Here is a 144179-nt window from a genome sequence, read left to right on the forward strand (position 1 = left end):
GTATGTGAAAATCATAGCGTAGTTACTGTCACTGCTGGCACAATGCCGGCATCACTCTTGTGAGGTCCTCAGACCCAAAAGCACATTAACATTTCAGCATGCAGCATTCAGATTAGAATGCAGCATTCAGATTAGAATTAGATTCAGATTAGATCATGCAGAATTATTTACAAGTGAACTGACTGATATATCACCTTGGAGTTTTAAAACCTCCAAAGTTGCAGGTTATTGGCACACCCTGAGCATTTAGTGCTCTAACTTTCATTTTGCACTGTGAGCTGCGCTCACCTAAGTGCTGCCAAGGTTCTTTAAAGGTTTGAATGAAACTCTTTATTAAAAAAAATACAAATAATTCAGTACCAGAAGCCACCAAATACTGTAGACTGTACAAACAGCCAATCTGGAAACCTGAAGTGGTTTCACCAGCCTGAGGAGTGGCTCTTGCAGAGGTGCTGTTCAGTATCTCTGCATGCTACAATATCTACTTTTGGAAGTTGTAAATCAACCAGGTGGTTAATTAAAGTACAGCATCAGTCCTGTGTATTTTTGAAGGGATTTGTAGATCCAGCACTGTCAGCCCACTCAAGGTCTGAATTCATTTATTATAATGATCTTTCAAGTTTTGTTGCCTGAGTCAGCTGCCTTGGCCTATCCAAGCTGCTGCTCAGTACAGCTCTGGCTTAGAGGCACTTGCTACTGAAAGGCTCAGCAGCAGTTGCTCTTATCTCAATGTGCCCTAGCAATAGTCACCCACTGCAGTCACTCTGCTGAAAATTGAAGAGAGGAGCACTGTAATAGGAAAGTCAGAATAAATTTTATACATCTTTAAAGCTGAAATTAGAAACCGTCACATACATATGCAGAAGTGTAAGATATTGACTAAGTAGATTAATATTGGAAAGCGCATTATAAAAGAAATCTTTGACAACTTATGTCGAGATGCTGTAGAAACCCACAGGGGTTAAAATCTTTTGTAAATTATTATTTAATAAGAAGTCTGTAGCCTTTCTGAGGCAAGAACTCCCTCCTCAGAAATGCATTCAGCCTCCACAACACTGGTCTTTCTACTACACAAGGTCGTGTTGGTATCAGGTGCTTTTTAGGAGTGGGAATCACTGAGTGGCCACTGGTCTCCCTACATTTATAAACACACATTTCTCTGTCAATACCAGGCTGTGTGCGGATTCAACCATTTCCCTCCTGCTTTTTTAAATGGAAGTGTTTTTCTGATTTCTCTTGCAGCAGTTGCCTAGTTTAACCTGCGAACCCTTAATGTTGCCATTATATCATCTTACCTGCGACACTGCAGAAAATGAGGCAGTCAAATTTTGTCTTCAGGTAGGTAACAAGGTAAAGCCAAAGCAGGTTGGAAAATGGGACTTCTCCACTGTCAGTGGATTTTGGAAAAAGAACACCAGCCTCAGCTGCAGATACAAAGCTGCTGTACCAGAGCAGCTTTAGCACAAAGATTTAGCACCAACTTGAAGATTAAAGCAGTTAGAGCTAGGGAGAGTCAATGCCATTTAAACTTACAGAATGCGTATCTCTCTGGTCTGTCATCGTGCAAAACCACACTGCAGCAGGCTGAAATAGAATAAAAATCAAAATCCCACTTGCTGTGTACATAGTAGTAGTCTCCTTGAAGGTGGTAGGACTAATGGAGTGAGTAAAATGAGCAGAACGTTGCACAGATATTTTGCTTTGACTTGCAAATACCATGTCATTAAGGTGGAAATTTCACACCTCACCTACAAATACTGTAGCCAAGAAATAAGAAACACATTTGCCTTCAGCAGATTCCATTTTCTCAATTGCTGATTCAGATTCATCTCCCCTAGAACAATATTTATTTAGGCCCTAGAGATGAAGAAATGTCTTATCCAGTCCAGATGCATGAATTTCAAGATGTTCTTAAAAATCAAGCTATGTGTCTTCACAAAGAAAACTATGCCATTTATGATGGAATACATACAGAATTTAAGGAACCTAGAGATTTGCATGAGGAAGTGTAATGTTAGTAACACCTCTTTTAGTTCTTGGAAGATGGATTGTATGCACAACAGATGTCATTTCTGTGAAACCTTCTTTAAAGGAGCGTTGTACAACTGGCCACCATTTCATTGCCTCTAGCTATCACCCTAGTGAATAGGCAAAAGGGCTGTGAAGCAACTCAAGCATGTGTACATAAGCATTTATGCAAGCAAACCTTCCCTCTGCAACACGCACAAAAAAAATAAGCTGTTTTACTATATCATTTTAATAGGAAATTATCTATTACATTTGGGTTTGGGACATGTTAGGTAAGACACTGACATGCCCACACTCTCACATTTTCTTTTCTACATTTCTTTAAGATGTCACAAAAAAATGATGTGTGTGTCAGAAAGTGGTTTTATCCTCATCCTCCAGAGATAAATGAATTAAACCTTCCTTTAAGCACCAATGAAATCAGAATGTGTAGGAAGAAGGATCCATTTACTAATAGTGTATTTTCCATGTCAAAAGTTGTGTTTAAAAAAATGTATGTATGTATATATTCAGCTGTTCAAACCTTGCAGATTTTTGTTACTCTGTGGTACATTGAAATATTAAGAGAAATTGGCTCTGTCATTATTTCCTGTTAAAATACTGTAAGGATGCTCATTCTCCTAGTATTTTAGTGAAAAACAAAAGTCTTGTCCTAGAAAAGAGAACAATTCAGTTTAATTATGTTAACATCCTCAGGGAATCATGCTTAATAACATTTATTTCTTCTGGGAGGCTTTCTAGATGCAAAAGGATTTCGCACTGAGCAGTCAAAGAGGGGTGGAGAGAAATCAGAGTACCATGTTTTATGCCACTTGCTACATTTTCTTTTTTTACTGTAAAGCAGTTATTACATGACATAGATATATACAGAGCTCTCCAGGTTACTTCCTGACATTCCTACCATTTTTGAAATTGTTTTGATAAAAACATCTTTTTTCCTACTACCAATTTGTGCAATTTAAAGCATTTGAAATGGCGCTCCAGGGATTCGTTACCAATTTCATCTGCAGCATCTGGTATAATATTAGAAGCTTCCTCACAGTGTTTTAATATCGACCTAGAAGACATATTTTTATGCAAGATTTGTCTTTCTGTAATACTTTTGTCTCTTTTGGAATCTTTACATAAAAATCTGAGGATTTTAAAGTTCTTTGCTGATTCCATTAATACTGCTGGTGGAACCAGTAGTATCCAGCAACTTTTCTTAACAAGTGGTGGCTTCAAACACTGAATTTGTGACATCGTTCTGGGATGAAAGCAACGTCTAGCGCCCAAGTCAACCTAAAAATTTGATAACACTTACTGAACAGTAGATTGTCTGGAATTTAATTTTGCAATGTCTGTCTTTCTTCTTCTTGGTTACTGTCAGCTGTAATGCACTGAATCGTAAGGTTAATGGAGATTTTTAAGTCTGCTTTGAGCCTTTTGTAGTTTTCCCTATATTTATGCTAACCCTTTTTTCTTTAATTATCTGTAAATTATTATTCTTGGCAAGGCTCCACTTTTCAATCATGAACTGTTTACACAGGCTTTGCTTCCTCCTTATCTGTGCTGGCTTGTTGATACATCCTACTCCAGCAGCTCTTTTCCTTTCCATGTATTGTACACAAACCTTCTTCTCCTTGCCAGCCATATCCTCACCTTTGTAGCTTAATTCTCTCTCACTTTTTCTGTATAACAAGCAATTTCCTCTCACATTTCCTCCCACTGGAGTTGTTTTAGGTTCCATTCTCAAAAAAAAAAAAAAAAACTGGCATCAAATAATGCCCATGCCTCTTTCTCCAGGGGGCAGGCTTCTATGCGTGTTTCATTTGGCCAACAATTTGAGACAGGTCTGGCTCAGTAGATCATATTCATTGATTTGTTGCCATTCCTGCCTTCCTGCTTCCTGCAGGGCAGTGAGACCCGGGCTGGTTATGCTCATCACTTCCGGCAACAGTCTGTCCTGCTCGTGTTTTCAAATCAATTGCAAGAAGCGTGTTGCAGTATAACATGAAACCAGGGCTTTTGTGTTTTTATTGAAAGTGAAAAGGCTATTAAGCTGGGGAGGGAAGTGCTGAGTAAGCTATACTTGTACTGCTAAAATACATTTCTCAATTTATTAAATGGTAAATGTATTATCCAATTACCTTCATATCCTTAACAAAGTTACAGGTCACTTGGAAATAAGTTCAACTCTTCTGTAAAAAAACAGAAAAGACCTCTGAAGTGGAGGATTCTTCATAGAGAGAACTAACAGATATTATCCTTAAAAGAGTATATATTCAAAAAGTTTTGTATTTGCCCTGCTTTGTATTGTTTTAAGCAGCTCTATTTTGGTTTAAATTTGAATGGCTGAAAGGAATTGAAACTTCCTAAAAAGGAATAAAAGAAAATAATGGTTTTTTCTGGTTTCTAGTTGTGACTCTTTTGTTTAAATGACTGTCTCACTGAAAGCATTTAGCTTCTTGTCCTTCAATTTAAATCTGATCATTTACTTAATACTTAGTGAAAGTAACTAGCTAAATAAGCAATAAAAAACCAAAGATCTTACAAAATGCACTTTTAACTTGACTGAGATGCTTACAGCTTTAAATTATTTTGATCTTCATCTTCAGAATGCCAACAACTGAAGATCTGAGTGTATGAACAAGTTTTCACCAAGTAGATTTTCCTGTGAACTTCAAGTGCAGCAATCACTAAATCACAACCATGTATGTACTCAGGATAATATACAGGCTAATTTGAGTTGTTTCTACCACAGTGAAGAATGGGAATTCTTCACTCCCCCATTTACTGTAGGGTAAGAATGGAGATCCAGTCGGATTCCACCATGGATCCAGCTTGCACACAGCAGCTCTTGTGGAATACAGTGCTCCTGAACTGAAGTGTTTCTGAGCAATAACAGCATTTGAATGGTATGAAGAATTTGTTAAGAACTACATTGTTTAAAAAAAATCTTCATTCAAGTCAACCTCCATTATGCTAAAGGACAGAGTATTTTATGAGAAGAGTTTTTGCGCTTTTAACAGTGGACTCTACGCTCCAAGTAGTTAGGCACTGAATTAATTATTTCCTGGAATGAGTCTTAGTCCCCAAATATCTTCAGAAGAGGTCTGTTTTATCTGAAACAGTAAGTTTCAGACATCCCAATTAGCAAGAGACCCCCGGTTAAAACTCATTTATCAAATCTTACAATGTTTAAGTCTAAGTTGGAAACAGTTCTTTTTCATGGATAAAGGAAAAGCAAAAGTGAGGGGTCCAGCTTTGATCCTAGGCTAACTCGGATGACTTGCAGCCTTGTAAAACCAGTGCAGCCACAGGGTGTATCAGAGTTTGAACCTGTATTTTAGTCAAACTTCCTTTTAATTGAGAGAAATTACACATTAGAATGACAAGTGTTCTGATGAGTGATGACTTCTTGTTTCACGACCTGTTCATTCACAAATAACATGGATTACCTTTTTTTAAGTTGTCTTTTCTTCCCCCAGTTTTGAACAGATCCTTCCCATTTATTAATGTGGGAAACTTTCTCACTGTTTGGGAGGGTGAGGTTTTGGCCCATGCATTTTCCATAATGAAGCATGTGAGACTTTGCCAGGTCTAATGATTATGTAGAACTGGACCATGCAGAAGTTGAGAAGGTTTGTGTGGTCAGCTGATATATTCCTGATGGGTCAGGGTTTAAATTTTAAACCAGAAAATATCTCTGGTACCATTGTGAAAAAATTACTATTTTTTTCCATCATTTTTTAGCCTGAGAATTATACTGAAGACCATTTATATCTGGATTTCACATTATTTTTCTAATTCTTCATGCAGACCCAAACTTGCAATCTTCAGTGTATTCACATGGCCTTGGTGAAACTTATTTCACAAACTGCAAAATCAGTCCCCTCGTGCCTACCATCTCCTATTATTTCTAGGTAGTTTTTAGTCTTTTTTCTTTTTGTTCATAAACTGAGTTCCATAAAACAAATTATTTAGCATTCCAAATATTAGAATCAATGTTAAGCACTGCCTTCACTTTCAAAATGTGTGCTCTTGGATGCTCAGGTTCTTATGTCAGCATATTTAGGAGGATCTAAGATAACTTTCTTCCTAAACTACTGATTTGCTTATACCAGTCAAAGCCTCCTTACTATAAATATTATTTCATCTAAGACTAATTAAAATTAGGCAGTTTTGTGAAGGTGTCTTTTCCACCTCTACTTTCTGATTGTGCACAAGTCTAATGTTCTCGCAGCCGTACAGAACTCTCTGAAAAAGGTTGCCCTTGCTTCTGTCTTATACTTCCTATGGTTGGTTGAGCTCCCTTAGAGCAGGCTGGTGTTTATTTCCAGCTAAACACTGTTTGTGTGTCTTCAACTGTGCCTCATCTGTAAAATTCTCCATGCCATGCTTTATTCTGAGAGACTTCACCTTTATTCCCTTGAGTATTTCCTCCCCTATCTTGTAAAGTTTGACATATTCTATAAGTTGTTGGTGAGGAGAGGGAAGTGGGAAGGAGATACCTTGTTCAAAATCAGTGAACAAGTTATTTAAAGTCCTTTCTATCATTTCTAGCTTATTTCTTCACTTGAGGTACCACCCACTCTTTAAGTGGATATTGATTTCTGCCTCCTCCAAATTCTTCAGGATGTCATTACTTTCAACCACTCGCTCTCTCCCCAGGCATCCTTGCACCTACCTCCCTGTTCAATATTCAGGTTTCAATGGACTGAGAGTCAGCACAGTGTAAGTGATTCAGAAGGCCCATACTGACTCAAGCACTGTGCTATTTCTTTCCTGAGCTGTCAGTCTCCTGTGAAGAGTCTAGCGGGGCAAGGACATCCTTCACCACTTGCACACCAGATGTAGACTCCAGAATCATCTGGACTTGCATATTTCAACTTTCAATTATCAAGTTGATCTCCAACAAATTTTAACAAATTCCTGTCTGTTTTCAGTTACACCTTTGACATTATACTCTGTGACAATGAGTTCCAGAGATTTGAGGTAAAGATAAATACTGTAAAATTCAGATGCTTGAGTAGTTTCCATTTAACTGTTAGTTTAACTATTCTTCCTTTCTCCTCCCACACAAACAATTTGAAAACTTTCACAGTAACATTTTAAAAAATATAATTCCAAGGCATTATCACCACCTTTTTATGTGTCATCCAAACAAGACTCTTTTTTTAATCCTTTCAATGTACAAATTACATGGAAAAACTATTTCTTGATGTTAAATACTTAGGAAAAATATTTTAAATTTTTTGAGCAATTGCAAAAAGGAAAAATCCAAAGACAATAATATAATATTTTGGAGGACACATCTGTTTCCCTGTACTCTGATTGAAATTTCTGATTCAGTTGTCATTATCCCTGTGGTTGAGAGAAGTTGCAACAGTGGTTTTATGGAAGTATGCATCTTTGTGGCAATCCCACACACTTCAAGCAGTTCCATATGTGAGATCCAACTACCTATGACACCAACACAAGCCAACAGCTTCCAAGAGTTATTCTAAAAATTAAAAGTTTTTGTAGGAGCCAAACAGTGATACATAGGAAACAATTACATAGTAACTCCTTTTAACAATATCTGCCATACCTCCTGCTCTCAACAACTGGAAAAAACCTTTATACATAACCTGTCTGAAAAGGACAGAAAAGAACACTGCCTGATGTTGGATGCATGATAACAGAAGATAGATGAAATTGTCTTCTCAGGCCTTGATAGTGGCAAGATGGCCAAAACTGCATTAAAATCACAAGACAGAAGATTTATCTTGGGTATAGTTTCTACAGAATTCTAGGCTTAATTTCTACACAGTTTTAGGTTTCAGCTATGCCCTATAATATGCCAATTTTCTTAGCTTTTATTAATTCTTTTTATGTTGTTGTAGATATCTTTAAAATTTTTCTGCCTTTTTTGATCTGTTCAGCTTTGTACAGTGCCAAATTGTTGGAAGTTTTGCATAAGGACAGGAATTTCTCTGCTTGCTCTAAGGACCCTCCACTGTAGTTTCACTGATGGAACATTTTTTTACCTTAAGGAATTGACTGCCTCCAAACCATCTATTCATATATATATATATACACGTATATATATATACACATACATACATATAGATATAGATATAGATATAGATATAGATATAGATATAGATTAGATATAGATATAGATATAGATAGATATAGATAGATATATATAGATATGTTTATATTGTTTGGTCATCCTCTGAGTCTAGGTATTTGTACTTCATTAACTCAATGAGAATTTTGCCATTAACTCCAGGGAGAATAAGATCAAGTTTTAATTCCATTTTCCTCTAATCTATTTGATCATTTCAGTCTCCTCTCACACCATCATATCAAATCTTCCTAAACTTTCCAACACTTTCATCACAGCCTTGTTGCAATTAGCTATGATTAGAAGTAAAAAAAAATTCTGATTTATATCTTATGGGAGTTCAGTAATCCAAGTTCAATTGGTTCTTTGGAACTAACATCACTTTATTTTTGTTTATTATCTCTGTCTGAACCCCTTTACAAGATATTCTGGGCTTTAATTATCATAATTTTAAAGAAAGAGTTAAGATGCAGAAGAGTTGCATCATTGATCCAAAGTTTCTGCACAAGTCAGCAATCAAATTGAAACAACTTCACTGTATCACATTTTCTCTACTCTTTTAGAAACAGGAATGTTTCTTGCATCTTTACACACACACTTTATGAATGAAATTCACAAGTAACACACATACTAAATAAAGTAAGTTAATTTAAAATGATGTATTAACTGAACTGACCTCTGAGAACAGACTCCTTTTCCTGCCACCAAGTAAATTTTCCCTTGTGGCAGCAAGGAAGTGAGACAGAAGAAAACTCTCTTCTAACTTCAATTTACATAAAAATATAAAGGACTGTATTACAATTTTCTGTGCACAAAGCTTTTATCTTTTGACTGAAAACATGTTTTCCCCCTTGAAATTTAGAAAATATGTGTTATGTTGACTTGGGGCAGGATATCATGAAGTGCTTGAATTGTAGTGGAATCGTTTTCCTTATCACCAGCTACAGAGTCAGTCAATTAATTGGCTACCAGCAGGTCCAATAGTACTAAATCCCTGTGTATTAATGGATTTGGAGTAAAGGACCAGGAATCACAGAAACTCAGAAAGAATGTCTTCTTTCCTGCCTCCTCAGTGATTAGTGTGGATTTAGCACCTAAGAAAATAACCTGAGCTTTATACCAGTTTGTCTCAAAGGATAGCATGGCACAAAATATGGGCAGCAAAAAATTCCTAGCTATTTTGAATGTAATATTATTTACAGGAGAATTATGCAGCTTATTGAAGGTTTTTTTCTGTCCTTTTACTCTCAAATAGACCCAATAGAGCAAAAGATCTAATAAGCAGCATCCTCTTGGTAATTCTGCCTACAGCTCTCTTCATGATGACAAACACCACCTGATAAATTTGTGGATGATAGCACTGAATTGGGTACCAGTGCTGGCAGTGGCCGTGGGGTGCAACAAGTGGGAGCACAAAGCACACGCCCTGGGAAATGGGACTATGAAGTATGAGATAAATCCACTTCATATAAGAATTTAAAAATATGCATGTAACTAAATATTTTTTGGATCAAAACCCAGTTGTTCAGTATGATCCTGTATTAGAGCATGTCACAGATCCATTGACTCGGTCTCCATCCAATGCCTGAGGCAACAATGTTTGAGCACGTAAACAGATAGTCATTGACTTGATTTCTCCTAGAAGGTATTTGCTCCAGCTACAGTACCTTGAATTTCTATGGATGTGAGTTACTATCACCAGTATTTCAGTCATGCATCTAAATTAAAAAAAAAAAAAAAAACAGCCTATATGAACCAACAAATGTGTGTAATGTATGTTCTTTCTTTCCAGGGCCAATGGAGAGGTGGTTTTCCCTCCTGTTTCCGCAATAGCTTGCTGATGGGAAGCCTGTCCCATCTGAAATCTGTCTTCTACATCTTGTATTGAAAGACCTCCTCCCTGAAAAAAAGGACTTATCTACTATGCAAACCCTTATTCAAAATATTTGCTTTGATTTTTATTGAAGCGTGTCCATCACCAAGAATAAAACTCATTGAACTACAAACTAAGAGGCAAAGTATGACAAAGAAAGCAAAGAGTAGGAATTGCAGACAAAAGAAGTTTGCCCATTAGGATGCTGTCTGGAAAGGATCCTATTTCTGTATCTCCCGTAAGGAGAGTTTGTTCAGTTTACATGAAACAGTTTTGGAATTACCATAACATAAGCATGAAATTGGCTCCAAGGTTCTCATCACTGCACACCAAGGAACTTATGGGCAAAAAATAAAAGCAAAATAGTAGTCTCATTAGGAAAATATAGCATAAAGCAGTTAGAACTACAAAACTCAGATGAATATAACTTCAGTTGAAATATTGGCATCAGTTTTAGGATCATCAAGTTTGTGTTTAAGCACAGAATGTAAAACAAAAAATTGCTAATTATGATACACTTATAAACACCAAAAAAATCACATTTATCTCCTTACATCATAGTTTTTCAGCTTATTTTGATTTGTTGATTAGCTCAACACGGGTAGCTTCCACAAAGTAATGAAAACTGTGCAACGGAAGGAGAAGGAGAGGAAAAGAGCAGCACACTGATAAATGCAGTTTTGTGGAAGACAATAAACCTTTATTTGGAAGTCTTAAGAGCAGGAAGAAATGAAATGAATTACTGGGAAGGGAAATGTAAAGACTAGTTAGAGAAAAAATTCAGACGGTTTGTAAACACTTCAAATGCATTCCCAAGCTATTTCTGTGTAAACTGCCTTTAACATCTCGGCATGTTTTAATTGTAGTGTCTTTCCATAGCCATCCCCCCATAAAAGTGCATCATCCAGCCTGATTGCACCTTCCTGTAGCTCAATCCCATAAGTAATTTTTCTACAGATTTTTCAGTTTAGGGAGGATAAATCTCTCTGCTCTTTGGCACCAGAATTTTCAGCAGGGCAGCATTGTGACCATATCTGTTGACAGTCTTCACCTCTAGAGGCTGATCAGCTTCTTTTGGGGTTTCTGCATGGATCATGTTTCCCTGACCTTTTTCTTGCTCCACTCCTCTGGACCTCCTCCAAAGACCCTCAGTCATGTAGTGTCTGAAATGAGACAAAGAATGATAGCAAAAGCTTTGTTAATCCTGAGTGGAAAGATGGATTCATTGGAGGGATCATAGATGTTTAAATCATTAGATCTGTCTCTGAAACTGAGGGATATTTTAGGTTCACTCATTACAGTTCATGTAAGCAAATGCAAAGACTGAATATAGAAAGCATTTATATGTGTGTATATCTTCTGTCTGATGCGCAACATACAGCTGCTCTGTTTTACGTCTGAACTAAGGGGAGAAAACATAACAGTTCTATTCCAAGCAAGCAAGCAAAATGGCACAGTGGGATTTTTTACCTAACAAATCGGAATTTACTGAAACATTTTTTATCTTTTTAGACTTTTAAAACATCTAATTAATGTTACCAACACAATATCTCAGTATATTTACATGAACTTTTCCAAATCCGAATAGAACTACTAGTCCATAAAACCAGGTCAGCAGTTCAATGGAGACCAGTTTGGGATGGAAAGTAGATGTAAAGCAGCAGAGTCCTCTATCACTGCTGCCTGTTAACCCTTCCATCTGCTTTCTTTTGTTACCTATTTATTATTTAGATCACCTGTACAGTCTTTTCCCTGGATTTCAGAAAAGTTTTTGTGACTTCTGCCTCCTTAGAGAGTTGTTGCTCCATGATTTTTCCTCACGTGTTGTGACCCACTCAACCTCTATAAAGTTATTCTTTCATTTCAGAGACACAAATTTTCTGGTTTGCCAATTTCTTTGAAAAGCAAAACATGAAGGCCTTTCCTAAGCTGATTGCCTTATCATTTGTGTGCAGAGGTAGGGGAGTGGAGGGGAGGAGGCTGGGGAGGGGCTAGGAAGAACTACATAATGGTTGTTAATTAATATATCAAACTGTATTCATTTTAGTGTATTAACATTGTCACTGTGACCCATCAGAGAGTGGAAATTTAAAACTAAAGCACAAAAATTAATGTTGGCCCAAATCACCTTGAAATAAAGCTTTCTTGAACTGAGCACACTTCTAGCAGTACAGTTGTCCCTCCTTAACTCATTTTAGAAAGTATTGAGTCCAGTTAAAGTACTTTCATCCAAATTCAAATTAAAGTTTTCACTGCTGGAGAACTTCGAAGTGTGTGTCTATCCCACATCAGGATATCATTCAATTCTAAGTATGTGCTTGAGTCTGAGTTTGCACTGCTTTGTCAAAGGGGTGGTTAACTCCTGCAGGAGTTTAAACTGAGGCTCAGTCCTTGCCTTGTTCTTCACAAAATATCAGTGTGAAAATGCAGAGGCTAAAACAAAGCCCATGGAATTTTAATAGTAAATTTTCTTTTCACATCTCTGCCTTGATGGTCCTTTATGCACCAAAATATTGTCCTCAAAAGGTGGAAAGATAGTGATAACTGATAAAAAAATTTTCCAGATGTCAGTTTTCTTATTTCCAATATACATGTGCTATCAAATCTGCCATTTTCCAGTGTGATAGCATTAAGTGTTAAAAGTGGGAATAGTTAAAGGAAGCATTCTTGTTCCCATAACAAAAGTTATAGAAAGCTCCAAAGATATAATTAATGAGCTCTTTGAGGGACTGATGTCAGAAAACAGTGAGGTCTGTTGCTTCTCTTGAAGTTCAACTCACAGTATTGCAATATATGATATTTTTTTAACATCCTCTGAGATTCAGGAGAAGTTTTCTAAGTATTGAATTGAAAATTATGTCACAGAGTGTGGAAAACATAGTAGTGTACTTGTTCCCACTACCAAATGAGAGTTTTTCTCTATTCATTGTGTGTATGTCTGATACGTGAGGATGCGTCTGAACATAAGCCATATAATTCTAGGTCTTTTAAGAAGAAATTCTAATGGCCAAAGAAATTGGATACCCTGAAGGATTATTATCTCCTTTTTCTTTGGGGTTTTTCCTCCCCTTATTCTTAGCTGACATGAAGAAAAAAAATGTATATCATACTTAATAGCCAAAAAGAGAGAAAAAGGTTTAAAATATTCTTGTGGATCAGGTTTGCTGCTCATCTCCAGAGCGAGGAGGTTCTTCCACACCCACAGACTAATTATTCCTGCAGTTTCCAGCCCTTAGCTGGATGACAGTCTCTCCTAATGGCTGAGATCTCAATGTACAATCCAAGCTTGGTTGATCCTGAGTTTCTTTCACCATTAGCTCATTCAGTGTCATGAAGTGGTAGTGGCCTTGAAGTGTGTACCACTGATCTTCAGGGACATGGGAGAGCTCAGCAAACTCAATGCACTTGACAGCCTATTCAAATGGAAAGTTGAAACCAACTCTTGTCAATGAATTGAAATGTCTATAAATCGCTGTCTAACAACATATAAATAAATAGACATATAAATAACTGATTTGTTCAGGCCCTCCAGTAAATCATTGTCTTGCCTTAATTTATTTGCACCCTACTTTTCAGACTTCCCTTGATGAACCTCATCACAGACAGAAATTAAAAGCAATTGCTGGCAGAAGAGAAAATAAAAAATTGCTTTAAGCCCCTCAAAACACAGAAGCTTGAAATTTTATATCTGGAAGGTATGGCCAGTACTTGTGCAGTGCTTAATCCAGTCAAAATAATATGATCACCTGAAAGTTTATTTCCACTAAATGTTCTTTAAGGGCATGAGGTTTATTACATTAAGAGGCAGAAGAGGTGGAGATTAAATGAGGTATACAGTCTCCTGAGTCTCTGGAGTCGAAGGGAAATGCCCTCATCCCATCAACCACCAGCAGCAAAATACACCCACACAGAAAAAGAGGCTTTTTCTTCTCGAGGTAAATATAGATGAAGTTTTCTCTTCATTGTTCAAAATGTGTGGGATTTTATATCTAAAAGCTAGACAAGCTCAATACCTGACTGAAATAACCTTAGGGAAGGTTACGTATTGAGGGCTGAATTCAGGATGCTCTGTAAAAGTACATCTGTTTTATACGAGACACACAATCTGTCTCATTCCAACCTGCATTTCTGGGTCACTTGAGACATTTAAACTGCACTTATAATTAACAGCTATTTTTAAACAACGAAAAAATAGAGCACTGGTAAGGTACAAAAGCATTAAAATTGCCCCAGTTTTGCTTTTCAATAGGACACACCACTGCAATATGCTTCAAGATCAAAGAGAGCTCAGAAAAAAGAGACAGGCTGATCAGTGGGGATAAATTGTTCCCATTATGATGGTATAAGAATAGGGTTCTTTCAATTGAAACAATTTAATAACCACATTCATTACATTCGTGTCCACTTGGTTTTATCTGAACAGTTTTTGCATAACTGGGGAGCAAGTTCAATTGAGCTTATTCTCTAGAAATTAAGATGTGCGGGATTTGACATTCAGAAATTAAGCACTAATAGTCAGCAAAGCAGTTGTCTTGAGATTCCCCCTGGATATAGCTGGATCTGCCTACCACTAATTATGTCAAATGCAAATGTATTCTCTAAAAGACACACCAAAAAATTTAATTAGTTCATTTCCAGACAGCTAAGGTTATACTAGAGCAATGACAGCTATCAGAGCACAATCCTTTCTGTGTTTATATCACCATTTTCATAAAAGCAGAAGATGGGCAAGTGCAACAGTGCTGTTTGTAAACTTTTTTTCCCACCATCAACAGCAGAAGCAGTTTTAAGGATGAGACTTTTACAATCCTAAGCAAAGCAACTGAGCAGTATCTCCACAGTGACATTTTCAGCTACATTTTTATAAGAAAGAAGAGAGTCATTGATAAATTTCCCTCTTCCTCTAATATATTGACTTAGCAGCTGACATCTATGTTTCAGCAAGAAGAAGAATTTCCCAGCAGACACCTTGGTGGAGGAAGATTGAATTTGCCAGTTCTCAGCTGCGTGGTATTGTGCGAAGCGTGAGGTGAAGTTCTGTGTGGCTTGAAATACAGTGTGGATGCTAAGAACAAATCTGCACAAACACTCCTGAGAAGAACCAAATCCAGAGATTGCAGACCATGTATATATAAAGCCCACCATACCCATTTCTGCCTGCTAGTCTCACTGGTAGAGGGAACATAGGCAGGAGCATTTAAAAGACATTTTCCAGTGCACAGGGGATCCTTCCTTGTTTTCTTGTCACTGCCAAACCAGCAAAGAGTAAAGGCCTGTTGAAGCGTCTATTGGGTGGCAACTGCATAATAGCAGCATTTCTTCCCTTTCTGTCTGCCCCCTTCTTTTTTATCAGAAGACATAGTGTAAAAACTGTGAAGTTATTCTTGCCTCAGTGAAAGTTTTTAAATGGATGGCTTTTCCAGAAGCAACGATTCTTCTCCTACTTAGCTATTTCCCAAAATGGCATTTGCAGTATAAAGCCATACATGGATCTAATATTGAGGAAAGGGTATAGACTTGTACAAATCACTGGAAAGATAAATATGCTATATAGATCAATAAATAAAACCTAGTTCCAAAAAAATCAAGCTCCAGCATTCCAGGCCAATTAAGATGTTATTTACTGCTTACATGATTGCTAGTTTGATGTTCTCCTTATTCATTTTTACACTATAGGCATTTGTTTTGTTGAAAGATATATAACTGATTTGTAAATAGAAAATGATATAAATAGATTTTATGTCTCATAAAACTGTTAATCCATGCTCCATATTAAATATATGCTGTACTATTTTTTTGTACTTAGACACAGCTCTAGTATAATTAAAATAAAGTATGCTGGCTTTATTTTTTCAGTAAGTCATTTCCTAGCATAGAGCTCAAATAACAGTGCAACTGCAGCATGAAATGTGGTTATAATAGCCTGAACCACATTTCCTGAAACTAAAACATGGGAGATAATAGTGTGAAGGTACAAATTAAATGCAAATAAAACAGATTTCCCATTGTTGCTAATCCCTGGATTAGATTTCAGTAAGAAAATTAGCTGTAATATTTAATTTCTTTGTATTGTAATCATTGACATATTATCAGTTCCATTTTCAGAGTTTGTATAGGAATTATTGCCCAGGACTTTGAGAAAGACAAACATTCACCTTTTACACCCTGAGTGGACCTATTCTGTGGTAAACAATATTTAACTGTATCTAGCATCTAACACAGAGATAATTAGAAAACCAGCTGTGATTTTTAAAAAGGGTTACTTCAGTAATCGATTCACATTTGGTTGCTACCCCATGACTTTTTAGATGTATACTATTTTCTGCACTATTTTAAGTTAAACAATAGCTACACTAGTGCAGCTGCCATTTTAAAATTAAATTATCATTTAATAAGCTTAATAAAGCTTATAATGCAAAATTTAATATATTAATCAAGTTGATAAATTAGTATAAACACAGAATATATTTCTTTAAGAATGTACATGAAGCATTCACATCATTGTAATAACATTGATGTAAAATTAGGCAAATGGATGGACACTTTATACATGGACAGGACTACAGTATTTCTGTAAAACATCAAGATGTTTAAGAAAGTTAGTCCTATTTCTTTGAGAGGTCATTAAAAAAACTTGCATTAATAAGTACTTACAGCATCACAGAACCATATGGTGTGATAAATTTGTAGCATACCTTGCTTCTGTGAGTAGTTTAGTCTACAGCTGGAATACATACCCAAGACAACTGGGCAAATCACTTTTAAGACAGCCCTGTGTCACACATCTATGTACTACCATTTGAAGGGTCAATTTTTTCCCTATTTTTGAAAGGCCTAATTTTTGGCCTTACAAATGGAATTACACCAAAAAAAAAAAAAAAAAAAAAAAAGGCATACTACAAGTCACTTAAGTCACTTGTTTTAAAAGAATGAATCACTATTTGATTTTGTCTGGTTCTTGGGTTTTCCTGACATTTTGTGTTGCAGTTACCTCTGTGAAGTACCTATCTATGAAATGTTGAAACCTGAATTTGGTCTGTTTCTCAAGCTCTAACACATAGACTCAGTTCTCATGTTAGTTAGGCCACAGGTGAATCTTGTAAATACATATTTTTCTTCAGCTGAACTAGTTCTTAAGCATATGAAGTACTGTAAGGACTTGTAGAGTGAAGACAACACGCTTACAAATGATTTGCAGGAAATCTTTCTGCTCCCCTTTTCTCTCCTCTGTCTGGGAACAGTGAAGATCATAGGTCATTAGGAGGCTACTAAATTACTCATTTTCAGATTTCCACTGACAGAGAAGAAGGAATTTGGTCCAAAACCACTGAAGTCAATATGTGCCTGCTTTGGTGTGATTAGAGCACTTGAGACATCTGCCTCAGTTCATCTGATTATTTAGTGTGAACTTCTGTAACTGGTCAATGAGTGGTAGATCCTACATCCCCTTGCACTTCCTGTTGATGCTGCTTACATGGTAGCTTCTTCAGGAGCAGAGGAATAGATACCTTCCCAGCTTTAGATTAGGTCCCAGAGAACAGAATTTTTCAATAAGCAATGGCACAATGTGACTGTGATTATACGCTTTGACTGACTATAAGATGGGAGCAATGTCAAGCTAAGTGTCCACACTCTCTTCTGTTTAAAATTTTTACTTTGAAGATATTGTGGATTTCACAATGCCAAAATATCTGTTTGAAGTGCAAGACTTTTAGTTTTGCAATTCATCTGTGTAGAACAGCTAACACTATCCTCTGAGATATGTAGGTGACATACAGAATGATAAATAAAAGCTGCTCCTGAAACATCAAGAACTAGCATTCCAGGACATTAAAGTTATTATTTGTTGCTCAAGTGATTGCTAGCTGGGGCTTCTGTCTGCCTTGCAAACCTACTGCAAACCTTCCCAAGAAAATCACGGTATCAGTCATGCCATTGTAATTCATATGAAGAAAATTCCCCACAGACAGATGAAAGCATGTGAATCCTGCACTCAGTGAAAGCAGAAATACTAGTTTAGTTGAAGAAAATGGCTGTGACCAAACAAACAGGGTGTTCCCCTCCCTGAGGAAATGTGTCTCAGCAGTCCCAATGAGACAGAGGTTACAAAGACTCCGGTCTATCTCAGAAATGTGTGGCTCAATCTCCTTGTCAGTGTGCTGTCAAAAGCTTCTCACACACCAGCCTGACTTTGATGACAGAAATCTATTAAAGCACAACCTGTAAGCCTCAGTTCTGCTCCTCCACCCAATTCCAATTCTGACAGTTCTTGCGGGGCTGACCCCACTCCAGGACTGCCTAAGGATGCCCAATCCACCACAAATCACCCAAGGGCAGTTGATGGCAGAGGAGGGTTTGTACTACATCACTGTATCCCTAACATTGCTCTGCACATTTTGTGTCAACTGTGTTGATCTTTTCCAAAGTTCCAGCTTCCAGGTTCTCAAAGTAGACTCCAATGCTGCTGCTCCTTCCTCTTCTTCCTCTTCCTCTTCCTCTTCTTCCTCTTCCTCCTCTTCCTCTTCTTCTTCTTCTTCTTCTTCTTCTTCCTCTTCTTCTTCTTCCTCTTCTTCTTGCTCTTCTTCTTCTTCTTCTTCTTCTTCTTCCTCCTCCTCTTCCTCTTCCTCTTCTTCTTCTTCTTCTTCCTCTTCTTCCTCTTCCTCTTCTTCTTCTTCCTCTTCTTCTTCTTCCTCTTCTTCTTGCTCTTCTTCTTCTTCTTCTTCTTCTTCTTTCTACAACTCCCCCACCTCTTCATTCTGTAATGTAGAATCGACTGTGCTCTTTTTTTGGTATTTTTATAGGGTGGTTTCAACAGGTTCCAACAGCCTGTTGTGGTAGGTTGTGTTCATGAACTTTTTTTTATAAGTGGTAATCACATATTATTTCTGCTGTCTGTGGTTGGTGCAACTGGTTACAGAAGTATGGGGAGTTTTGTATCCTTTTATCCCATCCTTTTAAAAGTAAGCAGATCACCATGCCTATGAAGTAGCAAGATTTTTTGTGAATTCAAGCTTAATCTTGCATTTTACAGCAACTGATAGCATGAGGCTGCAACTAGTCTTTTTGTTGAGTTGTGCTTGACTTGGCTGAAAAGAGGAAGAGAAAGTGAAGGGACCAAGGGCAAAATGAGAGATCCAGAAATTATTCAGAAAAAATGGGAGAATTTCTAGCAATTTACATTGATACTAATAAGTCAATGGGATAGGAAAGAACCTGCCACATGTGTCATTTGAATATACCTGACCATTGTGAGATACAGTGCAGAGTTTCTTGCTCTGCTGTTAGGTTCCCAATCCCTTCTATTCCCTTAGAAAATCAGCTGGAATTATCTAATGAGTTCAAACTTGCTTGGACATGTGCATAACCTTTCCATGACCAAAAAATAATCTCTGTTTCTTGGAAGCCAGGGTAAAAAAAAAAACAACAAAGGCTAATCTTGCTATAATGTCTTAACTTTTATATGCATCTGTGGGAGTAATAGAGGGAGGCTGCATGTCCAGCTCTAACAGAGATTATTACATCAACCAGACTGGACTTCACAGGCTGCAGGGCCTGTGTTAAAAGTCTGTGAATTAAATTTTGGACTCACTGCAAATAATTGCGTCATAATGTCCCAAAAGGTCAAGGAAATCCAGCCTAAGTCACCTGATGTTATATAAAAGACTAGCTGAAAGAAAGCGTTTGATTTTTTTTATGCAATTTTCCCACTTTTTCTTCGTTGTGTTGCAATTCTCCCTATCAAAGGTCAGTAGTATTTAAAACAAAGCTTGTCAATATTTGTGCACTTGCATCTCATTATCCTGATACATAGCTCCACTTAATGTGAAGGAGTTTGGCGTTTAGATTGTCACCAACTTAGGGACAGAAACTGTGAATTTAGATGTCTTCTTCACGATGCAGTATTATCTTTGATGTTACATGTGTTCAGATTTGAGTTGTTTCTCTATGATATTTAATGTTTTTAAATTATGATTTGAAGACTTGTCTACCTAAGCCTAAATTATAGTGTCTCATTAATTTTGCTTGCCATTAACATTATTCTTATTAATCAGTCATGGTGTTGCAAAACATTCACAAGCCTTCACTGAAGAGGAAAAGGCTTAACAAGGGAGAACAGTTTCCCTAGAGAGGTAGAGCACATTTATGCAGCCTTCTACTGACCATGCTCCCTGACTGACCATGCCTCCTTATAATGGAAGTGTTTTTCTGGGAATAGAACAGAAAGCAGCTAGCCCAACAGTGCAGAGGAATATGGACCAATAAACTGGCTGCTCCTGTAGGTACAGGATTAAAATAATAATATTCTCTCATATTTTAGAGCTTGGAGATGTCCAAACTTCAGCAGACTTCAGTGTGGGCTGAAGGATAGCCAAGCTAGTTCTCAGTAGCTGATGAATAGTTAATGAACCAGGTGCTTCCCGCCCACAGCTCATTTGCAGGGACTTTACCCCACACAGGCATGCAGAAAGGTTGTCTGCACCCCAGCTTAGACCCTTTCAGGCCTGTATATCTCCAAGACCTGTTAGAATGTCCTGTAAACTAGATGTTCATGTTACTTGCAGGGGCAAAAAAAGGCCTTTTAGAAAAGAGAAAAATGAAACAACTCCTGGGCAAAAAGTTGGACCTGTATGAATAAATGAAAAATCAGTGGAGCAAGCATCAAGTCTTTGGTCACACAAAAAATCAGTTATGGACTTTTCATTTGTCACAAATAAATCTATCAAACCTAAAACTCATCTTTTCTTTTTTCTTTTTTTTTTTTTTTTTTTTTTTTTTTTTGTCATTTTACATAGATGTTTCCCCAAAATAGAAAGATTTTCACACCAGAACAAAAAAATCTCTGTGCATGGTCAAAAAACATTTGTTTCCATTTTGGTCAGCATTATGTATAAACAATCAGGTGACAAAAAATCCTGCTGCCATACTAGTTAAACTCATGGGAAATGCATGACAGTAATTAACTGTGCTAAAATATATGATTGCAGTCAAGTCAACTCCTGTCCACTAAAGTGTTTGCCTCTTATGCATCTCAGCACACAGCAGAAGAGGTCTTACACATTCTTTCTTTTACTTCAGACCTCCCTCCTGCTGTTGCCTTTGATTGACAATGCAGCTCTGAATTTCCTAAAAAAACTCTCTTCAGGCCAAGGAGCAGAAAGAAGTGGGGTTTATAAAGAGAAGTCATATCCTATAAATATGGGAGGACTGTGAAGAGTATCCTATCCTAATTTCTACCTCTCACCAGCAGACCTTTAGTGCTCCCACTGCAGCATCTACTGGTTGACCACACAGAAAGCTAACAACTAAGCATGAACATATACAATTGTAAAGAGTTGCTGGAATTAAGTTCAGCTCACTCCTTTGTTCCTTTAGTTGATTTGCCTGTGTGATCAGTCTTACAAAATTCACTTCTGTCTGTTCCTCCTTAGTTTTCTCTCTAGACCTGGATACAATTTTTTTTTTTTTTTTTTTTGTACAGTGGGTGCTTTCAAGTTTCACCATCCAAAATTTTTAGTATCTGGAAATCTGTGGGCTTTCATCCCTCCCTGCCTTTCAGTAGCAGAATCATTCATACATTATTTAAGTGTAGTTAAGTTTTCCACTGATTCTAACATAAATTTGAGCATATTTTTAAAGCCTTCTCCTTTTTCTTCTGCTTTATGTGTTTTGCTATACCAAGGCATTAAGCAGAGTGCTAAGGAGCATGACACCACTCCAATAAAGATTTCAGTCATCAAAAAAGCCCACTGCTTTAGCCAGCTCTGCCAGTGACTGCTTATAACTTAATATGTACAGACAGTGCCCAAATGTTTGACATCTTACAAAACTGAACTGTAGCTAGGAAAGTGCCCATTATCTCACTTAGTATTGTTGATCAATCATAGATTTGCCAGTCTGGAAGTCATACTACATGCATTTTTGTCTCAGTAGATTCTGAGAGGCAGCTTTTTTGGCACTACTACTGTAGTACTGCCTACAGTGATTGTGGAAAGCTTATACCTTCAGGAAAAGTTAAACCTTTGCTCTGAGATGGCATCAAGACCACAAATTGTTGTCTAGATGTCTTGTGCATGAAAATTACTGAGTATCTATTGAAAGGGATGATCGTGTTAGTCTCTCTGTCTTAGAATGAGTGTAAAACCTCTGAAGAACTAAGTCAATTTTTTTTGGCTGACCCATAATACTGAGGCTTTTAGTGGAACTAGATACAACTGATCCCAGAATCACAGAATATATTGAATTGAAAAGGACCATGAGGATCATCAAGTCCAACTTCTGGCCCTGCACAAGACCATCCCCAGGTGCCACACCATGTGCCCAAGAGGATTGTCCTTCTTGAACTTTGTGAGGCTGCTTGAACTCTGTCAGCTTTGGTGCTGTGAACACTTCCCTGGAGACCCTGTTCTAGCCCCCAGGCACCTTCTGGGTGAGGAACCGTTTTCTGATATCCAACTTAAACGTCCTCTGACACAACTTCAGGCCATTGCCTGGGTCCTGCCCCGGGTCATCACCAAGATCAGTGCCTGCCTCTCCTCTTCCTCTGACGCAGCTGTAGACTGCAATGATATCTCCGCTCAGTCTCCTCTTCTCCAGGCTGAACTGACACAGTGACCTCAGCTGCTCCTCATATGGCTTCCCCTCAAGACTCTTTACCATTTTTGTTATCCTACTGAACAAATAAAACCTTGCATATGTGTTGCCTCTCTCTGCGTGCATATTGTATACGTACACCTGCATACGGTGTCTACTGTATCTGTAATTGTACCGTAATATAATTTTTCTCTTACCACTGCTCATTTTAGGCAGGAATGGTGACTAATTTAAAATGTAAACATGAGGTTTACTCCATTAGGCGGAGATTGACTCACGTAAATCCTGCAGTGTTTCTACCACTGTAGACTCCAGGTATTAGCAGTTTTGGATCATTAGTTGTCATAGTTGAAAGGTATCTATTAATTAAGTTAAAATTTATAAATTTCTCCTTTTCAGAGCAGTTCAGAATAAATTTTATTTTTATGAGCTCTTATGAGCAATTTAAGAATTATTTTCAATATAGCATTTTATAGGTGCCACTGGATAAGAAAGTTGTTAAGTATAAGAAAAATGTGCTACAAGAGAAATGCAAATCTGCATAAGCCTCATTGTGATTTAACCCTTTTAAAGCTGAGAATGACATAAAGGGCTTGACTCTTTTTTTTGCTGTGCATATGTATCTAGATAGTACACAGACTGAACCCCTCAGTTATACTACAGCCTTGACAAAAATGCATTAAGTTAATCTACACAATGTAGAATCATCACCTCAAAAAAGTATTCACTGCTTTAAAAACTGGAGGGAAAATAAATATAGTGCAGTAAAATTGTTGAGTAGAGGAATCTATCTGGACATTTCACAAAACATTTCATTATGCTGATAATTCCCAGAAGTGCTCTCAAGAGTGCTTTAAGCTGAGGATTACTGCACTGGATCTGATGGACTTTTTTTGTAGCCCCTTTAAAAGGCAGTGAACCGTTTTTCTATTTTATTTAAATAATGCCCCTTAAAATGGATTTTTAGAGGTATAATAACTCCTTAAGAGTCAGTTATGCTAAACAGTTTCTCTTGATAGAAATGTTGTAAAACTCGTTAACTGCACAATTTCAGATGCTGGCTTGGTGAGCACTAACTGACATGTGAATGGCCAGAGTTTGTAAAATAAATTGAAATAGTTGTTGTATCACACAGCTAGCAATGCACAAGCTGTAAGCCACAAGGGGCTCAAACCTGACAGAAAATTACTTCAAGATGAATGAAAAGTGCTTGTTTCTCTTTATTAGTTTTTAGAGAACAATGAAAATGTTGAATTGTTTACAGAAAGGTTGATTAAATGTGGTCAGTAGGGCCATGTCCCTACTGCTAACTGTTAGCCTTCCCAGCATCCAGCCTCTTCCCTCCACCCCATGCATCTTCTTGTAGACTATAATGGTCACACATCTGTGTGTGAAATGTGCTCATTTTGACATTCCTCTGCTGCTCTGAGCTGTTGAGGCCTTTGTTAGGTAAAACACTGTTGTCAAGCCTAACAAGCAGCTCATGCAATTTGCTGGACACTGCCACAGAGAATAGCCCTGCTATGAATTGCTTCAGCACCTAACAATGCTTGGTTCAATATTGAAATACATATGCATTTCTTTTCTTTGTTCAGCCCTGAAACTTTCAATATTTTGAAGAAATACATATTTTGCATTTTAAAAAAATCTGAAATGGGTTTGACATCACAGCACACTGTTTGTTTTATTCTTTCATTGTATTACGGTGGAAGGGGGGAAAAGAGACTAGTTGTCCTTTTCTGAGCTAAATTCACTTTCTATGTGGTACTGAGGGTACAAAGGGGAGATGCATCGTGCCACAACATATTCTAGCAGATTATCTGGTCTGCTTTCAAAGCAATTCAAATTAAGGCCACTTTAGGAGAAGTGGTATTTGCACAAGATGGCAACAGAAAATGTCCCTTTGAGGCAGTGACTTTAAAAACAACTTAAAAATCAGGTTCATTTAGCAGCAATCAAGATAGTAAAAACCACTGTGAATGTTACTACGGCTGTTGAACAAAATTGTCTTCCTTTTTTTCCCCCCTTTCCACCCTATTCCATAGCCTTCATCCCTTCCCCCTCTTCCCCAGAAGAAAAATCAACCACTACTGTGCAAGAGTTTGAATGCTATTTGTGGCAATCTGTCACTTTGCATAGTGTTCCACCCTGATGTGAAAGCAGGATTTTCTCTTTTTTTCTATCTGTAGAACATGCTTTTCCAGGCCTATTATGCATATAAACAATGGTGTATGTAATTACCTTTCTGGGGTGGCAATTATTTCTCAGCATAAAAGCTAAGATAAGGCAATCCATCCTGCTGCCCCCCACATCCAAATAAAGGATATCCTAAATATCAAACAAACAAAAATTAAATCATTTTGGGATGAAATCAAGGCTGCTTATGTCAGCCTGGGAAGGGACAGATACTATCACAGCAGCCTCTAAATGTCAGCATGATCTTTTTTTTCCAGGCAGTAATTGCTTTACATTTTGTTTCAGATTGAGTCATTTCAACCTTTGCCTAGAAGCCAGTTTTTGCACCCCACCTCCTTATACTGAAAACTTTTGCACTTTTGCTAGGGCGGATTTCCTTGGCAATTCTGTGGGTAAGAAAATACCATACCTGTCATGTCAAAGCTGTTGGAGGGTGCGAAATGCTGACTTTCTTGTCTTGCTTCAAGCTATGGGAGGTTATGCATAGTGGGTTGAGAGAGTATGGGATGGAGAATTTTTCTTTCCTTTTCCCCATTGTGTGTCCATCTTGCAGTGTATGGTTGCAGTCCTCTGTGCCACCTTCTGTTGGGTGTCTATGCGCAGATCTGTTATAGTTTCACCATATCTGACAATTTAATTTACTCCAAGGTTTCCACTATTGCAATAAAATGATTAAGTTTGTGATGAAAGCTACTAAATCCTCTTAAATGCATTGAGCAAGTATGCTTCCATTCCCAGTTTTCTGTTCTGAGACCTTCTGATGCCTCTTGCTTCCTCCAGTGAGAGCCATGCATGGGTGGAGCTGGCATATGCAGCACTGCCCCATCCGCAGCTAGGAGCTGCTCCTTATGTAATTCAGTCATACAGCAAAATATCAGCACAGATACCGCCCACCTATATGTTTACAAAAACCAGCCTAAACTACCTTTTATATCTGAAGAAGTGGAGGGTATGATACTGATGCTACAATGGAAGTCACATAGCAGCATGTGCCGCTTCCTCTTTTTTGATGCAAATCAAATGCGCAAAATTCAAAATGTGTTCATCAGCAACAACATATGCTTATATTTATAAAAGTATGTCTCGTGTCCTTTCTCAATTAAGTTTAAGGGAGGATTTTTCAGAGTCTTTAATACATACTTAATTCTCAGAAATTAGGGCCAAACTGAAGTAGATTTGTGTAAGTTTCTTTTGTGCCTGACAATGTTGTTGTCAGTGTGCCTAAAAAGGTATTCCTAAATACTGACACTACTAAATGGAAGGTGTTCTAGTGATTAGTTCTTCATTCTCTTCTACACCATATGCACTGGGAGGCTGGCTGTGTGAGTGCTCTTTGTGTGTTACATGCTTCTACAAATTAAAGAATGAAGGGAGGAATAGGGTCAAGAAGAAGCATAAACAAAACATGAACTCAAAACATGATTAGTGTCCACCTGCTTATCTAGTATATACAGACATTTTTGTTGTTCACAAAGGTGTTAACAGGCACCTTTTCAGGCAGAAAAGACTGCACAGAAAGAAGGAAGTAGATGAATAGATTAAAATTTTCTTTTCTTTCCAGTCTCCTCTCACTTCCTGAAAGGACAGTAAGAAGCTAAGATGCATAGTTACACAAATTCTTCAGCCCAGGGACAACACCAGCATATCGATTGAATCAAATTATGTAAGCAGCTTTCCCAAATTTGTATCTGCTGGTGATATCAACAAAGGGAAATAGGAATTAGGAGTTGTCATTTGGTTTTGTCAGCCTGGTAGTGGATATAAGAGAAACTAAAATCTCCTGCAAAGTGGAAATCAGCTTTGCTGGAGAACACAATCACAGCTTTAAAACTTCTATTTTTTGCCTTCAATAGATGTGAACAGAAATAAGAGCCAAACCAGAGGAAATACTAATTATGCCACCAGGATCTGTGTCTAACTCTCTTCCTTGTGAGTTTGAGTAGGTGGTTTTGGAGCTGCCCCAAATGCTGATTCCATCATTACTTTGACTATTAATAAGTTTTCTCCACAAGGAAACATTTTCCCTTGAAGAAAGTTCTGAGGGCCATGTTCACCTTTGCATCTGTGCAAATATTTTTATAAGATACGGGTTAAGATGTGTTAATTGAAAGGAGAAAAGGGTGTACTGTGAGAAGATGGCATCACAGGTGGTGGTGGTACCATAAGCTGGTGTTTCTTGCCTGTTTCTTGCCAGCTATCTTCTTGTACAACCTTCCTTTTCTCTACCTCCTTTCCTAAAATCATCTCAAAACACTTTGCTTATATAAGTCAGTAGTTCTAGCATTGCTCTGCAATGGAAAAGTATTATTACTACCATTGTTTTTAGGTGAATATACTGAAATACAGAAAAAATTAATGTCATTATCAAGAATAACAAAATGTTGTTACTAAAGTTGAAAATAGAACAACAGATCCAGACTGCTACGAAGCAGATCCCCTCCTTTTCTGTTTCACGCTGTTGTGGGTAAGGACTAATACCCAAAATTACCAAGTAATACTCTTCCTATGCATTTAATCAGACTTGTTTGCAGAATCAAGAAACAGTTGTGAAGCCATATTTCTTTACAAAAGAAGTAAAAAATTACAAAGTTTGTTCTGTTTTTCTGACTAAAAACTTCGGTCAGAAAAAGAAATTACAAGCTCAAAGAGATAGGAGAGCTTCTGGGTCTGAGATCTTTTTAAGAGAAAAATAATCTGTTTGGGAGCTTTATATGAAATATATAACATTGTTCATTTTCCTGTGTGAGGGTGTGATGACTTCATCTCCCCTTATCTACTCCCTAAAACTGGGACTGGGCCCATATTTTTTAAATTGTAATGTGCTTTTCCCAGTTACATTAGTTTTATGAAATTTAGTCTGCTTGATAGAGCAAATATTGTTTCTCACCTGTTTTCACAGTTTCAACCTCCAGAAAACACCACAGATGACAGTAACACTACCTTTCCATAACACACCAACATTTCTACTAGGAGCCCTAATAAGCACAGACACCTCGCCACTTTTATTTCAGCTCAAAGTATGTCCAATTAAGCAGTCATGGAATTCAATCTTACCCATTCAGATGATGGACTTTGACAAACCACATAAACCTGTAATTAAGGGGAAGATATGTTATTGTCACTACAGGATGTTGCAGCTTTCCTCATTGTTTACTACTGATGGGGAAAAGCAGCACAAGCAGAGAGAGAAGATGAAAGTAAGCTACTTTGTGCTTAAAAAGAGTGTTAGTATCAGACCAACAGTTCAAGTGTTTGGTGTAAATAATGTTCATATGCTGTTTCAGTTGTAAGACCAGTTAGTGGAAAGATACCAACCTGCATGTAAAACAAACTCAAATTTTACAGAGCAAAGCCAAACATAAAAAGTGACCTCTGTTCCCTGATACAGTGGTACTTAAAAATGTAAACCTTTGACCTCTGTAAACACTATTTCTGGTTTCCTTTGCCTATGACCTGCAGCTGGTTAATGTCTTACCATGGCTCTTTGATTCCAGTTTTCTAACCTGCAATTACTTATGCAGTAATTCAAATCCAATTTCAATATTGGCTAGTAGGTTGAATTCACATTAGTTGACAGTTATGTCACATTCCAGCTCTCTGTCATTTTCTGATTCCATTAAGAATGAAATATTAAGACTTAAGAAAAAGAGAAAAAAATATCTAAAGAGTGATTATAGTGAGTCAATTACACTTGTGTTGCATGGTGTCCTCTAAGTTCACATTAAACTTGTATTGCTCATAGCACTTAAAGAGGAACATTTCTATTAAAAATTAAAGCAGGTGAAGAGTGTCTACAGTGCATAAGATAATTCTTTTTCTTTCAATCTGACAGCAGATCGCAGCTTTGCCCATTGCTTTGTCCATCTGCAGAGATCGTGTGTCCCTCCTTGATTGATTTCACCAGTATTGCTAAATTGACACTAAATAGCCTTCTTTGGGCCCAGCCTTCACCTGTTTTTGCAGCAAAGATTTGGGCTGAATCCCAAAGGTCGCTTAGCTCCAGTATCCAGCCAGCTGCAGGGATGGTGCTGGGAGCAAGCTCTTTGGTGTGACATATGGTGGTTCTTTCCTTCAAGTGCAAGACCAGCCCAGGCCAGGCCAAGCTCAGAACAACATACATATTGGTATGAGCATACAGGTACAGTTGGAGTGACATAAGTGATGAATATTTCCTCTAGGGTTCAGCATCACTGCTAATTTTGCCTTAACAGGACGATGAAATATCTACAGTCAGTTCCCTGTAATCTCCTAGACACAGAGATGTCTTGATGTGTTGATCCTGTGTTTGTACAGTACTGAGCACAGAGGGATGCTGTCCTCTAGCTGCTGCACAGTGTCCCACTTCAAATATTTAAAGTAATGCATGAGCAGCAAATACTGAGCTTGCCAGTATTGTAGAAAGCAACTGCTGACAACGGCCTACCAGCTGAAAATTAATAAGCTTTTTCACTGATAGCGTTGATTTCTGCTTTGGGCAGTAGGCAGGTAAAAGCTTGACTGCATCACTAATTTGTCTCCTGCACTGTTTTGTAGCTTTCTTTTGTAACACATATACTTATGACCATTAAAAAGAGTGAACTGGCAAGGTGTATTTGTATCTTCTGCTCTTGGAATAATTTTCTGCCCTGCCCCAGAAGTACCTTCAAAGAGAACATCCTTTTACCTCTTCTTTACACCCCTCTTGGTGAATGTTCTCAAGTGTGGTCTGAACAAGTTCTCTGATATTTTCTTCTGATCACTTCCATTTTGATTAAATGCAGGATTAAAAATGAAAAATGTTTGGGCTGATGATGATCAGTGTATGGAAAGTATCTTATATTCCTTCAGCAACATTGCTGAAGATGAGAATCATATGTCATGGTCTTATGTGCAGCTGCTTGACGGGTGACTAGGAAAAAACACCCGAATACTCTGATATCACTTATAAGGAGAAATAATTGTTTCTGTCAGATTTGAAAAGAGCTCTCTGATTTTCTTTCTATCTGGGCATTTATTAGGGATTTCCCACATTATTCAGGTGTGACTAATCTCATCTGAAAACTGGATTCATTGTTCTGCATCTGGAATTGCATTAATAATGTGAAAAAAACCACATTAAACTGAACTGAATTGTTGCACATTGAATGGTCTGGCTGATATCAGGACAGGTCCACTTTCCTGAATTTTTAGACTACAGTTCTGCTACCTGTGGGCGAAATGTCACTTTCGCTTTTGGAAATCCTTGTGTGAAATGCTGCACAACTCTGATACTTTTCAAAGACATTCTGTATGAAAATCTTCCCTGTTCCCAGAAAGCAGTACCTTCCTTCTCGTTAGAAAGCTCAGGCCTTCATGGTATCTCATCATGCCAGACACTAAGAAAAATATGCCAATATTCTAAGACTACTGCAAGCACATAATTTGTAAGGTTTTGAAGATGGCATAACGTATCGATCTGAAGTAGTCTGTGTAGTACCAGCCAAATACAGATACAGAAGAATTTTTTTTTTTATTTGAGCAGACAGTCTTATCAGGTATAGTGAATGCTAATTGTGTATACTGAATGTTTGTTGCGTAAACAACCAGCAAATTTTTGCATCAAAATTGTGAAGAATGCAATTACAATTATCAACTCACTTGTCTGTCAGAAAAGTTCTCCTGTCTCACCAATCCTTTTTTATCTTCCTAAAAATGTACTCACTGTCTTCTCGGCCCCCAGATGCCACTTTAAGTGTCAAAGGCAGGTTTGGGGTGCTCCTTCAGGTACTGAAGCTTTGTCTAATATTACCACGAGAGCAGGCTAGACCACTTGGCTGAGTCTGTTTTGCTGTTCCCCATGAGGCTTCAAGCCTTTCTGCCCTTTTCATCCATTCCTCATTGGGTGGCTCAGGATCCTCCTGACATCAGAAGCCATAAAGACAGATCCTGAGGCAGTGATGGCAAAGCAAAAATGAGGGCTTTACAAAAGCCAAGAAAAAATCATTTTATATAATAAAATAACTGCTCATAATTGGTCCTCTGTCACTTTAAATTTTAATAGTAATAGTAATACTGGAGTTTTAAAATACAGCTTTCAATGGCTTCCCACTTAATCTTTCATTTACTCTTTTTAATTCTCTTTCTGGAGCATGTGCACCATGACATTGATATCACTGTCCAAACAGAATATTATACTGGTGTACGCCATGCAGGGCTCCTGCCTGTCTCCAGTGCTAGCAACTGGACAGACATATGAGAAGGTAATGCTCCCAGGTCTGAAAAAATCCTGGTAGCCCCATGCCAAAAATTTGCACATTCCTGGCACTGGTACAGCTTTCAGCCCACCCTGTAAGTGGACTGGGGGATGCTCCTGCAGATACAGCTTTTTATGTAAGGGTAGACAGCTCTGGGAGAAGCAAGGCAGCCCTGTTAGTGATCATTATTCTGATTATTAGTGCAGTGGCTGCTGAGGTTGCCATTGAAAATAGGTAGTGGAGCAGCCAGAGGCAGCAAGCCTTCTTGCAGTTTGGAAGCAGATAGAAAGTGGGCAAGTATTTTCCTTCAAAGAGAGTGAAGTTATATACACAGAGACCCAAAAGGGTATAGGGAAAAAATGTGTCACATTCAGATGTAACTTAATCCCATATTATGGACTTTGTCATTGTTGTTACTGCAAGCTCTGTTTTGCTGTTTAACCTGACTCTGTGGTATTTGTGCATACCTGATGCCCAGTCTCTTCATCTGCAGTTCCAGTCCTAGAGACAAGCACAAAGCTGGCAAGAAAAATGCTCAGATCCATGAGACCTAAAAATACACTTTTAAACTCAAGAACAGTAAAAGGTCTCAGAAACTAATTCTGTAAAACAGGTTTTGTGAGTAACCTGTTTTGAAAATAAATGGGATTTCTGGCAAGGAAGAAGCAAATTTTGTACTGGTTGTGCCCTACACTGATGGGAGCTAGAAGCAGTCGAGCCTGAAGTTTACGATAAGTGGTGATAACAAGGCAACACTTTGTCCTTCCATTAACCCTCTCTGGATAACTGGAAATCTGCACACAGGAGCTTAAACCCAGCTTAGACTAGACCCCGGTCTATTCCTGCTTCTAGCCATGATGAAAAGCATGAGGATAGAGGCCACAAAAACTACTCAGTTTGTGCAGTTCAGAGCTATTTGAATAATCCAGGCTTTCATTTTAAACAAATTAAGTGCAAGGCACTTTATGGTTGTGAAGAAATCTCCCTGAGGTGTGAGTGAAGTATGGATAAAAGCAAAGTCCATGGCAGATTGAGTGGGAAATGGCAGTGCAGAGGAATGAATGCTCCATAATGTGAACAGAAGTGCAAGAGATGGGAAATTTTTCACATTTTATTAAATCAGACTTTTACAGTAGTTATTGAAAGCAAAAAACACTGAATTATATTTAGATAATAGTTCCATAAATAATGTGTGTTTTCACAGCAGTTGCAAAGTCTGAAATTTATGTGCTAATTACAGACCCCAAATCATCTCTGCACAGATTTGCAATTAAAACTGAAATATTTTCACATACAATGTAAGCCTTGTATTCATAGCAACAGCTAAGAGACATGCTGGTTATAGTTTGCTCCGTAAATATGAATATTTTATGTTTGAACACAATTGTTTCGCTATTGTTGTCCTTACATTTGGTATATTAAAAACTGGGAGTGTTTAAAGCTGAATGCCACATTGTGGATTGTTATTCTTTTAGAAAAAATATTCTGTGTATAGTAGTGTGTACACTGCAACCATCTAAGGGAAAGATGATTATTGAAAGACATAGAGAAAGAAAAATTTCTGCAAATGGTTATCTTCTTAATAAATATTGTAAAAATCCATACTTTTAAAACCCTGTAGTGACAGCAAAGTGCAAAAAGAATGCAAAATTAGGGAGAACATTGAATAATTCAGTAGCTTGTTATGTGATTAGATCCGATTCGCCCACACTGAGATGCTGCCCATAAAAATGATTTCCCATGGCAGCATTGGTCCTGGCGTGGGGGGCCTGAGATGTCCATAAAATGGGAGAACAAGGCTTACTGGAACTAGTAATATCATGGCTGTGCAGAATGATTGATGATCTTTAAAAAGGTCCAGATTGGTTTCATCTTTCTTCAGATTTTATCACTCACTCTTTCTTAGTCATGTGCAGTCGCTAAGGCAAAGAGAGGTAACAAGTGTTTGATGTATGGTAGTTGAGCCAATTTTGTCAGAACCACATTTATTTTAAACTGCGCTTGTATTTGATACTCACAAGATGTAGATGTTCATTATTTTCTAATCCAGCTGATAAGAACAGACAGTCCTGAGGCTGGATTAAGAGGTAAGCTAAGCTTGTGCTAGAGCAATAGTGCCGAAAAAATCGCAGTAAAAATTAAAGAGATCCTCTTTCCTTGCACTGGGATGATTTCCATTACTGATTAAATGGATATAGAGCTCCAGAGGACTGACATCTTACTGGGAGAACTTCATATCATTTATTATTTGCAGTACACACACACACCTTTCAGAATGCTGCTTAAGCTTTTTTGAATACATTAGCAGTTTCAAGTCATTTTACCCTTCACAATCTGCAGAGAGCCATTAAAGCTTCTTTAATGTCAGAAGAAATTTCAGATGAATAAGGGAAAAATTACTGAATTTAACCATTTGGGGGGAAAGGGTCATTTTTGCTTGTTTCTGAAAGCCTACACACCTCCTCAATACAACAAATCAAGCCATATATCTTACTCACTTGTTGGAACTCTCTTTATCAGTAACAGATTATTGCAGATGACCTGAAAAGTACTTGGCATATTTCCAATGGGATAAGGAGTATAAAACGGTTGATCAAGTAGCAGTGTATCAGAGTCAAGCTCATTTGAAAACTTTCCATTATCTCAATTTGTTCTTATTGGAAAAATAAAAAAAATAATTCATCGGGACGTTAGGTTTCTGAGACCCATCACTGACACACACACACCTGTTTTTATGTATAAGTGCAGTTACAAGACTGTATGCAGGCCTGTGCCATACACCTTTATGCTTGCGCATGGCTGTGCATGCAGCTCTGCATATCCTCTCCACTTGAGATGGATTTGTCTCCTGCAGAGTTTAATGGTTTTCTGTTTTGACAATTTAAACACTGACTCAACACTGTTTAACAAAATCAAGAGTAGGTTTTGGCAATTAATTTTTTGCCATCAATAGTATTCTCAAACTGGGCCATAACGGCAAAGACTATGAGAGTGAAAGAGCAAGACAATTCATTAGACAACTCTGCAGCAGCTAAAAGTGGCAAGGGATGTCAGACCGTGTTCCTGTGCTTCAATACTAATGAGAGTCATTGCATATTCATAATCCTAAATACAGTCAGCTTCTGATAAAAACTTTTGTCATCGAAGCTTCACAGAAAGAGCAAAGCAGTGCACTCCTCGTGTTGTGGCACTTCTACCAAGCCAGACCAAGAACAAGATTGATTGTTTTCCAACACAGCCTGACAGAGAACTAAGAGATACTGCCCCAAGGGTCCTGAAACTAAGCTTAGTTTGATCACAAGGCTCCAAGTAATCAAAGAAACAAAAGAGAGGGGGGAAGAATGTTTGTTTGCCTTGCTGGTGAGTTTTAGTCTATTTTTTTTTAATTACTTTTTAAAGATAAAGGATACTCTATAAAGATGCTTTATAAGCTTTTCTTATTGAGTGTTGAGATTAATTATCTGTTAGGCATTTTAAAAAGTTAATATCAATTTTTATCATGAGAATGAATGGCAGATGCTAGCAAACTTGTTCCCATGTTGTAGCAACACTCCTTTATGTATTAATAGATACAAATATCTAAAACTCTATGAAGTTTCACATCAATATGAATAGCAAAGATTAGTGAACTCAACCTCCAGATATTAAAATCAGCTCTGCCAGGTGTTGTACTACCCAGAATTCATTTTTTGCTTGTTTCTTTTCTTTTTTTTCCTTTTCTTTTCTTTTCTTTTCTTTTCTTTTCTTTTCTTTTCTTTTCTTTTCTTTTCTTTTCTTTTCTTTTCTTTTCTTTTCTTTTCTTTTCTTTTTGTTGTTATTGTTGCTGTTGTTGTTGTTGTTATTGGGTCCTTCTGCTTCTCATCATTACTGACATTTTCTTTATTAATTTTGAGAAACTACTCATCTCCTTTGCAGTAGACATTCAGATCCTGAAGGTGCACAGCTCTGCTAGCCTTTAACCTTGTGATACCTGTCTGCTGGGACAGCTTCTGGAGTCAAAGAGAAACATATGTTCAGCAACTACTTTGAAAACGCCTTGAGCATTTTCTCACTCATAAAGATCTCTTCAGCTGGAATGCCAGCACCTTTCCACATACAGGGAACAGGCAAGCAGGCCATGAAATACACAGCAAACTAAATAAAACAGAACATTAATACAAACATTTAAAAATCTGATTACAGTGCGGGATTGGATTTTTTCCCATTAATTATAAAATCATTCATTTGGGAAAAATATCATTTCACAGCTTAAGAGAAATCACTAAAGATTAAGGATGGGAAGGCTTTTGGTAATACTTTTAAATATCTCTGTCATATGTTTGCAGTCTTTGAAAACAGAGGAATTTGTAGTTCTGATTGAAGTATCCACAAGTATTTTATAGTTATCCACAAGTATTTTAGGTGTTGAGACATTAAATTGTCAGCCTTATCAGTTTGATTGCAGTAAAATATGAAACACTGACTTTTGTCTATTTGGAGAAATTTATTTTTCCAAGGATGACAATCCTTTAAGTAGAAACCAGGCAGCTTGCCAGCTCTCCATGGAAGTTTGCAAATGCAGCCTATGTTTTCAAAAATTTCTTGAAGTTCAATGAATGGTGCATGGACCTTTGGCAAATAGCCTTGTATTAAACAGATTTCCATATACTGCTTACATTTCCCTTAAGCCTGTTATACAGTAGTACGTATTCATTACAAATAAATGAATGTCATAGATCATGGTTTGCATTCAAGTTATACATGTATTCATCGTTCCTCAATTATGTACATTTTTCTAAAGCAAACAGTAACCCTCCTTGGACTGAAGCTATAGGAACAAGTTTGATTAAATGTTCTACAAGACTGAAGTAAATGTTCATCATATCTGTCAGCAAGCTGACAGCTTTCAAAAAAGAGCCTTTGTTCCTGGGATAAGTAAGTTGTATGATCTTCTTTAATATGCCTCATTCAAAACCTTAGAGGGAGAAGGTGTTACATTCAAGTGAATTCTACGCAAAATGTGATTGTTGGTAAGTATGCTTTGTATTCCAGATCCTTGATATACAAACATTATTTGACAGGATAGTGACTATTTTTTTAATTTGTTGCTGTTGCTTGTTGGAACACTTGTGCTCTCATTAGGCAGAGGTGTATTTGACAAGCTTTTGACATACGTATGAGGAAAAGTCACCATTAACCAGTGCCCTGCATCACTTTTGTGCTTAGTTGTGCTTTAATAGGTAAACCCTGGGCATAGAGATTACTGGACACATTAGAAATTACATTTGATTGACTAAAAGAGAAATAAAGTAGACCAAAATTTGGATGGCCAAAAAGGAATGATTTAGCTGAATCCATGAGAAGCAAAGGGAGCAACTGTTCCATTTTTTCTGGGATGTTAAATGCTTTCTCCCAGCTGGAGAAGTAACATCACTGGCACAAAGAATTAGGCCAGGCACACTGTGTCTCCCACGTTAATAAGTACCTCAAAAACATATCAGCTCATGAAAAAATAAAAGTGAGGTTACCCATTAGCATGGGAAGATATATCCTTCCTAACCTCTTCAGACAGAAAAGTTACTGTACAACATGAAGCATTACATTTGATTACTTTTAGATAGCCAAACTTTTCACAGTAGTAGCATTTCAAAGCTTGAGAACAGCATTTGGCTTAAAAAGTCACATATTTATCTGTTTAAATGAGTTGTTACAGTGAATAACAGCAATGCACTGATCCAACACTTTTTAAAAATCCAGCCAAAATATTTGACTGAATAGGACTGGATTCCATTTTGATTTCAAGCCAGATAGAGGACTTAATCTTATTTCTGTTCATCAATATGTCCTTCTACTTTTTGTCTGTGGGTCTGCATAGGGCAGAAGATATGCCGTTTGTTGTATGCCTATATGCACTCAACTAATATTCTTTTCTACAGACTTTGGGTGAGTCCAAGGTGAGTCAGTCTCCGGCTGAGGTCTAACTACTTGCTTTGCAATCTGACCCACTAAATAAAACCTGTGTTGAAAGTGTGTTACCCAAGTGACACCAAGTGTCCTTCCCAAAGTCAGATGAACAAACCTGGATGTGCTCCTACAAGCAACAAGTTGTGGTTAGGGTGACAATATGACATTGATTTCTGTATAATTTACAGGTTTAGAGCAGAAAAAATTTATTGGCTGGTTGTGTTGTTGCTATTCCTTTAAATAAGGGAGCACAAGCTGCCTCACTGCTCCTCCCAAGCAGACCTTGCATGAGTCTCCACTGACACTGCAACGTCCTTGCAGTCTCTGTAGTATGCTCCTAGAGAACAAATCTGGAGAATCAAGCTTTGCTTCAGGAGTAAACACAGCCACAGCTTGGGCATGGACAGACAGGTTGCTGTGTAGTGTCAGACCCTGCAGGAGCTGGCAGGAAGAGCTGGAGTTCAGCAGATGCCTCCGTTACCCCAGCATCCCACCGCTGGCCGTATCAGTTTTAGAGCCACTCAAATCACCTCACTGATATTAGCTACTTCTTACTTTCTCCATCCCAGTCAACATATACCAACATAAGCAGAGAAATACAGCAGGAGTTATTATCCATCCTAACTATGTGTTAGTACAATTTTAATTTACCTTCATGCTGGGTGGGGCGGGGAGGGAGAAGAGAATTGATGCAATAAAAATAATAAATATCTGGTTTAATCCAAAGTAGGAGTTCATTCCTTCCTACAAAGAAATTTATTTCCTTAAACAGTTTATTTAAATTACCTTTACCATAAGATTTTGGAAAGTCCAGGTTTTTTTATTCCTTTCTTACTTTTACCTGTTTTGCTCTAATTCAGCTCCTCTTTACAGAAGAGGCATAGTTTTAGTCCTTTCAGGTTATACTCCTTCAAGTTCTGCATTTTTATCATCTTTAGGACAATTCAGCAGTCATGGAGGAAAAAGAAATATTTGCTTTGACATTGGAATATTTATCCTGATGTGTCTATCTTATAGGAGAAAATGACAATAGTATTTCAGACACTGTGGTGTGGCAACTGGTGTGATTTAAAATCTTTAATCACAACTACCAGAAAATATGAAAAATAAAATACAGGGATAGGTCTGAAATTTTTTAAAGCATTGTCCACTGAATTATGATGCAATATCACGATTAATTTGCAGAATCCCCATCAGCTTAATGAAACTTCAGTGAAATGTATGGGCAGAAATTGCACTCTTTTGACATCAGGATTAATGAAGTAGAGAAAGGAAGAAATAAAGAAATTCAGCATTCAACCTCTCTGTCCCCTCTCTTTAGCACAATATTTTCTACACATGTACCATTTGCACTGGTAATTAAATTAGTAATATGATATCTGTTCCCAAATGTCTCTGAGTATTTTGATTTCTCACGTCTTATTTGATGTTTCATTCCTAACTGCTCCTGGTCTGTCAATGTATGCTCTAATCTCTTTCTGTTACGTGGCAGAGTATCATCTCCAAAGTTTCTTTGTGTTTTTGAGGCCCAATTTAGTTTTATACTTTTCTAAATTCCTATGAAAACAAAAAAATTAGGATTTTTTTACAACTGCTTTAGGGGAAACATGAAGGCAAAGGAGTTATGGGTATCTCAACCCACATGAGCGGCCTCCATTTGGCTAGAAACTCAAACTTCTTTGAAAGGTAGAGCCAAATGAGATTAAGTAATCTCAATTATACCTGTGGAGATCCATATAATAGTTTAAAGTCTATTGACTGTGTTTATTTCCTAATTCATTGTTTGCACTCAAATTTTGATAACATAAATCAAATCTGTCTGAAGGACAAAATGCCATCCAGAGAAACTTGGACAAGCTCAAGGACTGGGATTCTGGAAAACGTATGTGGTTCCTTGCTACCACTTTATACCTGCAACCAGTACAGTGTCATAGCAAGCAAGTTAGCCAGGCATGCAGTCTGGATTTAATGTGGAATAGGAAATTAATCCTTTGCTAATAGATGGGCTGTTCATATAGCACTTTAGTTTGGTTTTTTTGTAAAGTAAATATTATATATACTCTTCATGTTAATGTTCATGTATGTGAAATATAAGAAGGCTATTTATGGTCCATGTCACATGTCACAAGGTTGTGAACAAACTGCATTTGTGAAAAGGGATTGCTACTACTTTGTGGTCATGGCAATAGTTGTTTTTCAAGTGTTTCTGAAAAAAACAGAGGCCAGTGTTAGCCCATTTTCAGCTCATCAAACCCAATGGCGATTAAGCTTCTGGCAGTGGTTCCTTAAACTAAGCAACACTATCTGTCACTAAAAAGACTAGGATGTATTGCAGCATCAATTATTAATGGGAAGTAACTTTCATCTGCAGACGGCAAGTTGCAGCACCATGAACAGGAGACAACACCATGGAAATCTGCAGATCTTTCTTAAGCATCTTGTTCTGCTGCAAAAATTTCTCCACATCTGGTTGTGGGGTTCTACCACAAATGCTCTGATGTAATGTTCTGAGAGCAAGAGAGAACTATGTGGGTCAGTGAGTAGCTTTTTCTTTCTGGGCACATCTTTGGATTGGCAGGAAGAAAGCTGTTGGGTAATACATAAAGGCACTTGATGGCGCAGCATGAAATCTGTTCCTATGCTGAATATAATCATAAATCTACAGCAGAAAAGTAATAGTGTTCTTCCCAAACAATTTTATTTTAACTTCTTCGGTATGCCAGGAAAATGACAGATGATCAACTGACTACCAAAACGCCATTTTATTATCTCTGATAGTTGCAATGAAAGGAAATAGTATTATTACCAATAATTGCCTGTACTAGATGTCCAGAAATATAACCCTCATCAATTACTTTTTTGTTAAATTTCTGGTCCATTCCAATTAAAGTTTCTTTTAATTTTTGTGAAATCATATTCCGCTACCCATCATGACAGATCAAATGTGTTAATAGTGTCTTCACATTAAAAGTTTTTTTCAAGGGGTTACCAGCATGCATTCTCTTTATTTTTTTTTCACTAAACATTTGCATGTCTTCTTTAGAACATGCTAGCCTGAAAATCTCCATTATTAAATGTATTAAAACATAGAGGGAAATTATCTATTTCAAAATTACTGGTTAATTATTATATATTTATGATTTTAAAATTTGAGTATAAATAGTCAGATGCTTTTGTGTACTTTGAAGCACTCATCTTTACATAAATTTTGAAATAATTTAAAATTATTCTGTTCATTTTATAATCAACACACATGTTTTTAACTAGCCTTTAAACTCACCTGTTGCAAGTTAGTTTCAGACAATGCACTAGTTTAAAGTACTTACATAAGCCGGTCAAACATAGTAAACAACCGCAAAAGCTCTAATAGCATCAGATTAAATATTTTAGGTGATTTTTAGTCAGTGCTTGCATATATAAACATTTGGAGAAGTGATTGCAAAGAGATAGTGATGACACCACTGTCTTAGTCAGTGATTTCTTCTCTGCTGTTAGACATATTAGACATTAAATGATCCCATCACCATTAATCTGAATATTTGGTTTAATACAGCTCTCTTACAAATGAATTTTGAAGATATTCCCTTAAACTAGATATACCTCTGTGTCTTAAGCTCATAACAAATATTAAATATAACTTAACAGTATAGAATATCAGACAACGGTTGTAATAAACTTAGTTAATCTGGTGAAAAACTTTAATTGGTGCATAAGTTCATAAAATACGAAAATTGTCTATCTGCATGTCGTCAAATCCTCATTTCTCCAATTCACAGAAATTTCCTTTCAATGTAGTATTGTCTGAGTGAGATAAGTAGGTGACTTGATAAACACAGCATTCAAAAAATTCTCTTTTCCTGCTGTTACTAAGACACTTACTATTCAATATTGGGCTGCATATGAAATTGACTTCTTCAGACCGAGATAATGTCTATAAGCTATAGTGTTTGGTTTTTCTTGTTTGTAAAGAAAGAGGACTCTTTGTATCTCAACTACCAGGTCAAATGTTCAAATTAGGAGAAGTAATAATTATTTTATTCTGAAAATTTTGAAGGTTCTGAAGAAGTTTTTTTCAAGAAGTACCCACTCCATTGACGAGTCTCTGAGATGAGAGGTGTGAGTTGATAACATATCAAAAGAGCTGCTAAGTAGAAGGCCTAAGGATGAGTTTCTGACAGAAAAAAAACTAAATTTGAGCACCAGCATCTATCACCATCCATTACAGTTATTTCAGAGAATGAGTAATATTTCATTGAGAAAGTTCATCACAGAAAGAAATCAATCATTTCTATTATGACTATAAGTTTGATTATTATTTAAAAACTGGTCTTTTGTCTTATGGGCTGTTTTATTTTTAGCATATAAAGTCCACCGTTGGTTATTTAGCTTCAGCTTCTCTGTAACAGCAAGTCTGCAGACTGCAGGTGGATTGCAAAGGGATTTTGGCAGTGTATTCAACCTGTTGAGAAAAATCCATTTTTCCTGCTATTACTTTCCATTGTCAGCCTCGTGCCAGTGTTCATGGTGGCTGTCAAAAAAAAAAAAAAAACAAGCAGGGAAGAGAGTGATGAAGTATAGATTTGCAATTAAACCAGCATTTTGTTACAGAAATAATCGTGGAAAAGAAAGTGGTTTATTAATACCTTGATATCACCTGCCATCTGAAGAAGCTCAGACCACATTGGAGATGTAAGATTTGGACACAAATTTCTGCTATGTGATCCCAAACTTCAAGGCTAATCAGTCAAAGATATGAATGTAGTTTTAGCCAGCATTTCACACTCATTTGACACATAAGATCTACACAAAGTGCAGAACAATAGAGAATTAGTCCCACTGAGCTTAATAAAAACCTAGAGAGGGGGGAAAAGTCATAGTTCATTTGTGGAGCTCTAAGGTAAGTATGTTTTTCATAACTTAAAGATGTTCTGGGAGGTGCCAGTATAAAACAAAGTTCCAATGCAGCCAAAAGGAAAATAGAAAACAAAAATAAAAACATATGGAGACCTTTAGAAGCAAGTTTAAATTTGCCTTCTACTAATCCCCAATACACACTCCCTGTTTTTCCTGGATCTCATGAGCAAAGGACAGTTCTGGGTTTCCTCTCCAGATTAAGACTTTAGCTGTTTATTTCCATCCAGCTCTTCTTCCAAAACTGCTGCATAATCCCTCTTTCTTTAACACCTGCTACATAATATTTCACACTTGTTCAGTCTCATTTGAGCTACAGGAGGGAAAAGAACAGCATCATCAAAAGTTGTGCCCAACACTGCAAATGTCTCTATGAAAGCAAGCCATCCCCTCTGCCCTTGTGCTACATGACTGAGGGTGCCAATTTTCATGGACACCATCCAAGCAAGAGCAGCAGCAGCAGTACAGGAGATGACACCTCAAATTCAGCATGAATGAGAGGGCTTGTGGGATTCCTCTGTCCAGCATTTATTTTATGATTTTCATGATACGTGATATTTTGAAGAAGGAATGCTGCTGCTGTTGCACACAAGTAACCTGTTGCAGTGGGTGAGAAGGAGGCTTTTCCAAGCCCCACACAATGAAATGCATTAAAAATGTACACTCTGCTGTCACATATTTCTGTTTTCAGGTGACTTATTGCCATGTAGCCACCACAAAATCTATTACATATGTCTGAAGTCATTTAATGCCATGCAGAATTCATTAAAGATATGTTGGCAAAGGTTATCTTGTCCTCCCAGATTCAGGTTAGTTCATGTAGACCACAAATCTCAGCCTAGTTCCTTTATTGTCCTACTCTTTGGCAAGAGTGGAAGAGCCTGGAAACTGTTTTATTCCACCTTATTAACAGCCTCTTCAAGTGTGTGAACAAACTTGGGGGTAGCTTTGTGTCTGTCCATGCAGGGGCAAAGCCATATGTTCCAAAAAGGTTCTCATTCAAAATATTGTTCAACAAAAAAGAAAGGGACATTACTGATGCTGGATAAATTGTCTGAGACCATCCTCTATGGCCTGAGGAGAGGGAGGACAAGTATTTCAGTTGAAAGGGACCTACAACACTTATCTAGTCCACTTGTCTCACCACTTCAGGTTTGATTGAAGTTATTTACCTAAATAGCAAGTTAAATCATGCTATTCAGCACATAACCTAAATGCCTCTAAAACAGTGACAGATTTGGGCCATCCCTCTATTCCCAATGTTTGGCCACCCTTTCAATAAAAAAATGCTTCCTGATAGCAAGCTCCAGCTTTCCCTGAAAAAGGTTTGAACCATTCCCACAGATTGTGCTGGATCCCCTCCCTCTCCGTTTCCCTTTCTCAGAAAGTTGTAGACAGGAATGAGTTCACCCCTCAGCCCCCTTTTCTCCAAACTGAATAAACCCAGAGTGCTCAGCTGCTCTTCAAAGACATGCCTTCCAGTCTTTTCAGTAGTTTTGTGACCAGCTTGTGGTATTCTGCCTAAAGAGCAGGGTGCAAGTTGCAATGCACAAGATCTATCTCAGACTAGTAGAACTACCCAAGCTGTAGATGAAGGACTGTACTGGAGCTTGACTTCTCCTGTTGGCAGCCCTATTTCTGTTTGGGTGGCTCCTAAAAAATTAAAGTCAATTTTCAGTACCTCAACACAGTTGCTCCAAAGGTCAAGGATAAAGAGGCAATGTTGTGTATGATACCCAAATTCTAATAATAAATTATAAAATAAAATAAGCTGACCACTTTCACTCTCCAAAACTGAGACAATTGCTCACAATAGATCCACCATAATAAGGCATAATTTTCCCAAAGTTAATCCAAGAGCCGTACTACTTCCTGTTGTTGGTGCTAACTTGTAAAATGACACATCATGGAAAAGAGACAGGTCGTGCAGCTGCCTGGTGCTCCCCATGCAGGTGGGCACCGAGTCCATCCAGGTCATTGTTGTTTATACAAGTCGTTGATGAGGAATGAGTCCACCACAGCTACAGAGTATCCCTACATATCCTAAAGACGGTGTCACATTCTCTGCTTAGAAGCTAAAAGACAGAGAGGTGGACATGGGAGTTATTTTGGGATGCATGGATAAGCACTTTAATAAAATATACTGATTTGGGGAAATTAAATTCTGTTATTATTCCAGTTTTCCTGGGAAATGGCTGTTTCTACGTTAACTATTCCTAGATATTGAACCAACCTGTATGCCACTGATAAGAAATGTGAGTAGCACTATATTTTCTATCCACTCTCTTATGGAGCAATACCAACACATATACCATTATACTTCTTCTACAATGGAGGTAAGATCTTTTAAAATGGAGGTAAGATCTTTCAGTACATCCACCACCCTCTGGAAATGCTATTCACACAATACAAAAATTTCAAGCAATGTGCATAGCAGAGGCAGGGGGGAAAATCTGGTTTTCTTTTTTTTTTTCCTACCTTGGTGTTTATTATATGTGACATTGCCATCAGTGCAGTGCAGTAAAAATGAAATGGTAGCCAATGCGCATAGACACTATGGAAATTTCAAAGGATGAAAGCAACAACAAAAATTATACTTTCCCTTTCCTTTCCTATGTACTCTGCACTAACATAAGGATATGTGACTTAGCTATCCATGCACTGCAATAAAAATAAAATTGGTAGCCAATGTGCCCAGACAGAACCTTCAAATAAAAAAATTAAATTATACTCCTTTTCATCATGTAAAGAATACATGGTGTGAGGCACAAATTTCACTTCACTGCCACATGATAAATTATGGGATGATAACCTGTATTTCTTTCTCATCATGAGGAAGAAAGAAAAGTAGTTTAGGACATTTTTTTTAATTTGTTTTCATTTTATAATCACTAAAATATGTTCTAAAACATTTTCTTATATTAAGCTCATTTGTGTTTGTATATTTCCTAAATGAATGGGGTTTTGGTAAAATATTTGTATCTAAAATTACTCATATAAATAAAAATACACAAATATCTTATGGGATAATAGGGAAACATATCTGCATGCAACATTTTCATCATTAGATATGTTCATGTTGGCACATTTTCATTACTTCACTGCAAAATACTATGTGCTGATTTGAAACCATTTTAAAGATTTGTTGACAACCCAAAAGCTTTAGTTGTGCTTGTAGAATTGTTTAATAAATTAGTAGGTAATATTGCTGTAGCGTGAGGCGATATGACCTGAAAGAATGTGCTCACAGTGGGAGCAAAGCCAGCAGCTCTTCATCTATGATCAGTGAACTGCTGATGGTTCATAGGTCCCTTGTTCAAATTGAGGGGACGGCCATCTGACTGTCCTTGTTTAGAGCTAATAAACATCATTGCAAATAATTAGGCATGTATTAGGTGCCTTAGCATTATTTTTTGACCATGCCATTTTCATTGCTTAACACAAAGATTGATTTCTTCAAAAATAGTTAGCAGAAGACAGTTGTCCAAAAGACAGTGGTTTTTGAAAAAATCTGGGCTGTGTTTCAAAACAATAGCAAACAAAAAACATCAGTCTAGAAGACTGAGCAAGGAGCTCTAGCAGTTTGATGGGTGGGGGCTCCATCTTTGGGTGCTACTAACCAGTTGCTATCATGGTTTAACCTGAGCACAGCTGTCGTGACTCAAAGTCCTCCTTGGAATAGGAGGAAGCGCCAGGCAAGGCAAGCTGCAGGCACCAAGGACTCCTGAGGAAGTGATCTTCACACTGGTCAGAACAAATCATCTTTTCTACGCTGTGTGTGTATAAGGCTTTATTCACTGTGGTTGTAAGGACAGAATGAATCCTCCAAAGTCGTGTTTTCATCCGTGGTTGTAGGATTGTGTTCCTATACCCTCTATGGTCCTGCTCTGAAGGACAAATACATAATTGAGAAATTCTCACTTCTAAAATATTTCTTAAATCCAACAAGAAAAGAGTTCAATCAGAAAGTTACTCCCTTTTCTGGGAGTAACTCCCAGTTCTGCCATAGGTGTGTGGATGAAATTGGAAATTGATTGGAAATCAGAGCTACGGTAATTTAAATAATCTGTTAAAAAGATATTACATTTCTGTAATGCTGGTAATTTTTAAATGGCTCTTTGTTTGATTCATGAACAATACATGAACAGTACATGATTCAAATGAGTAACTTTTATTAAGAATTTATCCCAATAAAAATGTCAAACTGGGTGAAATCCATTGTATACTGCAGCATTTTCATATATATTTTTAATAGCATACTTTAGGGTTCAACTTCTTACAGAACAAAGTTGACAGAGAGGTTGGGGCTGCCACAGAAGATCAAGGAGCCAACAAAAGCAGAAAGATATTATATAGATAATTGCAAAGATCTTGATGCAGTTCAAGTGCTTTTGAAGTTCTGTAATGATTTCTTGCTATCAGAAACTGACAGGTTTAATTGAAGTCAAAGCTTGCTACTAAGTCATGAGATCCATAGGGGTGTAAATATTAGGGCTGCTGCTAAGCAATGAGTCACCTTAGTATTAATTGGGAAAAAAAAAGAATACTTTGCACTGCTTTGACAGTATGGCACATAGTAAGCTATGCTGAGAGGTGCTTTGGTATCTTTGCAGGGAGGATCTTCTGCTTTTAATTCCTTTTCTAACTGAGGGTTTGGTACCTTATTTTCCCTTCATAAAGCTGTTTCTCCATTGTCCCTGCCATTATGTATGAGCTACATCAATAATTAACCATGTGGCTGGAATACTGCAAAGATTAAAAATTTCACCATAATCTGGGAATTTCTTATCATTTCAACTATTTAAATATTTTTACAGCTTGAAGTTCAGTATAACAGAGCAATAAAGACAGTCACCTACAATTTTACAACCCTTGTGGTGAACATAACCACACTTCCTATGCACAGCCACTGTAGGAGTGATTTTAAAAGAAAAGTTATTGCTAATTGCCATTTTGAAGTAAATAATATATTGAGCAAGATGATCAAAATGCAAAACACTGTTTCTGCTATGTCATAAAAGAAGTTGAAATACGCAATTCAGTGCCAAAGTGACTTAGTTTAGCTGAATGGGTTCTAAATTACAGTAAGCATTTAAATTGATAAGCACAGATATAATATGGACTGCAATGGGATTAATGAATAAATATTGGGGTCTTACGTTACCAATCACATTTACAGTCACAGTTAAAAGTAGAGCCACAGTTATTAGTTATACTCAGGGTACACTTTACACAGGAGACTAGGCAGTGAAGTAACATCTCTACGCAGCCCCTTGCTTGAGCTGAAGAACTCCTGGGGCACAATATTTTGATTTTGCAGATCATTTAGTTAAAGTTCATCCAATTTTCAAGGTTTTATAGAAACTTTAACACAGATTTTAACACATGGCACTCCTACAGCTCTACACCCACCCCTACTAGAGAATTTCCCTGGAGGGAAAATTGGTATGGATAGGATCCTAGGTAAAGTGTACTTCTAGGACACATTAAATTTTAAGTTACACTTGATTTTGGGGAATGATTCTTCTTTTATGGTTGAGTTAGTCAGGTTCCTAATACATTCAACAAACCGTCACGATACATGAAATATCTTACCAGATAATCCTCTTTAGAATCCACAGTTCAGTTATTAAGTATTCCTTTCACTAATCTCTGTAATCCAATGTTGACAGAGGTCAGTAAAACAGTGGCTAAATCCTGTATGATTAGACTAAGTCTAGGTTTTGCAATTATTCCTTTTATGATTTGTTATATTTTTCTCAGCTGTTCTTATTCCTGAAAGGACATTACAGATGTCGCACATGGAGGTTCCCAGAAACCATGGAGAAGGTCTTTACAGCAGTACATCAGCCAAGAGGTGGAGACCCATCAGAAAGCTACAGATATATTCAGAGATTATGTGAAAGTCAAGACAGAGACTATATACTATTTGATAACTGAGATGACATTAGCACACTGATGTTCAAAGCCCCTGGATTAGCAATCTCTGTTAAATCTTCACACGCAGTGAAAGTTAACAATATGGTATTGTCCAAAAAAAAAATCTAGTCTCTTTTCTCCTTTTGATTATAGTTCATTTAAGGGAAGAACTGCATGCTGCATGCTTTGAAAATGCTTTATGTGTCTTTGGCTCACAGAACACACAACACACTTGAGCAGGCCCATTTATTTAAGCAGACATATTAAATAATTTAAATGTGAGCATCTATGTCATAAATTTTGTAGTCTCTTTAATGTAGATAAATCTGTGTATTTAAAATAGTCTTTCTTCAAAGCTACCTTTTTCTTTTTCTTTTTTTTCAAACAGTCATAAAGGAAATTCTGATGTCTGTGGCATGAACAATGCCAGCTCCATCATTTTAATGTTATCCATATGGGCTTCTAATAATAGATAAGAGTTTTTAGAGATTTGTATTGTATTTCTTTGAGATATGTAAATTCTTGATAAGGAAAGGCTGATTTCATTGGCCCCACAGTTAAAGGAAAGCAGACCCTAATTAAAAGAACTCTGTTCTGAATTAACTAGTTTGACATGTGCTAATTGACAGTTCCTGTGAAATGGTTTTAATTAAAGTCAATATGTCTTTTTCAATTAAAAGGAAATTAAGAATATACTAATATGCATTAACAACTTAATCTTCCTTCAATATCCCATATATCAGCTGGGTTTTTTTTTTCCTAATGTTATTGGAGAACCATCTGACATACATCTTCTACAGTTTCATTATGGTATCTCATTATTACTCAACAAGAACACAGGCACTGGTGGAAATCCTCTACAGCAAGAAGAGAACTTGCCTATACTCCAAGCATGCAGCTCCTTATCATGTGCTTGATGAGAGGTTGTCATGGTTTAGGAATTGTACTCCCTAATTCATCGCTCTCACCAAGACTCTCCTAAACCATATGTCATCAGCTCACTCCTGCTCCAGCAAGATGGAGTTGGAGGCACAAGAGGTGAAGATCACTGGTTGAGATAAGAACAGTTTATTGCAAACAGCAATGAGATAAGAAAAAGGGCAGTAAAAACAAAAATATTGGGGAAAAAAGCATGTAAAAAAGAGAGGGTGATTCACTCGCAAGAATTCTCACCAAGGACTCCAAGGAAATGAACAATGGCAGACAATGCTACCACTTCTTTTCAATCAGAAACTGTGCCCTTCTTGGAAGTCAGAGAGTCATTTCCCCCTGGCCCCAGCAACTCTGTGAGGTGGTAGAGAATAACCTCCAGGTCCTAGCCAAAACTGGGACAAAGGTAATACTTCCATCTTTCCCACACAGAAGGAAAAAAGACTGCTTATGACAAGATGTCTCCTTTTTTATTGCACACTGGGGTAAGTATTAGTAATTAGTCAACTAATTCTAAATTTTAATAGAAGTCCAATGAGTAATGCTGCACTGCTACGCTTTCTTTCGTTATTTGGCCCAAGGAAGGGCAGGATTTTCACTTTTGAGTGACATCCCTCATGCTCTGTTTCAGAAGTGAATGCGGAGCAGAGTTCTGTGATTGGAATGGTTTTAATTGTATATACAAGAAGAAAATAAAAAACATGCTTCCTTGGTAGAGCAATGCTGAAAACAACACCATTGTTTTTGCTGGAAACATGATGTGGCTGTTTATAGCCGCAAAATTAAAGATTCAGATGCTGACTTCTTGCTACCAAGTCCAAGGCTTTACTGCTACTGACTTTACTAACTAAGAAAGCATCACAAAAATTAGCAACCCCTATGTCAATAAGAATGCTATCTTCAATATGCTCACATATGGAGAGCTCTGCAGAAGATTATAATCTTTGCATGTGAACTTTGCTCTTGATTTTTCATTTTGCTTTTTTCTTATTTGGTAAATAATAATGAAAACTCAGCTGATACAGTTTGGGGGGGATAGAGTCATGAGGAGAAACAACAGAGTAATTGACTTAAAAGGTGATATATAGTGTTAAAATCTGGTTATTACAAACAAGACCATATGCCAAAGTCAAGAGAATGGATTTTTATTTAACAATAAATGTGAGGCAGAAATAGAAAAAAAGTGGGAAAAGGAAACTAGAAAGGTATAGAGTTGCCACCTGTTGGATGCTGAAAGGAGATTTTGTTGTTGCCATTTTGATGTCTGTTGGTCAAAATGATGGTCACTGGCTTGATCTGTTAGGAGTGGGGAGAGCCCACAAAACATCAGAATCTACTGTGTTTGTATTCACTTATGGTCAGGTGAGAATGCCCAGGCACCTCCTCAGGGGTGGGAAGTTTCACACTGAATGATGCAATGATGTGGATTATGGAACACTTCAAGAGCCTTTGATTGTTTAAGATATTACAGATGCCTCTCCTGTCAGCACAGTTGAGTCAGTTATGGTCCATCAAAAGGCATGAATACCTTCAGGTTAGTTTGAACTTCCTGCACTCTCCTGGAGAGGAGTTTTCACACCTGACCCATTATGTAAGGGAGGACATTGACATAATAAAAATCACTATACCCCCTCACAGGATTTGCCTCCTATCAGCCTCTTCTTTTACCTTGTTCAAGACCCAGCAGCTGCTTCCAGTGATGGGTGCACACCCATATGAAGAGAATATGTCATCTAACCTGACTTTTACCAAAACTTGACTGTGCTCCAGCAGTTTATAACAATTTTTATGTGACTTTTATATTACAACAAAAACACAAATATTAAAATTAAGCATTTACTCTAACCTGTGACATTAAGTGACAATGGACAGATTTTTATAGCTCCAGAAACTGCACTAGAGAGTGCAGTTAACCTCCAGAAATGTTGGATGAAATGCTCTGGGAAGCCTTGGGTGTTGCAGTGAGGTGTTTCCACTTTTGTTTGAAGCTGTTGTCTTTCTTGGTATTTGTTGAAATTTATAGTCATTTAAAGAAGCAGCTAATATCCAAAATATTTCATGCTACTGAAATAAAAAAGACACATTGCATACTACTGTATGGTTTTGATTAACAAAAAGAATGCAGCCAGATTTTCAGGACTGTGTCACCAGATTTTATCCAGACAGCTATCTAATTTTTTTCCTACGCAAATGTCAATAAAAGGCTTAAAACTTTGTCCCAAACCATCTGCTACACATCGCACAATGCCTTATCTCAAGGCTAAAAACAAAATTTTTGAACAATGTTCTTAAAGGCAAATAAATGGCTTACACAAAATTTTAGATTTGGATCAAGCATCTTGATTCTCAGGCTAGATCAAGGTTTTTGGATGGTCATTATGATACCAAGAAGTTCCCTATCCAGCTCCTCTCATTTTTTGCTGCTGGTGGGTCCCTGCAACTCTACACGAACATTTTAAAGGCAAAAATAATTCAGAAAATCTGTAATAAAGACAAGGACTAGCTAAGATAGAGTCCTGGGAAAATGGCTGTTTGGTTTTACCAAAATGAGTTAAATACTTAACTCCCCTTGAGAACCCACCATAAAGGACCTGAAGTGTTATTTCAATATAGTAACTCTGTTTGACAAAAACAAGCGCAGAGATAATCAGGTCCTAGAGAGTCATTTCCTAAGGAAAATAGTCATGCATTTAGAAGAGAAATTTAAATAATATCTTTATTTTTTTTTCCATTATTTTAAATCCAGAAACTCCTCACAACAGCAAAGTGGACTGTGGACTGGCCTCTTAGATCTTTGTGTTCATTGTAGCATTTTAATATCTCATTATCTAAGGTGTGGAAACATTTATGTGTGTATCTAGGACTACATAAGATTCACAGATACCACTTTTCTCAGCATCAGGTTTTTTAACCATTGCCTCAGTATGGTGCTAGTACAAATGCACCACTGAAATGGTGAAATGTGAAATGTGTCTCTAAATTAGCAAACACAGAGATCTCAGGAAGAGAGCAGAAAATCTGGCTACTTCTATTCATTAAAATTCCATGGTACTTTGCACAAGTGGAATGCTAATCTCAGATCCTAAACCAGTCCCACAAACCTTTCAAATGTTCTTAAAATAGGGTAAGGTTTGGTTTACAGTCCTAGATGGCTGCAGAGCCGCAGTATTCTGCCTGTCCAAAATTATAGTTCTTTTTCCACTGGCTGCACTATTCTTTCTTCTCTCACCCCCTTCCATTGAAGCTTTGCTTTAAACTGCTGGGAACTTCTTTCACATGTTCCCTATTGTGGCTGCATTTCATGAACAAGTGAGAGGATGTGGATGACAGCCTGCAAAGCACCAATAAAATATTTTTCCTCTCACTCCCCTTACTAAGCTTGTTTCAGTATTTCAACTGCTTGGTCTACCAGTGGTTAGAAAAGAGAAAAGAGGGAGGTGCATAATGTAAAAAACAGTTGACTTGAATCTGAAAGCACTTATGAATAAGTTCCACTTGACTCATAAAAGTAGTCATTTTGATTTGAAAAAGCCGCTCTTTGCCAGGACACGTAAGTGTAATGCAATTCCGGACATGTAAGAATATTCTTCTCACAGTGCAAACATCTGCAGCAAGGTGGATGTACTCCTTACTCATGCAAGTACTCTCAAAGTTGGACAGGTTGGAAGACAAATTCTTTGTACAAGTAAAGACTGTGCTTTATATAAATACTTTATGATTATTATTACTATATAAGCAGTATCAGTACTCTCAGAGGGAGAAAAATCACTTGTCGATTACCTTCCTGTGGATGAAGGTCTAGATGGTTTTCAGTAGTCGACAGCCCTGAAAATCAAAAGACCAGTAAAAATCAGAAGTAAACCAATTTCCAGTTCCTATGAATCTTCCAGAATGCAGCTATGTTTGTATAAATAATTAGTGAAGAAGTCTTTCTGTTTATATCTAGCCGAGCTAGACAGAGCTGTTTGTGTGGGGAATAAACCACTGTGTTCTTGATGCAAGCCAAGCACATCCCATGAATTTTACAGTTCAAGAAAAAAATTCAGTTGGCAAGAGGTTTGCTTGAGAAATTAGCATGTGGGACATGGGGTGCTGTGGTCAATGTAAAAACCTCTGGTTTGCAAGTTTTTTCTCCTCAAGCATCTCACCTTCTTATCATTTTCCTAGCTGTGAATACTGTGTGGGTTATACATCTTCTTAATGCTTGCATTATGGAACATGTTTGATTTTGATGTTAAAACAGCAAATATCTTCAACATGGATTTCCTCATGAGCTGAAAAACAGTCACGTGGGTTGTTTTTAACAAATTACTTATTGGCTTTGCTATTGAGAATGCTTGGTCTGAGGCACTCATCATTTGCATATCATGCCCCACATCATTTCTGCTATTGTTAATTGAATATTTACATTTCAGTGTTCCTGATCCTGGCAATTATTTGTTTTGCATATTTTTGGTACTCAGTTGCATTAATTTTTCTGGCAATATTATTGTTGCTGTTGTTGTTGTTGTTATATTACTATTAACATAATTATTTTGTTAAAGACATCTGCTTGTCTGGCTGCAAAAACAAGTCCACCTTTGTGTGTTTCATAGAGACAGGTAGATTAGTACAGAAAATAACTATGGTTAAAGAGGAGCACCAGTTTCCATTTTAAGCTCCTATATTTAAGTATTTAAATTTCTCTCATCTTTGCTTTCATGCCTTTACATTTTGGGCAAAGCCTTTTGGTCTTTACCTATGCTTCAAAAGTGTTTCTTAAGTGAAAGCTTGTAATTAACTAGAAATATATCCTTTTTAAAACATAACAGAAGTTTCAACAGAACCAGCTACTGTTGGTAGTTGAAATATGGCACGGAGCAACTTTCCAAGTATGTTTCCTTCAACTACAACAGAGAAAGCTAATTAGAGCTGTGCCTTGATCGAGATGTTGACAGCTGTATTCGGATCATTCTGAGTGCACAGACAGGGAATACTGTACTGAATATGCACAGATTAGACAGATGCTGAATGGGAGATGAGCAGAAGCAGTAAAAGATAAGAAGGGCTGTACTGGTTTTGATTAACCTCTGCAGCTCTCCTCTCCAGCAAGGAGAAATCCTACTGGGGTGCCCTTCAAGCCATTATGCAGCTCCTGGTAATTATCAAAATGGCAATCCAAAATCAGGTGATGGATTGGATTCACACTGTCTGAAATGAAATTTTATTCAACCTTTGCACCTTTGTGGGCAGCAATATGACTTTTCATGAGCTACGGAGATGCAGAAAGAATTCAATTCTTCATAGATCTGAGACATTCCAGTCCTACTCTAACATTGACAAGCAGCTGTAGATGTAGCCCACCCGTGTTATTTTACTAGTTAAGAGACTCTGAAGCCCAAAAGCAAAGTTTTTCTTCTGGGTCCTTCACCATTTTTTGTTTTACTCAGGGAAGATATATTTTAAAACTGAAACTATGGATGCATAGGAACTTCATGATATGAGCTTAACAGTTGGTAACCAACAAATCTTACAGTGGTGTTCATGCCATGAAAAAACAATGGTCAGATAAAGTAATTAAAGTCAATTCATATACAGTATGATAGGACATTTTTATTCATGTCAAGCCCAGTTTTTTCTACTGGTAATGCACACCTGGCTGCACACTGATACAACATGGTTCAAGTGGGTGCATCCATCTATCTGTATGCCATTCACTAAAGGAGTGAAATGTCTGATATATCAGTAAAAAGAAAACACATTGAAGTGCTGCAGAGATGTGAATATGCCCATCAGAGTCCAGTGAAAGTTTATGAAAAGTACCCTGTCGAGAGTACTCATATTTCTGATCACTATTAATATTGAAATAGATAGCAGTGAAAGCAGATGGGCACTATAAAGCTGTCTAAAATAGGCAGGTACCTCTGTTTCACTGTCACAGAAATATCACTTCTGTCTAGTGGTGTGTTAAACTTTTTGGGTGGCTGGTTGAACTTTCAATCTGTCTTAGGCTGGAAATGCAAGATGCGGCTGGGGCTGTGCATTCTATTGCCATGTGTTAGAGGTGGGGCAGTTATCTCCTGTTAATTGGACCACCTGTTAAAACCAGGTGGGGCAGGTTTCTTTATCTCTTCCACAACCCATCCTCCCTCAGGGGAGATATCTTCTGTCCATGGGCCATTGAGTGTCACTGCATGGCTGATAAAATTACATCAACCCATTGGGAGATGCTCTGCCCAGGGGGAGGAGTTAACCATTCCTACCTGGATAGAATCTGAGATTTGGAACACCACAAGCAGGCTTTTCCCTCTGGATTCCCAGAGGAGCAGCTTTCTTTTACACTGGATTCCCAGAAGAAGACCAGGCCCACCTACACCACCACTGGACCTTCAGAAGAAAACTACACCCTTCTACAGGATCACTGCTCCAACAGAACCACAGCTGTCACTCCAGGAGGACTGCAGCCACCATTTAATCAGACTGCTACCAACACCCTGATCCACAGGGTGTCAGGTCAGATTTTTGACTCTGTCAGTGTTGTTTTATATTTTTATTTTTCCTACAGTTTTATTTTTCCTAATAAATAACTGTTATTCCTACTCCCATGTCTTTGCCTGAAACCCCCCCTTAATTTCAAAATTATAATAATTTGGATGGAGGGGGTTTACATTTTCCATTTCGAGAGACATTCCTGCCTTCCTTAGCAGATACCTGTCCTTTCAAACCAAGACGCATACCCATGTTGCTCACAAGCTAATTGGAAATGTCAGTATAAAACACCAGGAAAAGAAATATGCAAAAATTCAGCAGGAGGAATGGGTGTCCTGGAAGGACCACCTTTTCGGCAGGCATTGCTATTTTTCTGCTTCAGACTTACAGAAGTGGCTACACTGCCATTCTCTAACATTTGTGTGATGTTTGTCATCTTAAAGATGTAAGAATACTTCAAGAATATTACACTTTTTGGAAAGTGCTTTTGGAAAGTGCATATCTCTGAAGTTAAAAGTTAATATAACCTCAAAAACATTAGAATAAATGCTGCAGTGAAGCTTTGTCATGTTCTTGTTTGGGTAGTTAACTTATGGCCTTGATCCATGAAATGTCTTCCCACACCAGAAAAACAGCCCACTGGCATAATATGACTGTCTTTGCACAGATCAGACTGCAAGATTAGAGACTTGATGTGGTTTTAAAACAAGGCCAGAATGTCTTATGTGAGGTCTTATGTGAGACCTTACTCAGCCCAGTTGTAACCCATGGGACTGCGGGGTTGAAAAAAAACCTAACAGATGAGAACGAAGAATTTCCAGTTTGATCTTTCACATTCTATATAATCTCTGTATTCACATGTTGAAAATGGGATGTAATTTTATATTTTATAGTTTGAATCATATAGAATCAGCATAATTTATGCAGGATCCCACATGCCTGTTAAGTAGCCAGAATGCTTTTCACAAGGAGAAAGCATATATAAAGACAGATCTATATATGTATGTGTATAACGAACAGACCAAATTTACTGACAATAACTTACTGGAGAGGAACTCTACCTTTGACATTTTATACCAGTTTGCAGGACTCTGGAGGACAACTTTTTGTCCTCTTGTGTCAATAATTAAGAGGGATTTTGAAATCAATTTAATTTCTTTTCCTCTTTTTAAGTAAACCCAGAATGGAAGTTTGCTGTGATGATGGGGAAGCATTAACCCAAGATTTCTAATAGGCCAAACTCAGCAATGTATCAAGGCACAGAAGCATGTAAACAAGTTATGTTTGTGACTGTACAGTGCAAGGAGTATGTGCAGGGACCCCTCCTTCTCTGCTGCAGTGAATCTAGAAGTCTGGAAATACCAAAGTCCATCTAGTATTTAATCTAACCAGGGATGGCAAAAAGGGCTTTTTCAAATATATAAATAACAAAAGGAAAACAAAGGATAACTATTAGTAAATGGAGGGCACTCTGGTAACAGAGGACACAGAGAAGGCAGAGTTATTGAATGTCTTCTTTGCTTCTGTCTTCACCAATAATATCAGCCCCCAGGGATCTCTAAGCCAGGAGACCAGAGTGTATGAATGTCAGAAGGAAGACCTTCCTTCACTGAAGGAGCACCTAAATAAATTTCACATCCACAAGTCCACAGGCCATGACGGGATGCATCCATGAGTGCTGAGACAGCTGGCAGACATCATAAATAGGCCTCTCATTATGATCTTTGAGAGGTCATGGAGATCAGGAGAGGTGCCTGAGGACTTGAAGTAAATAAACATCATTCCAGTCTTCAAAAGGAGCAAGAAAGGGGTCTACCATCCAGTCAGCGTCACCTCAATCCCTGGAAAGAAGATAGAGCGCTTTATTCTGGAGGCCATGTCTACCAACATGGAAGACATAAATATGATCAGGAGAAGTCAGCAAGGATTCACTAAAGGGAAATCATGCTTGACCAACCTGATTGCCTACTACAATGAAAAACTTACCCAGACAGATGAGGAGAGAGCAGTGGATATTGTCTGCCCTGACTTTTGTAAGGCTGTCTCTCATAGCATCTTTATTAGAAAACTCAAGTATAGGGTGGATGAATGGACACTTTGGCTGGGTTGAGAGCTGGCTGAGTCCAGATTCCAGAGTCAGATTCCTGAGTCAGATTCCAGAAGATTGTGATTGGTGGTACGGAGTTTAGTTGGAGGCCTGTCACTACAGGTGTGCCCCGGGGTTCTGTGCTGAGTTCAGCACTGTTTAACTTGTCAATGACTTGGATGAAAGGGAAATGCCTCCTCAGCAAGTCTGCAGATGATACAAAGCTGGGGGAAGTCGCCAATGCCTCAGAGAGTTGTGCAGCCCTTCAGAAGGACTGTCACAGACTGGGCAGGTGGGCAGAGAAGAACCTTCTGAAATTCAAAAAGGGTAAATGCAGGGTCCTGCGTCTGAGGAGGGATAACCCCAGGCACCAGCGCAGGCTGACCTGCTGGGAAGCAGCTCTGAGGAGAAGAACCCAGAGATCCTGTTGGACAGCTAGCTGTACATGAACCAGCAGTGTGCCCTTGTGGCCAAGAAGGCCAAAGGAATGCTGGAATGTATTAGGAGGAGCACAGCCAGCAGGTCCAGGGAGGTGATCCTGCCTCTCTGTTTAGCCCTGGTACCACCTCATTTGGAGTACTGTGAGCAGTTCTGGGCCCCTGAGTACAAGAGAGACATGGAGCTGCTGGGGCAGGTCCAGCAGAGAGCTACTGAGTTGGTCAAGGGTCCGGAGGATGTGTCGTATGACATAAGACTGAGGGAGCTAGGGCATTAGAAGAGATGACTGAGAGGGGATGCCATAGATGTGTATAGATATCTAAAGTAAGGGAATCAAGAGAATGGATCTGGGCTCTTCTCAGTGGTGCAAATCAATAAAACAAGAGGCAATAGACAGAAACTCATGCACGCAAAGTGACACCTAAATATTTGGAAGAACTTCTCTGCTATATGGTGACAACACACTGGAACAGATTGCCCAGAGAGGACATGAAGTTTCCCTCACTGGAGATATTCCACAACCATCTGGATACAATCCTATGCCATTTGTTCCAGGAGGACCCTGCTTGAGTAGGGAGGTAGGACCAGTTGCCCCACTGTGGCCTCTTCCAACTTGTTGTGATTCTGTGTGCAGGGAAAGTTGAATCCAAGAACTAGCCTGGGTTGCAGCAAAGATGTTGTGTGGTGTTGTGTTTGTCTAGGTCAGGGCATGAAATGTAAGCCTTCCCAGACTTTTTATCACCACAGCCATGATTAAAACCTTGCCCACCTGGTACTAAGTGCAAGGTGTACCTGTTCTGCAGGCAGCTGCCAATCTTTCAGGTAGCTAGTTTGAGGTGGAGAGAGGATGCATCCCCATTTTCAGTGTGTGGGTGGAAGATCATTAAACTGGAATATAAAGCAATAATTTTCTCTGTGTTTATACTGTAGATGCCCCCCCTATGCCTGCATATACTGCAGAAGTGATAGCCCTAATGTCAATGTCTTGTTTCTCAGTGCTATGGAAAGTATGTCCTTTTCTTTTGAGGATCTATTCATTGTCTGCATATTTATGGTGTATATGTGTATATATTCAAATAAGAGCCCATGTACATTCATTGACGAAACATTAATCCCACTCTACCTAGCCTCTGAAAAATATCTGCACACTTCAAATTGAACTCTTGCATTCAACCAAGGGTAGAGACAAGATCTTTTAAAGAATAGTGGAAAATCAGTAGATGGATATGTATGGCAGAGCTATGTCCTAACAAATGAGGATGTCCTAAGAGCCTGAATACGAAGTCCATGCACCAGCAATTGCATTAGTACAATCAAAAATGTGCATAATGAGGAAAGTACTCATCGTTTTTGAAGAATATCACTTCAAATACTTTGCCAACATGTTGTCTACACATACCTCTATGTATTATATTGTATCACATTTTCCTAATATTTGGAGGGTCTGCACAAATTATCTTGGCAAGAAAGATTAAAAAAAAGATGACAATAACCTGAGAAATAATACTGATCTACAATTGATGTTTAAGGTTTTCACCAAGCAAATGGCAAATTAAGGAAGCAGAACACAGTGTTTCTGCTTCAATGCTAGAATGTGAATATATGTAAATTGTACATTATTATTACAGGGTCTTGTGATCCTTCTGTGTTTCTCTTTGCAGCCATGGGATGAGGGGGTGATCACCAGTACAAAATGAGTAGTCACCGTGGTATCAGAGCTGGAATCTGTCATACAGGAAAATTGGTGTGAATAGCATAGTCTTATAGCCACAATAAGGAACATTATGTATTTATTGGGTAAAATTATACACTGATAAGAATAAGGCAAGACCACACAGTTCTTAGGATGTATTTACATATAATTTGATGCTTCATATAGCTATATGAAGCATCAAATTAGATTATTATAATATAATAAAAACTTATTTTATAAGTTATATACTATTATAATAACTTATTATAATATAATAAAAACGTATTACATAAGTTATATAATATATATAACTTATTATATAAGTTATCATTTTAAAAATTTTTATTGTCTTTTTGTCTGATCTGTTATTTCAAAAGCTAAATTTAAAAAATAGTTGGACATTTGTGAGTTGCATGCAACTCTGTCTAAAAATTCAGTGAGTTACTAGTGGTAATTTATTAACTTAGAAAGCCAAGGTACTCAGGAACTCAATACTTTGTGGCGTGTAGCCTTTGTTGTATGTTGTTCTGATGGAGGAGGCACAGTACTTTCCATGATGCACAACACACAAACAAACCCTACCACAACTTATTTTAGGTCAATACTTCAATACCTTCTTACTGAAACCAAATTTGAGCTAAGATAGTAGAATCTAAGATAGTAGTATATGCTAGTATAGGAAGAGGTTGTATGATTCAATCTAGAAAAATATTTATGCTTGATTAAGATATAGTTCTTCGAAAATATGTTAATTATATAGTCCCCTTTTTTCCCCCTTCAAACAGACAAATTATAGAGTCAATTAATCAAAGCAGAAATTGCAATCACTAACATACTTTTCTGTTAGCCTTGTTGATGTCAACAGATGTGTAGAGTGCAAACCACCAGCTGAGTCTCAGGGCAGGTTAATGAGAAGTTTACTCTAAATTCTGTGTATGGTGCTGGTTGTTGGTCTTTGTGATTGCATCACACAATAGACTTTCAGGTAAGGGCTAATCTTGCTTGAAAGAGAAGCATAGTTTTAGCAACACAGCTTGAATACTTACCTTTCCATATGCCTTTTGGTAGCATGTTGATTTGAGGCATTTATGACTTTAAATCTTGAGACAAAGGACATGATGTCCAATGAAGAAATTTACAAATTTTACTTGGAAATCTTCCCCAATTTGCATCAAATCAAATTTGCACTTGTCACTATCAGGGCCTCAGTTTTGCCTGATTTTGCCATAACTGACCCTTGCAGTGCTGTGTAACATGATGTGTAGAAATAGTCAGGTTTTCACTCCATAATGAGTGAAAACCTGACTATTTCTACACATCAAGTTACACAGCACTGCAACTTTGCCACATGCATGTGGCAAAAGTAAATTTGAACATACATTTATTAACCTTTGACCACAAACCAGAAACACAAAAGAACCTAGAAAGAATCCTAGTGAGAGTAATATCTCTCTTAAGAGAAACTTTAGTATATCAAGCCCAGCCTAATATCTCTCCCTAGAGTTCTTAGTACACCTAGCCTAATTCTTTTAAGGCTGTTCAGAGACACAGGATGAAGATACTGTCTGCAGCCCAGGCCTTGTGCTGTCTCTCTCAGCCACTGTCATACATGAAATGATATCACCATCTTTTGAAACTTCATATCTTTTGGGAAATGCATGGGTACTACCAGGTACTACTGAAATTTTGGCGCTGGAGACATCTAATCAATTGCATACACTTGTAGATTTTATAAAATATTTTAAGTGTTTATTTTTGTTTTACAGGGACTTCAGTTTTATACTGTTCATTGAAATATCTAGCTGTAAAAGATGTTTGGGATTCAACTCGCCCAAGTTTGACTGTCTAAAAGGTAGTTCCTGTCATCTGGAAGTATTTATTTACCTTAATGGATATATTGGGAAATAAGGAATAGTACAGCTTAGTCAGCATCTTCATTTCAGTTTGGGTACCCAACCAACTCCTTTTTCTTTAAAAGAGATTTCTTTTGCTGGGCAAGACAAATGCAGTATGTTGTAGGTGTCTTGCCTTCTCTCATTTTTTTCAACTGTTAACCTTGTTCAAAATTTGCAGTTGTAAACAGTTTAGAGCTAGAGAGCAGTTTGAGAAATATAAGACAAGGGATGGCCTAACTTCTAGGCTGTGTTTAGCTTCATGTAGGAAATGGAGCTTCAAGGGTCACCATGAAGCAATGAAGCACGGACTCTTTTTGAGCTTCCATCCTTGTGCAAGAAAGTGATGTTAAGTCTGGTATATAGGTTCACATCCAGGCTATGTGATCAGTATGGGAAGTGGACTGCTTCTTTGCTGCTGTATTTTCTCATTATCTTCAGAGCCACTTTGGAAATCAAAGTGACCAACTTTCATCTGTTATTCAAGATTTCTTTATTCCAGGCTATTTGTGTCTGCTTGTGTAAATCAAAAAAGTTGTTGCCGCCATATAGGAGCCACACATTAGACTCTATGGCTCCAATATCAAGATTGAAAAAATAATTTCTCTTTTTCCAGGCAGAAAAGAAATTTTAAGTCATTCATTTAAAAAGCTGTCTGCTCCAAAGTACTCAGTTGCAGATATCTTCCATAATTCTTTGCTTGTGAATGTTTCAGAAGCAGAACCAGATTTTCAAAAAAATTCTAGAGGGATAAAAAATAAATAAAGTAACCTACTTTTAAAGCATCTTGGGAAATCCTTAGCCCTGAGATGATGCCTGTCTCTGTTCTGCAGCAATTCAGATCTATACATGTCTCCCTGAAGCTGACATCCAGCCCCATCTCTCCAAAAACGTTCAGTGCTGTTTCCTGCACTGATGGAGTTTTATTAGTGACTCAGAGATTAGGGCTGATCCTCTGATGTTTTGGGTGAATGTCTAAAATAACACTTTATGCAAAGCCTGGCATTGGTATTTCAAAGCCATCCCACTCAGCTTTGTTTTCCTCTTGCTTTCTGTCTCAGCTCAAAAAAAAAATGCTCTCAGAGAAATTAAACATGTCAAAGACAAAGATGGAAAAGACACGTATAAAGGTGATTATAGGCTTGGGTTCAGAACTGCTCATGGACGTGCTCACAAGTCTTACACTCAGAAAAATTAATAAATTGCTCTGGTGGGAAAGTGCTTGTTCCTACTGAGGCACAATTTCCTGAAATTTTAGTATGGAAGACACCTAAATGATTGTGTACACCTACACATACATTAATGAAGGAGGATAGATGAAAATCAGCGGCAGAGTTCAAGTGATCTATCTCACAGTAACATTGGCCACCTCTGCCAGCAGGAGACAAGTAGGGAGATTCACCCTGGATGCTCACCTAGGATAAATCTCACTGCTTTGAGGATGAAGGAAAGGAAGCAAAGGGTAAAGGTTCTTCATCCACAGTCCTGCAGCTTTGCTTTCAGTGACAGCTGTAGGAAACTGCCATGTGTTCTATCAAAATTTACAAAATCCTACATCCACAACATAGACATATCTACCTGCATATATGAGAAGCTCTCTTTTGTTCATTTCAGACTTTTTTTTTATATTCAGATAGGAAAATGCAAGGAAGGATGGAGCTTAAGGAGCTAAAATATTAGAAAATTCTAAAACATCAAGATGTTGTTCTGAAACTTTCTGATTTCCTCATTATGGTAAATTGTACCTGTATGGGTTCAGGTTTTTTTTTTTCCTTTTTTTATCAGATTATTCAGTGTAGCACTTCTTTTGGCATTAACTAATACCATACAAGCCAAAAGACAACTTGTGGGTAAACAGCAAAGACTGATTTTTCTCATACAGTTTTATGAGATGAGTTGTATGAGATCTGCTTGAGATTTTCCTGCCTTTTTATTGTGATGGTTTTTTGCTTTGCTGGCGTCAAACAAGTATTATTAACAAACTTCAGCCACACCAACACCTTTAAAGCAAAGGTGGCTAATGGTTACATTATTGCTTATTGTATGAGAAGCTTGTTAATGCTTTTGTTTGTCAAGTTCAGGCCACAGAATGAGTGTGCACCTGTTTGTACAAAATGTCAATATCTGTCTACAGTAGCTTGTATTTCACACACTAGAAAACAGCATAAATCTAGGCTCAGTAACAGCAACTATAACAGAAAGAAGTTAATTTTGGAAGCAATCTGGGAATTTCAAATTTAGCTTATTCCTTCACTTCATTCTACCCAACTCGCCCACTGGCCAGCCCTACTAATTCTAAGGGGACTCCACCAGAGGTGAAATCAGCTTGCACATAGTTTTCCAAGTGCAGAAGCAACCAGAATTGCACTTGTCCCTGACAGAAGTAAGGCTGACACTAGCTCAGTGCATCAGCATTCACTGTTTCCATCAGTGAAGATCCAAGTACTTTTTAAACTTTATTTGTGGAAAAGGAATCATTCTTCACAACAGTACTTCTTACCTTAAGCAGTAGGTGAGTTTCACTCCTTAGATGAGATACTCAGACTTCCAAAACGCATATTTGTTTTCTTTGACTTTGGTTCCCCCAACTTCAGATTTGCTCAGTGAAAATAAGGGACAAAGATCCGAAACTGAGTAAATGCTTGATAGGTCCTTGCTAACTCTTTAAAGTGCTGTGCAGCTGCTGATGTGTGTTTGTGCTGGCACTGTGTAGTGGAGTCTTGGGAATAAGGCATCTGATTTCAGAGAAACTAGACCCAACTTCAAACATGTGAGTAACTCTCCCCAGCTGATAGAATGGTTACTGAAGGAAAACAATGATGAAGTAAGAAGCACACCAGCAATATCTTATATTACCCCTCTGTAATGCTTTTCAAAACTTTGTTGTCATTTATCTGATTATGCATTATGTTTCTAAAATCTCCCTTTTGGTGATTTTACCTTTTCTGTAAGTTTAGGTATGATTGTAGATTTCACTGTGATGCCATGTTACATCAAAGCACATTATATTCATTTTTAAAGAAGGGGAGGGAAGAAGCCAGGAGGGAAACCTCCTGTAATTGAAAAAATACTTGAAGTTCTGTCCAGAATGGGAAACCTGTTTGAGGTGCATTAGGAAAAAAATAATTAATATAATTTGAAAAGTTATTATCCTTTAATTATGTGGTAGCCCATAGTTTTTTTCACTGATGCTATAGTATTTACATAATACAGTTAATCTAGTTTGACCATGTTTGGCCTGGAAGCAGCTGGTTGAAGTAAAACCTTAGGCCACTAAAATATGTGCTCAGAAATTCAAGAAAAGACTGAAAATTGCAGAGTGCAATAGGTTACGCTGAGAACACATGCTTCAGAATTTACTTTTTCTAACAAATAAGAGGAAAAGAAGCAGTCCACCTTACATTCTACCTACTACCAATTTTATGGTTTACTTTTAGAAGACCAGGTCCAGATTTGGACAGCTGTGGATCTAGACATTCCTGTGTGAAAATTCCAGGACTGAAGTAAATCAATGTACATACACCAGTTATGTCATTCCAATTTACACCAGCTAAAGGTCTGTATATGAACAGACCTCCCAATGCATGTTATTGACACATCATAAGATTTCTGCCTTTCATTTGTAGAAGAATTTTCTTTTTTCTCTGACCTTTCCAAGCACAATTTCCTGACACTAATAGGTTGGGTAGGTTCTGTGAAAGTTGTTCTTTGAGCAGGAAGAGACCATCACCAGCTTGTTTAGTTATTCTGAGTGTATGATGGATTAAATGTCAGAAATAATTCCACAGGCTGCTGATGCCTAATCTCAGAGAACAAAAAACTGTGTTTGAAATCCCTCTGCAGGTTTAATTTGCCCAAATGAATCCTTGTTGCAATATCTTTTGTTACTTTTGCAAACAGTAATAAAGTAATGTGACGAATTATAAAACAAGAGTAAAGGGACTCTGGAATTATTAAATATCATTCACAACTGAATTTAGCTGATACACTTATATTGGTAGAAAGAGCTTTCTTTGGTCTTGGACACTTAAGGCAGTGAACACCTTTGGACTGCAAAAACTTCAGTAGTACTTGAGGACGCAAGAACACTCAGGAACCCAGTGTTCAATGCTCAGCTCGGTCTGGTGGATGTTGTGGGACTGTTTCTCTGGATTTGACAATGTGAGATAATGAGTCTGATAGCAAGGCAAGACCTTTCTGTGTTTTCATAACGGTAAAACAACATATTCAGCTGCAAACAGAAAGCCAGTTGGTCTTCTCACCCCTAGGGTCACATTAAGAGGCTAGAAGGGCAGCCTTCCTCAGGAATGGGAAAATTTAGATGGCTCAAGAGAGCAGCAAAAAAGAGATCAGAGAGGAAAATACTATATAAATTCAAATGAAATTCTGATTTGACATTTACTACAGACACTAAATAACTATTGACTTAATATAACGCGAGAGTTAGTCTTCTCTTAACTTCTATGGCCTCCCAGACACTAAATAATATAATTGGTTATATATTTATATAACCAATACTATATATTTATAATTGTATAATTTTATTTTATTTTCATTATAAAACCTTGACAGTTATTTTAAGATCTGCCTGTACTTGTTAATTTCTAAATAACTAAGTCCAGGAAGAGGAGGAAGAAGAGCACAACCCTGAAATGCTCTCTGATTCTCCAAGCATCATTGTGCATCTAACAACAGAGTGCAAGGGAAAGGTTTGTCCTCAGCCTGCATGAAATGCCACATACAGAATTTGATAGATGTCCATCTCTCCCACTGCATTATTGGTATGAGGCTATTCTGCAAAGACCTTTGTTGTCAGCTCGCTCTTGTTGCAAGTAGAAGTACACTTATAATGGAAAATTACATCCCCACTATTGTGGATTTCCTCTTACGGAAATGGCTCCAACATTTCATTCCTATCCAGGTGGTCAGATTATGCTTCTCCCTTTATTTACCAGGGCTGAATTTTAATTATAGGGTAAAAATGCTAATATAAGAAGTATAAGTATCACCCAACTTTGTACAATCACTGTTCCATCTAAGCAATAAAATAGCTGCTCCCCTGAAACAGCACTAATGCAGAGGCACGTATTATATTTTAGCTGACTTCTTTTACTGTCTTTTTTTAGTAAGGAGGATAAGTACAGACCCTGGATAAAATGAGGAGTACTTCACAAGGTCCTTGACAAGGCAGGGGTACACAGGATTCACTTGATATTAAGAGGTGAGCTATTCTATAAAAGGGCTTGAGATAATATTCTACCTATTGTAGTTTATGGATATTTTCATTATGCATATACTTGTGTAATCCTTTTCAGATCCTACTAATCTCTTGGCCTAAGTTAAACCTAGTAGTAATTAGTTCAACAGGCTAATTGCAGCTTTTGTTTGGGAAAAAGAGAGAGAGAGAAAAGGAAAATAAAAGCTTCCTTTGATTATCTTTTTTTCCTCCTTCCTGCTTCATTATTTTCTTGACTGGATAAACAAAGAACCTGTTTTACCTTCTCAGTAAAATTCCTTATCTCAAATAGTGCTATTTTATATTCCTTCTTACTAATTTCTGTCAATTGAATAGTCCCAATATCTTCAATTTCTATTCAACAAAATCATGTGTGTTCCATACATTTTTTGCAAGGCACAGTTCATGTGGGTCAGCAGAAAACAGTGAAACCATGTCACTGTGTCATGCCAGGACTGTGTATGCTTACACAAGGGAGTGTTTAAATAAACAGAAATTATCCTGGGAGTAGAGAGTGCAACTGAAAGAATTCCCTGACCCCTGAAGCCATGAGCTGCCTTTCATCTTTGCTCACTGGCTCGTTGGTGAATACTGAATCCTCCCGTTGACTAGAGACTTTTCTCTAAAGGGCAGGAAACAAGGGTCTGAGCAGCTCAAGGCAGAAGGGGTAATGGGACCCACCTGTCCTTCTTCCTCTGTGACACCTCTGACAATAGGGCTATTGCACTACAAGAAGATGGCCGGCACTATCACTTTCTGTCCTCTTCCCAAAGTATTTTAACAGAATACCGTGTTTCCCTTCTTAGTTTGATGAGAAACAAACAGACAAAAACCAGCCTGTTAGACCTACACTCATTAGGTTGTTTGTCTACTGAGTGAATAGATGCTTCTGTCTGCTGTTCTGAACATGTTTTGAGGGGCAGGGTAGGAAACATGAACTGCTCACTCAGCATTGTGGATTGCATGCTGGAGCCACCTGCATGGTATCAGCTTTGGAGGCACATCAGTCCACGATCACCTCAGTGTCTTCAGAAGTCAGCAATCCAGAGCCTACCTCTCTTACACAGCGATGGGCTGATCTGCCTCCTTCACCAGCAGAAAAAGGAGTCCAGACTGCCAAACATTTTGAAGGTTAAAATAGAGTAAAATCCAAATATTCTTTAGTTTTCAAGGCAGTAGGGCTAACTGAAGCTTCAAAATCAGACTTGAGACCCTAGCAAGGAAATATAGACCTGACTCTGCATTTTCACATTATTATTATTATGCAATTTGCAGGCCACCAACATGGTTTTTAACATGAGCTTCTTCAGCTCATACTAGAATCTCTGTTGTTTGCTTTGCCTAATAGCAATGCACTTCAGCATGATGTTCATTTATTTGGCATGTAGAGATCGGTTGTAACTATTTGTAGAACTTCCAGACTTATTGCTAAACATTATGGCAAAGTTTCTTTGGATCAATGGATGGAGAGACACAGAGCCTCTCATGCTGCTGAGGTCATCAGATACGATAGTAATTTCACTGAGAACATGAAAAAGTGACAGGAACTTCCCAAACCATATTAAAACACTGCCACATCAAGCATGATTTGGATGACCCAAAGTAATTCCCAGAACAGCTTCCTCACAAGAATAACTCTACAAATACCACAAGAATTGGACTCAATTGAGTAGTTATTCAGCTTTGTTGAGTTTTGCTGAACTCCAATTCCCTTTTCTAATTTTAATTGTGCTTTTAGTTTGATTTACTGAATGTTTGAAGGAGTTTATTAGTCTGTGTCCTCACCTGATGAGGAAGACCAAGACCTTGCTACAGTATGATTCCTTTTGGAGGAACTGTGCTGTGACATCTAAGAAGCGGGTTTACCTTTGTAAGTGTGATTGATAACACAACTGTGTGAGGCTGGAGGCTGCAGACTGCTCATCTTTTTCAGTCCAAAGACGTGTTGGTCTCCGAGTCTGTGTAAACGATCTGTGAATCATGATCTCTCTTGCTCTGCTTGAAAAGCAAAATAGGTTTTTGTTCTGTTAAGGAGAATTTCAACTAATTCTGTGTTTACACACTAAACATCTCAGTCACATTTTTTTTTTTATGACCTTTTTCCAAGCAGGTGGAACCCTTTTACAGTAATCACTACCAATAAGGCACACTGTTACAAAAGGTAATAAGGGTTAGAGAGTTTGTTCTCTGCTTGCAGTGGGTTGTAAACTCCCACAGCTTCAAAGTCCCTTGGAAATGCTAAACAACTATCACTCTTCTCCCCACCTCACAAAGGCACATCCCTTAAGGCTTTAACTACAATCAGGTGAAGTTTTAAACGCCTCAAATGCCTCATGTAAGGCCTGGAAACCTAGCCACATGGAGACTCTCACACCACAATCTGAATAAGCTCCTCCTGGGCTGGTAGCAGCAAGTGATTCTCAAGCACCTCCCTTTTGGGAAGGGAAGCACTATACTCTCTCAAGAGCACAGCCAGCATGTGTGACAGAGACAGAATCAAACTTGTAGAGAACTTGAATCCCATCCTTGCACTCAGGTCACAATGCTTTTATGAAATGCTGAAAATATCACTAAAGTTTTAGCTTTAGTAACTTTAGCTTAACTAAAGTTACTTTCTAATGGTGCAGCATCTGTGAATTACAGTGTAAGTACTGCAATTATTATTTGCAAAGTTTACAAGCATATTATTTTTGTCATAACTACCCACAAATCGCAACTAGCCTGGATAGTATGATCTACTACAGAATGCCTTCTCATGGAACATATGTGCCAGAGAGGAAAATGCTCCTATAGCAGCAGAGAGCTGTGAGGTTGTTGTGAAGACCATGACTGCAAATTAATCCTGTGAGCACTGCTGATATAACATACAGGTCTAGCAGAATAAATGAATCTCTTTATAGCTGACAAGCACTGCATTAAAGATCTTGACTCTGGCAGCTGTCAGTGCCCCTTTCTGCTGATAACCACAAAGGACCAAGCCAGGCAGGGAACATGTGGGTGTCCTGAAGGAAGGATAACCACCTGCCCCTAGTTTCACATGGAGAAGCTGGGCTGCTCCACTCATCCTTGGGAAGTGTTATATATCTCCAAGGGATTGTTAATGAGGTATTTCAGATTCTTTAAGACCCACAAAGTCAAAATATGCTGTCCAGTTATCCCACTAAAGGCATAGCCTAGCTTGACCCAAAAACTGGAATCAAGTCCTTTCATGTTCTGATCCTGATATATTTCATTTCTTTGCACTAAAAAATGAACTAGAAAGAGATGCAAATTTTTATGGCACTAAGCATTTCTTTCATTTTCTTTCCGTGTCTTACTACTCAATACAAGCACGACATATGCTGTTAGATGGGCCCATTAATTGCAGTATCTCACTAGACCTTTAAAATGAAAGCTACTGCCTCTGGTGGTTTACGTGGAACAGAGATATATAACCTCCTAAAATATCTGTAGTAGCCCCAAGTTAAGAGCCAGTATTTTTTAAATCCTTTTAGTTATATTAATACTCCCTTTTTTTTCTGGAATGGAGTTTGCCAATATAATTTGCAATTATTACTTTGCATAATAAATTCATGATTTTGAGCTTCTGACTCTGAAAAGCAAATCACTCTGAATATATTATCCATGGGAAATGAATTTGTTTGTGTGTTTCACCCAGATATATTGTTTGTGTGTTTCACCCAGATACACAAAATATTCCTCCTCCTGGGCTAGAAGAGAAAGGTGGGATAGATTTTTTTATAAAAGGAGGATTGAGACAATTTTTATAATAAAATCCTGCCTAAGCAAAACTCTTGTAGTAACAAATCTCCTGGCAGAAGGTTTGTCAGTGGACTGTGTCCAAGACTTTAGTCTGAACACCAGCCAGGGACACTGCAGAACAAGCCCAGCGTGGCTTATCACCTTTCCCCTCCAACTCCTCACCCCACTCAGCCAGCTTAGGACCTTGTGCCAGAGTGCTTCCCCAGCTTCTTGCAAATACCTTGTTTACTCCTCTGGAATGCTTTGAAGAATGCACCCAGGTTGCCTAACCCCATCCAGTCACTTTTCCTGCAGGAAAGTAAAAAGCAAGAACAATTAACAGTAGCACCATGCTGCTACATTGTCAGTCCGCACTTAATTCACTGCCTACCGTAAACACTTGAGTTTTAGTGTGTGAAAGCTTGGTTAAGCCATCACTGCTGAGAGTCGTGCACTCATCAGCTATGTGCGACGTAACGATGGATGCGGACTTTCATGAGACTGTTTACCTCAGTCTCATGAGTTAATTCCAGTAGCTGTGCTTTCTTTTATTCTTCCCAAAATTCAAAACTGTGCCATCAGCTTCATGCAATTCTTTTCCTTGTTAGTTCAGTTCCCAGGCTGACAATTTTTATCTGCTGTAATTTTCATTTAAGCTAACAACTTACTTGTTGGGCTGCTCATTTCCGTAAATAGCCATGAGGGTTTGCTGAGAATGTTAGCCAGGAGGCAGTTTCTTGATAGTGTTTTGCTGTTGCTGTTTCAGAAAAAAAAAAAATTATAATAATTAGAAACAGTGAGCCAGTGTGCATGCTTTCGAGGTCAGATACCATTTCTTTCATGTTAACATGAAACCGCATGATGACTTTTATGGTGTATCAATGAATTCTGAGAGTTGTATCCTGCACCGATTTGCGGGTCATTTTGTTTCATTTACTTAACTGCTGTGGTGCAGAGTGAAAATTGGTGAAGAATTTGACCTTTTTATCTCTGTAAGCTTTTCTCAAGCAGTCTTAGAAATCCTCCCTATTTCTTTTATAATCCCATCCCTTATTAAATGTTCATATTTGGAGGCGTAATCTGACTTGGTAAAATTATTCATGTGTCTTTTACTCCCATTGATACTTTTGGCATGGCAAATAGGCAGATCTGAGTACAACAATAAGATACCGAGCTGCACATAATGTTCATTTGCCTCTGTGCAGACCAATGACTGCATATGAATATAGTATTCAGTAGTGCATGAGGAAATGTTTTTATTAGGCTTTTTTATTATTTTTCAAGGCACAAAGGACTACAGTAACTTTTTTCTTTTTTTTTCTTAAGAAATAAGACTGCTGCTTCCATATGCGATATTAAAACTCTACTGCTCCCATATCTTTCACTTATGTAGTCAATGCTGAGATCTCAGCCAAGGGCACAGCCTAGGCATTTGCATGTCAAGATGAAAATAATCCATTTTGATCCTCTATAGAAAAGGAGGAATAGAGGAAGAATAAAAATAGAGGAAGAAGCTCAGAAAACATTACCCATCTCTCTCTGCCATGGGAGTCTTGAGGGAATAGCATACCAGAGAGGGGAGCGGTACTGCAGTGCTGCACTGTCTGAAACGCTGGGAACCACACAAAGAGGAGTTCAAACACAACAGAAGTTATCCTGATGAAAACTGCATCTATGCTGATCAGAAGAGGGGAAAAAAGAAGACAAAAAAAAGGACTACAGAAAAAAAGGCTGACTTCTTCCCATCTAGTGGTAGCACTTAGATGTCTAATAGAGATGTTTTGACCATAGTTCCTCAGTGGAGAGAGAGAAGACCAAGATATTTCATAACAATATGTGCATCAAATTAAAACTAAGATGGATTAGGCAGATACTAAAAATATTAAATTTTATGTAGATTTGCAACTAGGCATGCAGTATTATGCTTGGCCACCAGATCTGTGTTTTTAGAATATATTATGTATCTGGCACTGACCTGGCTGGGCACTGTGATGCTCAAATCAAGCAGTGTGTGCCTATCTGCCATAATACCTCCTTTTGTTCAGGAGACAGATGTGTTCATCAATTCAAAAAGCCTGTATACAGTGGAAAGGACCACAATCCTCACTGCAGTTCTGCAGGGGCACCGGCAGCCAGCTTGCATTGTGCATGTGTGACAGGCTGGGCTTCTCCCAGGAGCTGCTTTGGGTGGTGGGCTGTGGAGCACCACTCATGCCTTTTCTCCACCCCCATGCTCACCTGTAGATATAATTTTCCTCTATGGAATAGGAGGAATAACTTCATCTAAATACAGTAGGTGCTTTGTGGCAGCCTTTGGCTGAACCAGCATGGAAGGATGATACCATTTTGAACCCACACTCCCCCTCTGAGCCAGTTTACCCAGGGCTCCCCTCAAGACTCAACACACACTCTAGATTCTGCAGCCATTAACAGATGTTAGCTTAAAACTCCTTGTAAGTGATAGGTACAGGTTGTGAAGTCTAAACACATACAAAGATCAACTTACAGGAACCAGAGAGTAAAGCAGCAAAAAGAAAAACGCTGATCAAATAAGTCAACCCTCATTTTCTACTGTCCTACCTCTCTTTAGACCATCAGTCTTTAGAAATGATGCCATGCTATGCTTGCACATCTGCAAACATCAACAATCACAATTTTAAACTTATTCTTTTGAGTATTTATAAAGGCCTGCATAAAATGCTCCCACACAGCTCATTCCCACACAAACATTCAGCTTGCAATACAGTGTGCTCCCTCCACTTTCTCAGATCCTGAGGAAATTAAAAGCCCCATTGGACTGAAAAGCAAGAAAAATTAAGAAAAGCCCTGGAACTTTGAAAAACAAGTAATATGAAATAAAACTGTGGAAAATAGTGTGCAAGAAATCCATAGACTTAGGAAGAAATCTTTTACAGACTAAGTTTTATTTGGGTAGCAACACTGATGAACAGATATTGGGATTTATGTTTTTCATTATTCTTTGTTTGTAATCTTCATTTAAAATGTGCCCTTTATTTATTGATAGAACCTTCAGATCCAGCACACCCAGTCTGTAAGATGGAAATGTGAAAGCCAGGAAAATAGTATACACTCTCTGTCTCTCTTTTTGCCCCTGTTAATCCTCCTCAGGATTTCCTCTTACCAAACTTCATTTTTTTCTCTTACTCTTCTCCAAAACAGAACTGTTCCCATGCTCTTCTTCCTCAGCTCACCTAAGAGTTATCCAGGGCCCTTGTTAAGACTGAGATCTTCTCTGCAGCAAATTCATTTTAACTCTCCTGTATACTGGGTAGGAGGCAAAGATTCAAAATCTGCAAAAATAATATGTGCTAAAATTTGCGGAAGGAATAAAATTAATGCATATGCCATGGCACTACCCTGTACTACTTCCCATCTGGGAGGAAAGAAATAGGCATTTCAGCTTAATAATATGCATGGTTTTCCCATTAGATTCCAGAGTCTCTTAATGTAGATACACATCATTTTTTGGATATCAACAAACCACTTGAAGTATTATTTATACTCAAGGCTAGAATGATTGCCATGAGAATAATTGTGTAAAAGCTCAAATAGGAAAACAAAATTAACATTGCTGAATGGTATTCAGGCCTCAGTGATTTGGCAAACTTAGAAAAGTTCACATGTCAGTTAAATGACAGATATGAGCCATTGCAAAAAATATAGTGGTATTTCTTGAAAATATCTGATAGAGTAAAGGTTAATGTTATTAACATTCTGCTTGGTATGTAGTTGGTGTGAATGCAATATGTTCTTTTAGATTTCTGTTTTCAAATATCCATGATGACTCGATTTTTTTATTAGTAATGTTTAAGGAAGCATTGAGTTTGTTTGTTTGTTTGCTTGTGTGTTTATTTGTGAAAATAATTAAAGCTGTTAAGATTGAAAGAAAGAGGTACATATTAAATCCCAACCTACATAACTAAGCCTGCAATACTAATGTCTCCATCATTAGTATATCATTACAGTGTTTATTATTCTTGGTTAAATTCAGATTCATTTTATGCTTTTCTCTTTGGGGTTCAAGAGCTGATTTTTTTGCAGTCAATCTTTCCCCAGCTTCATTGGGCATGTGATGTTTTAGACTTCTCTTTATGCCCTGAATCAGTACTGAAACCAGCAAACTTCTGAAACCAGCAAACATGCCAAAGAAGGAGGCAGCACATCCTGAGTGTAAGGAATCCATGTGCAAGCAAGACACATGTGATAGCCAACCTGATGTCGGTCATGTGAGTTAGCCTGTCCTTAACAGGCTGCCTGTGTCAATCTTTTAAACAAAGGCACATTGCCTCCATCATCCCTTACTGGTAGTTTAAGTTCTGCATCCTACTTTTCATTCACTTTCCTGTCACTCTTCTCCCCAGTCTGTTTCATGAGTATTGGTTTCCTCTCACATCCCCAGAAGGAAACTGCAAAGGATGCTGTAATTTTTATATGTACAAATGATTCTTAGCCTCCAGCATGTGAATGTCTCTAGTTACTGATTTACTCTCTGGTTAACGTTGAAGGAGCACAAGTAGAAAAATCCTGCCTGTTTTCCAGGCAGGTTGGAGCTATGTTCTTGCTACAAGGGGTGAGGTGTGAGCATCCCATGTAAAGCCCTCTGAAAGGTGAAAATCTGGGAATGGGCCACCAAGAAGAACATGGCAACCAGAAAAGTTGTGTTTAACTCCCAACTAGTATTTCAGAGCAATAAGTAAAATAGCCTAGCAAAAATTCATGCTGTGCTGACAAATAGTAGTTACAAACAAATGTCAGATCAGGAGAACAGTGGCCCACACTTGAGATATTAAACAAAAGGCAACAAAGTCATTGCCACTCCATGCACCACTCTGGACAGTGATCCCAACCGTGTGACCCAGGCATGCTGGAGGTTGATCTGCTGTGCTTCTGCACATCAGTGGATGCAGAGCTGCTGGCTGTAGCAACTCCTGAGCAGACTTTCTGTGTCTGTTCTTGTTGCATACCTTTGCCTGACAATGAGCAACATGTACCCTGTTGGTGGCTAGCAGGCATTTTTTACTTTTCATGTTTACCCACATGACATCAGGCACCATTGCAAACCATTTCTGCGAAAGACAGCACACGTGGCCTAAAAGTAAGTAAATTTTCTACTCAAACCATTCATTCAGATTTTGACTCCCTACCTCCTCCATTCTGACCGTTCTCTTAATCCACTTGATTTCAAAACTATGAAGACTTTGGTTTCAGCCATTTCTCACCCTTTAAATCTCATTTCTTATCCCCTAACTCAATTAACACAGCTTAGTTAAAATCGTTACAAACATCTTTTTTGGTATTATCCTCTTAATCATAATTTTAAAATGAATGGAATATTTAATAATCTGTACTCGTGATGTAATCAGAAATTTTTTAAATCCTATGAAAGCTATTTAATAATATTCTAAACTACTCAGCATTTAATTAAGGTTATTAGAAGGCCAGAAATTAGATAGAAAGAAAGATGACTAAAGAAGAAATCTGAAGTCTGTAACCATTGTTTCTAAAATGAATGACCACATTAAGGCCTTCCAAAACTAAAGTGGTAATACATCTTTTCTCCCAAAAGGTCTTGCTTAAGAGATATGCTTTTGTGTTTCAGAAGGGAAACAGAGGGCTTTGAAGTCTTTAAAATTGTTTTACAAATAATGCCAACCCACTGCATATCAGCCTATCTCTTTACTGGGACTAAAATAAGCACACAAACACTAGGCTAACCTCGCTAAGCAACAGAAAAATCATCTCCTCCCTGCAAAGCTGTGACCTGTGGTGGTGGTGTTGCACAGAACCCCATGTGGGAAGATGTTGTTTCAGCACATGTACCAGAGGATGTGATGTACCCTGTCCCTTGGACCCAACACTTTATCATGTACCCCAGCCCATATCACCACACTTGGGAGCTGCCTCTGCTGACTGGGACATAAGCATCCAGAGACCACCACACCCCAGAGAGCCAAACCAGCACTATGGGCTACATCTGCTATGCAGATGCATGGCACAAATGCTCTCCATAGTGATTTTCTTGGACATGCACTCACAGAGATTTTGAGTAGTGTTTTTTTTTTTTAATTTTGTTTTCCCTGTAGTCATTTGAAGGTGAAATGCACCTCTCACTAAACCTATTCCAGGGGGATTTCTGATCTGATTGTGCATTTGTTCTACAAATGAGTCCTGCCCTAGCCTGCCAGTCACTCCCTTTGCATAATTTCCACAAAAGCCTGAGGGACTTTTTCATGAAAGAGGACTTGAGGGTCAAGCACACTTTAGAAGAGATTCTTCTTTTTTTTTCCTTTTTTGTGTTTCAAAGTAAACTTAAACAGCTTTAAAACTGTTCAGTATTCCCAAGCTGAGATCAGAGCCAGCACAAAAGGGCAAATTGTGGCCCAGGTTTTCAGTGTCTGAGGCTTGTTTTCAACAAGTAAAGGGACCACTCACTGCTCTTAGACCCAACACCAAATTTCCACTGATATCAGTATGCCTGGACTGAGGGTGTGAGACTCCTAAAAGAATTTCGGCAAAGTCAAATATTCAAAAGCTGTGTCATCACACCAGATTGTGCTCTGAGAATAGCAGGAAGGAATTAAATTGCACACTATAAAAATGTTAGCAACCACATTTCATTTTTGAAAAGCCAATTTATTTGTCCTGAAATAGGAGTTGATTATATCTCTTATTACTGTTACAAGAGCTTGATATATCACAAAGTGGAAGAGTTACAACATGTACCAACTCTCAACCAGGAAAAATGAACCTGATTCATAATTCACTTTGAGAATGTCTAGTTAGTCAATCAAGTGATTTGTAATCATAAAGGCTGCCAGGAATTGAATGAATAATGGACTGTACTAAAATCCTCAGATTTTCTAGTATTCTTATCTCATTATGTGACTTCTATTGCTATTTCTGATACTTATCTCTCTTTCAGCAGAATAAATTAAACTATTCATATATACTGAAAAGAATATATTTGACTATTTAATAAACAAATTGAGTGACCACTCGATGTAACAACTGAATGTGAGGTTTTTCTCCACAGAAGCTAAATCTTTAGGAAGTGGAGCTTGAACAGAAAAAAAAGCTTTTCCCTTCCCCATCTCCCCTGCAATTTTTCCTCTTGAAAGGATTTTTGGAGTAATCAATCCTACCATATATCATATTGTTACAGTACAATTTCTCAAGTTGTTTTATAACCATAGAAATTACATAATGCATATAGCATGGCATTTGTTAAAGAGCAACTGCTTTACTCTCTTTCTGTAGCTGAGAGGCATCTTTACATTGTATGCTTATTTAACAAGGAATTACATCCAAGTCTGTATTTTTACCATAGTCTGGCAGAATCAGATATTTGTAGACCGAGATGGAAACAAGACACAACCACCTTAAATATGAAACTGTGCTGAAGATGGAATTTAATATGTGTTAATCATATTCAGAAGTGCAGATTTTTAATGTTAAGTTTCTCTTCCAGGCTTTTGCTGCAAAACAAAACTTCTGAGCCCTGAAACTAGCATTAGTTCAGAAGTCCCTTGATTGCAGTTTCTCTTACATTGAAATTTTAATTTATTTTTTCCTATACTATTCATTGTTATCTCGTGCATTTCTAAACATATGCTTTCAATATCCTGACAACTGAATCAGTCAATTTTTGAGTGATTGGTGCACCTATGCTCTAAGATTCTTTCCTTCTTCCCCTATCTACAAAGCAAGTCCATTGACAGACAATTGCCCCTTGTCAATTTGTACTGATGTAATTTTTTTTTCATGGTGAGCGTCTGTGTGACAAAGAATGAATTGTGAAATGATAAAATTGAATTTATTATATATTTTTATGTTATTTTAGCCAGAAGGATTTTAAGGAATTTACTTTATTGATCATCCAGATGAGAGGCTTACACCCCCCCTATAAACTCAAAGTTCATTTCTTATTTAAAAAAAAAAAAAAACACAGAGAACTTCATCTAGCAGTGAAATAAGTGAAATACAACCTGTCCCACCCCAAAATTGGTAATGGGAAAGAACAGTTATTTCTGGAAGTTTTGGATCAAGCTTAGAAATAAACTTGAATTTAGAAAAGCAGGATGTAATTAGCTAAACTGAATTATAGACAGGGTGGTGTTCCTACTGTTGTAGGCATTCCTATGCTATTTTGTAATGATTGCAAGGGATCACTGTATGGGTTTTAAACCTTCTCTAAAGCTGTTGTCATTTCTAAGGGACAGCATCAAATCAAATGTAAATTACAACTGAAGTTTAACCATGAGCAAAACTCATGTTTTAGGATACTTTTTTATTTCCGGTGAAAACATAACATTCTGGTCTGTGGAAATGCTCACAGATCAGACAGGGTGCCATTGTGACAGTGGATGAAAAAAATAATTTGAAAACCAAAATGGCAACTTTGAAAAGACAATATTGACTCAGTTTAAAAAGCTGAGAAAAACTACAAAAAGAACCATAAAATCTTGGGTAATTTTGTCTTTACTATTCAAATGTTAGGGAAGCACCTGAAAGCATTTCTCAGAAGACAAAAAACAGTTTTGATAGAGAAGTATCATAGTTAATTTTAATGTTTTCTCTGACTGCTGAAATAATTTCAAAAATTATTTAAAATCCACAGATGATGGAGTGCACAAGGTCAAGATGTGTTGTTAGTGCAGTGTGCAGTGTGGACTAAAACTATGCATTTTTCCAACTAATGTCACTGTCATTGTTTCTAGCTCAAGGAGTTCCATAGCAATTAGTCAAGAATGTTCATGTTGAGCTTTTCAAAAATAAGCATGAGCTTGTGACTAGAAAATGTAATGGCTGTCATGTTAAAAATCAGTGGATTTTGAAATAAGACAACCGTACTTCCATTCTAGTACCAATACACAATTACGATTTACTAGTGATGGTCTTCTTGATATATTGGAACACAGTAAAGCTGAAAAGCTGATTAGAACCAAAACTGCAATTTTTAAACTTCCTTTAATGTGGTATAAACTGAAAGAAGTTCTGGAGCAGCTAATTTTAATAGCTACATAAAGTACTGGAACTATCTATCATCCCACCATTTTCAATATGTTGCCTGTGATCTTAGTAATGAGATGCTAGAGTGGTAAGCCCCATACTTTTTACTTACTTGGAAAAAATGAATTATCAATACAGCAGTGGCTGTAAAATATGAAGCAAGAAAGTCCTACTCATTCATTTGGAGTTTTAATTCACGCTTTGTGTGGCAAAACAGGAACTTGTTACTCATTGAATGCTGAGTTCTAACCAGATTGAATTATGGTATTCTTTCCATGGTTCTGCAAACAGCAAAATTTTGATCTGCAATACAGCAACACCTAATGCAGGGGGGTGAGTTTTACTGCTGCTGTTTTAAAGCTTCATAATAGCAGAGGTAAATGTGTAGGCAAGAGATCTACTCCCAAATGCTGCTGAGAAGTGCATGAGTGTTAACCCTTTGTATGAATTTCTAGATGAATTTAAAACATATAAATTTAATGGAGGAAAAAATCAATCTACTTGGTGGGAGAGCATGTTTCCAGAGAAATAATGGTGTCCAGTTCTTGGGTACCTTGCTATAACATGATATTTCTTTCTAACTCTTCACCTGTCTATTTGAACTAAATGACTTAGAGGTGAGCTGAGAGCAGCAGTACTGATGCCCTTTAGCACCTAACTTCCAGCTTTCATGTATCCAGCAGTTCTCTACCCACCTATGCATACAGCTATGAATGCACAGCCTCCAATACTGCAGGGAGGGGAAAGTTACTCCCTACTGCTTTAGGGGGAAAAAAAATTAAAATAAAAAAGTTACTCCCTGCTACAAAGGAAAAAACTATCAGAGCTTTGGCTAAATTTTTACCTTTTCAGTCAGGATCTTTTCTTTTATATTTTCCTGAAGTTGGGCCAGGGTCTAGTAGTTGCTCTGTACAAAATATATGAACCTTTCTTAGCAACGCACAAGTCCCCATTGTGTCCATCAGAAGGGAGTTCTTTCTTTCTCTCCCTTGCAGGTTTATTTTTCTTTATATCTTATGATTCAGGCTGACCAAAGCAAATATTTGCATATTGCAGGGTTTCAGCACTGCTAAGAGCAAGTCCCATACTCTTACAACCTGTGAGCCATCACACTTAATGTAGTAAAAAACTACCTTGACTGGAAGATTCAATTCTAAAACAGCTGGTCTCACTTTTGTCATGAGTCCCTTATAAATATGAATTTTAAGTGACAGATGAGACTTCAGGATTGCTCTAACAAAGTGTTTTGATCAGCCCTTAAAATGTCTGTTTTCAGAAATGCACTGAAATTGCAGTTGCTTCTGCCGAATTCAATGTTATAAGAGTTAGACTGATACAAAAATTGGATGCGACCAAAGTCAGATCCAGAGTTTGTATTTAACCCAGCAAACCCTAGGAAACAATCAGCTTGTGCTTTCTTAGCAAAAAGAATTCATACTTTAATGAAAAGAAAGTTTGACAAACATTATTCATCACTACTTCTTCTTTTTGTTAGCTTATGGGATGAGGGAGAAATGTCTTTGGGACCAGTCTCTTCCAAATTAGCTAAATGGGAATAGATATGCTAAAGTACAGCCAGTCAGAACCCCACAAGGCCACAAAGCCCCATATGGGCAGAGTCCAAGCAAAACTCTACTTATGTGCAAATCCAGCATTGGCATAGGTCTGTTTTGTCCAAAGATGAGCCAGTCCCAGGGCCACAGCTGAAAACTGTGCGTGGTCTGTATACACCAGAACTGCAGGGTGGAGCATGCAGATTCCGGCACATCTGCACTTGATGCCAGAAATGGGAGCTGAGTTTTTTAAAAGTGCCTCTTAGCAGATGGAGTGGATGCATCTTAGAGTGGCTTTTCCCCACTCTAGTCTGTTTTTCTCCCTGGTGGGGAGTGCTTCTTCACACAAACTTCTCCCGATCAATAGCGTGACAGCCCTAATGTATAGTTAGTGTGTGTGAGGGTCATACAGCTTGTCCCTTCAGTAGGCATTAATCCTACTTTCAGAACTATGCGAGAGGTTAATGTTTGCTAATCTAACAGACTCTGTTTCTTTCCAGATCTGAAGGGATGAAAGGATGTGAGCTTGACTTAAGCGTTTTAAATTTGGTCTGTGATGGATTCTGCCTGTTTTATTACAAACTGGAGGAATAGGGGTGGAAATCTGTCTCTGCTCCTAACTCAGACTTTCCAAGCCAAGAATATTGTTATCATTATTAATCAAGAGCATAACTTTCCTTATTGCCTAGCAAAGGAGCAGAAGGATTCCCCTGTGTAAGCTGAAAAGGATTGACAAGGAGAAAGGAGCAGAGGGAATGGGAGCGTTTGCTTCCAAGCAAGACAAACTCTGCCCTGAGAGCCAAGCCTCCCTGGGGCTTGGCTGTCCAAGCAGGAAGAATGTGAACTGTTGCATTTTGTGCCTTTATTTTCAAAGTTACTTGACAGCGAAAAGCTATCTGGAGTGGGAATGCCAGGCAGTGGGAATGCCTGTGTTAAGCCAGAAAAGTGGATGTCCCTGTTACACCACAGAAGCCTTTGAAGGAAAGTTTGCGGCATTCCCCAGGATAACAGCATTTCCCAGGCTGCCATGCCAGGAGGCAGCCACCCTTTTCCTTCTGCAGGCTAACCCACACTGCAGGGTTTCCCCAGACAAAATAGGGATTTCAAGGGATTCCCAGAAGCGGAAACAAGAACGAACTCCTTATGACTACTTTTAAAGTTCCTTTGAAACCTGCCAGGTAGAAAAGGGAAAGTTAGACTTGACAGACCACAGAGGGATCGCATGCAAGAAAACACAAGAACATTACTCAGGCAGGGAAGGCATATTTTCTTGTGGGATGACAAGGAAATCATGCTGTGACTCTAGTACTGGTATTTGGATTTCACCTGAAATTACAGAAAATTAAAAAAGAAAGTAGTAGGCTAACGTCCTCCGAGAGAGGAAGGGAAAAAATAGTCGGGCTGTAACTTCAAAATTTCCTAGATTTGCTATGCAGTGGATCTGTACTATCCAGTACAATAAATTTACTGTCCCTTTGAAAATAGTTATTGAACTACACTCATCACAAGTCAGATAGAAAGGTAAAATAAACATTTATCTGCTCTCCATGATATCTAAAAGTGCTGGTTTTGCACGACACAGCTTTCCACAAGCCCAAGGTATAAAGACAGTAGTCTATGATAGTATTACGCACTAGAAGCACCCAAAGTTTAAAACTTTTGGAGACTAAATCAATACAGTATTTAGTGCTGCATTGTGGAAACAAACAGAAGAGCACAGCTGACCTGTCTCTGCTGCAGATAAAGCAGGTCTGAAAAGAGCAGTGCTGTGGTCAGAGTAGCAGCAGCAGATCTCACTCTCTTCCCCTCACGGTTCCACAATCTGCACCAAAAGGAGTGCCCAGCTCCCTTTTTTCACCACAGGTTGACACTTCAAGGTCTGATATTTTTTTTATCAGATTATCCTGAAAACATGCAGATGAATTGATCTGGGAGATTTCAGTCCCATCCACCCCTACACACATCAGACCAGCAACTTTGGGACCTGACATAAACTACAGCTTATTTAATATCCCAGACAGGTAGATAGACAGAAAATTGATTCGAAGTAGGTGGTCTGGTGATTTTAAGAATGAACCTTGAAGTTTATGCAATCCTCCTGTAATTCCTACCCCTGCTGTTTAGCATGAACAGAACATTTCTCTGTGACCATCTAATGCCCACTGCTCACATCCAACTGCTTGTTGAAATTGCTCTTGAGACTAAGCAACTCCCACCAAGACACGGTAACTTTTTTTAAAAGGGAAGTGGTGAAAGGAGAGAAGATGGACTCATTTAAGGAATTAGTGGCTCTACACCATAAGCAAAAAACTTCTTTACAGCTTCCCTGGGACTTCAGGATTTTGTGTTTCTATTTTTACAAGAATGGGCTGATTTGTTTTAGGCTGTTACTGTCTATTACTGCTCAAGTCCTGGAGAAAGGTGGGAAGCAGAGAATTCTGGCAATCTGCCTAAAGAGAAATCAATGAAACAAATTAATCCTTCACCAGCTGCAATGACACAGTAATCCATCACTCAGAGGTGCTTTTATACACGAAATCAGAGAGCAGAGGAAAGAGCCCTGGGGGACATCACAGACAACAACTTACAATAATACTGGGAAAATACTAAGGAATCAGTTTATTTAAAGAGGATAGATTTCAGCTGTTTGCCTGTTTAGTTTTATATTTTTCTTCATGCTGCTGCAAAGCTCTAGGCAGATGGCCCTACCTGCTGAGCACTAGCTACCCTGATCCCCTCCGTGGACTTCCAGGAGTGGGTGTGGAAATTATTCTTTTTACCCATGATGGGCAAGTGGCTGAGAAACTGACTTTTGGAGGGGAGGGTCGCTGAAGGTCCTCCGGGCTTCGCAGGATCGGACCCGGCAGGCAGCAAGTGCCCTGATCCTTTCCCACTTCTTCAGCTCCATGGGATGCATGTGGAGCAGGGTAGGGGCGCAAGGAGTAGCCCGCTGTCCACGTCCTCAGTTGTCACCGTCTGTGAGGGCGGAGAGGCTGGGCAGAATCAGACCCGCTCTCCCCCTCTATCCTCGCACCCCTTTGCGATCCCCCTTTAGGGAAACGGGACCTGGATTTGTCGATACCATCGGCAGGTGCTTAAAAATCACTTCGTGGTGTCCAAAAGCACACTTTCCCCCACCCCTCCGAGGGAGGGGGGCTGCTGGGAGCGACACCTGCTGCCGGTCACGGGCGCCGCCTCCATAAAGCAAAAAACAAAAACAAAACCACACGTGGCGAGGCGGCAGTGCCTGCGCGGTCCAGCTCCCGCACCCTCGCCGGCCGTTCTTCTCTCCCCGTATGGATGTGACTCCTCTTTCCAAAGTGGGACAGAACCGGGGGCATCACCCATCCCTCAGGGCGACCTTCCGAAGGCGGTGGGAGACGGGCAGGACTTCGGCAACACGCTGAAAAGTCAGCGGAAAACTCGTGAAATGGCGAAACTACCGAAACTGGGCCACCGGGACGCTCTCAGGAGGAGCGCTTCTTTATTTTAATTTTTCACTCCTCCCTTTATAAGGGCAAAAAGGGGAATTTGATAGCCCGCTTCTCTATCGGCTTCGCTACCCTGCACACTTAGGAGTCATGTTTTATTCCGAATTTCCCCTACTTTGAAAAGGCTGATAACGTAAGGATCCAGTGATGCTGCTGATGTCGGGAGAAATATGCAAACTGGGGAACCTAAATGCTGTGAACAGACATGCGTCTAAACAGGAAGATCGCCGTTGATGGAGTCAGTCTGTTCCTAGGAAAGTGAAGAAGCACCGAATTAAATTGCCAAGAAAGGGAAACAAAAGTTTCTACAGCGTAACTACATTACTTCACCTATACTATTACCTTTCATATGACCTCCTGAAAGAAGGCAGACTCAGTACAACCTTCATATTCAAAAATTGGCTGCGTTTAGGCCAGTGAATCTGGACTGATTTAAAAAGGCTTTTTCATCCTCCAAATCAAAAGAAGTCATTAGACGTTTTCTTTTTTAAATGTCGCTATTCCCTTCATTAGATACTCACACACTTAGTGAACTTCTTAGTGTCTGGACCATCACTTTTGTGGGGGTTTTTCGGGTTTGTTTGTTTGTCTGTTTGTTCTGGGGGAGGGGAGTGGGGCCGTGGTTCAGACTGAAGAGGATTCCACTCTTGTACACTTATTTTCTGGGCGTATGTCATTCATTTTGCTCATTGGAATGCCTCCTATGGAGATTTCTAGAGGTTATCGGTATTCCTGAAGGCTCTATGTGAAAAGGGAGCCTCGCGAACCTAGTCTCCCGGGAAGAAGCCTGTCAGTGATCTCCGCTGAGATGGCAAGCATTCCCAGCCAGCCCAGGCGGATTTCGGAGTGCTGATCGCCTTCAAAGAGTCACTGGGGCCCTCTTGCCCTTCTGGAGACACCGCCAAAGGGAGACTTAAGTTTGGAGGAGAGGGAAAGGAAAAAAAGTAAAGGCGCTTCTACCTGGTAGCTCGGGAAGTTGGCAAACAAAACAAACCCCGCAGCTCCAGCAATTCGGGCTCCCCAGCTCGTAGTGAGAGGCACACTGGGGGCGTTTCTCGGATTAAGCGTTTATTATAAGTGTGCTTCCTGCCTGCTCGGCAGACCTGCCCCTGCTAGCCCTGGAGCCTCGGAGTTCCGCAGCCCGCAGCAAAGCTCAAGCGTGAGGAAAAGGACGCGAGCGGCGTCCCCCAGTTTGCCATGGGACAGGAGGTTATCAGCCCGCGGGATAGCGGGGCGGGGTGCCTGAGAGGCTCTGCAGATTATTGACGGAAACACGCTGGGTGAGCCAGCCCTTCCCTGGGCTGGCAGGAGAAACCAGGGGCGTCCTGCTTAATTATGTATAGCCTAATAGCAGGTGGGGCTTCCCACGTGTTTTGCTGCTAAACCTGCGACCTCTTCAGATTCCCCTCGGCAGCGCTTTGTGCCATTTAAGCCCGTCTTCCTCCTGCTCAGACAGATTCAGCCGTGTGCTTCATGTGTCTCTCTCCCTGTATTGGCTCCAAATAAACGGATCATGAATGTAAAACTATCCCCCCAAGACATATGACTAAGAATTGTCAAGGAGACTTTGGTCCACTATCTCTGTCTATTATGCCAGTCACTCATCATGATCCCTTGTGGTGTGTCATACGTCATGATGACACTGATTCATGACACAGTTTAATGCTATTCAGGGATGCTCTGGCATAGCGCAGCATCCTGCCCCCACCCCTCACTTTTGTAGCTGGTTACAAATGCATCCTTTACATCGTCTCCAAAGGATCATTGCACCCCCTAAACCAAAAGCGACCGTCCCAGATGCTTTCTGGTCAAGTGTGCACAGCTCGGGGTTTCTAGGTATTTTACTGTTTAGGAGTGGGTTTGCCTGACGTCTCTGCCTAGTTTTTGCCTCGGAACCTTCGGCGCGGTGACTGTCTTCGCCGTCCCTCCACTCCCAGCCTAGGGCTAAAGGGCAATCCCAGTTTATCTCGGAGGTCTTTGCCTCCTGCCTTGCGTTGGGCGCTCGGCACTCCTGACATTAAACCGAAAAAGATGCCTGTCCACACATGAGCTGTCTATTCCCCTTGTGGGAGAAAGTAAGAGTCTCCACGCTGAGCCCTGGTGCGAGAGGCCAGCGGGCGGCCGAAGGGCGGCGCGGAGCGGGGCTGGGTGAGGACCAAATTCGCCTCCAAATTCTCCACCTCCGTGCCCGCTCAGCACGGGCAGCCCCGGGCTCCGAGGGTGCGCGGAGCAGCATACGGAGGTCGGTGCAACCTCGGGACTCTGGCCGCGGGGCTGCAGAAGGGATGCAAACAATAGCGGCTGCAACACCTGCGACCCACAATGGTGCTGGAATTTGTGCAGTAACATGGAGTAGTTGCTCTTACCGCTTCCAGAGGGAGCTCAAAGCTGGAAAATCAAGGTTAGAGTCCTCCAAACTGTAAACATTTTCCACAGAGCGCGTCCACAGTGCAGGCAGATGGACAGGGGGACGAGAGAGAGAAAAAGAGAGAGAATTCTTCATTTGTCTCAGAAGGGACTTTAAGATTCATTTAACATCACGTGATTAGGGATAAAGATTCTGTCAATGTGTAATCATCTGTTTAGCTGCAGCACAGGGCTGAAAAACTTCTACCTGTGCACGGTGGGAAGAAACACGAGGGTGATGCATGGTCAGCAGAGATCCAAGGTGCAATAATTAATTCGCTGCAGACCACTGGGCTATTTTGCACCGCGTAAAGTCTGCCTGGAAATAGCGATCTACTTGTGCACGTCCACGCAAGGATCTCACGCGTGTTGCAATGGAAGGTATTTGGCTGCATGTGAGCACATGTGACACCTGTCTGCAGGATTTCGGGGCTTGGGCTTGTGTGATACACCCCTGTGTGATATGCCCAGCCTGTAGCATGGGATGTTCACCTTGCTCTGCATGTTTTCCCTCCATGTGATTCCACACGTGTTTGTGTCACGTATTATTAAACACGGACAATCCCACTCCGCGGTTCGCAGTTCAGCAGCGGCTGACACTGGAAATTTAATGCTGACTTGGAAATGCCACACACAGCTTATGAAGGGCGACAAGCATGCAAGAATGGCTGGGATTTAGGTCTGGGCAGAGAGATTATTCTATAGGGCGCTGAGCTAGACCAGTGCTCAAGAGATCAAAACCTACCTTCACCCTCATCCTCACCCTCGCACTCCTCAACATCATCCTCCAGCCTGCTTCGTGCCCACCCCGTGCTGCCCCGTCACCTACCCAGCCTGAATCTCAGCTCACACGTACAGACGCTCGCACAAGCGGTCCTTGCCTCCTGTTCCACCCAGGAGGAACTTTCCCGCTCACCATCTCTCCTCCCACATTCCTCCCCCGGGAAGGAACCTTTCCCTGCCCCTTCGGTCCCCAAGACTCTGTGAAGTGTCACAATCTGCATATAAACCACCGGGAATAAGCGACAGGTTCGTTTGCTTCCGGGAAAACAAGCAAGTAAAAATATAGAGATGAACCCAGAGCTTTATTGCTCTGTTAGCAGCGAGACAGCCTGTACTTGTAAAAGGCGGGGGGAAAGAAGACGCTGTGTTACAGAGCCACCACCACCGCCCCGACAAGTCATTACGCCTCTAATCCCCCGCCGCCCCCGCAATTAGCCGCACCTCACGAGGGTGCTGCTCACGCTCAAATTGCGCTGAAAACTGAGGGATCCTATTGAATCTCAGCGGGTGCCGGGGATGGGGAGTTCCACTCAGACGGCCCCGAAAGCGCCGCAGGTCCGGGGCCAGCGCGGCAGCGGAGAGGAGAGGAGCGGGGCGGGGGGCGGCGTGCTCGGGGCAGCGCGGAGCGGAGCGCGCCCGCGGAGCGGCCGGGGCGGGCGGCGGCGGAACCGCTTCGACCCGGGCATGACCCTCGGTGCGCGACGCCCGGGAGACTGCTGTTGCGGCTGCCAAAGCTTTTTCCTTTCTCCGCTTTTTCCCCCCGAATTCCTCACCCCTCACTGGTGTCTTGACCCACAGCACAGTCCAGCAAACAATTCTGTTTATGTCCTTTACAATAGCAATTTTATGCGGTACAATGCGACACATACAGCAATGAATATGCATAGAGAGCTGCGAGGGGGCATGAATGCGTACGGCGAAATGCCACTTTCCCTACCTGTCCCTTTTTTAGCTAGTTTGAACAAAAGGCATCGCAGATGCGTTCTGTGGCACTGAATTAATTCCAGATATTTGGTACACAAACTTAGCGAGCCCAAAGGAGATTAATTTTCCGGAGTAATCCAATTAAAAGATTTTTAAACTAATCTTTTTGGGGGGAAAAATAGTGCAAAGCTGAAGAGGAAAATCGGTTTTATGACAGTGATTTATTGCACCAGTTTGGTCTATAGAAGGATGATTCCCCTTATTTTCCCTCCCACTGTGAAGTCGCAAATATACACTGAAAAATACACGTGTATATATGGCTGAATTTATTTTATTTCATTTAATTTCATTTTACTTTATTTCATTTTATTTTATTTTATTTTATGGAAAGAGTACCATCCAGACGAGACTCTTGCCCTTAAGCTCCAAGGAAGGGAGTTTGATCGTTCACAAGTACCTTAGACTTTTTAAAGGGCTAATAGATTTATGGTCTCTTTTCCGACGCCCATCCAGAGTAATTAGCACATATGTTCTAAATAGATGATAGTTTTGTGAGCAATAAAGCAATTATCCATCGCTAGAGCTGACAGTTCCTCCAAATAAGCTCCAACCAGCAGCTAATTGGAGAAGTCATTTCAGCTTCATTGTCTGCAATTAGTCCTGCTAAACTATTACACCCAAACTACCTGGTTTGAGGTTTATTTATTCATATCTATTTGCATTTACAAATGTTTGCTAAGTCACGCTTAACTTTTCCAGGAGAAGAGCCTCTCTGGGGCTTCTTGGGGGTTGGGGGGGCGGGGGCGGCAGGGAGGGAGGGAGGTTGAGGGAGTTTTGTTGAGATTTTTTCTCCTTTTGCATCCAGGAGAGCCACTGTCTCAGCGGTGCTGGCGGGCTCAGTGGTGCACAAACACGTGTCCACTCTGCTGAGCCGGGGAGATAAAATTGTATTTTCCTGAGCGGTGCAACCTAGAGAGCAGCGAGGGCAGTGGGGAGGAAGGAGATGGGTAATCCTGCTAAGGGAAAAAAAAAAAAAAAAAAAAGCCAAAAACAACCACTTTCCACCTGAGCTCTGCATTTAGGGACAGCCTGGATGACCACGCAGTACTCCACCTCACAGGTCCCTCGGTGCAGGACGAGCCCCTCTCTGTGTGTGAGTGTGAGTGTGTGTGTGTGTGAGTGTGAGTGTGTGTGAGTGTGTGTGAGTGTGTCCCCAGCCGTGCCTGGGGACACGGTGTCTCCTTGCCCCTTCCCATGGCATTTGAGGATAGAAAAGGTCTGTGGGTGGAGGGAGCCTTTTTCTGTCCACCTCCCACAACTGCCGCCTCCTCGGGGGCGAAAAAATTAAACAAGGCGATGGGGGCTGAGGACTTGTGCACAGTGAGTGGAAAAAATGTGTTAAACATCAGTTTGACGCCCCATCGGATCTTCAAAATATACATCGCCTGGATTTCTTCTACTTAATTTAATCCTTATTCGACTGTGTTTCCTTCTCGCCATCTATTTACTAGAAGTCCCAGCAAAACGTACCTCGGGAGAGAAGAGGGGGGTGACACACGATGGCGAGGGGAGGACTTCATTTGAACCTCTAGACTTAAGCAGGTATTTAGCAGGGGGGCACTCCAAGGAGTTTGAAGTAAGTCTCTTAAGTCATGACTTCTGCCCAGGACTTGAGCTGCTCCTGGAGTGGAAAAGATTTGTGTGTCGGGATGGGAACTTGTAGCCTTAGCAACAACGGGGTCACATGAAGGAATTTTCAGCAAAAGTGTCCCAGACTGAGAAAGAAACGCCAATTTCTGAGCTGCTAGGAAGGAAGAGACAGTGCCCTGGATTGAGCCTCTAGAACAAAACTTTTTCTATTTGACAGAGGCCCCCAAGTTTGCCCACCTCTTTTTTTTTATTTTTCCCCTTAACGCATAGCAAAAAAACCAATACCACCCCCCCCCAAAAAAAAAATCCAAAAAAACCAAAAAACAGACACACCAGCCTTGGCAAGATGATCCCCAGGAAGCTGCGGACACCTCCGTCGGTGCCTGCCTGATGTGCGGAGTTGGTTGCCCGCCACAGGGCGACTGTTCCTTGGGGTCACCCACTCCCGGCGGCCCGGACTGTCTCTCAGTCCAGGTATCCGCAATAAGAGCAAATTACGAAAATTCAGGAGTCTGAGGGTGAGAGAGAAAATAGTGTCGGGTGGACTCCGTGTTACAACTCCGAACATCACTCCTCAAAAAAGCTCCTCGCAGTCCGGGCACCGGGAAGGAGCCCCTGAGACGCTGCTTGCTCCAGCATGCCCACCCCAGAGCTCCCGGCCCGGGCAGGGCATGCCCCGGCTCGGGGCCCGGGGGAGCAGGGACAGGGCATGCCGGGGTCTCCGCGGAGCGCAGGGTGCGCGCACCGCGGGCTGCGGCTGCAGCGCTGCTCACGCTGCTCCTCGCCTGGCGCACTCAAGGGCACGCACCCCTTCGGCCAGGCAGCCCAGTGCAAAAGCATTTTCGCAGCTCCCAGAGCACACACACAGTTGTTTTTTGTTGGGTGGCTTGGTTTTCTTTTTTTTTTTTTTTTTTTTTTCATTTTCCATTACGAGCGATTAGATGGTGTCTATTCAAATTTGCTGATCCAGAGAGAAAATAGGAGTAGATAAAAGGAGATTTCAAGAGACCTCCTCGTCCTTTTCACACCAACCTGAGCCCCAGAATAGCCAAGGATCAACTCGGACAAAAGCCCTTTCCCTTTCCCTTTCAGCTTCAGAAGATTCGGTGGAAGGGGTTAACAATAAGACATATAACTCTAGACTCGTTTGATAGGATCAGGCAATTTTGTGTAACTTATTAACAGCACTGTTGGATATGTCTAGGCTTAACCCCGAGAAACGTGTGAATAATTTATTTTTAAAAAATAATAAAAAAGCCTTCACACCATAAAATATGTAGCGGTCATTTGCAGCTTTTGTATTGGGCTGGAGCGATCTACTGTGTTTATTCTGTTTCATTTAAACTTTATCTGAAGCGCAGCCCGGTCCTCCCCACGCAGACAGAATATGCCGTAATAAACATATCTTGCTCCTGACAGTTTCAATGGAAATGCTAAGGTTTATTACTCAGATCAATTTCTGATGAATAAATACGATTATATCGCTACTACTCTACCATTGCTGAGTATTTCCCGGCAAACATACTTTTGCACAGTTTTATCTCGGATGCAGGGGAGAAAGTGACATTAAATACTTAAACATCTTGGAGCCGGTCTCTGGTCTGCGGAAAGTCCAGCTCAAATCTACTCCTGACTGACTAATCCCCTCAGTAAAAGAAATGGAATCTCTGACAGGTAACTATTAAGGAAATTATTATATACTGCCGTCGATGGCGTTGTCAGGACAATCTCACGACTTACAAACTCGTTTCCAAACGTCAGCTCTTTATCAAAATCTCCAGCGCAACTCAGAATCATAAAAACACCATATTCAGCCCTAACAGAAGCTGAAAGCATAAAATACAATCGGAACTGTTCAGTGTAAAGCATTATGCTAGTGGTTTTTGTAATTTTTTTTTCTCTTTGCTTCAGCGCTCTGATCACCGCAGCTTTACTTGTGCCGAATGTAAATATTTGGTCCTGGATTCACGAGTGTGTTGAAAATTGTTCCCAGATTTTCCTTATACAGGAAAGTTTGATCTCCATCCAGAGGTCATCAGTTTCTGCTCCTGCAGCTCTACTTGGGAATTGCTATGTTTCTTTGTGCTGTTAGAAAAGTGGCCTTCGCTTTGGGTGCCTTCTCTCCCGTCCTCACACATACAGCTTTTTTGTTGTTGTTGCGTGCTTGTTGGTTGGGGCTCTGTGGTGTTTTTTAGTTTTGCTTTTGGTTTGGTTTTTACTTCAAGGCACAGATTTTTTTTTTTTTTTTTTAATTGGGGAAAAAAAGGCTGACTGTCGGGTGCTCAGGCGTTTCTGTCTGTAGGGATAACGAGCGCCTGCTTTCTGGTTGGCACTGGAGCCCGGTACTTTTGAGTGCTAACAAATGACAAACCCCGGCTCGGCGCGGACCCGCTGCCGGAGAGGATGCGGGAGCGGCAGATTGCCTTCTCGAGGGCGTGGCGGGGGGAGTTGCGAGGGCCGCTGTCACACTGCTTTTTTGCCAATCCCGTCTAAAATAATTCCAGGGAAGCAGGCGGTGTGCGCGGAAGGGAAGGGCGGTCGCGCCTCCGGGTTAAACACACGCGGGAGGCGAGGGAGAGCGGGCACACCTCGGCGGGGTGGGACACACAATAATGCCCCGCGGGTTGCGAGACCCAGCAGCAGCTCTGGATACCGCGGGGATGTCGGCCGTGACCCCGAGATGGTGTTTCACAGAGGAAACGGGGGGAAGGAGTACACTCCAGAGATTGCGGGTTTTGTCTGGGGGTTTTTTATAAATAAATAAATAACTAAAGCAGGTTATGCGTGATGGCGTGGCCCGGGGCATGTGCGGCAGACGGGCGGAGGGGGAGTCCAGCAGGGAAAGGTGGAGGGCCTTGTTTCCCAAGCCCAGTCGCCTTCGGTGGGAAGTACTGAAACGTCCTGGGCGACGGGCTAGGGTGACTGTGATAGGGACACCGGGAGGGGGGAGAAAGACAAGCACCCGGAACGTCCAGGGTGGGATGGGCCCACCTTCGGCATCAGGCTTGCTTTAGAAAGCACCAGGGCTGGCACAAGGCGCCCCAGAGCGCGTCCCTCGGCACAGCTGCGGGTGGGTGCTGCAGGAGGCAGCGGAGGAGCAGCGCAGGGCGCCGGGGGGAGCTGGCCCCGCTCGGTCACGTCTGCCCGGGGGATGGCACTCACCGGAGACCACCTGCCCAGGGCAGCGGTGACCGCGTCTCCTCCAGCAGCACCGCCTCCCGCACGCACACACACACACACACACCATATGTTGCGTTCCTCAAGAAACTTAGTTATCCTTCAGGTCTGGCTTGGGCAGAGGCAGGAAAAGGAAGGAAAAAAGAAAGGGAGAAAAAAGGCAAATGGAGAAAAAGGCCTGTGAGGAAAAGCCCCAGCATTGCTGCTGGGAAATGAGGCCTGGCTGGGCACCACCGGTTGTGGAGGCCTGGAACAGCAGTGCCACCCCCAGCCTGGCTGGGGGCCTGGGGAGCAGCAGGGCTGGGACACACAGTTCAGACTGGGGGGTCCAATGTGACCGTTCACATTCGCTCTGCAGCAGGCCCGGCCCAGGAGAGGAGCAGCCATAAAACTCCAACCATGAAGGCAGAGGCTAGGGGGAAACCCCAGCGCAGCACTCTGGTTTTACAGCCTGTAGGTGTCCACAGGTCAGAACTGACAACGACTAAATACACTAAAAATTGAAAGCAAGAATGAAATGGTTTTTGCAAGTCAAAGCTGTTCAGTGCACCCTGTGTAAGTGTGCACCTACTGCCTTCCATCTACCCCACTCCATAGGTGTGTGCATATATATGTGGGTATATGTGTGTACGTCCCCGTGTGAGTAATTTTTTCAGTGTGTGTGTGTATGTGTATGTGTATGTGTATATATATGTGTGTGTGTGTGTGTGTGTGTGTGTGTGTGTGTGTGTGTGGTGCCTTGTGGAACTGGCAGCTGAAGAAGGCACTTTTTGTTTAAGAAAACACAGGCTATGTATCCGAGCTCCCAAATTACATGCATCCGGGCCACTCACAGATCTCCAGAGGAACTTTTCCTTTCTGCAGGGGACGAGAGAGGAACCAGTGCCATTCCGGGCTGGGTTACACGAGGAAGGAGACAGGGGTGGAGAAGAGAGATACAGAAAGGAGGAAAAAAACCCAAACAAACAGAAACAACCAAAACCACTCACTAAAGCCTCCCAAAACTCTCCCACCTTCAGATCCCAGCCTTGGACTCTGGCCTGGGGAAAGTAGCATCTAGTACGACAGAGGGAAAATTAATTCTCCAAGTTCCCAGCTCCATCTCCTTTGCACATTCCAGATCCACAGAGGTTAAAAAAGGAATCAAAGTTCATTTCCCAATTAAATGTGAGTTGTGACCGTGTCCCTGTAATTTGTTGAGGATAGGAAATGCCTCTCGTCGACTGATCTCTGCTTTAACCTGGTCAACACAGGCATGAGACTTTTATTGATGGATGCCCAGAGTCCCGTCGCCCCTCCCCAGCAGGCTACTGCACAGCCACAGGACGTCGGAGATGGATTTCTCCTCGGGACTCCCTCAAACTTCACCGGCCCTTCACCCATCGGCTATTCTACAAATCCCGTTTAAAAGCTGCTTTTCCTCATCACGGAGCGAGTGAAAACCACCAAGCGTTTCCAGCCAGACGAAGGGAAAAAATTTCTCCCCGCCGCACAACCCCCCGTTGCCCAGACTAGCGCAGTCTGAGCATGTTTTGGCTCCCTCTGTATTACAATTGTGCCCAGCCCGGCTGGGAAACATCTGATTACTGCCCCTGTAATCTGTTGACACTATCACCCAGATAAACAAGCTGCCATCGATCTTTTCATTAGGTGATCAAGTAACAAACAAAGCAGGTGAAAGAGAAGAGCGCTGGAATGCTTGCGCGTCCCCAGCCCGGCGCCCTGCGGCTGCAGCCGGCCCCGGCGCCCGGGTCGGTGCCTGCCGGACCTGCGTGGGTCGCCCTGTGAGACACGCGCCTTGTGTGGGGAGGGGAGCCGTGGAAATTCCCACACATGTTCCTATGGGGGGAAAGGGGAACGCAAGGGAGGACGGAGAAAGAACCCCGGACAGAATGAGGACTAGACGCCTTTCACTCCTCCCAAATGCCGGGATGCCCAAATGACGCCAGGGGAGGAGGTGGCCCGGGGGGGGCAGGACTGGGGAAGGTCTCCCTGCCAAGTGTCGCGGCCTTGGTCCCCTCCCTCTGCCCCGAAACCACGAGGAAGGAAGCGGCGACTTGCCTGGGGTGGCCCGGGGAGTCGGGGCCGTCGGCAGAGTGCCCGATCCGGGAGGAGCTGGGCTGCGGCTGCTGGGTCCGTCCACCTCCTCTCAGGCTTTCTGCCTCTGTCTGTGTCTGTGTCTCTCTCTCACTCTCTCTCTCTCTCTCTTCCCCCCCCCCCCCCCCCCCTCCGTGCCTCGCTCTGCCTCTTTTACTCCCTGTCTCTTCACAGTCTGGGGAGTAAAATCTAGATGATACACATACGGAGCTTGCTTTTTTGTCCTATTTAATCTTATTCGTTTCACCTTCTCACTGATCAAGAGACAGGACGGAGACTTTATTTGGAAAGAGCGAGAGAGAGGAAAGAAGCCCACTGTTGCATAGTCAATAACATCCTTTTTATCAATGCAATATACAACAGAGACGGCTTGGGCAAGGGGCTCATTGAAAATCTCTTCATTATTTCGGGACAAAATCAAGCGTTTATTCTGATCTTAGAAATGATGAAGGAATCTTTTCTTCAGGCGGCTCCCAGCCTCAGATTTCAGAGTCGACAGGGAAAGAAAAAAATATCATGATCACTATGCATCAAATTTGAGGGGTTTATTTTTTTTCTCTTTACTTTTAATTAACCAACATCACTTTACAAAACTAAATAATAACAATAAAATTTCTGTCACCTATTTAATTCACTTTCCTTCTGCAGGTTTTCCATCCACCTTCTAATCTGATTAGATTATCATAATCATAAACTTTAATGGCAGCTAAGAGAAAGGTATGGTGGCGAGTAGAGGCTCCTGGGGTGTTAGTTTTGGTGGGATTTTTTGTTACCGGGGGGAGCTGTTCAGTTTTTACAGTCTGCTTCTTTTTTGTCACATGCAGTCTTTCGAACCCAAGGCAAATTTCCGATCCCTGACAAAAGGGAAGCTGCCTCTAAGGCCGGCTTGTGAGAGAGACAGAAATTGAAAAGAAGAAGGTCTTCTCCTCAGTGCAGTTTTCTATTTGAAATAGGAAAGGGGAAATGCATTTTTTGGCAAGAGCCGGGGGTGGGGTGCAGGGCTGCAGGCAGGCGCGGGGCCCCTGCTCGCCGGGCTCCCCGGGCCGCGGCTCCGTGCCCGCTAGATGGCAGCCGGAGCCAGCGATTCCCGCTCGCCGGGCCGGGAGCGGAGGGGAGCGCGGGGCTGGGGGCACTGACACCCCCGCACCCCCGCGTCCCCTTCCCGCGTGGGGCTCCTGGAGAGACCGGGAGAGCCGGGCGAGGGGAGCGAGGGGGAGCGCAACGCGGGCAGGGCAGCGGAGGGGGTGATGCTGACTGCTCACACACCCCCAAAATTAAATGAAAGGGTAGGGGTGAAACCCCCGCGAGAAGCGTGGAGCCCTGCGGGGCTGCGGGTGGACATGTTAGGTGAGGAATGAGGGGTGAGGGATGAGGGACAGGCTGCAAAAATAGCCCGAAGTGGGATGGAAACATATGGGGATTTGAATATGTGTGTGGACTCGGCCGCGTGTGTGTGCAAGGGTGTGCATGTACGGGCGCCTGCTCCTCCGTGCAGCGCGTGTTTCCTTCTCCATCATTAACACCCCTAGAGTGGCTTTTGCAACTGGCAAGCGGAAGATAAATCCCTATTTCAGATCTGTAGGGGAAAAAAACAAGAACCAATAAAATAAAAAAAAATACCCCACACAAACAAAACAAAAACAAACAAGCAAAACAAAAAAACCCCCAACCCACGCTAACTTTTCACAGGGAGCCCATATCCATCGTGTCCTTTTAATTGCACCTTTCTGCCTATCGCAATGCATCCTCCTCTGGCCATGTGTGTCATGGGTTGGGGGGGTACAGGGGTCATAGACGACCCATACTAATCAGGTCCCAAAGTAAATAGCAGCACAGGGGGATCTCAGTGCAAATTGTGCTTGTCAGAAGAATCTCCTCTCCTTCTCTCAACTCTTCCTCTCTCCCTCCCTCCATTCCTCCCCCCTCCCATTTCCTTTCCCTTCCCTATCCGATTCAGTAAGTAGTGAAGAATTTTTTTTCATTTAAATTTTTTAAAAATAGAGGGAAAGAAAAGAAAAGAAAAGAAAAGAAAAGAAAAGAAAAGAAAAGAAAAGAAAAGAAAAGAAAAGAAAAGAAAAGAAAAGAAAAGAAAAGAAAAGAAGAGAAAAGAAAATAAAAGAAAAGAAAAGAAAAGAAAAGAAAAGAAAAGAAAAGAAAAGAAAAGAAAAGAAAAGAAAAGAAAGAGAAGGGAAAGAGAAAGAGAGAGAAAAGAAAGAGAGAGAAAGAACGCGAGAGAGAAAGAGAAAGAGAGAAAGAGTGAGAGAGAGGAAAGAAAGAAAGAAAGAAAGAAGAAAAGAAAAGAAAAGAAAAGAAAAGAAAAGAAAAGAAAAGAAAAGAAAAGAAAAGAAAAGAAAAGAAAAAAGAAAAGAAAAGAAAAGAAAAGAGAAAGCAAAGCGCGGGTGGAGGGGGGGAATTGGGGGGTAACCAATGGAGTGAAGGAGGCTTGGCTAACCTTAGCCTCCCATTTTCTCTCCCCCCAGTTCAGGGCTCTGACCAGTCAGTCGCCTTTGATTATCAGTTGCCAGCAGCCCTTCTCTTGGCTCCTTGACACGAGCTCCATATAAGGCAGCGATCTCCATAGAAACGTGTCAGTTTCAATAGTAGTGTCAAAGTTCACTATATACAGACATTCGCGCAGATCCCCCTTTCGGAAACATTGCTTTGCTAGGCTTCCCGTTTAAACGCATTCATTTTTTGGGTCTCTCTCTCTCTCCCTCTCTCTCCCTCTCTCCCCCACTCTCCCTCTCTCCCTCTCTCCCCCCCTTCCCTTTCTTGCATATTCTATTAGTTGTGTGCCCCCCCTTCATCTCCCTCTTCTCCTTCCTTTTCTTCTTTTTTCCACCCTTCCTCCTTGTGTCTTTCGCTTCATTCCTGCAGGAGAAGAGGAGAGAGGTGAAACTGAAAAAAAAAAAAAACCAAACTCGGAAAGAAAGAAAGAAAAAAGGGGGAAAGGAGAGAGAGAGAAACAGGGGGGAGGGGGAAAGTCCGGAGAGAGAGAGAACGCGTTCACATCTTAATACCGTTATTATTTTGACAATTCTTGCCTCTTTTTTTTATTTTGGGGGAGGGCTTCTCTTTTGGGTGATGAGTTTTTACACGAAATACTTTTTTTAGGCAACTAAACAAACAAAAAAAAGAATATTTTTGGGGCGATTTCCACCGTTTTTCTTCCTTTTTTTTTCCTCGCAACCAGTATCGTGCACTCTCACAGGAGAAGAACACCGAAAAGGCAAGAAAGAGGAGAAGAAGAGGATTTATTTACCGACCTACTTTGGATCTCTCTTTTTCCTGCAAGTGTCATTATTATTCCCGTTCTCTATTTTTACACTTCGCCGTGAATTCGTCTCCTCTGCGAATTTAGTCACATCCGATTTTTTTTCTGCGATTTAAAAAAAAAAAAAAAAAAAAAAAAAAAAAAAAAAAGGCGAGAGAGAGCGCGAGCGAGCGAGAGAGACAGAGAGCGAGAGAGAGCAGCTCGGGAGAGAAAGAGCAGCGACCGGCAACCTCCTCCTCCTCCTTCCCCGCCGCCGCGACAGGAGATCAAACTGCCTCAGCTCCCCGCCCGCCTCCGCTGCGCTCCCCGGCTCCTCCGCCCTGAATGGCTGACGGCGCCCTGCCCTGGACCTGGCCCCCGGACACCTCCGTACTCTGATCGCCGGCGAGCGACTCCTCTCTCGACCTCCCGCCTCCCCGAGAGCCCACACCGGCACCGGCGGCGGCGACAGCGGCGGCGACAGCGGCGGCGACAGCAGCCTCCGCGGGAGCGGCGGCGGCCGAGCCCCGGCGGCGGCGAGCGGCGAGCGGCGACCTCCTCCTCCTCCTCTTCCTTCCCCTCCTCCTCCTCCACCTCCTCCTCCTTTTCCTCCTCCTCCTCCTCGGCGGCGCCGCGGCTTCCTCTATGCCTGCACATCCTCCGCGCTCGTAGCGCCCGGACCGCGTGTGCCTGTGCCCGTGCGTGTGTGCGTGTGCGCGAGTGGGGAGCCGTGTGCCGGGCGATTGCGCGCGTGTCTGCCTCCTGCGTGTGCGTGTCCGGCGTGTTACTCTCCTGAATGCCTCTCCCGACAGCCTTGTTTGCCGTTTCTGATTTTGCAACTTGAAGTGGCGGCGGAGGGGGGGGGGGGGGGGGGGGGGGAGGACGAGGAGAGGCAGCGAGAGCCGGGGAGAGCGGGAGCAGAGGGGAGAAGCGGTCAGGCGGGGGTATTTTAAAGAGGGGGGAGCGCTGGAAAGGGCAGGGAAGGGAAGGAAAGGAAAGGAAAAGGAAGGGAGGAAAAGGAAAGGGAAGGGGGGGGAAAAGAGAGAGGGAGAAAATCCTCCGTCGCCCCCTCCCCCTCTCTAAAAAAAAAAAAAAAATTAGCAAGAGCGCGAGCGAGAGGAGGGGGGCTCGCGGCGGCGAAAAATAAATAAAATAAAGAAAACGGCAGGAGCGGCTCCAGCCGGCAGCAGCGGCGGCGGCAGCAGGGCAGCGGCGGCGGCAGCCGAGGCGGAGGCAGGCGGCAGCAAGGGTCCCCTCGCTCTCCGCTCGCCCCCGGCGCCCGGGCGGCCGCCACCCCCCCGCCCCCCGCCTCACTCCCCGGCAGCCCGCAGCGAGACGCGCCGCTCCCCAGCACTTTTTTGGGCCCGAGATATGGCAATGGTAGTTAGCAGCTGGCGAGATCCGCAGGAAGACGTGGCCGGGGGCACTCCGAGCGGCCCCAACCCCGCCGCGACGCAGCCGGCCCGGGAGCAGCAGCCCCAGCAGCAGGGGAGCTCGGCCACCCCACACACCCCGCAGACCCCCAGCCAGCCGGGACCCCCCTCCACGCCGGGAGCGGCCGGAGACAAGGGAGCGGGCCAGCAGGGCTCGGGGCAGAGCCAGCAGCACATCGAATGTGTGGTGTGCGGAGACAAGTCCAGCGGCAAGCACTACGGCCAGTTCACCTGCGAGGGCTGCAAAAGTTTCTTCAAGAGGAGCGTCCGCAGGAACTTAACTTACACATGCCGCGCCAACAGGAACTGTCCCATCGACCAGCACCACCGCAACCAGTGCCAGTACTGCCGCCTCAAGAAGTGCCTCAAAGTGGGCATGAGGCGGGAAGGTGAATATTTCTTCGCTACTATGCTATCGCTCCCCTCTCCCCTTGGCTGTGCAGGCGTGCGTGTGCGAGGGCTCTCCGTCTGTCTGTGTCTGCCTGTCCGTACGAGCACACACGCGCACCTATATGCATGTACATACACACACACGCGCGCGCACACGCGCGGCGTGCAAGCACACACGCACATAAATATAAATATGTAAAAATAAACACACACACACACACATATATATGTGTGTGTGTATATATATATATACATATATACACATATATATATATATATATATTTACGGCTCTCGGTAGCAATCCAGCCAGGACTCTCTATATATTTCCATGCACATGTCAATCTCTTCCTCTGCCTGCACTCCATCTGGCAGCTTTGCACCAGGTTCTGTTGTTATTGTCGATGGTGGTTGGTGGTGTTTTCTTTTGCTTTTCGGTTTGTGCCTCCTGCCCTCCCTCCCGCTTCTCCCCACCCCCTTCTCCGGCACTGCTACTCTCTCCCCTTTCCTGATAATTGTGCAGAGAATTTATTATTATTATTATTATTACTACTACTATTACTATTATTACAATCGCTTCCTAAATATTTATCATTTAACCGCTATCCCCACTTCCCCCTGCGCGCGCGTGTATGCGTGTGTGCGTGTGCGTGTTTTAGATGTGGTTTTGTCTATTGTTGGCATGAGACCGGAGGGTGGGGGGAGATACATCTTTCTCCCGTACGAGATGTGACTCCATTCAGCTTCCTTCCCCCTCACCCCCTCCCCACCCCCTTTCCACCCCATCATTTCTTTTTAAACCTGCAATACCTCTCGGTAGATTCATCTCTCAGGCTCATTTTTCCCGAAAGAAAGATGAAAGACGTGTAATTAGAGAAAGAGGAAAGGGTGTGAAAAAGATGGAAGGGAGAAAAGGAGAAAGAAAAAAAAAAAAAGGAGGGGAGGAAATGTGCTACTCTATCTTCGCTTCCCTGTGCTTCCCGGTGCCCCGGAGTGTGCTTCTGTGAGAGATTTGGCCTTGTTTTCATTCCATGCGTTCAAAGGAAAGTTTGTGACTGAATCGTGTTTCTGTACTTCTGTCATTTCTTTCTTTCTATTTTTTCTTTTTTTTTGTTGTTTTTCTTTCTTTTTTTCTTTTTTTTTTTTTTTTAGTGCGCTGCTCATGTTATTTCTTCATCACACTCCACCCTCTCCTTAAAGTCTTCATACAAATCTCAATTTATAACCGCTTTACCGGTTCTTCTCATTTTAGCAGCATCCACAGCCTGCATCTAGCACCGGGTCCCCACTATTTCCAACAGCTCTGCTTTTTTTTTTTTCCTCCTCCTTTCCAAAAGTTGTCTGTGGTTTTCCTTGCGTTCAGACTCATTCTCGTGTATGGGGGATTTCCTGCCCTCTTTTCTCCTTGAAACATGTTCTCTCGGTTTAAAGTTTACCCCGTGACCATCGTTAAAGATGTTCTAAAGATGTCACATCAGCGAAATAGTTGATTCTCCGGAGCAGGGACTTTAAAATTGTATTTTACATGCCACATGAAAAGGAATTGAATTGGGCTGCTCCAGGTCTGAAAGAGCTCACAGATATGATGGCTTCATTGGTAGCTGCAGGGGCTGTTGGTAGGCACCTGGGAGAGTGGAGGCAAGCAATTTTTTTTAAAAAGGAAGGAGGAGAAAAAAATAAACAAAAAGGTGAGAATTGTGCATGCAGTTAAATGAAAAAAATGTCTGCCAAGTTTGCAAGTAGATTGAAGAGGGAGAGGTAGGCTGGAGGGCAGCAGGACAGAGGTCTGGCCCGGGTGGCGAGGAGGGCTCGCTGGGGAAGAAAAGAGAAAGTTGAGAAAAATGTGGCACGCCGGAAACATGAGTGATTGCATGTGCGGGTGTGTGCCAGCAAGCGTGTGCGGGTGTGCGGGGTGTCTGTGTGTGCAGGGTACGAGCCTGAGTGGCCGTATCTTCCCCTCAAGTTACATTTGTTTACATGGCAAGCGGCTGCAAACGCTGGCACTGATGGAGTAAAACACATGCACACACTAAAAAAAAAAAAAAAAAAAAAAAAAAGAAAAGAACAACAAAAAAACCCCCAACTTTGGTCAGCTTTCGGGACTCGAGGCATGCTTACGCTCTGTGTGGAGATGGTTAATGAATCCAGTGTTTTTGCAGTTGCAAGCTTGTGCATTCACTGTGCAACGCTGACTGCAGGCTTTTGCAGTGGCAACAGCTCACCAAAGATATTAATTACACCGTCCCCTTTTTTTTCCACGAATGTTTGGCTATTGTAAGTTCGGACATTTTTATTTTATTTCCCCCTTTCCCTTGATAATATTTAACCTTTCTCTTCCTTTTAGCAGGGAAAACTTTGCTGGGCGGGGGAGGGGGGGACTCGATGGAAAGCTGGTTCTGTGTAATAAAGTTAGCAGTGGGGAGCTGGAACGCTGCGACCTGTTCCGGCTTGAAGGGTAACGACGAGGTATTTTTGAAGAAAATGGACGCATTTGGTTTTATGAATTATTTTATTTAATATTTTATTCTAAAGAGCTATACATCAGTTTTACTTGTAAATTTTAGTAGTATCAGGGCAATAGGCTGGGATTCACAACTGAGCTTGGCTGTATTTTTTACAGTTGGCTGTGATTTTTAACTCTACTTTCTCACCACCCGGAGGACTTCTTTGATTTTTTTTTTTTTTTTCTTTTTTTTTTTTTTTTTTTTTTTTTTTTTTTTTTTACGTGCGGGGCTTTCTTTTGTTACGAGAGGGGAGGGGGGAAGAGGGGGTTGTGTGCGGATTTGTCTTGTTTGCCTTGGCTTTTTTTTTTTTTTTTCCCCTTTCTTTTTAATCTGTTTATTTTGTGAAGCCTGTCTGCATTGTGGCCGGGGGTGGGGGGAGCGGAACGCGCTTGGCTGCCGCTGGGCTGAGGCTGCCTGAGCAGGGGTCGGGGCCGGGGCCGGGGCCGCGCAGGGGCCGGGCGGGGGGCTCGGGGCAGGTCGGCGGCAGCTGCCCGACTCCGCATGCCTCTGTGTGTCCGTGCCTGTGCGTGTGCCGGGGGCGAGGCGGTGCCGGGGAGGGGAAGGAGCCCGGCATTGTCTCCGGCTGGTTGGCAGCGCCGCCGGGGCGATGCCTGCGAGCCTCCTGGATGCACATTTCCTCTCCTTCTCTCCTTCTTTTTGTCAGCGGTTCAGCGAGGAAGAATGCCGCCCACCCAGCCCAACCCCGGCCAGTACGCGCTGACCAACGGCGACCCCCTGAACGGGCACTGCTATCTCTCGGGATACATCTCCCTCCTGCTGCGGGCCGAGCCCTACCCCACCTCCCGCTACGGCAGCCAGTGCATGCAGCCCAACAACATCATGGGCATCGAGAACATCTGCGAGCTGGCCGCCCGTCTGCTCTTCAGCGCCGTCGAGTGGGCCCGCAATATTCCCTTCTTCCCCGACCTGCAGATCACCGACCAGGTGGCCTTGCTGCGGCTCACCTGGAGCGAGCTCTTCGTCCTCAATGCTGCCCAGTGCTCCATGCCCCTCCATGTGGCCCCGCTCCTGGCCGCCGCCGGCCTCCACGCCTCCCCCATGTCGGCAGACCGCGTTGTCGCCTTCATGGACCACATCCGCATCTTCCAGGAACAGGTGGAGAAGCTGAAGGCGCTGCACGTCGATTCGGCTGAATACAGCTGCCTGAAAGCCATCGTCCTCTTCACCTCAGGTGAGGGGACGGGTTGGGGATGTGAGATGTCTGGGAAGAAAAAAAAAAAAAGGCAAAAAACCCCAAACCGCATGCAGGAAAATAAGGAAATAATTTAAATAGAATTATTTTTAAAGGAAAGGAACTGGAGGTCGAGGAAGCATAGCACCTGATGGGGATACACTCTGGTCCAGGGATCATCCTCATTGCCACTGATACTGGCTCTTTAACACACAGCCCCTCCAAAAAAATAATACTAAAAACCAAAATCAAATTAAGTGTAGGCGGTGGAAACATGCATGTTAACAATTTTTCCCTGTGATAGATGGTTTGAATTAACTAGCAGGAAAGTTGCATTAGCATTGCCTTTGAAGTGCTCTGGTCATAGCATATAAGAATATAATACGTATACTATTATTGTAACCTGCAAGGGAGAATTTATAAACATCAAAGGGGAGCTATGTGAAGGAAATATAGGAAATGGAAACAAGGCAAGATAAGAGTCTGGGCAGTGTAGTTTTTTAATTATTCTAATTATGATCACGATATGACTAATTGCCACCTTTCCTACTTGTTTTTCTTTTTTTTTTTTCCTTTTTCATTTTTATATCCCCTCTCCCCATCCCCTAGCTCCTCTCTTGTATGAGCTTCTCTCCTCTTTTCCCCATTAGCAATAACTAAACAGTTCTGATAAATGTGACTTAAAACCAGGCCGAGGCAAAATTAAAAGCATTCCTGAACAAAGATGGCAAATCGTTCAAAGGCCTTGTTTAACACTGAGCAGTTTATAATCCATCAATATTTGCTGCCTTTCAAGCACGAAAGACAGTATTTACATTGTATTAAAATGTCTCCTAAATTTGCACTATATTGTAATGTAGCAAATGTAGTATTAATATCGATTTGAACATCAGATAATTTATTTAGACAGGAGTATCTAATTTGTATGCAGGGTGGTCAGAGACATGTACTGTGACTGCCCCCTTTTACTTCCAGTGCAAATGCAGGCTCGCAGCATTGGAGAGAATATTTCTTTGCAAAGGATAATGTGCAAATCTTAAAACAAATGGAAGATTTACTGAATAGCCAACTCGACATTTTAATGTATTTTATCATAATAAGTCTTCTTGATGGAAACATGTTTTTCAAGAGTGACAAAGAGACCTGCCTGCATTTATCAGGGTGATTTAACTCCACAGCCTGCCTGCAGACTCCCAGACTTTCCTTTCCCATTCGTTTCAGGAAGCTCATCAATACACACAGATAGCCAAGGAGAACCTTTTTTTTCCCCCCCTAGACCTAGCTTGGAGAGATTCTTCCCAAGCAGAGCTGGGAAAATGTCTGGCCTGTGCCTCAGCCCTTCCACACGTCCAAGGCCCTGTGAAGGAAGTTGCGCCTGATAGGGACATGGTTGAGGAAATATTTTCTTCTTTCTTCTTTTTCTTCTCTCCCTGTTCCCTCCAATCTTCCCCCTTTACTTCTGAAACAATTGACCTTGGCTAGAAAAAGGGTAAGTGGCTTTAAAGGAGCCCTTCATTTACATATAATAAAACCAAAGGTAATAACATTTGCGAGGGGAGAAGCCCCTTGCCACAGTGGAGTGGAGAATGAAGGAAGGGAACAATAATATTATTTCAGAGCAGGATCACACAAGGCATCTCAGAAAATGGAAATACTGCTGTCAGGAGTAATCCACTACTCCTTACCCCATCCGCACATTTCCACTTTTCACTAAACTTGTTTTCATTGCATATTCAGAGGGGAATTAATGAGAAGCCTTTCTCTAAGTCATCCAACTTTTAAACAAACTTTAAGTGACAGAAAAGACATATTTAGGCATATTGTGCAAAGTCCTTCACTGAGGACAAAGTGTCTAAAACTGGCATGGATTTTTCCTGTTGTGGTTTCTACATTTGGGCTCCAGAGAGCATGTATTTATTCTGTAAAATTCTGGACACCATCCAAAAGCTGTGCAGTAACCCAAAACCAGCTCCCTTCTTTCCTCCTTTACCCTTCTCTTGCATACCCTCCTCTCCTCCTTGCCCTCATCTCCTTCTCCCCACTGCCAAACTTTGGCATTATTAATTCCTGCATCTACCATTTCATTGTCATAAATAAATGTTTCCGAGAACAGACAGAGACAGATAACATAAATCAAATAAATCTATTTGCAGCGCAATAAGAACTTTTGATTTCTAGTTAGATGCCAGCTGATTACGTCTATATTTTCTGAACACTAAACTCTTCTGAACATGTAACATGAAATACATTGCCACCACTACAAAGGGAAGGCTGGAGTGTGTTGAACAGTAATGGTTATTTATTTACATAATTTCTTTTCCATAGACTGCAAGAAGAAATATGGAGCTTTCCCTTATTGACACACTGCCATATAAAAAAGCAAGGCACACACAGGATTTTCACATTAGCCCACTTTCTGAGATGGAATAATAATTTACCTTCAGTAAACATGGGTCGCATTATTTCTCCCATGGATTGCACCTCTCTGGGCTACATAATCTAATCAAGTTGTGGATCCCTTAATTATTATTATTTTTAATCTCATTCTGAAGGGAGAATTGAGCCTTCCTACCCCCACTTTAGGCTATGAAATAAAATCCAAGTGAAGGCATATGCCAGACCATTTAAAATAATTTAAGCCAAACAGATACTGTCGGCATGAGAAAATTCAAAGTTTTTGGAGGTCTAAGACAAAACCCGTGGCAATTTTTCAAAAAACACATCAGGCTGATGCCCTTTTAGAGGGCAAGTTCCCCATCCACATTGTCCAGTGACCTGCACTACTAGGTGCACTTATTGTAAATGTCTGATAAATATTTTACTAACCTTAAGGGTATGACATATGGAGCATAAAGAAAAAAACTCTGCCAGGGTGTCAGTAAGACCCTTTCATATTGCATTGTTTGGAAGTTGAATAGGATCCTAATGCATAATGGGCAGATAATGCATGTAAAATAGCAAGATATATGTAAATATGGAATCTGATTTGTGGCAATCAACATATGAACAGGTCTGTGGTTTTTGATATGTATTGCAAACAAGAACAGGCCCCAGCTTTTGATAGATATGTATGTTGCAACCTGGTGCTTTAGATGTTGCAAAATATCATTGCATTAAAGGTAAAGTATGGATTAGCAGAGCAGCCCAGCTCAGATAATTGTGTGTCTGAGGGATGCCAAGTCCGCAGCTCAGGTCAAAGGTTCTCCTTCTCAGAAGTTCCTAAATTATGGCTTGTTTTATTTGTATTTTTGCTTGAGGCCATAGTATTGTAGATGAAGGTGTTCAGAAATCTTTGTAAAGTCAGTTCTCGGTAAAGGAAGACTTAAGCTTCAAAAATGCCTGTGCAACAAATTTTATTTTATTTTATTTTTAGCTTTGAATAATTTGTTGATTTGTTGTGTCTTTCCAGGGTCACAACTCTACATTCACATTTTTATAATGTCTTTTTAGGGGCCATTAACTAATTCATATATGGATCTATATATTAGTAAAGTCTGGCTTTGATCTGTTAACCTGCACTGCTAGCTGACTCCCTTGCTCTGATCTTGATGGCTGGAGGGGTTTTTTTTTGGTTTGTTGGTTGGTTTTTTGGGTTAGGTGTTTCAGTTTTTGTTTTGGTTTGGTGTTTTCAATATCTATTCTGAATCTTTGAAACAATGTGGATGGTTTCAACCATCTGGGCATACCCATCACTTTTCCATGACTGCAGTGTCCTGAGCAAGTCCTTCCACAAGCAGCTGGTGCCCAATTATTCTCTGGTTTGGGTTATATGTTCTTTGAGATAGGATATGTGCTTGTAAGCGTCTCTATGTGTGTGCAAATGCGCAGATGCATCCATACCTCTCTGCTCGTATCTATATGAACAGAATAAGGTGTATAGATACAATACGTGGATGTAAAGGGCTCCTGGTCTCGGATTAGTGCATGCTTGCCCAGGTCACGTAGTTCTGCAAGGTGCAAGGTGCATGTTTGTGACAGTTTGGGTGCCAGAAGGACCTGTGAGGAAGGAGTCTCCCTGATTTCATTTAGGCAAGACTTAGCTGCTGCAGCTCTACCCAGCTTTGTGTCTGAGAGCTACAGACGCCTGCTGAGCACAAGCTGGGACTAACCTAGCCCTTTGCTACCGGATTTATCACACAGCCTGCAAAGACATCGCAAATTTGCGATCACTGGCAGTGAGGCAGGAGCAGAGGAGACTCCCCTGCCCCACGGCATCCCCAAGCCGGCTCCCTGCCAGTCGCTGCAGGACTCAGTCGCTGCCTCTCTGTGATGTGCAGCCATGTAAACAAACTCCTTGTGTTTCACTCTGCTTGTGTGCCACTCTGCTTGTTATATTATTATTATTATTATTATTATTATTATTATTATTATTATTATTATTATTATTATTATTTCCCCCAAAACCTTATTTGTCTTCCTCTCGGCGTTATTTAAGGGGGCTGGTCCAGGTTTCCAGCATCCCGGTGATGGGCTCCCTGGAGCAGAAACCACGCTTGGCAGCGCGGAGTGTCGGTGGGGGGATGTGCAAAGGAAGTGTGGGGGCTTGTGTGTGTGTGTGTGTGTGTGTGTGTGTGTGTGACTGGGGCGAGCGGGGTGTTGGCACCCCATCGCATCCCGGGTGGAAACACCCACGGTGGCAACGAGGCACAGCGAGGTCGCGTTATTTATTTGGCAGTGGTGCGCGGGATGGGATGGGGTAGCGTGGGGTGGGGTGGGATGGGATAGGATGGGATGGGATGGGATGAGACGGGATGGGATGGGATGGGATGGGGGGGTGCGCCTTTGGGCTGCCCCCCATCCTCGCAGAGTTTCCCTGTGTGGTTCCCAGCCACTAACCATCTCCCCCCGCTTCCTCCTCCTCCTCCTCCTCCACCTCCTTCCTCCACTCTCCTCCCGCCTGCCGCCGTGCTGCGGCTGCCTCCGCGGGTGCGCTGCGGTGGGCAGACGCCTGCGGCCTATCGGATGCTGCGCACATCGAGAGTCTCCAGGAGAAATCGCAGTGCGCGCTAGAGGAGTACGTGCGGAGCCAGTACCCCAACCAGCCGAGCCGCTTCGGGAAGCTGCTGCTGCGGCTGCCCTCCCTGCGTACCGTCTCCTCCTCCGTCATCGAGCAGCTCTTCTTCGTCCGCTTGGTAGGTAAAACCCCCATCGAAACCCTCATCAGGGATATGCTACTGTCGGGGAGCAGCTTCAACTGGCCTTACATGTCCATCCAGTGCTCCTAGAGCCCGTCCCGCAGCCCCGGCGGAGCGGCGGCCGAGCGGCGCCCGGGGAGCGCTCGCACCCGGGGCGCTCGGGGCGCGGGGGGGCCCGGGAGGCGGACACTGAACAAAAGAGAGGGCGAGAGGGAGCACAGATGTGGCCGTGGAGGGGAGAAGGACGGACCGGTCGTCCGTGGAGGTTGTGATGTTTCGCCTTTTTTTTTTTTTTTTTTTTTGGCCTATTTTGGTTTTTTATTTTGTTTCGTTTTCGTTTTCTTTCGGAGAGGAGGAAAAAAGAAATAAATAATATTAATAAAAGAGACAAAAAAAAATGAGTATTGAGGGGATATTAATCAAACCTGAAGGGGATACTGGATCTTCCAGGATTTATTGTGGACTGTTGTTGATATATGCTGTACAGTAAACCAACAAAACAAAAAAAGCATTGAAACTGAACTGAACCTTGTGTAGAATAAAAACAAAACCGCCCAAAACCAAGCAAACGACAACAAAATTTCCATGCGCAAACACTTACCATGAACATTGTTACTCCTTTTGTAATATATTAGTCTTTATTTTCAATTTTGGTAAAAGTTAAAACACCATATGCGCATAAAGGAAAAAAAAGGAGAATTAGGGGAAAATAACATTTTCCAAATAATTATAAAAGAATTGTCCTGTGTCTATGTATCTATATCTGTTTTGTATTTTTTTCTGGTTCCAAACCAGGTTTCCTGTGATTCTATACTAATAATTTTTGATATAACCCTTTGCTTCTTATAATGAGTGCGATATATGTTGTCAAAGCTGTTCTTCAAGAATTAAAATTGAAGTGAGAATTAAAAAAAAAATAAAAGAATTTAGCAAAAAACCCCAACTTATCACCCCACAACCCATGAGTCTTGTTGCTTGAAACATGCCAACAATTCACAAAAAAAAAAAAAAGAAAAAAAAGAAAAAAAAAGGAAAAACCCATAAACAATAACAACAAAAATCTCCCCACATTTTAAACTCCTTTACTGGTGCTAAAAAGGAGAACTTAAAAAATACTTGGGAAGGGTAACCAAGTCGTGCAAACTATGGGATGCTCCAAAATGGACTTGACTGTATAAGCTTAGGGCTGAGCTGTCAAGGCCTAGGAAAAGGGAGCAGGAGTCTCAGCGTAATGCCTTAGGTGACCTCGCCTCACTGGGACCGCACCACTAACCTTTCACCAAGGCTGATGGGCCTGTCAGCCTGGCCTGCCCCTTTTTGAAACACCTGTTCCCATCACCTGGATTTTCTGCTGAGCTCACACCCCGCTTTTTACTCTCAGACGCCATGGGCATGGATTGAAGTCACCACATGCCATCATCTCTGCCTGTGCAGCAGGAGGCATTCTCTAGCCACGGGTCCTGTTTGCTCCAGGCACGATGGCTTTCTGCTTCTGGGGGCTTGGATGGGGTTGGCTTTTTTTGGTTTCATCTTCTTTTCCACTCCAAGGGCTCGCAGACCCCAACATGTACTCCAGTGTGCATGCCTTGTGCTTACTGTCAGCCAGAACAGATCTCTTGATTCTTTTTCCCAAATCTAGTTGCTGTGTGTGGAGGGTATTCCCACTCCATTAATATAGAAATCCAGCTGGATGCTTGCTCATTGGGTGGTGAGTTAGTGCATTTCATGTGTGCTTATGTGCCATGGCCATGCAAAAAACCCAGGCTGTGACATCCCACACCGTGGCCCACCCACTGCCAGGGCCTGAGCTCTGTGCCAAAAACCCCTTTTCATTTCAGCTTGTCTTTTTTTTCCCAGAAAATTAAAAATCGTTTTTGTAATGGAGCTCCTTTGAAGGTAAAGGCTTCTAGCTGGTGGTGCAGATCTCTGTAACAGCTTTCAGTGCATTAATGTTTTATAGGATCTGAGACAGAGCTGTAAGAACACATACTACCAAGGGAGCTCTTTCTTAATGTATTAATAAAGCTGGATCTTTAAAAATAACATTGTCCCCCTCATACAGACACCTCCTGTGCCCTCCAAACAAGTCTAGATGAGGTAGACTTTTCAGTTTCAGAAGAAATGCCCATGTCTTCACATGTGTTTTCCCTTTAATTTGCTATCTTCCATGCTCTCCTATTTCTCCTTCCCTCTCTCCCATAATCTCTCCCATCCTTTTTTTTTTTTTCATTCTTTATTTCTTTTTTCCCCTTTTTTCTTTCTTTAACAAGATTCTTCAATTCAACTCGCCTGGGGTTTTTAATATTCTAGACGCAGCAGATCTGAGGTGAGAGCAGCTCTATACAGTAGACAGTTCTAGCTGGATAATCAAGATTACGGGCAGATCCTTTATGGGGCTATCACCCCATTCAGGATGCAGAAACGGCCTGTATTCATAGGTGCTGGGAGTGGGGGGACTTGGATAATTCCAGACCTGAGCACACAAGAACAGGGATTTGGGAGTTAGACAGACAGACAGACATCCTCCCTTTTGTCACTCACTTGGACACTGCATGAGTGAGAGCTTTGTTCCTGCCCCTTCCCCGGGGCCTTCCCTGGAGAAAGGGAGTCCAGCAGCCCCTCCGGGCTCTCAACAGGGAGTGAGAGGGAACGCTCAGACATGGGAGGTGCTGAAAGAAGCATTTTCAGCACTGCTTTACGGTGGGATGGTGATTTGAGACCCAGATGAATTGGCAGTTAAAAAAAAAAAAAAAAGAAAAGCAAAAACAACAAAAGAAGACAAAAAAACCAAACCCGAACCCAAAACCCCCAAACCCACCAAAACAAACAAACAAACAAACAAACAAACACCCCCCCAACCAAAAATAACAACAAAAAACAAACCAACAAAACAAAAACCAGCCTCCCTCTACCTAAAAATAAACAAAGCAAACGGGGATATCGGAAGAGAAAAACAGGTCTCGGTTTCTTCCAATGAGATGTAAATAAATTCATTACAGTGTTATCCCACTGATGAAAACAGATAAAATTTTTCTTAGATATTTTTCAATTAATTTTCATATTTATGAATAATAATAACCCACGGATTGCCAAGAAACTTGCAGGTGTAGAGGAGGTGTACGAGATGCACTTATTTCCATGTATGTGCCTAGAAAGAAGTGTTTCAATCCCTTATTAAACTTTGCTTATAAGACGGTATTGTGTTTTGAAGTGTTAACTACCCAGTCTGCGTTGTGTCAGTGGATGTTTTCCTTTGCCACGCTGCAGCTTCCCGGGCATTCATATGGCAGCTAAAACTACTGTATCATCGCGTCATTTGCCGGGAAAAAAAAATTATATGTGGGTGTGGAGACGGGCTGGGGGCCCTCAGCAAGTTTCTGCCGACTTATTCGTCATCTACAGTACACTGCTTTAGAACCAGCCCCATCTACATTTCTTCTGCCGGCTTGCTGCCGGGGGCCCGGGCGCTGTCCCCGGAGGCTCCTCGGCTCCCCAGGCTCCTGAGGAGGCGGGGTCGGCAGGGAGTTCCCCGCATCCCCACATCCCTGTATCCCCACATCCCCACATCCCTGTATCCCCGCATCCCCGCATCCCTGCATCCCCGCATCCCCGCATCCCTGCATCCCCGCATCCCCGCATCCCCGCATCCCCGCATCCCTGCATCCTGCCGCCCGGGCTCCGCGGCCCCTCCGCGCTGCCCAGCAGCCGCGGCAGCGCTTCAAAGGCCGCGGTGGGCTTGCAGGGGAGGAAGCTGGGGCCGGCGGAATTTGGGAGAGGGCGACCCTGGCAGCCCAGCCCGCGCAGGGGACCTGCTCGGGGCAGGGCAGTTAACAAAGCGCTCCTTCCCACTCCTCTTAGCACCTCGCTAACTAGCTTGCCTCCTCCCACCGCCCAATTAGGCCTTTTCTATACATTTAATCGAATAAATATTTGGAAATGCTGCTAAGTGGTAGGTTGAGCCCGAGCAGAGGAGGAGGGGGGCTTGCGGGCGGTGGCAGGGGTGGCGAGGGTCGCTGTGTGCGCCTGTGTGTGTGTGCGTTCCTCCTCCGGCTGCCCCGAGCGCCGCGGGCTGCGGCTTCCCCTTTCCCGGGGTTTCTCCACACGCCCTTGCCCCCGGGAGGCACCTTTGGGTAGCTCGGCTTCCACCCATCGCCTTCATCCGCAGAAGGAGGGTGGTAAGTCCACTCTAAGGGTTGGGGTAAAGGATAAGCCCCACTCTCCCCGTGTCCGTCGAAATAAAGTGGAACTGGGGAGGGAGCGTGGGTGTGGGACTCCATCACGAGTGACCTGTCTCATCGCCACCAATAAAATCGACGGATCAAGATGCAAAAGACTTTTTTCCTACTGAGGTAAATGGAGGGTCTTGCACGAAAATCTGGCTCGGGGTCACTGCAAGTGTCAGCAGAAGTAATACAAGAAAAGGTGGATTCTGCGTGGGTTCACTCGCAGGAGACTGGTTGGTTACCTACACAAAGACAGAAATGTCTTTTATCTGACAGAAAGGGCTGAATAGGACCTCCGGTTTTGCTGGTGTTTTGTTGTGGTTTTTTTTGGTTTTTTTCGGGTTTTTTTTTTTTTTTTTTTGGTTGGTCCGTTGAGGTTGTTTGTTTTGGGGTTTTTTTGGTTGTTTTGTTGTTGTTTTTTTTATTTTGTGGTTTGGGTTTGATTGTTTTGTTTTTGTTTGTGGTTTTTTGTTCGGTTTTTGTTTGTTTGTTTGTTTTTGAGGGGAGTGTGTTTGTTTGATTTTTTTGGTTCGGTTTGGTTCCTTCTCATTACCTGTGGGGTGTGGCAGCCAGACTCCCCTTCCCAACAGACAGCGGATGCGACCAGCCCCGAGCAGGCAGGGCTGGCAGGGACGGTGGCACTGGCTGGCCTGGATGGACTCTCCGACAGATGGACAGAGGGACGCAGCGCTCAACAGCGATGTCAGGGCTTGGTGCAGCCGCCCCCTCCAGCAGTGTCCCGGCGCGCAGCCATTCACTGGGAGCGTCCGCGAACGCGTGTGCACGGCTGCTACAGGCACTGTCGACATGCTTCCTCCGGTTTCATGGGACATTTAGACTATTCAAAGCGTTAGTTTATAAGTCTTGAAATAGCGGGTAGAGCTGTCTCCTCTCCTCTCCTCTCCTCTCCTCTCCTCTCCTCTCCTCTCCTCTCCTCTCCTCTCCTTTTTATTTTTTTAGATCCACATATGTGTCTTCTCTGCTCTCTGTTTCACTGTGACAGGCAGAAATTGAGGTTCCCTTGCCCTTTTCCACGCTTGTTCTGTTTCTTTTATATCTTTGGAACTAATTTCGGAAACTGCATGATCTCCACGAAACCTGTCTATATATTTGTTTTAAAAGGTTCGCTTTCTCACTGGAGTCACAGCCACTGACTTGGATGTGGGATTTTTTTTTGGACACCCTTCCCTGTTCAATCCGCAGAGGGTCAGAGAGAGGGAGGATGAGTTTTCTGTGGTGATTCCCCCAGTAGCAATAAAAAATAAATACATTTCACAAGCCACAACTCTAAGGTGCTATGGACAGACTTGATATCTCCGGGTACTTTGCAAACCTGCCGGGTTTCCAGGTGCTGATGACGTGGGAGAATTTCTTCTAGGAGGTGCTTTTGAAGAGGAGTAGGGGAAAAAAAAAGAGAGAAAGAGAGAGAAACAAAGCGCGAGAAGGAGGGATGAAAGAAAGGAAAGATTAAAAAGAGTAAAACATTAAAACATTAAAACAAACAAACAAAAAAAAAAAAAAAAAGGAAAAGGACAGAGGTGTGAGGGAGGAGGAGAACGAGAGGGGAGAATGAGAGGGGAGATCCAGGAGCAGAAGTGGAAACCAATAAAACTCTTGTTAAAGTGCTTGCTCAGGATCCACGGCGTCACAAGGTCTCTTACTTAGGAAGCCAAAGAGTTTTATTCCTAAATGAGTTAAAGAGCCATTTACCTCTGTCGTGTTCTATTCATCAAGCCACAAGTCGAGAGTCCCTAACATGAAACTATTTGTTTGCTTACACAACCAGCTGGGTGCAATTTCACGACTGAGATATCTATCTGAAAGCGCCTCTCATTTATTATCCTTACTTGTCAGCGAATCCATTTTCCAACTTTTTTTTTCACCTCCACGCCCATTCTTTCTTCCTTCATTGAAGGCTCCGGGTTTAAATGCTCCCTTTAAGCATTTCAGCACCCACTCCTTCTCCAGTCTGAGCACCTTCAGCGCAAAACAGCCGGGGAGCAAGTCTGAAACTGCGAAGGTGGGAAAGGCGACCACTTCCCAAGGTGGTCCCACTTTACAGCTCCTGCCCTTTTTTCCCTCCCTCCCGTTTCTCCCAAGGTGTCTCTGACAGTGCTGTGGAGTCACCCTCCGCTCCTTTTTAAGTGAGGGCATCGTGCCGGACATTTTTCTACGGCGGTCCCGGTGTGAGGTGTGGCCACCTGAAAATAAATTGCATTTTCTGCCTGTGAGAAAGGACTGTAGACACCCCCTCCCTGAGACTGCCGAAGGCACAGGAGGGTGGGCACCCTGGCTACTCTCGCTAGACCAGTTTTGGTGGTCACTGGGATGCAAGGGCTGGTGTGCGGAGGCGGGTGGTGGAGGAATTCCCAAGAAGGCTTGAGGAGGGATGTCAGGATCTCTTCTCTGGCATCCACGTGGTCTCCACTGGAAATACAAAGACACTACATATAACGGGCCCAATCAGTTTATAAAAGTAGTTGCGAGGAATGACAACAATTAGTAAAAGGGATGGTGGGAAATTATACCTCCCCGCCTTTTTCTTAGCCCAAATTTTGTAAAATCGGGGTAATGTGAGTAACGTTTCAAAGGTGGACTGTCTGGCTGACATTAGATTGGCTGTTAGTCATTTCAATGGTAGCTGTATAATCCATCATTGGATATACAATAATAACCTCCTCTCCTGTAGAACCCTCCACCAAACTTAAAGCAGCGGACCAAATTCAAAGCTACAGGTGTAAAATATCCCCAGCTGTTAAAAAGAAGGAAGAAGGGTGTAAGAGCAGGTGGGGGCAAGCTCCTTAGAGAAGAAGGGGGCTGCTGGCTGTAAGCTATGCTGTTATGTTATTTAGGAAGATATTTGCTGTATGTGACGTTTAAAGTGGATCACACCACCGCTGGACCAAACAAAGCCCAGACCAAAGCGCGGGGGTCACGGTCGACCGCAGCGAGGAGCGAGCTGCGTGTGTGTGCGTGTCACAGACCCTGCAGCAGCCCGAGTGCGTGTGCGGGTGTGCGCCAGGAGCCGACCTCGGCTGCATCCCGCTCGGCGAGCGCTGATTAGCATTTCCCGGCAGCCGTGCGCCAGCGCTGACAACTAACAGAGATATCCAGCTCACCATTAGGCCTTCTCCTTTTGTCTGCGAGCTGCCGGCAGCAGCGCAGAGCCCCGCGCCTCCGCTGCCCGCGCCGCGGCGGCCGCAGCAGCCCCGAGCTCCGTGCGCCGCGTCCGGCCGCAAGCTGCCGGCCCAGCTGCCCTGCCGGGGCCAGCGCCGCCCTTCCGCCCCGACCGTCCGTCCGTTCGTCCATCCATCCATCCATCCACCCATCCATCTATCTATCTATCTATCTATCTATCTATCTATCTATCTATCTATCTATCCATCCATCCATCCATCTATCCATCCATCTATCTATCTATCCATCCATCCATCCACCTATCTATCTATCTATCCATCCATCCATCCATCCATCCATCCATCCATCTATCTATCTATAATTTTTTCCCTTCCTTCCCCATGGGAGATTGAAGTGGGGGGCGCTTCCCGCGGACCCCAGGATCCCCATTCCCGTCAGGGTTCACAGCAAGTCAGGGCTGCTCTTTTTCACCTTGTTTTCTCACTTTTCCTCCATCTGTACTGCGGGATCGGGTGCGCCAGTGGCATCCTTCAACAAACACACGAGTCGCCCCATTTGCTCTCCTTTTGTCTTTCCCCCACCTGTGGTTCTTTTTGAGAGGTGAGATATCCCTTGAAACGCTTAACCAGCTCCACGCAAAGAGCCGATAAAGAAGGAGTTGGGATTTAAATTCACAGGCCACTAAAGCGCTTTAAGCTCCCAGTTTTGAGCCAAACTGCATTTCTTAGCGTCTGGAGAGCCACATCAACTTCCAGCAAGTAGCTGAGACTCCCTGAAGTGGTAAAAAAAAAAAAAAAAAAAAAAAAGCAGGTATTTTTTTCCCCCTGAGAGCCACACAAATTGGTCCATGTTGACAGATGTTTGTAACTTAGTAACTTCTTGAAGTTTTTTCTTTTATTTCTCCCCCTCCCCTCTTCTAAGCCTTCTTCCGAGCTTGCTTTGTTGTTTTAAAATATGCATGTCTCTCAGGAATGCAAGTCACGAGTCCAAACTTCGTGTCCAACCTCCCACAAGAAATGATCCTTTTATAAGGAACCCGATATGTCTCAATCTGCACTTCAGTCAAAGCCTCTGGATATAGGGCACTGGTCCCTGCTCAAAAATAACTCCACCAAAACGCCTTTCCACCTAAAAACCATGAATGACTCCCAGGGAAGACATGTATCTCCCATAATTAAAGGCGGCAGCACTCTGAGGGGAATGGAGCCTGGAGGAAAAGAAGAGGAAGGGGGGGAACGAAAAAAAAAGGAGGTGTGTGGGGCAGCAGAGAGCGAGAGGGATTTTTATTTCTGTGTTGGCTGCACCGGGCCGAGATTAGCAGCAGGTTTATCAAGACGAGCCTCTGTGGCAGCTCCGGGTGCGTGGGGAGAACGCGACAGCTCACGAGGAGCAGAGAAGAGGAGAGATTAAGGAGCAGAGTCTAACTCCGAGAAAAGAGTAAGTGACCCTCAGTACAATGCAGGAGCCAGGGGACCGCCGAGCTTTGAATCGGCAGCCAAAGTTGGGTTGCGAGCGCGAACAATGGCATGGGAATGGGGGGGAAGGGAAGCGCCAGGCCCGGGAGGCGGCGGGGCCGGGCACCCGCGTGGGAGCGCCGCGACCGCCGCTGCTGCCCCGCGGGGAGCGGGCACCGGCACCGGGACCGGGACGGGCATGGGCATGGGCATGGGCATGGGCATGGGACGAGGGTGAGGATGGGGCCTGCCCCAATTTATGTAGGGAATAAAAAGAAAGGGGGGGGGCGGGGGGGAGGCTAGAAAGGGAGAGGGAAGAAGGATGGGAGGGGAGCGAGAGAAACTTCCCAAGTGATGAGAAACAGATGAGCTCCTGCCTGGGTCACGTTTGCTCCCCGGTCCTGATGCGAAGTGACGTCAGGAGCTGCATGTCCTATCGCCGTCAGACGGAGCAGGACGGGCAGAGAGGCCTTGCCTCTGCCGCCCTTGCCTCCTTCTCCCCTCTCTGTCGGGGCAAACTCCCATCAGCATTTTGCGAAATCATGCCCTAAGAGCTCCTGGACGATGCGACACCTTTCCCTCCGTGTGCCACACCATCCACACTTCCAGCATGCGGAAAGCTCGGTAGGCCCCTGCGCCTATAGGATCTGGTACCACATTAGTTTCCAGCAATATTTACAGCACGGCTTTTAATACACACCAGATGGTTTCACGACGATGCTGCCCCAGCCAGTGAGATCTTTGATTTTAATTCAGCAGTGTTTTGTTACAATTATACTCGGTGCTGAGACCAATTTTATTGGTGACATTTATTTTTTTTTTCACATATCTGCGATACTTTATATTACAAAAAACCTCAAAACCTAACTTCTCTGCAGCCCCTTGGCACAGAGGCAAGGTGGACAGGAAGGCAGAAGCAGCGGCAGACAGCTTTCCTCAACCTCAATAACGAGATGCTCCTGTGTGTATACATGTGTGCACAGATAAATAATACATATGCATATTTATTCATTATATTTGATCAATAACGCTCATATTTGTTAAACCTCAATTGAGTGCACTCGCCTGCATGATAACAAACACAGGGCAATAAATATTGCATACGGTTAATTATTATGCCGGTGCATTATGCCTTGCTCCTCCTATGTACTCAGACCCCTCGTAAAACTCCTCGCAAACACAAACGTCTCTCGCAGATATTTTGCTGTGAAAAGGGAAAAACTCAGCCCCTTGAAGTCTCCGGGAATTCTTAAATATTGACAGGAGGAAACTGTGGCTAATATCTTCCTCCGAGCTAAACACACTGCTTTTAGGAGAGGAGAGAGAGGGAGAGAGCACAATCCTTGTCTAGAAAACATTCCAAGGCTTTTATTTCATTGCCCGGGATATGTTATCAGAAAGCTACATCCAGGGTCGCGTTCGTTTTTCTCCTGGAATTCCAAGACCTTTCTTTCTCTCTCTCTCTCTCTCTCTTTTTTTCCCTTTTCTTTTCCCTCTACGGCAGAGCGCCTGGTTACGGCGTGGCTGTGTAAATAGCCGATTTACTCCTTTGCAGGTGTGCTTCCCTCTACACGAATGCTTTCCCTGCTTCTACAGGAACTCACGTTTATTTCCTCTCCTCCCAAAATCACAGATGTTTATTTTATTGATGTAACCTATACCTTGGTTGTGCCAGGAATAATATGCCTCTACTAAAAATCATTTAGCAAATAATAGAGGCGTTCTGGATGGTTTCCAATTTACATATGTACTTGGTCATAATATATTATGTAAAAAAATAACATCTGCTTTCCTAAAATAAAGTGTTACAAGTAACTTTTAAAGAATGTTTCCCTCATTTTAAAAAGAAATAGGTAGACATAAACTGGAATCCATATGTATAGCATATTTACAATGGGTTTAAGATTTGAAGGTAGTCATTCATTGCGTAAGCCATTCAGAACCGACGTTTTAAAAGCTACTTAACCTCAGGCATTCTTGAATCTTAAAGGATTCCCAACGATATTATTTATAGAGGAATTTGCTGAAATTTAATTGCGTATCAAGACGGAAATGTGAGCAGGTATTTTACGTTTAGGCCACCTCGGATGCTGTGTTTAATACTGCTCCAACTCAGATTTTATTCTCCTGCGTCCTCAAAAGTCTTCCTCTTCTCTTCAGATCGGATGCCCAGAAGGTGCGATCCCTCCTCTTTCTCCTTCCTCAGCTTCCACCTTTGTCTAGGGGATGCAGCCGGTGCTTCCCGGCGATCCTCACACACGGGCTATTTTACCAAGTTTGTCCTTCGTATGGAGAGGAAGACGGGGTCTGCAAGCACCCACGTCTCTTCGCTCTGTCTGCAGTAAAAGGCCAGAGCCACTGCCGATGAGCCACCGGAGTGTTTTGCAAATGTTCTCTGTACCCAAAAGGAGCCTCTACTGTTTCCCCCCGGAAAGGGCTTCGAGGTGCTTCCCCTCTCCTTGCGTCCTCAAAATTGAGATGACAAAACCGATCAAGTCTGGGGAAGGGCGGGCACACTGCAAGGCGACCCCAGCCGGGGCTGAGGCACTGGAGGGGAGGTGCACCTCTGGGAATGCCGCTGCACCTCTGGGAATGCCGCTGAACCCGCACGGGCTCGGGGCATGATGAGAGGAACACAAACCCCAGTCCATTCTACCCCCAGGGCCCAGACGCGGGTCTTGGGGAGGGAGCCTCTAAGTGGCCCCACGGCTGTGTCCTGCCCTGGGCTGCCTCAGCAGCCGGTTTCGGTAGGGGACGAGGCGCGGTGTCTGCCGGCCCGCAGGGTCCCTGCAGCCTCCCCGCACGCCCGTGTGCGGGGCGGGCAGAGCAGGCAGGCCTGCGCAGGGGGGCTCAGGAAGCGGCCCCTTCTCAGCGTCTGGGTGCTTGCTAAAATTTCTCTCCCCCCCCCTCCCCCAGCCCCTCCCCTTTTCTGTCATTTTCCCCTCCTTTCTACCCCCAGAGCCCGATCAGAAAACCACTGCTGACACGGACAGTGGAGTTTCCAGCGATCTGCAGAGATCCTCTGCTATCTACTTTAGGGGGTTCATTGGGTCTCTTTGCTACCGAGGCTTATCCAGGGAAATGTGGACTTAGGGATAAGCAGGGAAAAGCACAGTACAGTTTCTGAAGAGAAAAAAATATGGCACCAAACCACCCATAACCCTAACTATCTGTAAAAAAAAATTTAAATATGTTAAATGAAACAGAGTTTGAATTTATGTGGAGCCAGTGGACAGAATGTGGACAGAGACACAGAGAAGAGTCACGCCTTTAGGACAGGAGGTCTTTATTTGTAGATGGTGTATTTATGGAAAAGAAAGGGAGCTTCTTACAAAGGTCTGACTCTACTGTGGATAACAAAACCTGTCACGTCTTTACTTAGTGCCAGAGAAGCGTGAGTGCCCTAATTTGGACATCTACAAAGTGATTATTATATACTTCTCTGAAAAATCACTTTGTGGGAATAAGTCTAGAACACAACCAAAAAACATGCCGAGGGTGAAAAGGGAAAAGGGAAAGGGAAAGGGGAAAGGGGACACAGAAAAGTGAAGAGGGAAGAGGGGAAAGAGGAAAGGGGAAAAGGGGAAAGGGGAAAGGGGACACAGAAAAGTGAAGAGGGAAGAGGGGAAAGAGGAAAGGGGAAAAGGGGAAAGGGGAAACGGGGAAAGTGAAGAGGGAAGAGGGAAGAGGGGAAGGGGGGAGGGGGGAGGGGAAGGGGAAGGGGAAGGGAAGGTTCCGGGAAGGGAAGGGAAGGGAAGGTTCCGGGAAGGGAAGGGAAGGTTCCGGGAAGGTTCCGGGAAGGGAAGGTTCCGGGAAGGGAAGGTTCCGGGAAGGTTCCGGGAAGGGAAGGTTCCGGGAAGGGAAGGTTCCGGGAAGGGAAGGGAAGGGAAGGGAAGGTTCCGGGAAGGTTCCGGGAAGGGAAGGGAAGGGAAGGGAAGGGAAGGGAAGGGAAGGGAAGGGAAGGGAAGGGAACGTTCCGGGAAGGGAAGGGAAGGTTCCGGGAAGGGAAGGTTCCGGGAAGGGAAGGGAAGGTTCCGGGAAGGGAAGGTTCCGGGAAGGGAAGGGAAGGTTCCGGGAAGGGAAAGAAAGGAAAGGAAAGGAAAGGAAAGGAAAGGAAAGGAAAGGAAAGGAAAGGAAAGGAAAGGAAAGGAAAGGAAAGGAAAGGAAAGGAAAGGAAAGGAAAAAAGGAAAGGAAAGGAAAAAAGGAAAAGAAAAAAAGGAAAAAGGGAAAAGGGAAAAGGGAAAAGGGAAAAGGGAAAAGGGAAAAGGGAAAAGGGAAGGATTTGTTTGCACTCTGTCCACGTCTTATTTTACTTTCCTAATGCTGCTGGAGTATCCTTCTGTCCGCAGTCTCACTCAATGAGCTTTCATTAGTGTAAACAACCCCTGCTTTAAAATTATAGATTAGCACGAGGTTAAGGGCCCGGGGGGGGGGGGGGGGGGTGGGGAGAATGAGCAATACAGTACACAGGTTTTAAAAAATCTTATTTTTGACCCAATTCCAAGATGTCAAAACTTTTCCTTTTTTTTTTTTTTCTTTTTTTTTCCCCCTGAGAGTGTGAAATGAAGGACACAATGGTGGTGGCCACCATGAAGAAGTGGCCTTTTAATGACTACTAAAGAAAACCAAAATGTAGCTGAAATGTACCGCAAAAGCTGCTTCAAAGTACAATCTAATTCCGCTGAGTTCAGTCATCAGATAGATCTGGTAATTGGGAGTTGCACAGAGGCAAGGCAGCATGGTATGGAGAACCTTGTGCTTCTTCCCTTCAGTAACTGTAGATATATTTCACAGACTGCATTAGCACAAACCCGTGGGATATTAGAGATCTCTGACTCCTGCAAATAAATGAAGACCCAGTCTTCACCATAACAAAAAAAAAAAAAAAAAAAAAACAACAAACCAAACCAAACCAAATCAGATCAAATCAAATCAAACCAAACCAAACGAAACCAAACCAAACTAAACCAAAAACAAACAAAAAACAAACTAAACAAAAAACAAACAACCAAAAAACTACCAAAAATAAAAACAAAAAATCCCCAAACACAACCAAAAAGAAAAAATAACCCCAGGCAGACTACCTGCATACTCCAAGCTACAAAGGTTTTTTTTTCCTTTTCTAATTGTCGTCCTGGTTGCATATGGACTCTAGATAATAGCATCTACTAGATGTTGCTTTCTTTTTTGATATTTGCTTCTGTGTCTGGCTGTCATTTTTGTGTGTATTTTCTGACTTTGGCTTTTGCTGTATCACAAAAGTCTCCACAAGCAGCAGAACGGCAAATTCAACCAAAAACCAGACCAATTTTCTCATCGATGTGTAATAAAATTAAAGGACATTGTTTTGTCAGATGAGCACCAAGTCGGAAATAAATGCTTGAGTCCGGAGAAACAAAACGGAGTGCTGTTGGCGCGTGTGTAAATTTATTTTTAAAGCAATAAATCAATGGTAATCTAACAGCTGGGCTCGCTATCTCGGAGGAGGTTTTACGTTTGGGCAAGCCTCAGCAGCGAGGTTCAGCCGGACACGCCGGGCGCCGAGCGCGCCCTCGGGTGCAGAACTCGGTCCCCTCGCCGCTGGCTGCGCTGCAGCCGGGACGGGCGGCGGGGACACCGAGGGACGCGGGCAGCCCGGGGGTGCTCACAGCCCGCCCCGCCCCGAGCACCGGGGATTGCCCGCCAGGAGCCCTCGGGGGACTCGCACCCGCGCCGAGCATCGCGACCTGTCGAAATAGCCCCAAACTGTTATTATCCAAGTGCTAATTTCATCATTTCCGCACCACGAGGCAGTTGCACGACATGCAGGTGGCCGCGGTCGAAAGGGGCAGGAATCTCTGCTTTTTCAGTCAGAACTTTCCATTTTGAGAATGCTCACAGCGAGTGTGAAGAAGTTGGGTGCACCTGCTCGCCACGGGACCCCGGGCGCCGCTTGTCTAATCACATCTGCTTTCTGTTTCCAGAAATGCTGAGCGAGGTGGAGGGAGAAGAAGAGGGGGAGAGGGAGAAGGAAGGGAGAAAGTATGATAGACAGAAGGAGTGAAGCAGGAGAGAAAAAGAGAGAAAGAATGAGAAAAAGAGAGAAAGAAAGAGAGCGGGGAGGGAAGGGAAGCAAGAAAGAACAAAAATGAGAGATTTCTTTCCACAAAGGAAAGAAAGAAAGAAAGAAAGAAAGAAAGAAAGAAAGAAAGAAAGAAAGAAAGAAAGAAAGAAAGAGAAAGAAAGAAGGAAAATGTTAGCGACCTGCAGTAACATCCTAACATGAATGATACAGATACATCATGAATCAATAAGATACTGAAACCACCCGAACAACAAAAAGCAATATCGCAGTAGATAAACCGGCATGGTTTTCTGTTAGGATATATGACAGAAGATTTTGAAATAATCGAGCAACCTCTAGAACGGCTTTAAAATAAAGATATTTTTACACAGAGGCGTGAATTGGTGTTAATAATTTTCTTCAAAACACTCTAGAGATGGTTCGGGCGAATGGTTTGTGGCGACTCCTCGACAGTGGAACCCTCTGTCCAGCTTGCAGACGATGCTTCGGTGTCTGCACGCCACCCACGACTTGAATTATTTTGCAGAAATAATTCGAACACGACGTAGAAGCTATTTGTTTGTTGGTTGGTTTGAGGGGCTTTTATCCCTGGGATACCTATAAGTGTGAGAAACAAAAGTGACACTCGATGGGATGGGAGCCGCAGCGGTCATTTAATACGCCCTGCCTTTGTTTAGCTGTCTATGAGAGGAGGATCTAAACACCCGGTAAAGTTTGTTCGCCTGTTTGTCTGTCTGAAGATAAGGGCATTGGAGTTTCTAAGTTTCACGCAGGGCACTGCTGCTGCTATCAAGTAACATTCAAAGCAGCCTATTCGGTTCCCCTTGACAAATCTCCTCGGCTCTTTGGGCGCGCTCGCCCCGCACCCCGGTTGCGCCGTTGCTCCTCACGGTAGCACCGAGGAGGCGTTTTGGCGCTTTGCTTTTTTTGTCTACTTTTTTTTTTTTTCTGTGCGTTCCGGGTTGGCGAGTCCTGGGGGTGAACAGGCAGGTGCGCGCCGCTCTCCCCTCCACGAATCCCACAGCCCGTAAAGTGTTCAGGTGGAATTAATTAAAAGTAATTTTTAAAAGGAAGAACAGAGCCATCCCTTCCGCTGCCGAAGAGGCGTTGCCCCGCGCCTCCCCCGGCCCCGCCGGGCCGCCGCTCCTCTCCCTCTCCCTCTCCCTCTCCCTCTCCCTCTCCCTCTCCCTCTCCCTCTCCCTCTCCCTCTCCCTCTCCCTCTCCCTCTCCCTCTTCCTCTCCCTCTCCCTCTCCCGCTCCTCTCCCGCTCCGCTCCGCTCCCCGCGGCCGCCGTTCCCGCGGCGGGGGCTAGGGGGCGCTCTGCCTCGCCGCACCGCTGCGCGCCGCCCGCGGAGCGCCCGGACCGGAGCGGGCGGGACCGGAGCGGGTCGGGTCCTGTCGGGTCCGGTCGGGTCGGGTCGGGTCGGGTCGGTACTGGACGGGGGCGCTGCGCCCTCGGTGCCGCGGTGCCCCGCGGCGGGGAAGGCAAGGGCGAGGTCTCTCCCTTTCACGGATGCCCCGAAGGCGCTGCCTCAGGCCCTGGTGGCCCACGGCTGAGGGCGCGGGTCCGTGGGCTGGGAGTGATGTGCCGCGGAAAAGGCTCTCGGGGACTCGCCTGGCAGGAATACCAACATGTCCTCTGTAATTATCCCTGTATCTCTCTGCCACTAACCAATCCACACAATCGTGATGCATCCCAAACCCAGATGCAAAAAAAATCACGGGCCTTGGATCTTTCTGAGCCATTCTGTGTAATTTTTATTACTTTTCTTTTTCAAGGCTAGCGTCAATAGCCGATGTAAAGACTGATAATGCTAAATTGGGTGTGCATGTGTGTGTGAATGTGTGTTTATACTTCGAAAAAATCTCCCCTCATCTTGCTCGGACTCTGTTATAACCCCATACTAAAAGACTAAATGTCACTTCAGTACAGAAAAAAATATCTTCTTGCAGGACAGATGTTTTAAAAGTTGTGGTGGGACATAACGCCAACAGAGTGAATCAGGCTTCAAACCACCAGTGCTCTGCGGGATCCCCACGGGCGCTGTCACTGCTGTCATTATTGTTAACGGATCAGGGAGGCTACCACAGTTTGCTTCTATCCTTCCTGCGAGACTTTAAGGAGAAGTGGTATATGAGATGGGAAAAAAAAGTAATGGTAAACATTGAATCATGCAGATAAAGCATGACTGGGATGCTACTGAATTGCTTGTTTAATTTTCTCAGAAACGTGGTAGCTCCTTTCTCAGTGGGATGAATCCGAAGGAGTTGGAGTGGCCTAACTGATAAACTTTACTAGCGATTTTGGGTCGGATTATTCAGATTTGGTGCTGTGGGATCTTTGTGCTCTCTCTCTCTCTCAATAGGTGTTACGCTGTAACTAGGAGGCGCTGGAAACGTCAGGCAGAAAATCTACGACTTGATCAGTTCCAAACCACACACACACGCGTGCACACACGCACACGCACGCACACACACGCACATAAAATCTGCTACTGTTGCAAACATATGTTACAGATTAAGCTAAGCAAATGGCTCTAGTTTTGCTAGGCTGAAAGTTGATAATGAGAATTTATATGTAGAAGAGTTTGGCTCTTGTTCTAACTCCATTTACTTACATACTAACACATCCCTCCCATTTTCCCAGGAAATTAGAAAAAAAATAAAGAAGTCTTCTAAATTTCATCCAGCTGGGAAGAGTGCCTTGACAATTGCCCTTCTACCGAAGCTGTGCCTGTCCTGAGCTTCGAATTTGTCGCCAGAGAAGCTCGGCCACGTAATCGTTTCAGGGAAGAGCAAGCAGAGGGCTCGGAGCTTCCCCACTGGCCCCGCGCCCCAGCCTCTCCCGCCGCGCCCAGGCACAGCCCCGCTCCTTATCGCGGGTGTCACGACAGAAAGACGAGCAACCCTTTTCCCGAAGCCCTGTCAGCACCGCAGGAGTTTGGATTTGTTTTCCTTTCCCTTCTTTCTCGTTCTTCCGCAGCACAAAAATCTTCACGGCAAGGTTACTTAGTGCCCCCTACGCTGACGAGGAAGGTTACGGCGACTAGTGAACTTTCAGGAGGAAGGCTACGTCCCAAGCCCCCTCTACACTTTGTTTCCTGTTCCCAGCCCCCCGAGCAGACGGCCCCGCTGCTCCCCTCGTTGGGGAGATGCGCGTTCGGAGCCTCCCAAAGGCGCCTTGCCTCGTGTCGCCGCCCGGCGACAGGACAAGCCCCGTCCGCTGTCGCGCCCGGCTCCCGGAGCCGTGCCCAAGGGGTGTCGGGTCTGTCAGCGAGGCAGCGGCGTGTGGGGGATCCGCCAGCGATCAGGAACGCGCAGGGACCCTCCCCAGCCACCTCCTGCTTCCCCCACCCCGAGCAGGCGGCGTGGATGTGACATTGACAGATGGCCGAAAGACAGAAAAAGTAATTTTAAACGACTTTGAAAGGTTACGGGAAGAGAGGACAAGGGGGACTCCAGATTCCTCCTAGGGCTAGGGTCGGAGAATGAACATATGTTCATTTTTCCAAAGAGACAGCAGCAGGAGAAAATCTCCAAAAGGGAAGATAAAACACATTTGCTCTGTTTGTACAGGAAACTTTCTGTGCCCCCCGGGAGAAGGGAAGCCTGGAGGGGGGAAGCGCGTTTGAGCTGCGCTTTCCTTGCCGCAGAGCTCTTTCCTCTCCGAGCCCCGGTCGGGCTCCGCGTGGGAGCCGGTCCATGGTCACGGACACGAGCGGCGAGCGGGCTGGGCCGGGAGCGCGGGGAGCGCCGGCTCGGGACAACAGCCGGGGAAAACACGGTGCTGGAAACAGAGAGAATAACAGAGATTTTTGAAAAACCCATCCCCAACACTTAAATACTACAAACCACCAAAATCATACAACTAAATACAAGCAGTTAAGGTAAAAATCAAAGAAGTTGGGGCGGAACTTAAGGAAGCTTCAGCATTTGCACTTTCTTGCAAAACTCTCAAGATAGCTCTACACTTGCTGGAGATCTGGAAGCTTCTTTTTTCAGAGCATAGAGTGGAAGGTAGCTCTCTTGCCACCTAATCTTAAAAAGGAAATAACACAAAAATCAATAACAAAAGCAATCATAACGTTAATAGTAATAACAACAATTAAGTAATAATAAAAACAAAGAAGGAAGTGGCGGAAGGAAGTGGCGGAAGGAAGGAAGGAAGGAAGAAAGGAAAGGAAAGGAAAGGAAAGGAAAGGAAAGGAAAGGAAAGGAAAGGAAAGGAAAGGAAAGGAAAGGAAAGGAAAGGAAAGACAAATCTAGGAGAATATTCAGTGCTGTCAAATATTTCGCGTGTGAGTGGAGAAGGGCTTTGGTGCAGGCGTCTCCCTCTGTATCGAAATTCCTAGCGAAGGACCTCGTGCTGTGGGAACTGGGGCAGGGGGTTTGTGTATCCAAAACAAGCCAGAGCCTCCCGCAGCGAGAGCCGTGCTTTCGCACCACAGCTACCGCCGGTGTCTCCGCCGCGGTTCCCAGCCCCGAGGGCATCCGCACGCCCTCCGCCCGGCCGGAGTTGATGGAGGCTCCATCGGGCCGGGGAGCGCTGGCGTTACCCCGAGATCAGCCCCGGCGTGCCCCGAAAGCACAGAGGGACGGCGGCCGCAGGACTGCGGGGCGGCTGGAGGGAGCAGAGGGATTCCCGGTCCCGGCAGCCCGCCCTACGTGGGCAGGAACCGGAGTCGCGGGGGCCCGTGAGGAGCCCCTGCCAGAGCCAACACCGGCAGCCGGGGCCGCGGGAGCGATGCTCCGTGCTCCCCGGAGCGAGGAAGAGTGGGGAAAACCTTGTGCGTGGGGTCCGGGCCCCGTCGGGGGGCACAGACCTGACACAGCCCCAGCGCCCCTGGTTCCCCTCTGCCACCCTGGAGAAGTGAACCGGGAAATAAACATTTTCCTTTTTTTTTTTTTCTCTCCCCTTTGTCCGGAATCCGCAGGCGAGCGAATAGTTATTCCCTAGCCGGCCCCACGATTTCAGGTATGTCACGACAGCCAAGTGGCCGAGCAGTGGCGCGATGTCCCCCTCCACGACCCCCACCCCGCCGAGAGGGGCTCCGGGGGACCTGCCCGGCGGGGCGCGGCGGTCGGGGCCGGGCACTGCCGGGCAGTGAGCCCTCCCCGGGGGGCCTGAGGGGCCGCGGGGCCCCCCGAGCCGGAGCGGGCGCTGTCCTTGGTGCTGGGCCCGCCCCGAGAGCCGCCGGGCGCTGCCGCCGCCGCCGGGAAGCGCGGGGTGGGAGCGCTGAGACTCCCTGGGAAGAGCGGCACCCCGCTCCTTGGTGTCTGCCCACCGCGCCGCCGCTTGTCGGGAACCGTCCCGGCTTGGATCACAGCACCTGCTCAGTGGCGTGGGGAGCCCACGGGAAACACTGCAATAAGCACCCGCTGTGCTCCTTGCTTGCAGTTCTGTACTCCCCCTTCCCTGCCCCCTTCCAAGAGGATACATGCTGAACTGGGAGAAAGTACAAAGGAAACGATTTATATTCCAAACAGCCATCCCCATACAAAAAAACCCAAACAACCCCAAACAACAAAATACCCCACCAACACCTGAAAGACCTATCAAGAACTGTATGAGAGGTAGATTGCCCTCAGCCATTGGCAAAATTGGCAACACCTGGCTCACTGTGAACAGAGAGATCAGTGTTTGCAGGTTCCTGGTGATGTTAGGCTCTTTCTCCACAAACCGCAGGCAAGCAGGCCTGGACACTATATTATGGGGTATGTTATTTTTGTACCTGCTTGTTGTGGGGAGACGTGGAGGACCCTCCACATCACGGGCTTTACTATAGGAAACATAATTTCTTGGCAAGTTGATTTGGAAGGAGAAAGCAGAAAGCAATCCCAGAAGGATGGGAGATGAGCAGGAAGCTTACTTATGTAATTGTAGCAGAGATAGCACTTTTAAAGAAGACAGAATCTGGAGACAGCCCTTTACCAGGCATTAGGGGATTAGGGAGGACATGAGCAAAGAGAAATGGAAATGACAAAAGAAGATGACCTAGGCCTCTCCTCAGAGGGGTCAGCTCTCTCCTGTGCTGCAATTCAGTGGGAAAGAACTGATGCTATTGTCTCCACTGGAACAAACCAGTCTGCAGACCAATCTTCTGTGAGTATTCATATTTACTTGACCCCAGAGGAGGAATACAGACAGTGTGGAGGGGTAAGATGCTTCAGAGTGGGTTCTCCTCTCTCTTTGGGTCTCCCTGGAGAGAGTGAACAGCGTTGGGCAGACCCTGTCCCTGCATCTCCTAGAACCCCACGACAGCAGTCAGACAAGGGGATGAGGAGGTGTGTTTTAGCACTGCTTTTATTTCCCTCTCATGTTTCATCTTGTTCCTCCTGCAAGGCGGGGAGGCGCCGCAAAGCTGGTGTCTGCCTGGAGCAGGTGTTTGGAGATCACTCAGGAGTCAAATGTGAGAAGTTGAACTTCCCAGGTGCTAGTCTGTGCTGGAAACCCATTTACCCCTGGAAAGCTTCTGGAGTTGATGCTAGTCAGGAAAATGAAAAAAAAAAGCCACAGATAGGATAGCAGAAGGACTTCTCTCCAGGTTCTTAACCCACACAACACGCACTCCTTCCTTCCCAGGTACTGCTCTTCCCACCGTGGGCTCAGAAGATCACGGAAGGCCATGTTACTTGAAATAGGCCCCTTTATAAAAATTTATTCTTCCCAAGAGCTTAGAGGAACCCAACTGCAAGGCAGCAACCTATGCAAACTTCTACCAGTTTACGGCTTGAAGCCCATAGAAGCTTTTGGGGTTTTTTCTGTGTTGTTTGCAGTGAAGTTAAGTGTGGGTGGCATGTCCCCTGGGATAGGTGCACCTCACCTACACTTCTAAGAGGTCCTCCTGTACTTTGTGTGAATTATTACATTGCATTATATTATATTTATTATATAGTATTAAATTGACTTTAAAAAAAATGTAAACCTTTCTAGCAGTACTAGTGTGGAGGGAAGAGGAGGATGTGGGGGATCTTCACTGATCTTCCAGTCAGTTCCCATCCCCAGGTTCTTTCCTCCTCATAACATTTTGACTGAGAAGGAAACTTGGAGTATATATGTCCCAACTGGAGTGTATGGTTACTGTGCAACTGATAGACCAGAACAAATTCTGCAGTCCAGGAAAGAGTTTTCTGCATATACCATATATCTGTATACAGGGATAACACCCAGCTGAAACAAGGAAACTGCACAGAATGAATGGAATTAAACCCACTGGTCACTATGGGCCGGATAAGAGAGGGGGTGATTGTATTTTTTACATTTGACGAAATTTTTTTCTTTTAGTTTAATTTTTTGATTGTCACAATTTAAATGACATTACTTAGAATGGCAAAATTTAGAGATGCAGTAAATCTTCTCGTCTGAATTCACTTTGAAGTAAGAATGCTAGTGGGTTTGAAATCCAGATCGACGAGCTAATCTCTAGTTTTCCCTTCAAATGGAATTCAGCTACAAAGAGCTTGGAAAGATTTTGCATCTATTCAGGAGGCACATCTTTAATTTTCTGAGGAGCAAAAAATCCACAAGAAACTTCATATGGCTCCTTAGGTTTTGCTTAGCATATGTGATAAAACATTGATTGTTGCAGTTTGGTGACCCATGAAATTTGGGGGTTAGTTTTCTCTTCAGACCAGAGCATATAATTATGCAAATAAAGAGCTGTCACTGATCTAGTGAAATACTCTCTAACACATGCAATCCAAAATGGAACAGAAAAGTGAAATTTGTGGTATTATGATGATACAATGATAAATGACATCTCCTTTCAAGTTTTTATAGAAGTACATTTTTCACACTTTGTCGAGTACATCAACATAATGCAGACGCACACACACATGCACACACACACACATCCCTGTGAGATCGAGATATCCATGAATGTGTGCAGTCACACACACACACACATGCATCCTTCCACTCTGTAAGATAGCTCTACCCTGGTGTACGAGGGATGTACACATTCTTGGCAGGTTATTTTTGGTTTGGGTGACTTGAGAATGGTGCAATATGTGGCTCCATGCAGTTTTAGATGTGACACTTTTCATTTGTACTTCTGAATGAAATTTCTAGAGGGGAGAAATACTCCACTACCCACAGTAAGTGATGTTTCTCAGAGACAGAGGAAAAATGCACATTTCCATGAAAAAGCAGCGGCTTCTTCCGAGTCTGGGAGAATCACACTGTGAGAACTGTAACTGTAACCAGTGCGCTGCCATGTATGCACAATGAAAGTGAGGGATATCTTTGCTTCCCCCCTGCCTTTTTTCTTTCTTTTTCAACACAATCCTACTGTGTTTGGGGGCCCGCTGGCTGTTTTTGCTAGGGACATTTCTTTCTTGTTCTCCATTCTTGACAACGAAGCACTGCTTTCATTGGTCCATGGCTTTAACGGCGGCATTTTGACTTGGATAATGGTGTGCAAACTTTTTGGGTGGCAAGGATCTAGGAGTTTTCCTAGATCCTGTTGTAGGGTCAGTTTTGTTGGTTTTCTGTTGTTGTTTTCCATTTGGGGGTTTGTTGTGTTTTTGGGCTTTTTTTTCCTGTTCACTTTTGAATTCGTAGCTCTAAAGCTACCTAGGGCAGAGGCTGGTGCACCATGTCACACGTCATGGAGCTTTGCTGTGATGAAACTAGGAGGCGGTCGATGTCAGATCTCTGTCTCCTAAAGACATCATGGCCTGAGGGGCCACTGGTGTGCATCTTTAAAAACATCAATCCAAAGGAATAGGCTAAATCAACACTCATCCCTCCTTAGTGTGCTGCAGTGTTACCATTGTCACCTTTCCATGTGACACTAATGTGGTGGCACATGCTGGGGTGTTCCCACACCTTCCTCTCTCTCTGCAGACCATGCACCCTCTTCAGCTGAGGCTGCAAACACTGCCTCCTCCGTCTCTAGCCCATGCTCCTTGCAAAAGGCCCTCCCCAAAAAACTGCTCAAACTCCTCCCTTGGTGTAACTTTATGGTTTCATGTTTCTGAACAGTGAAGGGGACAGGATGGTGCAGACCACTTCGCTATGTGGCTTCCTATGGATGATGTGGGGTGTGTGGAGAGAAGCCCATGCGCATGTGGGCTGAGCCACAGGGCTGGACATGCAGCCCACTCCATGGAACAAATGAACCTCAACCCCCTCATACCTTCCAGCCCCAACCCTGCAACCATATGGGGTCCTGTTTGCAAACATACTTGCCCCTCCGGCTTGTATTCTGAGGTTGGTGGAGCTACTGCCCATGCAGCCCCCACCCTACCCACCAGAGACAGAGGCTCTTGTGGAGCTCAACACAAGGACACAAAGTGCGCAAGAAGGAGAGAAGAGAGCATATTTATTTATTGTTCATTGCAAGCAGAGCAGTACCAGTGGTGAGGATCCCCTCTGCTCTACAGCCCCCCCACAGGAGTGATAATGTGAGCTGGGCCCAGGGCACAGTAAAGAAAAAATTTTTAGAAAATGATAAGCATTACAGTAAAAATGTAGTTTGTTTCTTGTCAACAGTTAAAAAAATAGATCTGCTCCTCCAATATTTGGGCACCCTAGAGAGTCCATCTCACTTCCATAGAGATGGAGAGTGGCAGGTCTGGTGTGTGCATGTGCAAACTTCCCTGGCCTCTGCGTCTTCCCTGGCTGCGGGATGAAGCATGGACAGCCAAACCACACCATGTAAACGCTTGCCTTGTCCCTGAACACACAGGGTCCAGGGGGCTGGGGTAGACACGGACCTGGGGAGGGGGGGTTCCTAGACCCCCACGGGGGGGTCAGGCTGGCCACAGGCAGCAGCATCCTCTGACTGGGAGCGAGGGCAGAGACTGGACGCCACAGGAATATGGGCACAGTACTCTCACTTCAGCAGCAGGCCTCCATCCAGGCAGAAAATCCTCCAGGCACAGATACTGCACTTCACTCCACAGAGGCAGTGGCCCTTCCAGGGGTTTGCTCTTCCCCAAGGGCAGAGCTTAAACGCAGCAAGATGACAGGAAGCAGCAGCTGAGGAAGTGAAGCCCTGCTGCCAGTATGAGCAGGTAGGGATGGATGTAAGCACTCTTGGTGCTGAGAGCCCCCCACCAGGAGGATTTAGGCCCAAACCCAGCTGGGTTTCCCTTTACACATCACTATGAGCGCTTCTGCTTTTTCTCCGTGGCATAGAAGGGTACCCCTGCTTTGACATTGTCTCACTTTAATGCTCCCCACCACCACTTCTGGCCCCCAGCTGTAGGACTGATTGGACACACTGCGTAGGAGAGGGCGGGACTGGGTCCAAAACTCATGTCTAAGTGGCACCTCCTTGTCACTGACAGCATCAGAGGCCAGGTGGGCATGGCCATTAAAGAAAGGACAACTTTAATTCAGTATTATCAACACCAAAGGAGCTTAATTAGAGTGCTTGCTCACTGGGCATGCCATCAAGCACATCTTTTCCCTTAGTTTTAGTGCAGAAAACCTGCCTAACACCACAGTTATGGCTACAACCACATAACACTCTATGCATGGTGTGTGTGGTGGTTTGACCAGAAATGGGATTTCTGGGATGCTGTAGTGAAACCAATGGGTGCTCAGATTTTAATATTGGCACCTGATGTGGCCATTGGGACATTTGGATCCGCCTCTGAGAACACAGGGTTAAAAGCAGGGCTCCCCCCTGGAAGGTTCTCTTTGGGATTTCTGGCGGGAGAGAGTTCAACTCCTCCCCTGACCCAGCTGCTGGGCGGAGGGGAGAGCCACGCGGCCTGGGAGAGGTGGGCCTGACCCTGAGGGGCCCAAGGGTGGAAGCATCGAAGAACTACTGAGAAGTATTCCCCCCTCCCACTTCTGGGACACAGAGACAGAGAGAGAAACAGAGCTGTGCCTGACAGTTACCTTGAAACTTGATAAACAAGTGCGGCAGCAGGCAGCACAGCTGAGAAGGAGGAAAGGGGGGGGAAGGAGGCAGCGATGTGTCCAGCCGCTTGTGGGAGATTTTAACCCCTTTGTGGACAATGAAAACTTTACAGAACATTAACCCCTCCTAGAAGAGTGATGAAGGTCTGGGCAGAGAGAGAGATGTTGGAAGAATGGAGAAGATGGAGTGGCATTTTTTGCTGGACTCTTATTTTTTGTATAGCCACGGACTGTTTCCTTGTGATACAGAGATTGCTTCCAGGGTGGACAATGCCTCAGAATCTAGAGGGTGAAAAAAACATGGGGGGGAAAAAACATCTTGATGAAAAAACTTCGTCTTTTTCATCAAGATGTCCCAAAGCTGAGACTGTGCCTTTTTGGAAGGAGACAAGGCATCCTTAAAAGGAACCTTAGAAGCAGCCCTGGTCCATGTGCAGTGGTGAGAGCACTTGGCATGGAAGGAAGACGTCACGATGGCAAAGGATCTCCGGGCAGTGCTACGTGTGACAAGAAGCCCATGGCACAAAGAAAGACTCCTTCTCCTCTTGATGAACTGAGGATTGAGTATTCTAAAGGGTGGTGCCGGACCAAGAGTTGGTGATTTGGGAGATGTATTATATTGGAATTTGGTGGGGGGAGGAGGAAAATGCTTTTGTGAAGTTTTCATTTTCCTTGTGTTTTTTTTTTCTTTCCTTGTAGTTTAGTTATTTTCTTGTAGTTTAGTTAATAAAGTTTTCTTTATTTCTTAGTAGGAGCCTGCTTTGCTTATTCCTGGTCACATCTCACAGCAGACACCAGGGAGAGGGTATTCTCATGGGGGCATTGGCATTGCAGCAGTGTCAAACCATGACAGTGTGAAATCCCTACACAGAGAGCCCTGCTGGCCAACCTTTATCAGAGAGACTGGAAAAGTGAGGAGGAACCTGTGAGTTTAGGGGAAAGGGAATAATCATGGGATGGCAAGTCATTACAAACTCAGCATATGAAAATGGAAGCATTTTTGTGTTTAACAATAAACAAAAAGAATATGCAGTGTGTCCTTTTTTTTTTTCCTGTCATATTTCACAGTGTGATCCAGCCTGTTAATGAATAGGCATTTTTTAAAGTAGAGCTTTCCAAAGGAAGAGAAGATCTACAGATAATGCTGTTGATCTAGCAAGAGAAAAACTCTTCAACAACAGAGCCTTTCTAGAATTCTGGGCCAAACTTCTTGGACACTCTTGCCAGCAGAGAAATGAGAGAGTTAGAAGTCAATTCTACTTGGTCCCAGAGAAAGAGAAGGCTACTAGGTGCAAAATCATAGGCTGGTTAACATGTTTGAGTAAGGTCCATCTTTTAGAAAAGAGTAATTTGTATTTTGTTCTGTCTCAAAATAGAAGGAAGCTGCAAAATATCCTGCAGGCAACAGGACTGCGAAGAAGCTGTTAGATTCTGGCATCAGCTTGGTGCAGGGCTATGTCAGGGCAATTAGAGCTGCACCATGCTGCACTGTGCAGTACCACTGTCAGCCTTAATCTGCACACTGATGGGCAGCACAAAATCCAAGTTACAGCCCACAGGAAGCACAACCAGTGAACCCATATTGCTTTGACAGTTGCACTCATCTAGAAATAATGCAAAACGCTATTTAGATGTATATATCACGACCCTGTGCTCTAGGAAGAAAACAATCTAATGAGGGGCTGGGAGACTCCTTGCAGAAAACAAGCAGCAAAGACATTGGTGGTGGTGGGTTTTTTTCCTCCCCTCCTTTTAGAATTCTTCGTATTTTATCCTGTTGGAGCGCCTTGTTGGGGTTGGTTTCACCAAGCTGTTCTTCGCCTTTACAGCCTCACTGAAGAATTTGAAAACAGATGGAAAACTCTTCCAAGAAGTTAGCTCATGGCGTTCTGTACCTGCAAAACACAAAGGTGGCAGTTTGACTAGGGGTCGTTCTCTGACTTGCTGGGTGTTCACAGGATAAATGCTCCGTAAAATGCAAAAATGCAAAACTCACAGAAGACACCCAGCTGCTGCAGCTGGTCTGGAGGGAGCCTCGGAAGGGTCAGAGCTGTCCTGCTGCTGAGCTCTGGGGCAGCTGACAAGAACAACTGCACACACAAGCAGACAGACATATGCACAAACATACATGTATGCACATGCACAGCCACCCACATCACAATCAGAGATCCTCAACATGTCTCGTATCTGGGAAAATAAGGTCCCAAAGCACTCTGCTAATAAAAGGTCACTGAAGCACCACCTGATCTGGCCTACCTTGGGAAAAAGAAAGTGTCTACTTTTCAGACATACTTTATATTATTTATTTTTCATTTTATACTGCTTTTAGCCTGGCATATCTGTTTTCAAGTGAAAGAGAACACTTGATCTGAACTACATCTCATGCAGCACGAAGGCATCCTTTGTGCACCTGCTCCCACAGATAATATTGAGACAGTAAAGTGGACCTTTCCTATTTGTATCTTCCCTCTGCACACAGATTTATCTCTGTATTTTATTTTGCTATATGCTTCTATTGTTTTGCAAGTGCCTTCCTCAACACATTTGCTTTATTTAAACAACCACACTCCCTCCTCCTTCCCCCCACAACCAACCCCCAAAACAAAACCAAGACAATGGAGATAGGCAGCCAAGGGGTGTGAAAGAGTTGGGACCTCTTCCTGGGTAACCCAATTATGCAGAGATGCTGCCTGGTAGTCTTTGGATCCTGGGCCTCTGTTTGATACTTTAACATTGCTAATGATAATTCTTTAGTCTGTGATAGTAGGTCATTGCTATGGTTACTCTACAATGGTGCAACACTTCACTTTCCCCTTCAGCTATTCGTTGAGACCCAGCAACCACATTTGTTGCCTAGCAACAGTTCTGCGACAGTATCACAATCTGAGGGTGACAACAATGAGGGACACAGTGGCCACAGCCTGGCAGATGGAGAGGGATGCAGTCCAGGGCGGATGATGGTCCCTGCAGGACATAGGGTGGCCATCAGTACCTGGGAATATAAGACGGCTGCTGTGGCATGGCATTTTCTGCATTCCTAGCTTCACATCCCTGTCAGAACCTTCTAGGCATCCATCCATGGAGCATCCTTGGTGGGTCCACACACACACCACACGACCCCCCTCCTCAAAAAGTCTTTGATGGAGGCACTATCTGCCACGCTGCACGTCCCTGCTCCCTCAAAGGCAGCCATCACACAAGCAAACCAACCCTCAAAAAAGCCCTCTCTAGAAAGATACTACTTCTCACACAAAGAGATGTTTTTGTACAAAGAGCATCCATGTCATGTGCACACACAGATTTTCCTCTCCCTCTTCATATTCATTGTACAGAGACAATTCATGACATCTTCCAGAAATTTCCCACATGCTCCTTTTATACAAATGCTTTCCACCTTTAAATTCACCCATCATTGTAGAAATTCTTTTTGCTGAGAGGTAGTCCATCCTATCAAGTGCTGGATGTGGCAGTGCTGTGTTGTGTTGGGCTCCATGATCCCAAGGGTCCTGTCCAACACAGAAGTTTCTCTAACTCTATCCTGCAGGTGGCTTTCAATACAGATCACCCATCCCATCCCCTGTAAGACTCCTCACAGCAATACTCGTCAAGAATTTTTCCCCACCTGGGAAACACAGAAGTGGCCCAACACAGCAGGAGGATAAAGCTTCCCTTCTAGCAAAACCTGCAGCCTAACAGACACATCCCTGAGGTTACGGCTTGGCTTGGTATACTGTGACTGCCCACTGCCACCAGGCACACAAAAGTCATCTACCAAAGCTGATTTTATGGAGGGATAGGCTGTCCTAACACACTGTAAGGACACTCCTGCACAGGCGTTTCACCTCCTTCCCAGCATATGGTGAACACCTCTTTGAGCCCTGAAGGCAAAACATCTTTCCATGTGGCTTTCTGGTCCCTACACAAATATCTCCCACACAATCACATCTTTCTCACTTCTGCCTGTCTGCATTCTCCGTCTTGATTGTCATAGTCATCATTAATATCCACTGGATTAAGATGAAAATATAGGCTGCGAATAATATGGGTTTTTTTCCCCTTCGTCTTTTTCATCAACAACCTTCCTCCTCTGTAAAAAGGTCATCCAGAAACAAAAAATGAGGAAAAAAAAAAAAAGCCAAAACAAAACAAAACAAAAGAGTAAGTTTCTGAAGCCTCCCTGTGTCTTTCTTCATCCTGCCTTCTCCCATTTTCTCATGTTCCCAAGAGAGATCATGCTCATATGCACCAGTGTTACTGAAACTGATTAACCTACAGCTTTCCTGTGGCAACTCCTCTCAACCCACTCTTCTCAAAAAACAATTCAAGCTTTGAGTCTAGAGGGACTCAATGATTCAGCAGTCTAAAGCAATTTTAACACACCCTGTTTTCCTTTTCCTAGTAACAATCTTACTGGCAGATGAACAATTTCCCTGGTGATAAAATCACTACAATGGATATTTAGTTTCCAGGATTATGATGATTCTTTGCTTGATTAATATTGCAATAAGAAAAGCTTGCTAAGTATCTGCCTTGGACCTTTACAGTCATTTCTAAAGGTCAAATTTTGCCCTTACGTATTCACATTTAACTACTACTAAAGAGAGACTCTAAAAATTTAACATTGCACACACTGTGTATTTATGATTTATATACCAAAGGCTTGGAAAATTCAACTGAAGCAAGTGGAATTATGTCCTAAGGGTGACAACAGATTTTGACCATAAGATTTTTGCCAAAGTACCATTGACAACTGCAATCTCAATTGTGTATTTAGTAGTACACAGATCTAAATTAAATGCATGAACAGTCATCTACTTTTTAACAGAAATAATAATTTTTAAGAGACAGACAATAAGAAGCAGTTGCTCTAAAGCCAAGGTCCTCTGAGACAGATATTCTTAGTGCTCACTAATTTCAACAGCCGTGATGATAAACCATGATTCAATATATTGTATTAATTGATGGGGCTGTTACACAGCATGTAGTGATTTCAGATATTAGTTCTTTGAGAAATCTTAGAAGCATGCGGCATGGAAAAGATATAAAAACCCAGTTAAGTGTGGGAAACAGCAAGAATACTCTAAAATATGCAAAGGCAACAATTGCAGAACAAAAAACTATAAATCCCTCCTAGTCCCAGCTCCACTGAAATAAATGACAGAAACGTCAAAAAGCAAACCAGCCTCCCACTTGCCAGCATGAAGAGATGTAGAGAGAAATGAATATATATTTTAACATGTGCATAACATCATTGGAAAGGAGCTCCAAAGAGATGGTGGAACCAATAATGTGTGAGGTGAAATGAGTAACAACAGTAAAAGAATGAACAAGTTCCAGAATCAGTTTACCAAGTACCACAAAGAGATATATAACTAGAAATAATGAAAACTTGACAATACAGTTGTTGATACAAAAAACCAGGTAAGGGAATACTTTTAAAAATTCAATATCCAAATTATCAGGTCTGGATGACATGCATATGTGGGTCTTCAGGGAATCAGTTAATGAACTTGCTGGACTACTGGCAATTATTTCTGAGAATTCATGTACAATCAGGTAGGCACCAGAGGACTGGGGTGGGAATGAGAAGAAACTTCTAATTTGAGAAATGGAGGATTAATTGAAACTAACTAACACACATAAAATTCATGTCTGAATACCAGTAAAGAAAGGGATCAACATTATAAAAAATCACAAGCACCTCTAGGATAACAGCAGACACAACAGGCTCAGATTTGACAAGAACAGATAAAACCCAAACTTAATTGAATAACAAAAATCAGCAGGTGAGAGACTTATTCACTGCTGTGTTTTTGACATAGGTCAACGTGGCAGCCTTGAGGCAGTGGGAACCAATGTAATCACTTAAAATGGATTATGACCCTCACTGCTCTAATGGGCTATGGTCACTCCTACCTCTCACTTGCAAATTAGTTGCTTTATGCCAGTCAAGGGGCCCCCAATCACTTGAGATCTACAGTAATGCAGCTCCCAAATACGTGCTGCCATACCTGCACTGGCTCTAGCTGCCAGCAGCATGTCCACCAGCAGCTGCAGTACACATCACATATCTACAGGGTCCAGACTCAGCATCTTGTCTCATATCTCATCTCATCCCATCCCATCTCACAGATGTCGCGTTATGCCTTTCCCCTTGTACATCATCTTGGACTCTACAAAATGGGCACTGGCACACTTTTGGATAAGTGGTTAAAGCATTTGAGAAGACAAACAATAAGAAGTAATATGGGGTTGGAAAGATACCTATGAAGTCCCAGAAGGATTGGTATTTGGGCTCAAGTCTTTTAAATGTGGTTTAGTTAGTACAAACATAGGAGGAAACAAAGAAATAATAATCAAAAGGCCAGCCTAAATGGGTAGGAAAAACAGGGAAGAGGAAAAGCAAAGACTGAAACTGGGAATGGTGCCTGCAGGGGTGGTAATGCAATATGACTATGTGAATGATCCTGATGGCCATTTGCACACACACATGCAAAGGCACTTTCACTGTCTTTCCTTTCCACTTCCATTCAGGAAAAGCAGCTCTTCACCTAGCAAGGCTGACAAATTCCTCCATCTGAAAGCAGAGTGTCTGGAGAGAGAAGAGCTCTGCAATCACCATAATTCGCTCTTGCAGAGCGATTACTGGCTGTGCAGGACAAAGGTGCCCTCCTACAGTGCCTGCCCACTGTGTCAGACAAAAGCCTCCTCCCGCGGTGCTCAGAAGATGCACAGCACAATGGTGGCCCCCCACCGCGTTTACAAGATGTGTGGGACAAAGGTTTCCTGCTGCACAGGAGCTGTGAGAGATCTTCATACATGCCTTAGTGCTGAAATATTTCTGCAGAGAAAAGTTTCCAGGTTGAAAAGCTTCTCCACAGATACTAGCCACAGGGCTGACCTCAGGTCTGCTTCTCTAAGTGACAGCTCATTGCTAAATAGCGCGGACTTCAAAATGAATTAAGGGTGTTCCACGCCTTGGGGTTTAGTCCCCATTGGGATGGAGAATTCTGCTGCTCTTCAACAAGATCTTGCTCAGCAGAGAGTTTGCTCCCTGTGATCATGATCTATGCTGAGACCCTGTCATGCTGCAAAATGCCAATGCAAGTAGCTTAGCCACCTTGTCTGTAGACAGGTTGCTTTCACATTTATGATTCAAGCTAGGTATCTAAAAGGCACTCAGTCTTATCAGAACTTGATTCAAATGATTCAGAGGTTGAAATATAGACTTTTGTGGGCATTTGCAGGAACGAAACACTTTAAACATTATTAAACATGAAAAGCAACACAATTAATTTGTCCTTTATAGGTAAACTAACAGATAAGCCAACTCCATTTGACTGCGGTAGACAAGTGTGACAAACCTTTCAGAAAGGATTTTTTCTCCTGAAAGTTATAAATCAATGGAAATTTCTTTCTTTATCATATTATCCACACACACATTGAAGAACTACTTTAATTATTAGGTATTCAGTTCTGTACCAATATAACAATACTGTTCAAATATGCACTGAGGTGTGAATAAGAGATGCTACCTGCCTGTCCTGCCTCCATCTTTCTGTATGCTAACAATTTACTTCGTATCACAAAGCTATTTCTGAACAGGAATTTCAATTTTTTACTCTCCAGTAAATCAGACACGACCAAGTATCACATAACTACTTTTAATTTGTAAGGTTTCTCTACTTAAAATTCCTTTACCCTGTTGATCTGCATGTGAAGAAATTATTGTGTCTTTTTGACTATTTTGGTCTACCGATGTAAACATCCAGGTCTCAAATCCAAAACAGAAGAATCTCTCAGAGCATCCCCAGTAAAGCTAACAGAAAAGGAGATTTAAAAAAAATACATCTTGACTAAAATCATGCAATAGTTCTGACTAGGAAAACGAGAGCTTCAGGAAAAATTGTGAATGAGTCCATAAGCTCAAGAACATTGAGATTCAATGACCGCAGGAGTTTTTAAGCACTCCTAGATGTCACAATGGTAAAGAAAGATTAAAAACTTAGGCAAAATTAAGACATAAGCTAAAAACCAACTAATGAAATGAAAACAGTAATTTCTGAGGGGACATAAAACAACTCAACCTCAAAACAATCCCCAAGCTTTGATGTGTTTAGTTTGGCTAAGAAGTAATCGTTTGTGTAGTCATGGACATGATAACAATCTGAAAGTAACTGTAGGGACATGAATTCTTTGGAGAAGCCAAGAGGGAAGAAACAGAACCATTTGAAGACATGAAATACAGCTTATTAAGTGGGCTTAGACACACAATAAACTGGTTAAGACTCAATAAAAGAAAAATCATGGCAATGCTGGAAACTAGACTACACACACTAAAGAAATTTTTTACTTAGTTATTATCTACTGTGACACAAAGCAGCTCTTATTTTTGTTGGACACTTATTATCTATAATAATCTTTAGTGGGATGATGAAAACAGAGCAACAAGCATCGTACTGAGAAAAAAGTTCACCTCTGAACTCCCATACTTGCAATTCACTTTTCTTCCACTTCTTGTTTACAGCACACCAACTTCCCACAAGAAGCGATTAAAAACAGTAAAAAAAAATTGTAAATTTCTCTTGTCCTCTGAGCAACAAGATGCAAAGATCCAAACAAAAGCTCATTGCAAGCAAGGTCTGCAAAGTAGGAAAGAGACAGGAGTTCTAACACGACCATCATTATTTTTCACTACCCTTTATTTAATATTAAGGGCAGTCCTATGAGCACAGGTCATTTGATTGTTCCTCTACATGCAAACTGGCCAAATAAGTAAAACTTGTGAGGTCATTCTCTCCTGAGCACAGGTTACCCAAAGTTAGGTCATTTTCTGGTTCACCAGAGTCAAGCAATTTTCTTTTGAGTATATATTAAAAAAGGTAAAGATGGTGTCTCAACAACATTCTCAGAGGCAGCAATTTCCAATGCAATAAATTTTAGCAGGAGAGCGAACCATTTCCTTGAAGAAGAGATCCAGTAAAGATGCGTGCCATATTATGCAACCATAGATTTTAAAACTCATGTTAAAATGGTGTACCGTGCAGAGAGAAGAAGGTAGGGTTTGAAGTTGTATTTATATTGATATATGTGTTCACCTCTCTACTGCTGTCTTTATCCCTATCTCCATACAATCTTCATATATTCATCTCCATC

At 42.3% G+C, this 144179-nt stretch overlaps 3 protein-coding genes and 2 long non-coding RNA genes across 12 annotated transcripts in view; 2 read left to right on the top strand and 3 right to left on the bottom strand.

The window, feature by feature from the left end:
- Positions 1-39375: 39375 nt before the first annotated feature.
- Positions 39376-86745, bottom strand: LOC128941516 (uncharacterized). 3 transcript variants are annotated; one of them, XR_008483565.1, is made up of 6 exons: positions 86692-86745; positions 70920-71008; positions 68377-68505; positions 52478-52522; positions 41581-41737; positions 39376-41465 (listed from the first exon to the last, which is right to left on the bottom strand). It is a non-coding gene; the product is annotated as an uncharacterized LOC128941516 (long non-coding RNA). The 3 variants fall into 3 exon arrangements; XR_008483567.1 differs by having other exon boundaries at positions 68377-68508; XR_008483566.1 differs by lacking the exon at positions 52478-52522.
- Positions 86746-95620: 8875 nt separating this feature from the next.
- On the bottom strand, positions 95621-99464 carry LOC128941541 (protein enabled homolog). Its single transcript, XM_054283376.1, has 2 exons — positions 99010-99464; positions 95621-96938 (listed from the first exon to the last, which is right to left on the bottom strand). The coding sequence occupies exons 1-2, from the start codon at positions 99270-99272 to the stop codon at positions 96290-96292; spliced, it is 912 nt and encodes a 303-aa protein (XP_054139351.1). The 5' UTR covers positions 99273-99464; the 3' UTR covers positions 95621-96289.
- A 438-nt stretch (positions 99465-99902) lies between these two features.
- Positions 99903-110210, top strand: NR2F1 (nuclear receptor subfamily 2 group F member 1). Of its 4 annotated transcripts, none has more exons than XM_054283271.1 (4): positions 99903-100437; positions 102596-102710; positions 103605-104132; positions 109077-109165. In XM_054283271.1, exons 1-3 carry the CDS (start codon positions 99987-99989, stop codon positions 104092-104094), a joined length of 1056 nt encoding a protein of 351 aa, XP_054139246.1. In that variant the 5' UTR covers positions 99903-99986; the 3' UTR covers positions 104095-104132; positions 109077-109165. The 4 variants fall into 4 exon arrangements, with proteins under 4 accessions (XP_054139246.1, XP_054139245.1, XP_054139244.1 ...); XM_054283270.1 differs by lacking the exon at positions 102596-102710 and adding an exon at positions 109349-110210 and having other exon boundaries at positions 99905-100437; positions 109077-109264; XM_054283269.1 differs by lacking the exon at positions 102596-102710 and having other exon boundaries at positions 99906-100437; positions 109077-110210.
- A 7403-nt stretch (positions 110211-117613) lies between these two features.
- Positions 117614-123000, top strand: LOC128941543 (uncharacterized). The gene is made up of 3 exons (XR_008483568.1): positions 117614-118065; positions 119638-120526; positions 122638-123000. It is a non-coding gene; the product is annotated as an uncharacterized LOC128941543 (long non-coding RNA).
- A 12377-nt stretch (positions 123001-135377) lies between these two features.
- The window catches only part of FAM172A (family with sequence similarity 172 member A), a 257672-nt gene continuing 248870 nt past the window's right edge, over positions 135378-144179 (bottom strand). For all 3 annotated transcript variants that reach the window (XM_054283356.1, XM_054283357.1, XM_054283355.1), the window contains one exon: positions 135378-136918. In XM_054283356.1, the coding sequence (XP_054139331.1) occupies positions 136776-136918 (143 nt within the window). In that variant the 3' untranslated portion in view covers positions 135378-136775. The remainder of the gene's footprint in view (positions 136919-144179) is intronic.

Source organism: Melozone crissalis, unplaced genomic scaffold (genome assembly GCF_028551555.1).
Source record: "Melozone crissalis strain CALT ecotype California unplaced genomic scaffold, PUWL_Pcris_2 ptg000036l_1, whole genome shotgun sequence".
NCBI classification, from domain to species: Eukaryota; Metazoa; Chordata; class Aves; order Passeriformes; family Passerellidae; genus Melozone; species Melozone crissalis.

Excerpts from the sequence above, each read along its gene's own strand:
- LOC128941541 (XM_054283376.1), bottom strand. The coding sequence starts at position 99,272 with ATGTGCAGGCATAGAGGAAGCCGCGGCGCCGCCGAGGAGGAGGAGGAG. Across the intron at positions 96,939-99,009 it reads GTCGCTCGCCGGCGATCAGA|ATCTGAAATAGGGATTTATC; the intron begins GTACGGAGGTGT and ends TTTCCCCTACAG.
- NR2F1 (XM_054283269.1), top strand. The coding sequence starts at position 99,987 with ATGGCAATGGTAGTTAGCAGCTGGCGAGATCCGCAGGAAGACGTGGCC. Across the intron at positions 100,438-103,604 it reads AGTGGGCATGAGGCGGGAAG|CGGTTCAGCGAGGAAGAATG; the intron begins GTGAATATTTCT and ends TCTTTTTGTCAG. Across the intron at positions 104,133-109,076 it reads CATCGTCCTCTTCACCTCAG|ACGCCTGCGGCCTATCGGAT; the intron begins GTGAGGGGACGG and ends TGCGGTGGGCAG.